This window comes from Apium graveolens, chromosome 2, assembly GCF_009905375.1.
Source record: "Apium graveolens cultivar Ventura chromosome 2, ASM990537v1, whole genome shotgun sequence".
Classification (NCBI taxonomy): domain Eukaryota; kingdom Viridiplantae; phylum Streptophyta; class Magnoliopsida; order Apiales; family Apiaceae; genus Apium; species Apium graveolens.
In genome coordinates this window covers 978,580-1,110,086 of record NC_133648.1, presented here as the reverse complement: position 1 = coordinate 1,110,086, position 131,507 = coordinate 978,580, and the positions used below count along the sequence as shown (strand labels likewise).

Below are 131,507 nucleotides of genomic sequence, written 5' to 3'. Positions count from 1 at the left end.
ATCCCCCAAGTTTTTTTCTTCACACATGATCTTCAAGTGAATGGAAAAATCGAAGTTCAACAGATTCGCTCAAGTGACAACCTTGCAGATCTATTCACGAGTTCGCTACCTCCATCAATTTTTGAGAAGTTGGTACATAAGATTGACATGCGTCAACTTAAGGACTAGAACTAAATTTTCATAATCGATGTGCTTTTTTTCCTTTACTAGGAATTTTTCCCAATGAGTTTTTTCCTAGAAAAGTTTTAACGAGGCACGATTATCGAAAATGGACATCCAAGGGGGAGTGTTGTGAATGAATGTCCCTAGAACTTTTTATATATTGTGAATGGATGATCCTAGATTATTTTAGGTTTAATCTTTTGATCTTTCATAAATATGAGTTCGTTGACTTCTCAAGTTCATGTATCTTGTATATTTTACACTTATAAATAACCATCTAAATGGAGTTTGTAAATTCAATTGAAAATAATATATTCTCTTTTTCTCTTTTTCTCTTCTTCTCTCTTGGTGTATCTATACTGTATTTATAATATTTACATAGTTATTATGTATTTATTATATTTGTAAAAAATATTAAATTAGATAAATTTATTACATCTAACAAGATGACTTCGTGTGAATTTATTGCTCACATATCTCTTCCAAATTATTGTTTTTCACTTGATATTATTAATCTTTAAAATAATATGATTTTCTCAGTTTCTTTATATCTAGATGTTAACATCATTTTGGTGTAGACCCCTTATGCCACAAAAACCCTTATTTTTTTCACGCATAAATCTATTTTAGATTTTTTTTTTATTTTAAGTCTTTATTATATGGATTTTTCTACGGCTGGACTCACAATAGAAAATTATATGCTAAATTTTGATTAATTTCTGAATTCTAAATATCGTTGGAGCCGGTACTTTCATATTAATTTCATCATTAAAAATATAAAAATTGTATAGCCAATTATATAGTTAAATTTAACGGTAGATTACTACATAAAGTTAACTCATTTTTCTATATAAAATTAAGGCTATCTTTGTAAATACAGGATAAATTATATCATTACAAAAATGGCATTCAATTTTTATATACAAAATTCCATTGACATTAAATAATTTTCTTATAGCTAATTTTTGAAATATTTTTCTTTCATACTAAAACCTAATTCTAAAGTAAAGACATGTATTTAATCTTCATTAAATAAATTTTAATTAATTGAAATTTGTTTGTATGTGTTTGTCACTAAACCTTGTTATATCTAATTAATATTATTAGGACTTAATTTGTTGGACCATCTTTGTTAGGTTCAACTAACTCCTCGAATGAGTCAAAAAAAAAAACTAACTACTCGAAGAATCCCACTGCAACTGGATTTATAAAGATGAATAATGCATTTACGAATACTTTTATTTTAGCTCGATGCTCGTTAAATAATCAACTCATCCAAAACTTTAGATCTCTACTGCTGAGTCTGATAGTGTTCGATTTTTTTTTAATTTAAAACTCAAAATTAGATTCGTAAAAAGTTTGAAATTTCACCCGATATTAACAAAAACTTGAAATATAATCGGTGCAACTCGAGTTCGATTCAATTAAATATAAAAAATAAAAATAAAATATTGTACATTTGTATAAAAATATAGTTATTATAAAATTAATACTAAATAATAAAGTCTTAATAAGCCTGGCGAACTTTGCGACCTGAGTAAATCTGAAGCTCTCGAGTTCCGTCTCGGTAAAAAATTCAAATAGCTTAAATCATGTTCAATTATTACCTAAGGTAAGTTCAAATATTTTTACGAACCGAGTTCGAGTATCTCGCGAAGGATTTGGTCAAATTCTCACGAATTGAATTAAAACATCGTAATTTCTGACTAATTCTTGCTTAGTTGCCTACAGTTGGCATCAAAGTGTCTTGTGGCTGCAAATTTAGAAAATTACTTTAGAAATTAGGCTTAACAAAAATGACACTATCCATTTACTTACGAGAATTGACATCTTGACTCAAGACCAAGAACACGAAAAAATCAAAAAGAAATTTTAATTATTGTTGCTATCAAAGCGACACGAGTAATTGCTCGGAAAAGTAACGTTTTCGTATTGTGCAGGGAACTTAATTTTATTAATTCAGATTATTTTCATCGATGATGGTTGTCGGGTTGTGATTGGTGATTCATTTTTCATTTTTTTTTCACGTAATTATAATTTTAACCAAAAACAATCGAATTTAGTAAATTTAAGCGTGATTTTGAATTTTCATTTAAAATTTCGGCGGACCTAAATTTTGCTTGTACTTGGTTGTCCTAAAATAAGCTGTCGTATTTAGTTAAATATAACATATGATTTAATTCCGTGTAGCTTAAAAATGGTCATAAAAAAAAATCAGTCAATTTTAATGAAAACAACCATTTTAAATTTGACCGAATTTTTGTCATCGATTTTATCCGTGAATCTTGCAGTGTTATAAGTATGCTCCCGTTTTATATATATATATATATATATATATATATATATATATATATATATATATATATATATATATATATATATATATATATATATATATCGTAGTTAACGCGCAACCGCTATTCTTTGTGTGCGCACTGGGTAAACTCTACGGACTCATTGCAAACCAAGTGAACCAAGTTAAACCGCATTTAAGCTACCGACTCTAACTCAGGAGGCATAATCATAACTTGTCATGTGCTCCTGTTTTACATACAAGTTGTGGTAGAAGTGTTACATTTGGTAACAAAATTTGGTCCCGAATAATATAACATTGATAATTTGATAATTTAAAATATATTTATTGGTAAAATTTATGTGAATGTAAGAAGTCCGATTCTGTTATTTGATTTATAGTTAATCAAACGACAATATTTATGTTTAACATTTAAAATCCATTTTGATTACCGGATTAGGATCTCTAAAATTATTCTTTACATATTAAGCTCATGTTGTCCCTTAGAAAAATCTCATCTCATATTACTTTCTTTATCCGACACAGATACATAGAATACTTGCATCTCTCAATTCAGTGAAAGAGATGCATCTGCATGACTACAAGCAGTGAAAACGAGAGATTCAACGGTTTAATTTTAATTTAATTAACGGTCTTTCTAATGTGTGTCAATAGCACACAATAAACACTAACTCACATACGTTTGGTTGGTGTATTTTAATTGGCGAAGTTGTAAATGCAGGGGGCGTTAATCAATATTTATGATTAGAGCACCAATCAAAATATACCAAATTGATGAGAGTTAGTATTTATTATGTGCGCTTGGGCACACATTAGAAACCCGTTTCACTAAATCATTTTCACACGCCAGAGTAATAAAGTGCCCGTTTGGGAAATCTTAAAATAAGTAACTTATGACTTAAATTGAATAATTGACCGATAAGTGATAAGTTAATAAATGCTTATAAGTTATATAAGTGTTTGGATAATTTAACTTATAAGTCATTAATTTTTTATTTAAATGAACTAAAATAAATAATTTTTAAATATAATTATCTTAATTTATATAAATTAAAGTTTGATTAACATTTTAAAAGTATATTTTTAAACTAAAATTGATATAAAAATGAAAAATAAAAAATAATTTGAGAAAAAGTACGTCGTTACTAACATTCAACTTATCAGCTTATAAGTTGTAAATTCAACTTATAAGTTGGGTCGACAAATACTCGTCAATAAGCTGTTACGGGCTTATAAGCCAATAAGTTGGCTTATCGGAATTGCCAACCAGGCCCAAAATTCATCATAGTCCAATTAAGCAGCTGGAAACTTACTGGGTCGTTGGCTCATTGCCTGCCTTTCAATTTTAAGACGGTGACATTATTAAATTGGTCGTGTATATATATATATATATATATATATCAGTCACTCTCACGTAAACTTAACCATGACCCCTAACCTCGCTCTTCTGCAACAATGATTATCACTTGTTAGTTTATCTTCTAATCTCTCTTTTTTTGTTAGCCTCGTGTTTGGTCTGACCTTCTCGACTAATCGTGAAGCGGGTTAGCAGTAAATCATCGTCACAACTCATCACTTAATTACGAGTACTTTAATACAATGAAGTTTTGTGTGCATTGACAAACGTGTCCAACACAAATCAGAAACGTTTTTAAGGACGGAGGGAGTATCATAATTCATCATTATCATTCAAATTTGGGCATTACAATGTAATCAAACCATAACCATGAGAAGATTAATTTTTAATCTTCTTTTATTTTACTTTTACTATTTCCTTGTGTTATAGTTTATGAATTGTGGTGGTGGAACTCGGTGTCAGTTTTACATAATAATTTTTTATCAGGTGTGTTATTTCGCGGTGTTAAGGATTATTCTTGATTTGGGACCCAACAATTTATTTTCTATTTTTTTTTAGCCTCGTGTTTGGTCTGACCTCCTCCATTAATCGTGAAGCTGGACCAGCTAAACAGTCTAACGTCATACAATTTATCGATTAAATTCGAGCATTAGAGTGTAATCGAACCACGACCCTAAAAAAATTATCTTCTAATCTTCATTAAAATTTTAAATGGTATTTTAATTACTCTAATCAGATCAACACAACTTTCCTTTTTCTAAGGCACGATGATAAACCGATCCTAATTAGACTCCCCACGTTGAGACTCGAGAATATGCATGCACATGTACTCCGTTTTATTATTTTTATATTCCTAACGCGTCCCTAATCTGTTCTTAATCAAGATTAATACTCCCTCCGTCTTTTTGATTTCTTATCAAAAGGATTGGACACGGAGTTTAAGAAATATATATAAAGTAGTGAAAAAGAGAAAGAAAAGTGTGTGAAGTGGTGGAACATATTGATTTTTAATGTAAAAAAAGGAGACAGTAGGGGTAAAAATAATGTGAAAAGGGAGGAAAAGTAGGAAAGTGGTGAGACCCATTGACTATTTTTGGTAAATTTTGAAATGTAAAGAAATGAATTGGACATCCCGAAAAGGAAAATGTAAAAAAATGAAAAGGGCGGAGGGAGTATTATTTTATTATTATTATAAGCATATTGAAACCAATGAAGAGTCAGGCTTGACGTAGATTGCTGACGAGTCCAAGTCTCATATACGCCACAATTATAATTTTCAATTATTTATTTATTTTCACTATACTTAATATGCAACTATGCATGTGTGTGTATATAAGTGTAAACAAGCCTACTGCAACTCTGCAACTGCAAGTCTGCAACTTTCATTCAAAACTACTCTCCCTCTAAATTTTGCAAACCCTTTTAATTTTTAAACGATGGCTAAGGTATGTGTACGGTCGTTATTCTCGAATCTGTGTGTTTGTGTGCGCGCGCGTTTATGTCTGTATTAGAAAGTATAATTTTTAAAAAATTTATTTAATTGTATATAAATTTCTCGATTTTTTCTCTTTTGTTGCAGCAAAAGGTGGTGATCAGAGTGACGATGTGTTGCCCGGATAAATCTCGCGTCAAGGCGATGAAGATTGCAGCTACCACTTACGGTAAGTTCTGCTTCCTCCGTCTCATTCAATTGTTATAACATTTTTCATAATAACAAATTATTTTTTGAAATTCACTGATCAAATGTGATAACAGACATGTTTGTTTTTCAAAACAATAAAATATTTTTTGAAATTCACTGACCAAATGTGATAAACAGAAATGTTCGTTTTTTTTGTAGTATTAACTGGTGTAGTTGTTAAACAGGGGTGCAATCAGTAGCATTGAAGGGGGACGACAAGGATCAAATAGAGGTGATCGGAGAAGATATCGACACGGTGGAGCTCGCCAAGTGTCTGCGAAAACACGTAGGGCATACAGATTTAGTGAGTGTCGGTCCGTTCAAAGAAGAGAAGAAAGACGAGAAAAAGGACGACGACAAGAAAGATCCGGTGCCTATATATTATTACGGGTCGTATTCGTACCCTCCGTGTAATTATGTTCCGGCACCATGCTACTATGAGGAGCCATACTGTCGTGACCCTTCTTGCTCCATCATGTGAAGTCGCGGTGATGATTCCGCGATATCCGAGTTATGATCCGATCCGAAGAACGATGAGACACGGTGATGACAAAGAGTTAATCGATGATTAATCGACAGTGATTTTGGTAATTTTCAGCGAGGATGATGAAGAAAGAAGTTAAAAAGTAATAGTCATATTAAGGTCTCTGAACTCCTTTCGCGGTTTGTTTAAAGATAATTTTTTCACGTGTTTTTTGTATACATAATTACGATGGTAAACTGCTGGTTTTCTCTATTTTCCTTGTGTTGGGATGGTTGTTCAAAAAACCGGAAATCGGTATTATTCGGTAGAGCAATTCTTCGGTGATTAATCGGTGATTAATCAGATTGATTAATTGGACTTTTAATAGGATATACTTAATAAAATATAGAAATAAATAATTTGTTAAACTAAATATATAAATTGAAGAAAAAAATGCCATGATTAATTTGATTATAAAATCGAATCAGTAGAGTATATTGAAATGATTAATCGAGCGATTAATCGATAATTTTTAGAACTGAAGTTGGGATGATTATTCAATCTCATAAGTGATTTTGTTTTGCTAATAATACTAATTCCGTATCGATAGGTTTTATAACATTGTTCGAATTACGTGGGAGAAAAAATTAACTACGGGCATTGGTTTGAGTCTACTAACGTTAAACGTCTTAAATTCGGGACCTTACAATGACGGTGATACCGGCCAAGTCCCTAAACTATACAAGCAATATGTGTATGTATAGTCATTAGTCAACTTACATGCATATCATCTTGCCCCAAGCAATCGCCACATGACTTGCTTGACATTGATTTTTTCTTTCATAAGATCCAATCAAATCAAAAGGTCAATGCCGCTATATATGTAAATACGAAAGATCCTACTTGTTCTTCACACATAACATTCGTTATAACAGACTTAAGTTTATGTTTGATAATTAAATTTATAATAATTTTACAAAAAATACACATTCATACAGATTCTCGGAATTAACGGAAACTGTGAATGAGCAAGAATCGGACGTAAAATTAGCGATAACAAGGATAAGTTTGTCACCGCCTCCTAATTAAACCATCAACATTTGTTCTGTATGTGAGTCGATTGCAGCTTGTTAATTTAAAATTTATATATTAATTAAAACACTCTTTCAACGAGTTGTGCAACAGCTGAAATTTAAATTTGTGTATGCCTGCAAAATATAGATCTCTCAACTGAAAAGGAATAACGACGATAGAGTCAACTGGTTCATGCAAAAAGTAAGTAGAAATGTGGATAAACATTGAAATTTATATTCTTTTTCAATTACACTTCACACTGTTTGCATCATAAAATGATTAGGTATACTAAGAGAGGTGTATTCAATTGGAATTTTGAAGGATTTTAATGGATTTTAAAAATCACGGGGTATTCAATTTGGATTTTAAATAATCCTTTAAAATCTGAAGGTATTCAACAAGTATTAGAAAAAAGTCTTTTAAAATCTGAGTGTCTTCAATTTAGATTTTAAAAAATCAATCAAAATTTGGCGGTATTCATTTTGGATTTTAAAAAATCCATCAAAATCTGATGATATTCAAAAGTCCATGGATTTTCTTTTATTTAAAAAAGTTGTGGATTTTGATGGATTTGCTATTACATTTTTAATATCTTTAAATCTCTTCAAAAAACATGAGATTTTGATAGATTTCTAAAAAACTCGACAAAATCTATAAGACTCTGCAAGATTTTGGATCAACTCCATCAAAATCCATGAAGAATTGAAATCAATGAAAATCTTTTAAAATCCATATATTATTAACAATCCTTTAAAATCTGAAATGAATATATCCCTAAATATTACTCCCTCTATCCCATATTGTTTTTCCCATTTTGACTTTCTCTGCTGTTCGTGGTAAGCGATTGACTACTAATTTACGTCTAATTTATCAGATCAAACATAGTCATGAGTGATTTTTTTGGATTTATATTTATGAGTACTTTAATACAATGAAGTTTTTATATTTAATACTAATACGGTATTAAAGATATTAACAATCAAAAGTGTGCATTGACAAACGTGTCCAATACAAATAGGAAATGTTTTTAGGGACGGAGGGAGTAATATCATATACAAGGGAGATTAGGACAGCCAACTAATTACTATCATAGTTAAGGGACCCCGGGCCCAAGTTAGTTAGGGTTCCAGCAGTTGACAGAAGCCTCGATGAAATTTCATCATGATAAACGCGAAATTAAGTTGAATTAGTGACTGTGATGCTAATTATACAATTTTTGTTAGGTGGGGCCCAATTTTTTCTTCAATAAAATTCAAAATTTATAATTTTTTAAAAAAGTCGATTTCGTTAATTATTTGAGGTTAGGGTGTTTTGTAGTATAAAAAAGTGGGTTATATATTATCATAAATTATTTATATTTATAATTTTACTCGATACCGAGATCTTCGCAATCTCACATAGTTACTTGAGAACAAACTCAGGAGCATCGAGACCTACTCCCTCCCATTTATTTATACTTTCCTTTTTTGGATATTCCTTCTAACTGTTTACATTTCAAAACTTTCCACTACCAAATATCTTCCCCAAATTTTTTACCAAATGACGTGGCTGAAACAAGGCTTATTTTAATTCGTGAGCGCATATTAATGCACGCGTGTACCATCTTATTATTAGGAAAGTTACCAACTATTCATGTGACACATCAGATTTTGGGAAATTTTTGGGATAAAAATTAAGGGTCTCTAGCATTTTCCTTTTTAAAATAACTACATCCACTACTTCTTTCCGAATGTACTCACTTTATACATATAATATTAATCGATCCTACTACTTTACTCACCTTTTTAATTTTCCTCCACTATTTTATCATTTTCCTTAAATTCCGCGCCCCACCCAAATATAAACATTTGGGAGGGACGGAGGGAGTATATATTAATCTGAACAAAGAAAAGGTAGTTAGAGACTTCTTCAACGTCAAAAAAATTATTACTCTGCAAATCAATATATAGTTGATGCCCCTTGTATAAAGAAACAAATATGCAATTTGCAAGTACGCTTAGCTTTGTATCAATGTTGTAAAGGTAAAATTTGTTTGGAAATGGGCGTCTCATCATCCAAGTGGTTTTCATCAAATCGCACAAACCGTCTGCTCCATATTGTCTCATACCGCTCCGTGTAATTTAAATTTTTCTTGCTCTTTGTCGAACTACGGATTTTATTCTCGTAATTCAAACCGCACCGCATATTATTGTTATAATAACCGCACCGCATATTATTATAATATATATATAATATTATTGTACCTTTATAATGAATAAATATATATAATATTATTCTCCCTTTATACAATAAATAAATATATATATAATAAGTATTTGTGTAGCAGTGTTGCAACTTACAGTCGATGGTTGAATACTACCGTTTATTATTTTTTTGTCAATAAGTAAGACAATTTGAAATTAGATAATTTAAAATTTTATCTAATGTATACCAACAAAAATAGAAATTGTAGTTTATGGTTCAGATTTACTAAAATTGTAATTTGAAGTGATACTATCAATTTGAAACTTATTTATTAATTCAATTATTGATGTATAGAAAATTGTAAACCGCTCACACTAAAATTTGTTATTTTCTTAAATAGTTTAAACCACTTAAACCGCTTAAACCGCACCCCACCACATCGTATTTTCATGGTGTGGTTTGCGTGATTTAAGATTTATGCGGTACGATTACGATTTAAGAATTTGGACAAACCACACTCGCAACTTAATTTGCGGTTTTGGTCCAAACCGCAACACACCACACCACGAATCTCCTCAGCTACAGCACCTATGGTCCTCTCTGAAACTGAACTGTCTGAGTCTGACCTGTTCTCCCGGGATGGAGAACTGGAAATCACTATGGGCCACTACCAACATGACAAATATACTGAAAAGACACAACATGGTCAAGGCAGTTCTATCAAAACATCAGTAGATGCCAGGGTAACGCCGTCGGAACCCTCGACTGACTCTAAGGTTTGCTCCTCTATATAAGTTGTTGACTCACACTTAAGACACAGTTTCTATACCCTTTTTGACTCAATCCCTAACTTGAATTAGGGACTTGAACCTGTAGCTCTGATACCAACTGTGACGGCCTCAACCCCGGGGTCAGGAGTTGACGTCACTAAACACGACAAACAGAAATATAAAAAACATGATCATTATTATTATATACTAACACGACCCCATACCAAGATCTGATCCAGGCTCAGGTATGATCCAAGCTACACATTATTAGAAACCATTTATTCAAAAGTCCGACACACTAACTTATTCAGCAACTCATCAGACCTCACATGGTTTGATACTAACTACCTCTGAGGATCCGGGACCTGAAGGGGCTGAGACACGGTTCTGCCAAGGTCTGATCGGTCTTCTAGGCATCTGCGATATATATAACAGGTTGCAAGGGTGAGCATAATCGCTCAGCAGTACCAACATATGAATATCAAGAAAAACAGTAATGTAAACAATTATAGTAATAGAACTATAATCAACATGAAATCCGTAATCTGTAAATCATTCCGAACAACAGTAAATAAAGAAACTGGATATCTCTGACTAGCATGCTCTTAATAAAATATTCGTAGTTGTGTGCTGTGTAAGTACCGGAGTCCAATTTTAACATGCTATTCACATTTTTAAATCAATCGTATCAACCACTTAATCCCTTACGGGAATCTCAAAGCCAAATCAGATACATAACGGATATGTGAAGACGGCTGATCTGGCTATCAACATCAGACGGCTCCAACTGCCATCCCATATACCTGTTCCGGAACTCATAGACTAGCTAGGTCTCTGACCTGCTGGACTAATCGGTTATGTAATGCGCGCAACCGAATTAGCCTCTTACGTAACCTCACTAGGCCACTCTGGCCCCTATGTATCCCATATCTGATCGTTTTATCCAGTTTTCAAAATACTTGTACCTATCTCATTTCAAAACCATTCATTTTAACAACACACATAAATCTGATTCACAAATCACTTTTATTCGAGATAGGTACATTTCGAAGTTAATTTTCCCCAAAACAGTTTTAAAACAGTGATTTATAACTACAAGGGATACGTAACTTAAAACATTTCTGTTCCTTTATGAGAATAAAACAATAGTCTATTCATACGTACTGGACCATAAAAGAATGGTCAGGGTACTTGCCTTGCAATGCTTTCAGAAACTCTAAGTAGCTTTTACGCTGACTTCGGTCATTGCGAAACTCGACTGGGATCTACAATACAGAATACCCTAATCAGTTATACCGACATATTTGATTTCCATAGTCTTAAAATATTACAAATATCCCGAAGTTAATAAAAACATAAATTTCGTAATTTTAAAACAATTTTGAAACGCAATTTATACCCGCTTTTAACAATGAAACGAATCAACGCGCGGGTGAAATTAATTCCAAAAATTTCCAAAATAATTTTAAAATCTCCAGAATATTATGAACTTAATAAAATTTGAGTTTCGTAATTTTTGATGAATCTCGAAATTAAATACGGATTTTACAAATAAATGCAATCAGAAAATCATTTAAAGATAAATAATGAATGAAATATTGATTTCTCAATTTTATAGAATCCTAAAAATAATTATTGGAATTATAAAATTATAAAACCAATTTGAGAGACAATCCAAATATTTATGAAAATAATAATGCAATAAAATTACTTTTAAAAGTGAAACAAAACCATATCAGTCAATAATTAATTACGCAATTACATCCTATTCACCAATAAATCACAGATAATCAATAAAAACCAATACACGGCTGTCAAAGTCAACAAACATATTTTATTTAATTAATTATTCAATAATTACATTTTTAAAATAATACCGAAATATACGAGTCGATATAATTTACATGATTTTAGGCCTCGTTATTTTGATGTAACCCAACTACGTGACTTGAAATTCCTTGAAACCAAAAAGAGTTACGGTGTTTGGTTTGCTGAATTTTAGATTAGGTAAGGGAACTACAAGTTCCAAGGTTTTTGTAGTTATCACAAAACATTGAAACTTAGTTATAACGGTCCAATGTAAACATAAGTTACATAGCTATCAAATAAAAAAACATTAATTACTTACCAAATTTAACTACATAACTTATAGTTGCATAATATTAAACCAAACACAGGTTTTTTAATTATCTAAAAATTTGTAATTGTAACTTAGGTACGGGAAAGTTAAAGTTAAAGTTCCTTTATAACCACAAAACAAAGGAGACCTTAGTGTTTTACAAGTTCATCAACTTCTTTGCAGACCAACTTACGGGCTAGTTCTGTTTGCAACTCTCTTTTAAGGTTGATAGGCCGATCCGGATCCGTTTCTTTTTATATGCATGGGCCTTTAGTTATCAGGCTATCAGATTCTTTTATTAAAGTAAGCATTAACATTTTACGGTTTTTAGATTTGAGAATAGTCAATTCTCAAATAATTTTGTTTAAAGATGATTAACTTCCGGTTTCATTCATTTTTTAAGAAATCACTCTAACTTCTTTTCAAATTTATAAAAATAAAAATTTTAATGTTAATTTTTATGGGATCCTCGAATTCATCTTTTTTTTCCACATTTACATTTTTGTGGAGTCAAACACACTTACACATCCATTTTTTTTACAAAATACAAATCTCGATATTCTAAAAAAATAAGGAGTTGCGGTACACTTTATATTAATCCTCTACTAAATATATCATAATATCAAGTACTTGATTATGTATTTCGAAAATCGAAATTAATCAAGTTGGCTATATATTTATGATTAATCAGGTGATTTATCGATAATTTATTAGTAATTTAATAAATGAGTCAAATATTTTTGATAAATTTATCAGAAATTTATCAGAAATTTTTATAAAATTGTAACGATTTTCGAGTTCATATAACGTACTAAAATATATCAAGAATTGAGTTTTATATCTCAAAAAAGTAATTATTGCATTATATTTCTCGCCAGCAACAACACATTTTTTTTACCATTTTGTTTTTCATGAATATTTTTTTCTTCTAAAATCATCTTTTAATTCAACAATAATAAACATAATAACATATGTTACATTGTTACAAACCGATAATAATCATAAACTTTGCCAATTTATAATGGAAAATTTTATTTCTAGAACAAAAATTTTAGTTTCAGAGCAAAAATTATTAAAAAGATAAAACTGTCCCCATACTAGTACTCCCTCCGTCCCTAAAAACGTTTCCTATTTGTGTTGGACACGTTTGCCAATGCACACTTTTGATTGTTAATATCTTTAAATTCGTATTAGGTATTAAATATAAAAATTTCACTGTATTAAAGTACTGATAAATATGAATCCAACGAGATCACTCATGACTATATTTGATATTATAGATTAGACGTAAATTAGCAGTCAATCACTTACTGTGAACAGTACCGAAAGTCAAATTAGACAACGTTTAACGGGATTGAGGGAGTAGTACAAAAATAACCTTGTTCTACCAAATAGAAATAGAGGAAATTGTCTATGTGTAACAAGCTAGGTGGGTTTTGATGACGTACAATTGTACATTGCAAAATAATAGATTGTCAAAAGGGCGGCAAAGCAATAAAAGCGATTTGTGCCAAATTATGTAGACATTAATGATTCCAAGTAATAAGAACAAGCCACATAAGCCCTTTTTAGTTTATTCTGGTATTTTTCGTTTTCATTTTTAATTTGTGGTCAAATTTACAAGATTTACGTAGATACTAATCAAAGAGAAGAAATTGTTTACTTGTTTTACGTCATTTGCTTTTGTCTCGACATTGTAATTTTGTAGTTTGATCATGTACTTCGCACGTAATTAGCGCGGAGATATTTTTTCAAATAATGTAGCCTTACTGTTTAAGGGGTCGTTTGGTTCGTCAAATACATGATATGAGATATGATACATGATAGTATGATGCTCATACCACTCTAACCCAATTCCTAATTCCAATCCACTATCACATATTCAACCAAACAATCCCTAAGTAATATGACAATCTATTTTGTTTTGACAATGCGATTAGTTATAATCTTACAAATAAGTACCTGTCTAAAGAAATTATCGGGATAAACGAGAATTAAACTCAGGACCAGAGATTATAAGGAATAAACTATTAATCACCTGAGTTATGCAACCGTACTCAATTTAATAATTTATTACTCCCAAGTGATAGAAAAACTCCCAAATTTGGCCGCGGAACCGTTTTCAAATAATGACGTGTTCAATAACTATCATTTCATCATAAACAGGTTAACATCGTGCTAATTTATTTATATTCCATCAAAATTTGCGAACATTTTTGAAATTCGTTTCGGAAACTTTAAAACGGGAATTCATATAGAATATATGAAGTAATACTTTTTTCTCCATTATTAGCTCAATAAATATTTGATTAATTACCTGATTAGTAATTAAAAAATGAACTAATATGACCTACTAAGAGTATTATAGAATACATAGTTTTCGAAAGTATGTAATGATATTATCGATTTTAAACAAACGGTCTTTCTGATGTATCATGATTCTAGAATGATACACATCAGTTTATAGTTGGTTAGTCGATGCCAATTGCCAAGTACATACACTAACTTTTCTTGCTTAAGTTGGCTTCCTTTTCCCACGAAATAAAACGTGTTGTTTTCTTGTAGCGATTTAGGTGTGATTTAAATTTGTATTAAATACAATGAGAAAAGTTATATGGTGATCACAAATTTAACGGGGATCTCGGATATCACCTATATTCTGCAATCAAAACACTATAAAATTTATTATTTTGTGAAATATATTTTACGAATATCATTATTTTATTAAAATTGTTTAATAAGTATAATGTATATGTTCAATAATTTGAACAAATATTCTGCAAACTAAACATGTTTCGTATAATAAAACATTTTGTAATGTTTTACATGCTGTACATGTATGATATTCAAGATTTTGAATAAAATAATGATCTTCGGAGAACATAATTCATAAAATAATACATTTTACAATATTTTTATGCAAGATTTTAGTTGCAAAACATAAGTGATCTCCGTGGTCTCCAACAAAAACGTGGTCTCTATAAAAATTGACTCTAAATATAATATATTATATAATACAAAATTACTTTGAATATCTTCCAAATTTAGTTGACTACAAGAAATTAATAAGTAACCAGTTCTTGGGGGCCAAGCAAAGTTAAGTCTGTAACTTTCATGCAGTCTCCCTCTTATGTCCTCGAGCTGAGATTTCGGCTAAACTTAAAATTTAAGAAAATTGTTAGATATCCCAAATATTTCCAACAAAATATTCCCCAAATGTTGATGTGTCAAGTGTGTAATTATTAAATTTCCTAAAATGATATGGACCACGCGTGCATATATATGCGCCCCCAAATCAAAACGCGTCACTTATATGTCACGTTATACAAGATTTTATATTCTTCAGACATAATCATAAATTCTTCAAACATGATTTAAACAAACATGTGAATGATAAAAACTTTATTTACCCCATAGTTGCTTAATGTATCATGATTCTAGAATGACCCGCTTTCAATTTATAGTTGGTAGTCGATGCCAATTGCCAAGTACATACACCAACTTTTCTTGCTTAAGTTGGCTTCCTTCCTCCCGAAATAAAACGTGTTGTTTTCTTGTAGCGATTTATGTGTGATTTAAATTTTGTATTAAATATAATTTATTATTTAATACAAAATTACTTTGAATATCTTCCAAATTTAGTTGACTACAAGTTATTAAGAAGTAACCAGTTCTTGGGGACCAAGCAAAGTTAAGTCTTTAACTTTCATGCAGTCTCCCTCTCATGTGCTCAAGCTGAGATTTCGGCTAAACTGAAAATTTTAATAAAAATATTATTATAATTTTAATTTTTTTATTAAAATTTTCTGTCAGAAATTAATAAAAAGTTTATTTTAAATTGTAGCTAACATCTAAAATTTAGTGATTTTGTTTAACAATATGTGTTATAATTTTATAAATGAGTATTTATTTTATAAAATTTTTGGGATTAGCGAGTATTGAATCATAATGGATAAACTATAAATCACTTAAATTATCCGATCTTACTCAAACTTAACGATAATTTATAATCTTGATTATTTTATTACCCCAATTTGTTTGCTGCTTGACACTTGACAGTAATTCAACAACTACTTTATTTAATAAATGTTTGAATGAAACAATAGTAAAACTGCATTGTGAGGAAGTTTTCTTTAGTAAACAAGACTTATTATTTTATGGAACAATAAATATTAAACAACTGTCACTTAAGATCAATTTAAAGGGCACTAGTGGTGTGTATATATATATATGAAAACATAGGGAAATAATTACGATTTTACTGCGTCTGTCACGTTCAATTTTATACAGTTATATAGAAACGTTTCTCTTAATTTTATACATTTCAAAAATAAAAAAATTATAATATTAAAATTGATTTACTATTCACCATTTTTTCTTGTACACTTATTTTATACATTAATCGGTCCAATCATTTTATTTATTTTTCTTATGTTTCTTTACTAAATTACATTTTTTCTTAATTTCCGTATAATACATTATATGTATACAAATGGACAGGACAGACGGTGTCCTGTTTCATTGTAAATATCAACATCGAAACCCATTGACATTAAGAGATATGCATTGAACATAGGTGTGGAGTTGAATATATTTTTACCATATAATATTTGATGGTTGCGTATAGATACTTTCTTTTCCCTATAAAATGCTTATTATAAGCGAAATCAAATGACCGCCTGCAATTTTATAATTTGATGCAATAATTTTATAAAATTTTATAATTTTATAATTATAAAATTTTATAATTTTATAATTCCCTCGAGGTGGGCATCAATCACCGGAGGACTAATTATTCTCTTAGAATATTCACTCATGGTGGTATCAAGAATTGAATTAGGGCGATAATATAAATTCTTACTACTTTAAATTATCTCATCGCATCAATTAAATTTTAAGTTTATTCTTGATTTTGTCCCACTACAAAATCGCTAAGGAAAAATAACATAGATTCTTACTACTTTAAATTATTTCATTGCATCCATTAAATTTTAGGGGGTGTATTTAATTGAGATTTTGAAGTATTTTTATGGTGTATTCAATTTAGATTTTAAATAATCTTTTAAAATATGAAGGTATTCAACAAAAATTGAAAAAAGTTTTTTAAAATCTGAGTGTATTCAATTTAGATTTTAAAAAGTCAATCAAAATTTGGTGGTATTCAATTTGGATTTTAAAAAATCCATCAAAATCTGATTGTATTCAAAGTCCATAGATTTTCTTTTATTTAAAAAAGTTGTGGATTTTGATGGATTTGCTAGTACATTTTTAATATTTTGAAATTTTTTCAAAATACATGAGATTTGAAGGATTTCTAAAAAACTCCACAAAATATACAAGACTCTACAATATTTTGGATCAACTCCATCAAAATCCACGAAGAATTAAAATCAACGAAAATATTTTAAAATCCATAAATTATTAATAATTCTTTAAAATCTGAAATGAATACACCCTCACTAAGTTTATTCTTTAGAATTTTTATACAAGTGACGAAAATGCAATTTTAAATTTCCTAATTGAGAACCTCTTGGAGGATGTTTTTTTTTTCTTTTTTAAATAAAAACTTATGTAGTATTTTTTTTAAAAAAACATATGATGTCAGAATGAAATAAAAGGCATAAACTCTTAGTAATTAGTTAGTAGCCTTTATTAAAAGAGAAAAATGTTAGGTAGTTAATAAATTTAAATTTAAGATTTAAAATACATGATAAGTAACTGTTAAATTCAGAGCAAATTTTTAAGTTCCGGAAAAAAAGGAGGTGAAAGATTAAAGTACCCTTTTTGGATGAATATCAACAATTCTAGCAAAAATTAATGCGAGAATAATATAGTCTTTTCACGTCTCTTTTGCTCTGAAACTTTAAAAGCTAACCTGTAATTAACATTTCCCTACATAATTTTACTTCCCAATAATACATTTACATAAATATATAAATTATCCCTTCAGAAAAAACATAAAAAAATTATAAAAGACATTATAGAAGTCCACTAGATTTACATTGTATAAAGTGTTGACTCAGTCAGGGGATCCAAATGTTTGTCCTGCATCTTTTGTGTGCAATAATTGTGATTAGTCTTTAATTTGGAGATCTAACTTTATTATTACTATACTATATATAATGAGATTTGATTACCAAAATTATGCTCATTCTTTTCTTTGGAGCGACATTGCTTATCATTTTTAATTTAACATATAGAATACAAGCCATAAGTTGCCAAAGATTGCTAGATATTACATCTATTTATACAGAGACAACAGATAGATTACAAAATTTGAGAACCATATGATCCGTTCTATTATGCTGTTTTATGGTCATTGATATGTTAATGTGTACTTGTATAATGGGTCATGGGTTAAACGAGTCCAACTGTTTATGTCATTGTCGGGGTTAAACGAGTCCTATCATTCATGAACTGCTCGAGTTTAGTTCGTAAAATATTTGAGTTTGGTTCGGGAATAATCGAACCGAGCTAGAGTTATTCAAATTTTTTACCGAGCCGAACTCGAGTTTCAAATTACTCGACTCATAAGGTTCGCGAGGTTAATCGAGCTTTTTAATATTTTTAATTTTTTATTATCAAAATATTTTATATCTTATTTATATTATATATATTTAATTGAGTCGAACTCGAGCCGAACCGATCATCTTCCGAGTTTTTGTCAATATTTGGTAAAATTGATTTGAGTTTTCGAGCCGAACTCAATAATATCAAACTCTTTACGAGCCGAGTTTCGAGCATGAAATTTAAGTCTCAGTCGAACTCCAATTTGAGCTCGAGCCCAGACACTTTTAATCGAGTTTGAGCCGAGCCTGACAGTATTCGGTTCAGTTCGACTCGATTACACCCCTACTCGTAGTCGTAACGATCTTTATTACTTTGTTCACTTTTTACATATTGGTTGTCAAATTAAACTAAACTTAACCGAAATTTACATACATTACATAATTGGAGAAATTTTAAAGTACATTTAATCTATGTTACTATGTAATTTTCAGCTTTTAATATATTTAAAATATAATCCTAACATATTGATCAAATATCGGTCAATTTTACAAGAGTGAAAAATGGAAAAATAATTAGGGAATGAAGTTTAATTTGCGAATTTGAATTCTGACAAACAACATAAATTTTCATTCCGTATTCGATTCTCACTCAAATCGAAAATGAAACAAATTTGTAAAATATTTTTGAAAGTTAGCAGGCAACATTGTTACTATTTAAAAATTGAGCAAAGAATTGACTGTCACCAGTGACGAAATATTATGACGATTAAGGTTTGAATGTCCCAATCATTTCATCTATAAATTTGGTGCAAATTCATATTCACTTTACCTTCTGCTTCTCTTACAATACTTACCCTCCAAATTATACTATACCAACATAATGAAGGTACTGCAATTTAGCTTGTCACAGAGTTTTTGTATGCACTGCACTTTCTTCATCCAAGATATATTTGTTACTAAATTTATTTTTGCACTTTTTTTTGATTTGCAGCAAAAGGTGGTGATCAGGGTGGACATGTCAGACCCCAAGAAGTCCAGGGCCAAGGCCATGAAGATTGCAGCTACTTTTCCTGGTAAGAACTCTTTTCTTTTTCAGAAGCTTGGGTGCTTTCTCGAAAATAGTCTTTCTGTTCGGGTCTAGGTGCGGATCTAGTAAGTGGCATGGCAACACGATGTTAAGTAACCAATGCTTTAAGGTGGTAGAGGAAGACCTGAACATGTTAAGTGTCCACCTCAATCCATACTTTTCGCTATGATTGACAACAACAAATATGACCAATACTGATACTAATACCAACAACAAATATTTAAATTCTATAAATGGGGGTGGGAGGACTCGAACATAAGTCCCTCCCCTAGTAAACCGAGCTTAGTAAACCGAGCTTTGATATCATGTTAAGTAACCTGCCGCACTAAAAGTTTAAGGTGGTAGAGGAAGAACCGAACATGATCTTATACTCTTTAAGACATGAGTCCTCCGTAAAACAAAATTTGACGATTTTTCATCATGAAATTTTTTAAAATAGATAAAAGTTCCCCTGAGAAGGGGTGTCTTGACAAAATATACTCGGTGTCTCCCTAAGAAAAAAATTATGGATCCACCCATTCTGGGGTCTACGATGTTTCGTTTGATTTATTGATTGATGCTGTGTATGCATGTAGGGGTGGAATCAGTAGCAATAAAGGGAGATAACAAGGACAGATTAGAGGTGATAGGAAATGAAATCGATACAGTCCAACTTGCTAAATCATTGCGAAAGAATGTGGGGAGTGCAGATTTAATCAGTGTTGGTCCTGCTAAGGATGACAAGAAAGATGATTTGAAGAAGCCTCATTTCCAGGTTTATGGTTCAAATGCTTACCCTTATAATTATTACTATGGTAGCCACGTTCCAAGTTATCAGCCTGTTTACGCAGTGAGAGACTCCTACCATGATCCCAATTGCTCCATTATGTGATCAGCTGACTGCTGAAAGTGCATAAGTGATCCGTCTCAGCTTCATCAGGTTCAGTTTCGATAAATCTCTGGAAAAAGTAACAAGTAGACACTTGAGTACCACGCCAAGTACTACCTACCTGTACGACATATAAAACTGCAGGGACTTGTTCCTTCCGTTGCTTAGCTTACCTGCACATAAGTGTAAACCTGTTCTTGTAATTATAAACTCCTGTCGTGATTTTTCCAAATTTATGTAGCCCCAGATATTCAGTTTTAAGTAAATACAAGGCTTCATGTTTTCTTGTTTGTTCTCTTACCTTAAGATTATTCAGTAACAGAATCTTCAATGTTTGAAGGTTTGTTATACTTGTCAGATTTATTTCGCTTTCTGTTAAGTAGTAAACTATCCTCTGAAACGCCTTTCAGAGGTATCGCCTTTACTAATTCTTACTATGACCTTAATTTATCGAAAAAAGAAGACTAAAATATGCTGCCAAATGCCAATTAACCATTTGTATCTGCCATTCTAAACAAACAAATCATCTCATGTAACAGCGAAGATTACAATAAACATTTTACTAACACTCTGGTAAATGGAGACGTTGCCTTCAGCTGCAGTCGTGCAGGGAGCCTAATGGAAACACCGTTTTTCACTTCATCTGAAGCACCCTTACCTTCGTCTCTTCTACCTGTACGAGAAGCTATAGATTCGTTAGTTGAAATTCTAATTTTCAATTGTGTTTTACATTTCTCAGAACAGTTTTTACCCTTCACTTTCTCAATGATTTGTTGCACTACTTATTCACAAGCACTTTCACTAGGTCCTTTAAAAAAATGAAGTTAAACTTTAAAGAGTCAGTTTAGATAAAGAACCTCATTTTTCCAATCTGATAAACTTGTTACAATAGCAAGCAGAATACTTTGCACCAGACCTCCTGTTAGTAAACCGATCAAAAGACCCTTGGCCCTCAAATGCACCAGAAAACCCAATGCTATAGCCACAGGAACTCCGACTAGATAATATGACCCGAGATTAATATAAGCCCCAAGACGCTGCCACCCGGTTCCTCTTGCAACTCCTACAGATACATAGGGGATGGTTAAAGAAGAAAAGGAGACGGTCATTTCAGGATAGGTGTAGATTTTTGAAAAAAAAAATGTAGTAAGTTGATTACCAGAGAGTATCCCATGAATGTTGTCTAAGATCATTGTAAGACATATCAACAGAGTCATTCTTCTAACATAGTCCACTACTTCGCTATCGCTTACAAATGCACGTCCCAAAACATAGCGCAGGGAGAAAAGTACTGTCGCTGAAATGCCAACCTCGATAAATCCAAGAACCAAAACTGCCCAGACAGTCCTTTTAACAACCTCTGCATTTCCAGCCCCTAGCTCATTTGAAACCCGAACACTACAAGTATCGGAGATACATTCAGTCCATGTATTATAACTGCATCAACTTGTTTCACAAATTCTGAACAAAAGTATCACACACCTTGCAGCAGCTGAAAGAGAGTTTGAGGCAAAACTATGCAGGACAGCGACTGTAATACTGTTACAATATATAAGGTCGTTTAAAAGAAGTGACAAGTTGTTCTATTAGCTTGTACCAACACCACAATAGAGAGAAGCATAACCTTATTGAGAGCACTGAAGTCTCCAGTTGGGGATTTTTCATTACCCCAGCCAGAAGTATGACTATCTCACAGGCCCACCATTCGAGACTGCAAGAAAATATTTTTCCCAATTATGACATATTGTGCAGCAACAAAGTTGCAAAATTATGACATTCCTTAGGAAGCATGATACTAAAATAGTGAAATAGTGACGCAAAATACTAATATCGACAAAAATATAAGGAAATAGGAAGTATAATTACCAAATCATGAGAGCAGATGGGATACCAATCTGGAAAAACTCCTTGATTGTACTAAAGACCTCCATAGAAAAAGGAGCACGAGTCTCAGCACAATTCGGTGAATACATGGCATAAAGGCCAAGAATAACGACATTGAACCAATATGATAGACCAATAGCAAGTGCTGCTCCGTTACTTCCCATATGAAACTTAAAAACAAGAGCCCAGCAAACTGGGACATGAAATGCCAGAGTTGCAACTGAGCTTACGAGCAAAGGAAGAATCAGATACTGAGACTGCAAGTATCGAATCAACAGTTGAAGAATAGCGTAAGGAAATAATGCTGGTATTGACCAGATCGAAAACTTTCCTGCTTGGTGTGAAATTAGGGGATCTTGGTGGAGTAGGATCAGAAGTTTTTCCATAAAAGTCCATGAGATAGCTACTGGTATGCAAAGTAAAAGCAGAGATATAATGGCGCCATAAGTGTATTTGGAAAGTTTTTTGTGCTGCTTTGCGCCATATGCTTGGCCACATAATGTTTCCAGTGCACTGGCCATTCCATACTGTTTTTAACAGAATCAATATCCAATTAAATTACTGTTAGAATATAATAATATAAGATCTCGATAAGTCTTTCCTCTAATACCTTAAGATTTTAGATGAATACCTAAATGTTACAACATGCAATTTAACAGTTAACAAACATGAACTACGAGAGTACATTTTGACAGAATCTTGCTTTACCGTAATGTTGTGTTTGGTTGGGATGAATGAAATTGACAGAATTTTCAAAATCTTCATTCTTCGCCCCATTCCATTCATAACCACCTAAACTATAATTAAACACCCCCAATTTGACACGACTGCTCCATTCCTTACTAACCCCATTTTCTTCACAATTCTTATCATAACAATTTTACACATTTATTTTACTCCGTTCCTTTCAGCCCAACCAAACACAACCTAATACCTTAAGGTTTTAGACGAGTACTTAACAGTCACGACATGCAACTTAACATCAAACAAACATGAACTACCAAAGTACATTTGACAAAATATCGCTTGTTTTGTCAATGATACTTACTAGAAGACTGAAGCCGGTAACATTTGTGAAGGACATGGACACTACAGTGCCGGAGAGGTAAAGTCTTCCAATATGGCCAACCATAAAAGTGGACACGAATCTTATCAAATATTGTGAAGTTGAAACTAACAACATTGGTAAGAAAATTGAAGTTATCTTTTTAGTCTCTCGTACAAACTCTTTCCTTGTTGATTTTGCAACCATTTGTTTGTCTTCGTTTTCTGGTGTTTTCACTGCCACAGTCCCCTTTTCGTCTGCCATGGCTTGCTCTGCAATTTTTTTTCAGAAATTAACAAAAGCTTGAGCAATTTTTGAAACCTGACAAAGAATATTTTTGCGCTAGACAAATCACTAGACAAATCACTAGCAACCGTATTAGAGTCTGTTAGTATTGCACGAAACGTCAGGGTGTTGCTAAAAAACAACTAAAAAGGTCTGCTATTTTGAGAAGTGTTTTTATACCGGGGGATTCAACAACTAAAAAGTTGTGCTATTTTGAGAAGTGTTTTTATACCGGGGATTCAATTATTAAAAAAATAATAAAAATAACAGTTTTTTTGGATCAACCTCTTTTCAATATTTTGACAATTTTTATCAATAAAATACTCATTCTTAGATCGGGTCTCTCAAAAAATTTTATTTACTTAATTTTTGTGTAAAAATGTATTTTTCAAAAAGAAATTAAAAAAAATTGGTTGCAATACCGGTCTCATTACGTGGGATTCAAAACTGTGACTAAAATGATAGTTATCCCTCTTTAACCAACTGAGCCAACCAAATGTGGTATTTTTGGCCTTCACCCACAATTATTTCACTATCGAGAATTTTTATTTTCACCTTTTTTATATTTTACACTGTGAAAAATAATTTCAATTGTATTAGGGTTTTTAAAAAATTCGAAAAATTTGATATCCATCTGAAAAATCCGCATTCATATATGGTAAAAAGCGGATATAATTAACATCCGGAAAAATGTGAATGTTATCTGTATCCGAAAATATCCAAATGAAAGAATGCACAAAATACACCACTTTTCAGCTTCAACTGCCCAAAATACCCACCGGCGGGAAAAATGCCCAAAATACCGATGAAATGCGCATTTTAGAGATGCGTATTCTGATTTTCAAAATTTTTACAAATACGTATTCTGACAGTGAATACGAATGTCTGGCATGCGTATTCTTTGTAAAAAATTTGAAAATCAGAATACGCAAGATGATAATGCGTATTTCGTCGGTATTTTGGGCACTTTCCCCGCATGTGGGTATTTTGGGCAAATCTTCCCAAATGGTGGGTATTTTGGTCACTCACCCTATCCAAATCCAAAATTTAAATATTAAACTAATATATGTATGTATGTATGTATATGTATATAACTATATACTCCCTCCGTCCCTGCCAATTGTTATCGTTTCTGGAAGAGTGTCCGACACACATTTTAAGATAAATAGAAAGTATAGTTCTATAATTTTTTTTTATAAATTTTCTTTTTATAAATAAAAATAGAATGTTTAAATTTTTATTCAGAAAAATAAATTTTTTAAAAAAAGTTAAAATGCGTGTCAGACACTCTCCCAGAAACAATAACAATTGAGAAGGACGAAAGGAGTACTGCTTAAAATTTAGAGAATTTGACAAATATAACAACTTTTGAATATTTATTTACAATTCTAATACCCTACTTAAAATCATGCAAATTTACTATCTTTTTAAACATACAAACAATTAAATTACAAAAAAACATCTTCATCTTCTCATTCCTTTTTTAACTTCTCCCCCTACTTGACCCGGGTGCTAACTAGGCCTAATCTTCCTCGTCCGTCGCTTCTCAATCCGACGTCGTTTTCTCCTTCGTCGGTTACCCTTCCGACATCCGCCACGTCATGCTCCACCCTACTTCCGGCGCTCTCTCGGGCCTTAATTCCGGTGGAATTCTCGTCGACATGACAACCTCTGACCCCTCTATAGCCGTCGAAATCTCAGAAAATGCTGCCGCCAAAGGTTGCTTCTCAATCGACGTTCCGGTCTCCGGCGATGACCGTGGGGCCTGTAACGGGACTCTTTCGATATTTGCTGGAGGGGATAAGAAGGTTATAGATACATTATCTCATATATTTAATCTTCTTGGAAAAGTTAGTTATATGGGTGAGTCTGGAAAATGCCAGTTTGCGAAACTAGCTAATCAAGTTGCAATTGCATCGACTATGGTTGGATTAATTGAAGGAATGATTTATGCGTATAAGGTAGGTTTGATTGCTTTTAGTTGATTTTGGGGTTATTTTTAGTTGATTTCATGGTTGTTTTTGTGGCATTAATATTGGCCCCGCAGAGACATTAATTTTTCGCCATTTGCAACCACCTTGCAACCACCTGAACAACTAATTTGGCAACTAAATGTAATTTTCAACGGATTTTTTCAAATTTGCATTTGTGGTTGCATTATATGGTAAACTGGATTTCATTTGAAATTCTGGATTTGATCAAATAAGCTGTTTGAGAATTTAGATTTGGATTTCATTTGAAATCCAGGATATTCACATATTAGTAAAAACATGAGAATTTGAAATGACAACTAAAATCCAGTCATTTGAAATAAAATGCAAATTTCCAAACGCCTTGTAAGATGGAATGCTGGAGCAAATTAACAACCATCTACTTGTTTTTATTATATTTTATTTTTTTAGCCTCACAAATAAGTATCCGTTTTCGATGAACGAGAATCGAACCTAGTACCTTTAACGACAGATGATGAACTCGACTTGTCAAAGCTAAGTAGCAATTCAATGAATCTAGTGTAGCACCTAACTTAGAAATTAGCACTTTGCTGGTTGGAAAATCCTTATTTGGATCTTCGTCCAATAATGTATCAATGTCTTCATACATCTGCTCTTATTTCAAGTTGAAAACTCTTGCACTTATATCTGGGCAGTTGAATATTATATCCGGGCAGTTTTCAACAGAACGTAATGACATCATCTACAACACTTAATCCCGGTGATGATTACATGTGATGGTTATGAATATATCTGGATGACGAACGTGGCGACATACAAAATCAGGATAATCAGATGACTATCCTACTACCATTCTATCGCAACAAAATCATCACCGTTTAAAGGTTTGTCATCTGGAGGTTGAATATTATTTATATTAACTGTGTTATTGAACAGAAAACTCGATCTCATCAGTGTTATTTGGAAGGGTTCGTGTTATTAAGTAAACTATCCTCTAAATTGCAGGCTTTACATATCTACTGCTTAATTTTGCGAAAAATTAAAACAAATAGATGCTGCGAAATGGCAGTTAACCAGCGAAGATTACAATAAACATTTTAATATCACTCTGCTAACTGGACATTGCCTTCGGCTGCAGTCGTGCAGGGAGCCTAATGGCAAACGATTTTTTCACTTCGATTTCAAGCACCCTTACCTTCATCTGAGAGAGAAGATACAGATTCGTTAGATGAAATGCTAATTTTCAATCTATATGTATGTTTTACATTTTACACAACATTTTTTACCCTTTACTCTCCCAATCATTTATCGTATTACCTATTCACAAACGCTTTAACTACGTTCTTTAAATAAAATATATAGTTATACGTTAAAAAGTCAGTTTACAAAACATAAAACCTGTTATAATAGCAAGGAGAATACTTTGCACCAGAATTCCTGTTACTAAACCGATCCAAAGACCCTTGACCCTCAAATGTAGGGACGGAACTAGAAATTCAAATAAGTGGTCCTTGAGCCTTGACCATCTCCATAGAAATTTCGGGTCAAGAAGGATGACACTAAACCAGGTTAGACCAATAGCAAGTGTTGCTTCTTCACTTCCCATTTGAAGCTTAAAAACTAGAGCTCGGCAAACTGGGACATGAAAAGCCAGAGTTGCAACTGAGCTTACGAGGAAAGAAGAATCAAATATAATCAAGAGAGATGCAAAGTATTCAAAATTAAATGAAGAGGAATATCAATAAGATTTAGTTTCCACCAATGCCTCAATAAAAATCACCGTGATCAACAAATTTATCTTTTAAGAATTTCTTGAAGCTATCAACTATGTGAAAAGAGAGAGCGGGAGAGAAACGATGAATTTCTATGAATTAACGATGTTTTGGAAGTAAGAATATCGAGAAGTAGCTATGCAAGTACTTTGGTGTGGTTGCCATTTGTTAATGGTGTGAGAATTTGGTTCGAGAATTTTGAAGGAAATGATCATTGAACATGTGTATATATAGAAAATGAAGCAACAGAAGCTAACTAATTACTTGAAATCATGATAATTCTGCCACTTAACCACAATAAACAATAGCATTAGCGTGATGCAACTACCCTCAAGGCCTCAACTAACGACATACATAAGGCCTTTGGATACTACGTGATTCGAATTTTCTATCGTGTGTCTGTGGACACAGACACACAATAAGCGCGGAAATTTATAATTCCTGAATACACAAAAAATACATCAATTAAAATGATCAAAATTTATACATTTCCGCGATTATTATGTGCAAATGGACACATGGTTGAAAAAAGACCGAGTAAAAAGAGCTTCACTTTAAAAATAATAAAATCGGATGGTCGGTTACAAAAATTATAATTCTTACATATTCATGCCTCCGATAGGCTTCGAACCCTCAACTTTAATTACCAAGAGGTTGGGGGTACGGTCATACGGGTACCCAAGCTAATTAATCATAAGTTAAGTTAATTGCCTATTAAAGCAGAACACTGGTCGATTCGGGGCGGCCGAAACAGGAAATCACAAGTCCTCGTTTTTTGAAATTTAAAACTGAAACTGCAATCAAAATCATCGATTCGGTTTCGATTTAAAAACCTCTATTCGTTTTTTATCGGTTCGATTTTGCTTTTAAAACTTCCTTAAAAATTGACAAAATAAATATGACTATAAGAATTTTTTAATCATGCATTTGCAAGACTCACATCATGGTTTTGCATTGCTAAACAACCAGTACTCTGTTTTCTGAGCAACGCTGAGAAAAATCTGCAGACTGTGAACTAATATTACAGTCATAGCTTCAACAATTAGGCAAATGAACAAGAATACCATACATGCAGCTGATCTGATTCAGAGCTTCCGATTCTAAAGAGCAATAATAATACAAACTGAAATTAGACAAAACAGTAAACATGGATTTGTTAAAGCTCTTTAGCAATTCGATGAATCTTGTGTAGCACCTAACTAAGAAAACAAACTCATGTTTATTATTATATGAAAACATTCCCAAGAATAGAGGTTTCAACAAAAAAACAACCTTAAAAAGATATAATAAGTGATAAGTATATAAATACTTATAAGTTATATAAGTGTTTGAATAATTTTGCTTATAACTCATAATTATTTTTACTTAAATAAACTAAAATAAATAATTTTTAAATATAATTATCTTAATTCGTAAACTTTAATTTAGATTAAATATTAGAAACATATATTTTAGAACCAATAAAAAGGTGAAAAAATCAAAATAAGTTAAAAAAAGTTCATCATTACTAACATTAAACTTATAAATTAGGATAACAAACACTCGTGCATGAGCTACTGCCGATTTATAAGTGATATAAGCTCCTTAAAAGGAGTCGGAGGCCCATAATCTTTTTTATGTTTTTAACTTAAATTATTTTTTTGCTGTATCTGAAATTGGTTTTTGTTTTAGGTGAAATTGCTAAAAACTTACTTTTGCAAAAATTGCAAATAAATGATAATCAACTCGTCACTATAGTCACAATCTGGAGTGCACCAGTGGTTTAGGGAAATATTAAATCCAGAGCTGTTTTTCAATTTTCAGAGTAAATATACTGTTAAAAGACTATATTACCCTCGTATTAAAATTTCCTGAAATTGTTGATGTACATTCAGGTATCATAACTCATTTGCTCTGGATCTTAAAAACAAGCTCTGGATTTAACATTTTCCGTGGTTTATAATAATAAGCATGTGAAAAGCATGGGGTGTCTGATGTGCAGAGATGAATATATATATATATACTCATCTACTATCATAATCTATACCCATTGATGTTAAGAGATGTGCATTGTAAATATCAACATGTATACCTACTAACATTAAGAAATATGCATTGACCCTTGCTTTAAATAATATATATGCATTGACCCACGAGACGAATATGTTTCTAATTTTTTGCGGAGCGTACAGGGACATTTTTTCCACATAATATGCTTATTGTAAGCGAATATTAAATGACGCCTGCAAAAAAAAATATGCATTCACCTAGATGAGGAGATGAATATGTTTACCGTATTACTAATTTTTTGTGGATGCATATACAGACATTTTTTCCACATAATATGCTTATTGTAAGTGAATATTACAATGACGGCCGCAGTTTTATAATCTAACGTAGTAAGCATGAAAAAATAATTTACTCGCAATGGTCATTTTTTATCGGATGATTAATCGAGAAAAATGAAAAATAATTTTTATCTTATCTCCAATGGGATAAATCCGTTCTCATATATAATATTTGAACCGCATCACATTATACCGTATTTTTGTGATATGATTTATGAGATTTTTTATTACCAGGTTTCAAAATTTCATCAAATCGCATGCGTGAGTTGGTTGTGATTTAATAAAAAAACGCACCGACTACATGGCAATCCCTGCATCTCCCTCTGGTCACCCTTGCATCTCCCTCTTGTCACCCCAACATCTCCCTCTCACTTAAAACCCTTTGCACGGCTTCCCCTGTAAATTTGGTTAGAGGTGCAAACGAAAAGAGTCGAGTCAAGTTCTGTCTGAGCCGAGAGGAGCTTAGTTTATTTTTAAAATGAGTGAGCCGATCCGAGTTTAATAACCGAGCGAAAAGTGATGTTCAAGCCCGACTCGTTTATAAACGAGTCGAGCCCGAGCCGAACACGAGTTTGTTCACCAACAACCGAACTCGAGTCGAGTCGAGTTTGTACACTAATATTTTGAATATATTTTTCAATCGAATAATCTTAAATTTTAATTAACTATTTTACAAGTTGTATCGAGATCAACTACTAGTTTTACCTTGAAACTATATATGCACACTCACACTTTACACTTATTTTTTAATCTAGCTATATAATTTTATTTTTCATGACGATTTTTAAAAATATATCCAATTTTATTTTTAATTATTGAGACATTCGTAATTTTATAAATTGTGCATTACTTTTTAAAATGATGATGTCAAATTTTATTATGTTATTTAATGATGTTTATGAAATATGAATAATTGGAGATAAATGTATCATGATAACAATTTGATAATTATTTACGAAAAAACTAAGTGTTAAATTTAGAAAAATAAACAAAATCTCTAAACTAATTAAATTATTAATAAATGATGAAAAATGTACCAGTAAAAATATTTCAGTGATTAATAATAATTTATTATCTATAATATATATAAACTTTATCCGAGTCGAGTTACCGAGTTCGAGCCGAGTCCGAACTAAACGAGCCGAGTCCGAGCCGAACATACAAAAAGTTCGGCTCACCTCGTTTATTTATCCGACCTCATTTTCATGTTCAAGACCGGCTCATTTAAAAAAAACAAACCGAGCCGAGTTCAATTAAACGCGTCGATCCCGAGTTTTGTTCACGAACAACTCTGTTCATTTGCAGCCCTAAATTTGGTGCATGTTTGTGTTCACTTCAGATTTTAACTTCAGTTTTTTCTTACAATAATTATCCTCCAAAAGTAAACTATATACCATTACCAACATAATGAAGGTACCACAATGTAGCTCGTAACAATGCAACAAAGTTTTTGTATACCACATATATATACATACGCAGTTATCTTATCCAAAATATGTTTGTTTTTTTGATTTTGCAGCAAAAGGTCGTGTTCAGGGTGGACATGTCAGACCCCGAGAAGTCTAAGGCCAAGGCCCTGAAGATTGCAGCTGCTTTTCCTGGTAAGAAACCTGGGTGCTTTCTCGAAAATACTCTTTCTGGCTCGGGTCTAGGTGCGGATCTAATAAGTGGCATGGTAACACGATGTTAAGTAATCAATCGCACTAAAACCTTAAGGTGTTAGAGGAAGGCCTTAACACTTGAGTGTGCATATGATTCGTTTGATTTGATGATAGATGTTGTGTATGCATGTAGGGGTGGAATCAGTAGCAATAACGGGAGAAAACAAGGATAAATTGGAGGTGATTGGAGATGAAATTGATACAGACTGTTAGAAATCAATACTAGTCCCCATTAGTCCAAGTTTCATACTAAAAGCTACCAATTTTCTGGTTACTGGTTGTGGTGTCCAATAGTATAATAAAGGCGTTTCTGGTTGGGTAGTTTCTGGTTGTATTAGTATGTGGTTCAACGGCTTAGATTATGTCTAGTTAATTATGTTGTAGGGTGTAGATGGTTTGATGGAACCTATAAATACCCCCTGTATCTCAGTTTATTAATACAAGTAATATCTCTTCTTGAGTCCTGAAAAGAAAAGCTTTGTTCATATTTGTTTTTTACTTCAACAGGCTTAATTCTTCTTAAGAAATTAGAGTCAATACTGATTGCATCATACAATTGGTATCAGAGCAAAGGTTGTAATATCTTTAGAAATTCTGATTATGCTCTGTGGTTGCAGTTTAAACTGATCCTCCACATTCAGAAAAGAATTATAGAGATTATTGCAAACTTGTGATAAACAGTTTGTGTGTCTTGTGAGGAGTTAAGTCTTGTAAAGTAGCAATAATCAGAACTACAAGATGGGTGACCTTCAAATGGTGGGCGGAATCAAGAAGCTTAACACTCAAAACTACAATACATGGTCCACTTGTATTGAGTCATACTTGCAAGGTCAAGACTTGTGGGAGGTTGTCGGAGGGACTGTAGTAACTCAGCCAACAACAGAGGATGCGGTTCGCAAGTGGAAAATTAAAGCAGGCAAAGCAATTTTGCTCTCAAGACCACGATTGAGGAAGAAATGTTGGAGCATATTCGGGACACAAAAACACCAAAAGAAGCATGAGATACATTTAAAACACTGTTTTCGAAAAAGAATGATACTAAATTGCAGATGCTGGAAAACGAATTGCTATCAATGGCACAAAGAGATATGACGATTGCTCAATATTGTCACAAGGTGAAGTCCATATGCCGTGAAATTTCAGATCTAGATTCGACGGCTACTATTGGAGAAGCCAGGATAAAGAGAATAATTATCCATGGCTTAAAATCAGAATACAGAAGTTTCATTGGTGCTGTGCAAGGATGGCTAACACAACCATCTATAGTTGAGTTTGAAAATTTGCTAGCCGGTCAAGAGGCTATGACAAAGCAAATGGAGGGAGTCTCGCTGAAAGGTGAAGATGAAGCACTCTACACCAACCAAAGCAGAGGCAGTTTAGAGCAGCACAACAGAAATGGATTCAAGAAAGCTGGACAGCAGGGAGAGAGAGGTTTCCGTCCAGGAAAGGTTTCCTTTCATCGTGATAATATAAAGCGATTTGATGGAAAATGTTATTACTGTGGAAAGAAGGGCCATATGGAAAAAGATTGTTGGTCAAAAGAGAAGTCTTTGGAAAGCAATATAATTACTTCTAGCACTAACGAAGAAGATAGTTGGGATGCAGAAGCATTATTGGCTAAAGATGTACCAGCTTCGATAATGACAACAAAAGAGAAGATTGATTATGAGAATGATTGGACTGTAGACTCCGGATGTTCAAATTACATGACAGGTGATAAAAATAAGATGCAAAACGTGTCTGAATATGTGGGAAACCGGGTGGTGGTAACAGATGACAACTCAAAATTACCAATAGCTCATACCGGAGAAGTAGATGTTAAACCACGATATAACCAGAATGAAGTTTCATTTCAGAATGTTTATCATGTTCCTGGAATGAAGAAAAATTTGTTATCTGTGGCACAGTTAACTTCATTAGGTCACTATGTTGTCTTGGGTCCAAAAGATGTTAAGGTATTTCAAGACCTTAATATCTCGGAAAAACCAACATTGCAGGGACGAAGGTTGGAATCTGTTTACGTTATGTCTGCGGAATCTGCATACGTAGACAAGACAAGGAAAAATGAGACAGCTGATCTGTGGCACATGCGGTTGGGTCATGTTAGTTATTCCAAGCTAAATGTGATGATGAAGAAATCAATGCTCAAAGGACTTCCCCAACTTAGCGTGAGAACAGATACTGTATGTGCAGGATGTCAGTATGGTAAAGCACATCAACTGCCATACGAAAAATCAAAGTTTAAAGCAAAGAAGCCATTAGAGTTAGTACATTCTGATGTATTTGGACCTGTTAAACAACCTTCAATTGGCGGAATGCGATATATGATAACATTTATTGATGATTTTTCTAGATATGTATGGGTTTTTCTTATGAAAGAAAAATCCGAAACATTTCTGAAATTTAAGGAATTTAAAGAGATGATTGAAGGGGAGACAGTCCACAAGATCCAATGCTTGCGTACAGACAATGGAGGAGAGTATAACTCAAAGAAGTTTTCACGATATCTACATGATAATAAAATTCGTCATCAATTTACTTGTGCATATACGCCCCAACAAAACGAAGTTGCAGAAAGGAAGAATCGGCATCTTGCAGAAATATGTCGGAGTATGTTACATGCTAACAACGTGCCTGGAATATTTTGGGCTGAAGCTATATCAACGGCATCTCATGTCATCAATAAACTGCCACAACCAAGGCTGGAGTTCGCTTCACCCTTTGAAAAGCTTTGGGGAAAGAAACCTGTTGTAAGTTATCTTCGAGTATTTGGATGTGTATGCTATGTATTTGTTCCTGATCATTTACGTAGCAAGATCGATAAAAAAGCAATTAGATGTATCTTTGTGGGGTATGACAACCAACGTAAAGGATGGAAGTGCTGTGATCCAACAAATGGCAGATGTTATACTTCACGTGATGTGGTTTTTGATGAAGCGTCTTCATGGTGGACCTCGGAGAAAGAAACATTACCTGACTCAAAAGAATTTGAAGGAAGGCTAGAACAAAAGATAAAGGAGCAGGTTGTTCAAATTCTGCCAGGCTCGGATGGAGATGTAGATGATGATGCTACTGATGATCAAATTGTGACACAAAATCCTTGGCAAAGTGGTGTATATCAACCACATGAAGAAAATTCTGGTGGAACAGAAGAATTAACTCCATTACGAAGGTCGACAAGAATTCGAAGGCAAAATGTCAAATATGCTAATGCTGCAATAGTTGAAGAAATGGAACCTGAGACGTTCGAAGAAGCATCGCAAAAATCAGAATGGACGACAACCATGAAAGAAGGGATTGATGCACTTAAAGAAAATCAAACTTGGGAATTAGTGTCAAAGCCCAACGACGTGAGACCAATATCATGCAAGTGGGTTTACAAAATAAAGCGACGTCCGGATGGGTCAATTGAAAGATACAAGGCTCGATTAGTAGCTCGTGGCTTCTCTCAACAATATGGACTAGACTACGATGAAACGTTTAGTCCAGTGGAAAAACTTACAACTGTAAGAGTTCTACTTGCATTGGCAGCTAACAAAAATTGGAACTTGTGGCAGATGGACGTAAAGAACGCATTTCTTCATGGAGAGCTTGATCGAGTGATTTACATGTATCAACCAAAAGGGTTTGAAAGTAGAGCTCATCCGAATTTTGTTTGCAAACTCAGAAAACCTCTCTACGGATTGAAGTAGGCACCACGAGCATGGTACAGAAGATTGCTGAATTTTTAAGTCAAAGTGGTTATGTAATGGCACAGTCAGATTCTAGCTTATTTGTTAGAATAAGAGAAGGCAAACTAGCAGTGGTTTTGATATACGTAGATGATTTAATTATTACTGGAGATGACGAAGAAGAAATTCTTCGCACAAGAGCAAATTTATCAGTCTATTTTCAGATGAAAGAACTTGGAGAGCTCAAGCATTTTTTGGGATTGTAGGTTAATCGTACTGAAAATGGTTTGTTATTGTGTCAACAGAAGTATGCTAGAGACTTGCTAGTAAGGTTTAGAATGCTTGATTGTAAATCAATTTCAACACCCATGGAAGCAAATGTAAAATTATGTGCACACGAAGGGGAAGACCTGAAGGATTCAACAATGTATCGAAGAATAATTGGTAGTCTAATTTATTTGTCTCTTACTAGGCCTGATATATCTTATGCAGTTGGAGTGATGAGTCGATACATGCAAAATCCAAAGAAGTCTCATTTGGAAGCTGTTCGGAGAATACTTAGATATGTAAAGGGTACAATAGATTATGGTCTGTTGTACAAGAAAGGTAAAGATTACAATATACTTGGATATTGTGATGCTGACTATGCAGGAGATTACGATACTCGTAGATCAACTACAGGGTATATGTTTATGCTCGGATCTGGAGTTGTTTCTTGGTGTAGTAAGAGATAACCAACAGTGTCTCTGTCAACAACAGAAGCAGAATATCGAGCAGCAGCAATGGCAGCTCAAGAGAGCATATGGCTAATCCAGCTAATGCAGGATTTACATCAGCTAGTAGACGCGAAAATTCCACTCTTCTGTGACAATCAATCAGCAATTCGGTTGGCTGAAAATCCAGTATTTCATGCAAGAACAAAACATGTTGAAGTACACTATCATTTTCTTCGAGAAAAAGTTTTGCTAGAAGAGATTGCAATGAAACAAATTGCGACAGATGAACAAGTTGCATACTTGTTTACTAAGAGCTTAAGTGTTGGAAAGTATGAGAAGTTTCGCAGTCAGCTTGGAATGGTTAAGAAGAATGGGGACTAACATTGAAGGAGAGCGTTAGAAATCAATACTAGTCCCCAGTAGTCCAAGTTTCAGACTAAAAGCTACCAATTTTCTGGTTACTGGTTATGGTGTCCAGTAGTATAATAAAAACAGTTCCTAGTTTCTGGTTGGGTAGTTTCTGGTTGTATTAGTATGTGGTTCAACGACTTAGATTATGTCTAGTTAATTATGTTGTAGGGTGTAAATGGTTTGATGGAACCTATAAATACCCCCTGTATCTCAGTTTATTAATACAAGTAATATCTCTTCTTGAGTCCTGAAAAGAAAAGCTTTGTTCATATTTGTTTTCTACTTCAACAGGCTTAATTCTTCTTAAGAAATTAGAGTCAATACTGATTGCATCCTACATAGACCAATTTGCTAAATCATTACGAAAGAATTTGGGGAGTGCAGATTTAATCAGTGTTGGTCCTGCTAAAGATGACAAGAAAAAAGTTATTTTTGTTGTTGATGGCTCAGATGTAATCGTTGAGAAAGAATGTTGGGAGTGCAGAATTAATCAGTGTATAAATGATCCGTCTCTTACGAATTATTGAAGTGTATAAATCTTTGGAAAAAAACAAAACGCAACCTTAACCTTATTTTTCTTTGAAAGTGTATCTTCAGACTTCAGGGTTTGAATCCGTGTAACAAGTAGACGCTTGAGTATCACTTGACTTCGTGTAACAAGTAGACGCTTGAGTATAACGTTAACTACCTACCTCTACGACATTAATAACTGCAGCAAATTTAGCTGCACATAAATGTAAACCTGTTCTTATTAATTATAAATTCGTTTTGTGATTTTCCTGTTTTATGTAGCCCCAGATATTCAGTTCTAAACAAATACAAGTGTTCCTATTTTCTTGTTTGTTCTCTTACCTAAAAATTCTCCAGTATAATAAAAATGATTATCAGATGGCTATCCTACTACCAAGTCTATCGTAACAAAATCGTCACCATTAGAAGGTGTTGTATATAAAATAGAGGATAACTTGGATTATTCTGAAGTCTTGACAAACAATTTCAGATTGAAACAGTTTGGCGGTTATCCAAACTTTTCAACCGGATAAAATCAGAATATAAGAACAGAGAATGATGTATTTTGTGTGAATTCAACAACCAACCTTTTGTTTTTTTTCTATATATCCATGACCAAATCTGTTGCAAGTATTATATAGGTGTCCAAAAGACATGCCCTAAGACACGCACATCCATGTCCAAAAGACATGTCCTAAGACACATCCATACATGTCCAAAAGACATGTCCTAAGATACATCCATACATGTCCAAAAGACATGTCCTAAGACACATCCATACATGTCCAAAAGACATGTCCTAAGACACATCCTTTGAGATATGCGGTTGTGTCAAAAAGACATGTCTTTTCACATTAACACCAACCCCCGCCAATACCGAAAATCATAATAAACTCAAACAAGCATGCACTCCGCACTCTCCCGACTTGTTTGATGAAATATTATAATCACATTGGTCAACTAGTTAATCCAATTACACTAAAATATCTAACAATCCTCCCCCATTTTAGCGTAATCCATGATTAACTAAACAAAATCACTACAAACAACAAATTTATACATAAATGAAATATCATGACGATTGAATTTCATATTAGTATATTACACATTCCAGATATTCGAATATCAAGGTATCACAACTGATTGAACCTCTGTTATTCATAATGAATAAATGAAGATAATATACGCATAAATTTACATTCTCAAATGTTCTCACTTGACACTATCTTTTACTAGCCTTGTGTCCTAATCCTTCATAAGCATAATAAAGTCAAGTCCTAACTTCTTGAAGCGGCTAAACTTCATGCTCACATAGGTAGCTCTTTTATTCTTGCACCTGCATATGCAATTTTTCAAAAGAACTATTAAGAAGATAAACTTCAACCTCCTCAACTTGCAGGTCTGAACACATACCTTGGGATGATACTATTAATGTGTTCCAATCTCTAGATGTTAAGCTTTCCGCATTGAATTCAACATCTAATGTCATATTAGATGGGAATTGGGTATCTCAACATGAGAAATTTTAGATGGACTTTAATCCCACCCCTATAGCCGATTTGTACACAAGATCTCTTCTCAACCCTTTGGTCAAATGATCGGCTAAATTATGTTGAGTTCTTATAAACTCCACTGATATAACACCATGCATGATAAGCTCTCGAATCATGCTGTGTCTAACACCTAAGTTTCTAGACTTGCCTTTGTACACTTCTCTATAAGGATTAGCCAAGGCAGACTCACTATCACATCTGATAGATATGGGAGATATCGGTTTAGGCCACAATGAAATTTCATAAATCAGATTTCTTAGCCATTCAGCTTCTTTATCAGCAGCTGATAATGCTACAAACTCAGATTCCATTGTTGAGTTAGTAATGCAACTCTGTTTTTTTGATGCCCAAGAAATAGCACCTCCCCCAAGAAGGAATACCCAACCACTCGTGGAAGAATGATCTTCTTTATCACAAATCCAACTTGCATCCGAATGACCTTCAAGAACCGAAGGAAATCCAGTATAAGTCAAACCATAATCCATGGTTCCTTTTAAGTACTTGAACACTCGGCTTAAAGCTTGCCAATGATGTGAACTTGATTTGCTAGTAAACCTACTAAGCTTACCAACAGCATAGGCTATATCTGGGCTAGTGCTTATCATGGCATACATGAGGCTACCAATCGTTCTTGAGAATTCAAGTTGAGATACTACAACTCCTTTACTAGATACTAGCTTAAGACTAGGATCAATAGGAGTGCTAACTGGAGAACAATTATTAAAGTTAAATCTTTTCAGAATCTTCTCAATATAATGAGATTTAGAAATTTAAATACTATTTTTCGTACGCGTGATCTTTATACCAAGAATCACCTCAGCCTCTCCCAAGTCTTTCATGTCAAAATTAGATGACAAAAAATTCTTGGTTTTATCCACTTGATTTTGGTCAGTACCAAAAATCAACATATCATCTACGTATAAGCAAATTATAACTCCTTTACCAGAAGCATCAAACTTGCTATATACACATTTGTCTGCTTGGTTAAGAAGAAAACCATTAGACAAAACCACACTATCAAATTTTTGATGCCAATCTTTTGGTGCTTGTTTAAGACCATACAAAGATTTCTTCAATTTACACACCTCGTGCTCACTACCAGGCATAACAAACCCTTCCGGTTGTTTCATATAAATCTCCTCATCTAATTCACCATTCAAGAATGCATTTTTTACATCCATCTGATGAATTACAAGGTTGTGTATAGATGTAAGAGCTATCAACAACCTGATAGTAGAAATCCTAGCAACAAGAGCATAAGTATCAAAGTAATCAATCCCTTCTTTTTGTCTAAAGCCTTGTATAACCAATCTGGCTTTAAATTTGTCTATGGTACCGTCCACTTTCATTTTTCTTTTGAAGATCCATCTGTTTCTTAATGCTTTACAGCCAGGAGGTAGATCACTCAATTTCCATGTGTTATTATTCATGATAGAATCCATCTCATCCTGAATAGCTTCTTTCCAGAATGCAACATCCCTTGATGTCATTGCTTCATTAAATGTTTTTGGATCCTCCTCAATAATAAAACAATATCGGTACTCAGACTCAATCTCAATCTCATCTCTTGAACCTTCAACCAAATAAATTTGAAAATCAGGTCCAAATGATTTGTTTTTTCTAGCTCTAAAACTTCCCCTTGCTTCAGAAGGTCCATGAACATCTTCAGTTTGAACCGGGTTCCTACTGAAAGAATTCTGAATCATGTCTCTTGGTCTAGGTATAGATGTAAATCTATTTTCATCAAAGTCAGCATCTCTTGACTCGATAATCGTATTCACAGATACATAATCATTAGATTCTAATACATAGAACCTATATGCAATGGAATGCTCAGCATACCCCACAAAAATACAATCTAAACCTCTTTCACCCAAATTTCTCCTTTTGAGTTCAGTGAGCCTTACAACTGCTCTACATCTCCAAACTCTCAGAAAACTCAATTTTGGTGGCTCTTTATACCAAAGTTCATAAGGGGTAAATTTATTCCTCCTAGTAGGAATCCTATTTAACAAATAACAGGCTGTTAACATAGCCTCACCCCAAAAACCTTCATTCAAACCCGAATAGGATAACATGGAATTAACCATCTCTTTCAAAGTCCTATTCTTCCTTTCTGCCACACCATTTTGTTGTGGTGTATAAGGAGCAGTGGTTTGATGTATTATACCAGTAGATTGAAAGTATACTGGATCATAATACTCACCTCCTCTATCAGTACGCAGATTTTTAATCATAGTACTTTTATGTAGCTCTACTTCTTCTTTATAGATTTTAAATTTATCAAGAGCTTCATCCTTAGTATTCAACAAATAAACATAACAATATCTAGATGCATCGTCAATAAATGTAATGACATATTTTTTATTTCCCAACGAAGGTGTAGCATGGAAATCACATAAATTGCTATGTATCAGTTCCAACACTTCAGATATTCTGTTTACGTCCTTGAAAGGCTTTCTGGTTATCTTAGTTAACATACATGTTTTACATTTGGTATGAGACTCATTTTAGACATATCCTTTATTCTTTTATAAAGTACATGTCCCAGTCTAGCATGCCACAATTTAGATTTATTCGAATTATTACTAGCACTATTAGAAGCCATACAAGCAGATTCATCATCAAATGAGACATTAACATTCAACATAAACATGCCATTACATAAATAACCAAAGCCAACAAAAGTACCATGCTTTGACAAGATATACTTGTCACTTTCATACACTTGTTTGTAACCACAATTATTCAATACAACACCAGACAAGAGATTCTTTCGAATTCCAGGAACATACAACACATTATTTAATAATACATATTTTCCAGAAGTAAAAACAAGCTTTACATTTCCTAGTCTTTTTATTGGTTCAGTTGCAATATTTCCCATCTTTAACATAGATCCATCTTCAATTGGTTGAAAATCTTCAAACCAACGAAGATCCTTACACACATAACTTGTTGCTCCAGAATCAATCCACCATGCAACATTATCATCCTGCACATAAAATGCCTCAGAGATTAGTGACACATAATTCTGCCCATAATTATAATTTTGTACTAAAATCTGACCTTGTTGCTTTTCTGGAACCTTAGATCCACTTGGACCAGCGTTATGCTTGCCTTTACCAACCCGACAATCCTTCTTGAAATGACCAGGTTTGCCACACTTCCAACATGCCAATTTTGGTTTCTTGTTGGAACAAGTATTGTTATTTCTTTTAAACTTCCTCTTCTTACCATTGTCTTTGTTTGAATTCTTAGAAGATCCACCATCTTCAACCATATTTACAGAAGAGTTACCGACTTGATTCTTTCCCTTAGGATTATTCTCAATTTCTTGAGCCCTTAAAGCCTCTTCAATTCTGAAGTGACTTCCAAGTTCAATTCTGATGTTTCAGGGTGTGTTTGAAATCTTTCCACGAGGGTGGCAGTTTGTCTATAACACTGGTGTTGGATTATATATTAATCTAAACATATTATTTTATTAATTGTATTTTGCATTAGAATAAGTCAGCTACACCTGTACGTAGTTGCATAAGAATAGGTCTCTGGTAGTTGAGTTTGGGTAGGAGAGTCGTGTGGCACTAACGGGAGTATGCTCCTGGTTTTTAGCTGTGACACTTAGCTTGATAGTTTAAATATCACTGTGTAATTTCTTTTCAAATTAAGAGAGTAATCCACCAGCCTTTGAGTTGAGTATCCAAGTTAGCTAATTACTTGTGTCATTTGCATATTCATTTTATCTAATATCTGGTATCAGAGCTTCAGTAAGTAACCCTGGTGAATGCCCAAGTATATGCCAAAATTAGTAACCATGGAACCCAGCAAAACAAAAGAAAACACAGTTGGCCTAACCTACCCAATGCTCACAAAAACCAATTACACAACATGGGCACTAAAGATGAGAGTTTTCATGCAAGCGCATGGCGTGTGGGGAGCAATCGAGCAGAAGGATCCAATGCAGCAGTAGAGGAGAGAATAGACAAGATCGCAATGGCAGCAATTTATCAAGCAATTCCCGAGGAGACATTGTTATCTGTTGCAGAGAAGAAAACGGCGAGAGAAGCTTGGGATGCCATAAAAACCATGTGCTTAGGAGCTGATAAGGTGAAGAAGGCAAAAGCTCAAACTCTTAAAGTTGAGTTTGAGTCAATGACCATGAAGGAGACAGAGCAACTTGATGACTTTTGTTCGAGATTAAATGGTGTGGTGACGAACATTCGAGCACTAGGCGAAGTAATTGAAGAAACATACGTGGTCAAGAAATTACTGAGAGCAGTGCCAACAAAGTTCCTGCAAATTGTTTCAGCAATTGAACAGTTTGGAAATCTGGATACTATGTCTGTGGAAGAAATCGTGGGCTCACTCAAGGCTCACGAGGAGAGGTTAAAGGGACAGACAGAGACCAATGGAGGGCAACCACTGTTACTTACTGAAGAGGAGTGGGCAAAGCGAGAAGCCAGTGAAGGACAGTTGCTGTTGTCACGAGAGGAATGGCTGAAAAAGGCAAACAAAGGAGTGGCTCGAACCAGTAATGAGAATCGTGGTAGAGATTATGGACGTGGACCACGTGACAGAAACAAATTGAGGTGTTACAACTGTCATGCCTTCGGACACTATGCAGTAGAGTGCAGAAAACCAAAGAGAAATAGAGAACAAAATTCTGAGGTGAACCTGACCCAGGCAACAGATGATGAGCCTGCACTTCTTGTACTGGAGTGTGGAAGCGAAGAAAAGGGTACGGTTCTGTTGAATGAAAGTGGAGTGAACCCAAAGATGGAGTCGAATATTGGCAGCCAAACTGGAGAATCAAATGTTTGGTACTTAGATAACGGGGCGAGTAATCATATGTCCGGGCAACGATCGAAGTTTCGAGACTTGGACGAAGGAATAACTGGCAAGGTGCGGTTCAGGGACGGATCCACAGTTGATATAAAAGGAAAAGGGACAGTGCACTTCACTTGCAAGAATGGAGAGGAACGAGCCCTGCAAGAGGTATACTTTATCCCTACACTTTGTAATAACATAATTAGTTTGGGCCAATTATCTGAGAGTGGTAACAAAGTAATTTTAAGCGGTGAATATTTGTGGATATATGATGAGAATGGAAAGTTATTTATAAAAGTAAAGAAGTCTCATAATCGTTTGTATAAACTGGTTATCGAGGAAAACAGAAATGCTTGCTTGTTGTCAAAAACAGAAGAAAAATCATGGCTCTGGCATCTACGCCTAGGCCATGTAAACTTTCAGGCAATGGGTCTTATGTCCAGAAGTGGAATGGTACATGGCTTGCCAAACATTGTTTACCCAAAGGAAAGCTGTCATGGATGTTTATTGTCAAAACAAGCCCGACGCCCATTCCCATCTAAAACTGGGTTCATTGCTACAAAGCGTTTGGAACTGATTTACGGAGATATTTGTGGCCCAATATTGCCATCAACTCCAGCTGGGAATAGATACTTCTTGCTATTGGTTGATGACTTCAGCCGCGCCATGTGGGTGTTTATGATAAAGACAAAAGATGAGGCTTTGAGTATGTTCAAAAAATTCAAAGCATTGGTCGAAAATGAGTCAAAGGAGGTGATACAGGTGCTGAGAACGGACAGAGGGGGTGAATTTTGCTCTAAAGAATTCTCAGCGTTCTGTGAAAATGTTGGAATAACCAGGCACTTCACGGCTCCCTATTCCCCACAGCAGAACGGAGTCGTGGAGAGACGCAATAGAACCGTGGTGGCAATGGCCAGGAGCTTATTAAAAGAACGAGATAAGCCTTCATGGATGTGGGGTGAAGCAGTCAGACATGCTGTGTTTCTGCTAAACAGGTTGCCAACGAGAGCTTTAACAGAATTAACTCCATACGAAGCATGGTCGAAGAAGAAACCACAGATCGAGTACTTGAAGGTGTTCGGGTGCATTGCTCATATGAAAGTGCCAAGTGTGCACGTAAAAAAATTAGACGACATAAGTAAAATGGTTGTTCATTTGGGAAGAGAACCCGGGACAAAAGCATACAGATTGTTCGATCCAAACACAAAGGCCATACATGTTAGTAGGGACGTTATCTTCGAAGAGGCAAAAGGTTGGCAGTGGAAGGGAAAGGAAAAAGAAAGCCAGCAACAAGGAAGCATGTTTACAGTGACTGGGTATCAAGCCGAAACAGGTTCAGGAGATGGGGGGAATGAAGTTGCAGATCTCAGTGAAAATCATGAAACAGGGAGCACAGAAAGTGGTTTGCCGAGTACACCAGTTTCGCAGAATGAAGTTGCAGATCTCAGTGAAAGTCATGAAACAGGGAGCACAGAAAGTGGTTTGCCAAGCAGATCAGTCTCGATTGAATCAGGCTCACAAACTCTACAGACAATGTCCAGTGAAAGCAGCGAGCCAACAAAATTCAGGAGACTCAATGAAATATACAACTGCACGGAAGAAGTGGAGCTTGCTGATGAACTGTTACTGCTGGAAATGGATGAACCAGTGAAGTATAGTCAAGCGGTAAAAGAAAAGGTTTGGCGAGGTGCTATGAAGGCTGAACTTGATGCCATCGAGAAAAATGGAACGTGGAAGCTGACAGAATTACCACCAGGAAAAAGGGCCATAGACTTAAAATGGGTCTTCAAACTTAAAAGGGATACCAACGGAGACATTGTAAAACACAAGGTCCGCTTAGTCGCAAAAGGTTATGTGCAGAAGTGTGGCATCGACTATGAGGAGGTCTTTGCTCCGGTTACTAGATTAGAGACAGTGCGTTTGTTGATAGCACTTGCTGCAAGGAATGCATGGAAAATTCACCATCTTGACGTGAAAACAGCGTTTTTAAACGGAGAATTGCAAGAGGAAGTCTACGTGAATCAACCGGAGGGATATGTGATAGAAGGTCATGAAAGGAAGGTTTACAGATTGTTCAAGGCGCTATATGGCTTAAGACAAGCCCCACGGGCTTGGTATGCTAAATTGAATAAATGTCTTGAAAAATTAGGCTTTGTCAAGTGTCCTTTTGAGCAGGCTGTTTATACAAGGCGTGAAGGAAATGAGTCACTTATAATCGGGGTGTATGTCGACGATTTGCTCATCACCGGTTCAAGCGTAACAAGTATCACAAAATTCAAGAAACAGATGAACAATGAATTCGAGATGAGTGATCTCGGAAAATTGTCATACTATCTTGGCCTGGAAGTAGCTCAGGGAAGTGGTTTTATTGAGTTGAAGCAAATGTCTTATGCAAAGAAAATTCTTGAAAAATCTGGTATGACTGAGTGTAGTCCAGTTAGGTACCCAATGGACCCAAAGTTTCAGCTGCACAAGGATGAACAGGGCAGTCCAGTTGACTCAACAGAGTTTAAGAGCATGGTAGGAGGGCTGAGGTACTTGGTTCACACCAGACCGGACATAGCCTACGTAGTTGGAGTGGTAAGCAGGTATATGGAGAGACCCACGACGTTACATATGAGTGCTGCAAAACGAATTCTGCGTTACGTCAAAGGCACACTAGAATATGGGTTAACATATGTGAAGGGTCGTGGAAATTATCTACTGTCAGGATTCTCAGATAGTGATTTAGCAGGAAATTTAGATGATAGGAAGAGCACGGGGGGCATGGCGTTTTACTTGGATGAGTCGCTGATTACATGGGTGTCACAGAAGCAGCGGTGCGTAGCTCTATCTTCATGCGAAGCTGAGTTTATGGCTGCCACTGCAGCAGCTTGTCAGGGAATCTGGCTACAGAGAGTTCTCAGCAACATTACAGATGCACCAGTTGGACCTGTAACAATTTATATAGATAACAGGTCAGCCATTGACCTGGCTAAGAACCCTGTTTTCCATGGTCGTAGTAAGCACATAGACGTGCGTTATCACTTTATTAGAGAGTGCGTAGAGAAGGGCTCAATTGTTATCAAATACATCAGTACCAACGAGCAGAGAACCGACGTTTTAACGAAGCCAATGTCCATTGCCAAGTTCGAAAAGTTGCGCGAGTTGCTTGGAGTTAAAAACCTCAAACACGTTTAGATTAAGGGGGAATATGTTGGATTATATATTAATCTAAACATATTATTTTATTAATTGTATTTTGCATTAGAATAAGTCAGCTACACCTGTACGTAGTTGCATAAGAATAGGTCTCTGGTAGTTGAGTTTGGGTAGGAGAGTCGTGTGGCACTAACGGGAGTATGCTCCTGGTTTTTAGCTGTGACACTTAGCTTGATAGTTTAAATATCACTGTGTAATTTCTTTTCAAATTAAGAGAGTAATCCACCAGCCTTTGAGTTGAGTATCCAAGTTAGCTAATTACTTGTGTCATTTGCATATTCATTTTATCTAATAACTGGAAACCAAAATGGATTCATCCATTTTCATGTCGTGTTGAACAAACTGTCCCAAAATCCTTAACAGTTCATTATATTGTTCCATGACCGGTCTAGTATCAACCATTTTATAGTTAATAAAATTACTAACCAGAAACTTTTTGCTAGAAGCATCTTCATCCATGTACTTGGATTCAAGGGAATCCCACAATTCTTTTGCAGACTCAACATTTTGGTATATATAAAAAGAGAATCAGACATACCGTTCAAGATGTGACCCCGACAGATGTAGTCATCATTCTCCCATTTGCAGCGTCTTCTAGTCTGTTCTACAGTTTCCTCCTCAATCATTTCTGGCATTGGAGTACTCAAAACGTACACAACTTTTAATGTGGTTAACAAGAAATGCATCTTCTTTTGCCATCTTCTAAAGTCATGTCCCTCAAACTTGTCTAGTTTTGCAAACTTGCTAGTCATGTCTTTTACAGATTCGTTGTTCGCCATCTTCAGAAAATAAACTTGTTTCAATCTTTGTTGTATATAAAATAGAGGATAACTTGGATTATTCTGAAGTCTTGACAAACAATTTCAGATTGAAACAATTTGGTGGTTATCCAAACTTTTCAACCGGATAAAATCAGAATATAAGAACAGAGAATGATGAATTTTGTGTGAATTCAACAACCAACCTTTTATTTTTTTTTCTATATATCCATGACCAAATCTGTTGCAAGTATTATATAGGTGTCCAAAAGACATGTCCTAAGATACGTCCATACATGTCCAAAAGACATGTTCTAAGACACATCCATGTCCAAAAGACATGTCCTAAGACACATTCATACATGTCCTAAGACACATCCTTTGAGATATGCGGTTGTGTCAAAAAGACATGTCTTTTCACATTAACACCAACCTCCGCCAATACCGAAAATCATAATAAACTCAAACAAGCATGCACTCCGCACTCTCCCGACTTGTTTGATGAAATATTACAATCACATTGGTCAACTAGTTAATCCAATTACACTAAAATATCTAACAGAAGGTTTGTTATCTTGAGGTTGAAGATGAATAATGGCTACTAATGTTATTTAACAGATACTTGATCAATTAATTGTTAATCAGTAAACTATGCTCTGATTGGCCTTTCAGAGGCATCACATATTCTAATTCTCAAGACCTTAATTTTTGAAAAAAGAAAACTAAAAGATGCTGCAGGATGCCAATTATCCATTTGTGTCTGACTTTCTAAACAAACATAACATCTCTGGTAGTCTTCTTACAGCCTTCTACATGTACACAGTAATCATGTAACAACGAAGATTACATAAACATTTTATTCTCAGTCGGTAACTGGACATTGCCTTCAGCTGCAGGCGTGCAGGGAGCCTAATGACAAACCTTCTTTTACTTCATTTCAAGCACCCTTACCCTGGTGTCTTCTACCTGTAAGAGAAGCTCCAGACTTGTCAGATGAAAAGCTAATTTTCAATCTATATATGTATGTTTTACATTCTGCAGAACATTTTTTACCCTACACATTCCCAATGATTTGTCGCTCTACCTATTCACAAGCGCTTTTACTACGTTCTTTAAATAAAATATAAAATTCTAAGTAAAGTCAGTTTAGGAAACAGAACCTCTTTTTTCCAATCTGATAAACTTGTTATAATAGCAAGCAGAATACTTTGCACTAGACCTCCTGTTACCAAACCGGTCCAAAGACCCTTGGACCTCAAATGCACCTGAAACCCCAATACTATAGCCACTGGAATTCCTACTAGATAGTATGACCCAAGATTAATATAAGCCCCAGAACGCTGCCACCCGGTTCCTCTTGCGACTCCTACAAATACATAAGGCATGATTAAAGAAGGAAAGAGGAGACTGTCATTTTAGGAAAGCGCATATATTTTTGTAAAAAAAGAATAAAATTAAACCAGTAAGTTGATTACCAGAAAGTATCCCATGAATGTTGTCTAAGATCAATGTCAGACATATCAATGGAGTCATTCTTCTAACATAGTCCACTATTTCATTATCGCTTACAAATGCAAGTCCCAAAACATAGCGCAGGGAGAAAAGTACTGTCGCTGAAATGCCAACCTCTATAAATCCAAGAACCAAAACTGCCCAGACAGTCCTCCTAACAACCTTTGCATTTCCAGCCCCTAGCTCATTTGAAACCCGAATACTACAAATATTGGAGATACATTGAGTCCATACTACAAATTGCATTCATTTGTTTCATAAATTCTGAAAGAAAGCCTGACACACCTGGCAGCAGCTGAAAGAGAGTTTGAGGCAAAACTATGCAGGACAGCGACAGTGATACTGTTAAGTAAATAAGAAAAGAAGTGAGCAGTTGTTCAATTGGCTTGTCCTAAAATACCAACAACACAAAGGAAAGAAGCATTACCTAATTGAGAGCACTGAAGTCTCCAGTTGGGGATTTTTCATTACCCCAGCCAGAAGTATGACTATCTCACAGGCCCACCATTCGAGGCTGCAAGAAAACATTTTTGTTGAAAAACATTAGAGCAATAGTTAATACTTCAGTAGTAATTTTTGAGAAAATTGACTGAAGAAGATATGTGAACAAATTAGGCACTCCTTTTAAAATCGGTTTTAGGAGAACTGGTAGCTTGACAACTTTAGACCTCTCCTTACGTGGCGTAGCCACGTAGGTAACGACAATATTACCCAATTATGACATTTTGTGCAGCAACTAAGTTGCGAAATTATGACATTCCTTAGGAAGCATGATACTAAAATAGTGACGCAAAATACTAATATCGAAAAAATGATACTAAAATAGTGACGCAAAATACTAATATCGACAAAAATATAATGAAATAGGAAGTATAATTACCAAATCATGAGAGCAGATGGGATACCAATCTGGAAAAACTCCTTGATTGTACTAAAGACCTCCATAGAAAAAGGAGCACGAGTCTCAGCACAATTCGGTGAATACATGGCATAAAGTCCAAGAATGACGACATTGAACCAATATGATAGACCAATAGCAAGTGCTGCTCCGTTACTTCCTATGTGAAACTTAAAAACAAGAGCCCAGCAAACTGGGACATGAAATGCCAGAGTTGCAACTGAGCTTACGAGCAAAGGAAGAATCAGATACTGAGACTGCAAGTAGCGAATTAATAGTTGAAGAATAGCGTAAGGAAATAATGCTGGTATTGACCAGATCGAAAACTTTCCTGCTTGGTGTGAAATTAGGGGATCTTGGTGGAGTAGGATCAGAAGTTTTTCCATAAAAGTCCATGAGATAGCTACTGGTATGCAAAGTAAAAGCAGAGATATAATGGCGCCATAAGTGTATTTGGAAAGTTTTTTGTGCTGCTTCGCGCCATACGCTTGACCACACAATGTTTCCAGTGCACTGGCCATTCCATACTGTTTTTAAAAGAATCAATATTCAGTTACTTAAGACATTCAGCAAAATCTTGTTTGTCTTTTCGAACAAAACTTACCAGAACACTGAAGCCGGTAACATTTGTAAAAGACATGGAGACAACGGCACCAGAGAGATAAAGCTTTCCAACATGGCCAACCATTAAAGTGGACAAGAATCTTATCAAATACTGTGAAGTTGAAACAAGCAACATCGGTAAGAAAATGGAACCAATCCTTTTGGTCTCTGCTGCAAACTCGATCCATGTCGATTCTGCAACCATTTGTTTGTCTTCGTTATCTAGTGTCTTCACTGCCACACCTCCCTTTTCGTCTGCCATGGCTTCCTCTGTATGCTTAGCTACCTAGTAATTGCGTAATTGTGTTACTGTATTCCTAACCAAAGCGAGAAAATGCCAAACAAACTTTTTGTTTTTTGACATCAACAAAAGCGTTACTAAACATCAGCAACAAGAGAGTTCCAAATTATGATCAACCATATTTGCAGACAATGCCAAACTAATTAATTAGTACTATTACCTTAGATTAGCTGCACCTATGATGTAAGACTGTCCCTTAATAATTAACTATATTCTTGTGAATTTACAAATTTATGTACCCCAACACATTCATGTAAGTGTTTTTGTTTATAATTTATGTTGAATACCGCTAGTTTTCAGATCTGGGCTGAGTTTCCGAAACTTTTTAAATCTTGATCGAATACCATCAGATTTTAAATAATTTCATAAAATCTTTGTTGAATGCACCTATACTTTAATAGAGTATATAAAATTCAAATTGAAAACCCCGTATTTTGACATCCAAAAAAAACTTATGAAATCATGTAGCAGCCAAAATTACATAAGCATTGCAATATCACTCTGGAACGGGTCATCTTCTCCATCTCCTCCGCTTGCTATCGTGCAGGAAGCCTCACTGGTCATCTCCTCCACCTGCTGTCGTGCTGGGAGCCTAATGGCAAAACTATTTTTCACTTCTCAGCCGAAACTTTCATTCAACCACCCTTTCCCTGGTGTTTTGTACCTGCAACAGAAACTATGAATTAGTTAGCTAAAGTATATAGTTGTTTCACATTTTGCATACCATTTCTGAGACCTGCAATTTTCTTTTATTATCCGTTTGGGAAACTGGATTTCATTTGAAATTCTGAATTTAATTTAGCCCGAAGTAACAAATTTGAATAATATCAGAACTTGATATGAATTAAAATATAATTTGATAGAAGAAGTTGAATTTAATATAAATTATAATGATACAGAGTTCAATATAAAATAGAATTGAAATTGGTAAAACAATATATGAAGTTGGCTTCAATATCAATTAGAATTATAATTGATCGACCTAATAATTTGAATTAGAATAATTAAGTAAGGGTAATTAAGTAATTTCAGCAAGTACCGACCGACCAACTACCAAACTTTTAATGTTTCGTCTATAATATAGTATAGATATATATAACCAATGCACGGTCGTTTTTATCATTATATATTATAAATTATAATTTTAATAATATGTTACTTGTAGTATTCGATCTTATACTATTTGAATAATAATTTTTAAAATTATATCTAACGGTTCTCATCTAGATTGAGTAACCAAGAACCAACAACCAAATTTTTAATGTTTCGTCTCTAAATCCTAACTTGATTTTTAAACAATAATTTAAAATTTCACTATCTTTTGTATTTTTTTTGAATTCTTAATATAATAATAATAATAAAATTAGATTGATACTCGAATCTGAATATTATCGGATCTTGATATTATTCGTATCCGGATAGTATCTGTCGGATCCGGATTTAGATATATCATTTAAAAATTCTTGGATGTAGATCCGGATACAGATACTGATAAACATGCTGACTTACAAGCACACATCTATACTACATATAATTTATAATTTGGTTAACCCATTATTTTGGTTATACTTCTTTTATCACGACCGTCAGATATTTTTCATCAAATAAACAAAGCCCTTAGATCCATATACTAAAAAAATACACTTCATTAGTTATAAGGTTCAAATCTCGTCAACAACAAATATTTATATTATTATTTATAAAGATACATATAAGCTCTCAGGTTCGAATTCCGTTAACAAAAAATATTTATATTATTATTTATAAAGATACACATATGTTTTCAGGTTCAAATCTTAGCAATAACATACATTGACTTTATTATTTATAAATAAGATTTCAACAATCATATACTATTTATACTATTTTAACCTAACTTGAAATTATATACAAAAAAATTCTAAATATACAATCATTATTTAATATTAAATTATTTGTATAAGAAGGAATGCTGGAGCAAATTAACAAAAATGGACTTGTTAAAGCTCTATAGCAATTCAATGAATCTAGTGTAGCACCTAACTTAGAAATTAACACTTTGCTGGGGGAAAGTCCTTATTTGGATGTTCGTCCAATAATGGATTTGTTTGGATATTACTTATAAGTTAACTTATAACTTATAAGTCCGTAATAATTTATTAACGAGTGTTTGTCGATTCAACTTATAAGTCGAATTACTAAATTATGAGCAAGCTGATAAGTTGAATGTTGGTAGCGACATATTTTTTCTCAACTTATTTCTATTTTTCGCTTTTTTATTTAGTTTTAGAATATATGTTTTTAAATGTTAATCTAATTTAAATTTAATGAATTAAGACAATCAAATTTAAAAAATATTAATTTTGATTCATCCAGGTAAAAAAAATTCTGACTTATAAAGTAAAATTATCCAAACACTTATTTAACTTATAAGTATTCATTTAGTTATCACTTACAAGTCCTTATTCAATTTAAGTCATAAGCTACTTATTTTAAAATTTCCCAAACGGGCACAAATCAGCTTGAACACTATGTGATGACATTATCCTACTACCAATCTATCGCAACAAAATCGTCACCGTTTGAAGGTTTGTCAGGAGGATGAAGATTATTTATAGTAACTACTGATGTTTTCAACAGAAAACTTGATCAAATCAGTGTTATTTGAAAGGGTTCGTGTTATTAAGTAAACTATCCTCTAAATTGCAGGCATTACATGTCTACTTCTTAATTTTGCGAAAAAATAAGACTAAAAGATGCTGCGAAATGCCAGTTAACCAGCAAAAATTACAATAAACATTTTATAGCACTCTGGTAACTGGACATTGCCTTCGGCTGCAGTCGTGCAGGGAGCTAATGGCAAAAGATTTTTTCACTTTCGATTTCAAGCACCCTTACCTTCATCTATTTTACCCGAAAGAGAAGCTACAGATTCGTCAGATGAAATGCTAATTTTCAATCTATATGTATGTTTCTACATTTTACAGAACATTTTCCCCTCTTTACTTCCCCAATGATTTATCGCATTACCTATTCACAAGCGCTTTAACTACGTTCTTTAAATAAAATATAAAATTATACGTTAAAAAGTCAGTTTACAAAACATAACCTCTTTTTGTTGAAAAATAATCTTATTGAAAAATAATCTTAAACTTATTTTTATTTGTAGTAAATTAATAATGTTTTCTTATTTGATTTGTTCAGTTGATGACTTAGTCATGCTGTTAGTGGAGAAATTGTAGGACTCATAATAAGTGACAGGGGATTAGTAGGAGTTGTTAGGCCCATTACTAGTTTTCCTGATTTATAGCTACCAGTACGTTAGTTCATTTCTATATATTTTGTATCATTGATTAATGAAAAAACAGGTCTTTTGGTGTGCAAATCTGTGTGTGATTTGTGTTTTACTAGTGAGAAGTAAACATATATGTACTTATGTATATATAATCAGTTAAAATTCTACACTTTTTTCCAATATGATAAACCTGTTATAATAGCAAGGAGAATACTTTGCACCAGAACTCCCGTTACTAAACCGATCCAAAGACCCTGACCCTCAAATGCAGGGACGGAACTAGAAATTCAAATAAGTGGTCCTTGACCCTTGACCATCTCCATAGAAATTTCGGGTCAAGAAGGATGACACTGAACCAGGTTAGACCAATAGCAAGTGCTGCTCCTTCACTTCCCATTTGAAGCTTAAAAACTAGAGCACGGCAAACGACAAACAGAGACATGAAAAGCCAGAGTTGCAACTGAGCTTACGAGTAAAGAAGAATCAAATATAATCAAGAGAGATGCAAAGTATTCAAAATTAAACGAAGGAAGACGAATATCAATAAAATTTAGTTTCCACCGATACCTCAATAAAAATCATCGTGATCAACAAATTTATCTCTTAAGAATTTCTTGAAGCTATCAACGATGTGAAAAGAGAGAGCGGGAGAGAAACGATGAATGAGTTGCAACGTTACTTTGCGGATTGGTCTAGTTGTTTCTATGAATTGACGATGTTTTGGAAGTAAAAATATCGAGTAGTAGCTATGCAAGTACTCTGGTGTGGTTGCCACTTGTTATTGGTGTGAGCACTTGATTTGAGTATGTTGAAGGAAATGATCATTGAACATATGTATATATAGAAAATGAAGCAACAGAAGAAGCTAACTAATTACTTAAAATCATGTAAATTCTCCCACTTAACCACCGTAAACAATAGCATTAGCGTGATGCAACAACCCTCTACTAACAACATACATGAGGCCTTTGGATTAGATGATTTATTATATCTAAGCAAAAATAATGTTTTTTGTAACTTACCATTTATATGATCCTTCAGAACTGAATCCAGTCCCTGCAAATGTAGATTTGTTCGTCCATTCCTCTACAGGATCTATCTTGGACTAGAACTGCTAACTAATAGATGATAGCACCTCCTCGATGGTATAGCTGCTGGTGTGAAAAAATCTCTCAAGCCTTGTAACTTTCTTTGCAAATCCTTGATCCTCAACAATAATATGTTCTTCATAGTCTTGACTCTCGAGGATGTTTCTCTGGTGCTGAGTTCATTCTTCAAAGAGGGAGGACTTGTAAACTACAATATGAACTCAAAGCAAATAACTTATTTATTCCTTCTGAAAACACAACATATTTAAAGAGAAAACTACGATCACCTATATCTAAAAATAAGGAAACCACCACTACAACTACAACTAGAATAAAGGAAACAAACTTTTACTAAATCAACTATCGTCCACTAGCCAATAATGCTAAAGACTAGGACTCTTATTTGACTAAACTTATCATTCCCTCCCTTGAACTAGACTGCATTTGCAGCTAGTTAACTCCTGAAATCTCACAAACTCCAAGCTTCTTTCTCAGCTCCCGAAATGTCTCCAATTTCAGCGGTTTAGTAAGAATGTCTGCTAACTGATTTCTTGTTCCACAAAACTGAAGCTACACAACTCCATCGTTCACAAGTTCCCTTAGAAAATGATAGCGCACATCAATGTGCTTGCTCCTGCCATGCATTACTGGATTCTTTGATAGCTTAATTATTGAGCTATTGTCACAAAAAATCAGAGTACTTTCAATACCTCTGTAGCCTATCTTCTTTAGTACCCTTTGCATCCATATAGCTTGACAACTACTCCCTGCAGCTGCTACAAACTCAGCTTCTGTCGTACTTAAAGTTACTATGGGTTGCTTTCGAGATGACCAAGCTACTGCAGCCCCACTTAGCATAAAAACATAACCTGACATACTTCTTCTATCCTCAATCGATCCAGCATAGTCACTATCAGTAAAGCCAATCAATACATGATTTCCTTCCTTTTTGTAAAGAATACCAAACTTTGTTGTTCCTTGCAGGTAACGTAGAATTCGTTTTGCTGACTCATAGTGAATTGATGTAGGTCTTGACATGTACCTGCTAAGTAAGCTAACTGCATACATTATGTCTGACCTTGTTGCAATTAAATACATTAGACTTCCAATCAGCTGCTTGTAAAACGAACCATCCATCTCCACACCATCTTCATCCTTAGAGATTTTAATTCCTGGAACCATTGGATTTTCAACAGAATTGCAATGCTCCATTCCAAACCTCCTCAACACCTCCATTACATACTTTGTTTGACTGATAAATATACCACCATTGAACTGAACCACCTCAATGCCAAGAAAATACCTCATCTTACCCAAGTCTGACATATCAAATTCTTTCATCATAGACTCTTTAAATTCACATATCATTCTTTCATCATCTCCAGTAAATATTAAATCATCAACATACAAACTAATAATCAAACATTTACCTTGTTCGACTTTGGTAAACAACGTTTGCTCACTATCCTCCTTCTTGAAACCTTCCCTTTTGAAGTATGACTCAATCCTGCTGAACCACGCTCGCGGCGCCTGCTTGAGCCCGTACAAAGCTTTGTTAAGCTTATAGACCTTCTGCTCCTCATTCTTTCTTTCATAACCCCTTGGTTGCTCCACATACACATTCTCAGTTATCTTTCCCTGAAGAAATGCTGATTTTACATCAAGCTGAAATACACACCACCCTCTTTGTGCAACAAGAGCTAGAATCATTCGAACTGTGTCCATACGAGCTACATGAGCATAAACTTCTTTATAATCAATTCCGTATTCCTGTGCATATCCCTTGGCAACCAGACGAGCCTTGTATTTTTGTACTTCTCCAAGCTCATTTAACTTTATTTTGTATACCCATTTGACTCCAATATTTTTTGCTCCTTTTGGCAGCTCCATGAGATCCCACGTGTTGTTCTTCTCAATTGACCTCATTTCCATATCCATAGCTTCCCTCCACTTCTTGTCTGTTACTGCCTCATCAAATATAGTAAGATCGGAATAAACAGCAGTAGCAAATAAAACTAAGTGAGTCTGTACCTCTTCCTCCTCCTCAGAAAAACCTTCTCCAGAAACATAGTCATCCATCCATCCCGGTGTTCTTCTATTTCGAGGTTCTATTAGTGGAGAGTCCTCTGCATTTTCTTCTTCATTTCCACCACCGAAATCTGCATTTTCTTCATCTGTATTTTCATCTTCTCCATCTGCATTTGTTTCCTCTTCTCCATCTGTATTTGTTTCCTCCCTTTCTTCACTTGTCTCATCTTCCCATTCCAAATCAAAAATGTTGTCTTCTTCAGTGTTCTTTTCCCAATCCCATTGTTTATCTTCGTCAAAGACAACGTCCCGACTGATAATAATCCTATTGGAAATTGGATCAAATAATCGGTATGCCTTTGTTGGTTCACTTACACCAAAAAGAACACAACAACTACTTTTATCTTCGAGTTTTGTTCGTCTAGCATCAGGTACATGAGCATGTGTTATACAACCAAAGACTCTTAAGTGTCCAACTGAAGGCTTCTCCCCATACCAAGCTTCCTCTGGCGTTGATTCTTTCACTGCTGCTGTTGGGCATCGATTAAGAACGTAGACTTCCCAATTTACTGCCTCTGCCCAGAATTTTTTGGAACATTCTTCTCAATCAACAAACTCCTCACCATATTCATCACGGTTCTATTCTTTCGCTCCGCAACTCCATTCTGCTGTGGTGTATAAGCAGCTATTAATTGTCGCTTGATCCCATTCTTCTCACAAATTTTTTTGAATTCACCTGATGTGAATTCACCTCCGTGATCAGTTCTTAGGCATTTAATGGATTTCTCCATTTCCTTTTCAACAAGAGCCTTATATATCTTAAAGGTACTGAATGCATCTGACTTATGAGTAAGAAAATAAACCCACGTCTTTCTACTATAGTCATCAATGAAACAAATGAAGTACCTCTTTTTGCCTTCTGAAGCTGGAGAAATCGGGCCACAAATGTCAGCATGAACCAGTTCCAATTTTACCGATGCTCTCCATGTGCTTTTCTTTGGAATTACATCTCTATGCTGCTTTCCTTTCAAACAATCAGCGCACACAACTTCACCTGCTGAGAAACTTGGCAAGTCGTTTACTATCCCCTTTTTCTATAACATCTTCAATCCTTGGTGACTAAGATGACCGAATCTTCGGTGCCAGAGATAAGCCACGTCTTCAGTGATAACTTGGAGATAATCCTCTTCCTTGTTTTCTTTGTTGATTGGTTTGGCTTTTGATGTCAACACAAACATCCGATTTTCTGTCATGTTGGTTTGAAATACCAAGCCCTTTGTGTTGTGATAAATGCGACACTCATTTGATTTCATTAGTACAGCCAAGCCTTTTTCTTGCAACTGTCCAACACTGAGAAGATTATTCTTCAAACCAGGCACATAGTACACATCTCGTACAATATAATTAACCCCTTTGATAGTTAAACAAACACTTTCCTTTCCGGCAACATTCATAGTTGCAGAGTTTCCCAATCTGACCACCTTGCTGAATCCTTTCTTTACATCACAGAAGAGAGATAAATCACCACACATGTGATTGCTGCACCCGGAGTCAATGTACCACACAACATCTTTATCATCTTCAAGCGTCTCAATATATGCCATTAGCACCATCTCCTCAGATTCTTCCATACCTGCATAATTTGCCTGACACTCGTACTGAAAATGTCCAAGCTTATGACACTTGTAACACTCAATTGTTGCCTTACTCCATGGTTGACGACCCCTACCTCTGCATTGTCCTCGACCTCCTCGAAAACAAGTTTTTCGTTGTCCTCCTCTACCATAGTTGTCTTCATGAGTTACCTTTAAGGCCTGCTCATCTTCTCCACCCGTTTTAAACTTTTGCTCATGAACGAGCAGAGAACTCTGTAAGACATTCACAGACAGCTGATCTATGTCCTTGGCTTCCTCAATGGAACAAACAATATAGTTCCACTTATCAGTAAGAGTTCTCAAAATCTTCTCAACGATCTTGACATCATCCACATCTTCTCCATAATTCCTCATGTCATTTGCAACCGTCATTACTTTACCAAAGTAATCAGTGATTGCTTCACCTTGCTTCATTGCTAAGACCTCAAAATCCCGGCGTAAACGATTGAGTTGAGCTCTCTTTACTCGAGCATTTCCTTGACACTTCACCTTCATAGAATCCCAGAGCTGTTTAGATGTCTCCTTCTGAGTGATTGTCTTCAGAATTGACTTGTCAAGTGACTGAAACAAGTAATTCTTAGCCTTCAAATCCTTCAGCTTCATCTCCTCTAAGCTCGTTATTTCCGCTGGTGTCAATCCATCCCTACTAGCTGGCTCAGTATAACCCTTTTCAACAACAACCCAATACTCCTTATAACGAAGGTTATTCTTCATGACCATGCTCCAATGATCGTAGTCACCATCAAACTTCGGAATGGAGGCTACTGCAAAGTTTGCTTCTGAACTCATCTCTTGTACTCCCTCAAGTGTTTAGTAATATTTTTCAGATCTCTCAAGCCACTCGCTCTGATACCAAATGTAAACTACAATATGAACTCAAAGCAAATAACTTATTTATTCCTTCTGAAAATGCAACATATTTAAAGAGAAAACTACAATCACCTATATCTAAAAATAAGGAAACTACCACTACAACTAGAATAAAGGAAACAAACTTTTACTAAATCAACTATCGTCCACTAGCCAATAATGCTAAAGACTAGGACTCTTATTTGACTAAACTTATCAGGACTATGGGGAGTATTCTATTGGTTCAATACATTTGGTACCTTCATTGGATACAGTTTACGGCGGATGAGCCCAGAAACAATATCGTGCAAAATGAATATGTAAATTATATTAACGCAAACTCATTCATTCAAAAAAGATGTTGAGAACGAGTTAAAAAATTCAATCATTAACTGGTCAATTGAATTAATCATAAGATAAGTTACTGCATATACATTTGCAAGACTCACATCATGTTTTGCATTGCTAATCAACCAGAACTCTGTTTTCTGAGCAAAACCGAAAAAAATCTGCAGACTGTGAACTACTAATTACAGTCATAGCTTTAATATGTATTTTTTTTGGTAATTATAGCTTCAATGTTTAGGCAAATGAACACCATGTGTATAAGATATTGAACCAAGGTTATTTTACAAATTTGGAAAAAATTAATAAATACTCCCTCAGTCCCTTTCAATTATTTACATTTCTGGGGAAGTGTCCGACACGTATTTTAAGGTGCATAAAAAGTATAGTTATGTAATTTATTTTTACAATTTTCTTTTTCTGAATAAAAGTTGAATATTTTAATTTTTATTCAGAAAAATAAAATTATAAAAAAAAATTACAGAACTATACTTTATATGCCCCTTAAAATGCGTGTTAAACACTTTCTAAAAAATGTAAACAATTGAAAGGAACGGAGGGAGTATATGTTAACCAGAAAAGCCGCTTATTACTTATTAGTGACAACAACTTGTTGCTGAAGTTTAGGAGTTCGACTTGTGCGTATGTAATCGATTAGGAAAAAAAAACCTGTATACCTTTGGAATCCAGGGCATTAGTCAGTCTATTAATTTAGTACCCCAAAGGCCCAAACTTTCACTTTAAAACTTTACTTCATATCTTCTTAATTTGAAAAGAAAATTGATAAATGAACTACATACTTTACAACCAATTCCTTTTTCTAAAGTATGCAAATTACATCATTATCATTGGTTCTAAGAAAATATGGATAAAAATCAGAGATGATAAAAAATACTACGTATATTTTAAGTTTTTTGCAATTTTAATATCGTAAGAAAATATTAGTAAAAAAAGGGTTTGTAATAAAAAATAATCTAATATGCAACCTTTTTTCGGTTTTTGTTTTATTTGAGATTGTATCTGGTTGCATTAAGTATGCTTATTTTTGCAAAAAAATTAAAAAAATTATATTTTTTTTGCAAATAGATGATAATCAACTCGTCACTATAGTCGCAATCTGGAGTGCACTTGTAGCGTATATTAATAAGCACGTGAAAAGCATGGGGTGTCTGATGTGCAGAGATGAATATATTGTTAGAAAATTAGGATTTTAGAGCTTAATTTAATTATGTTCTTGATGTTAATCCTAAAATCTAATGATTAAAAATTGTTCAATGATATTTGAACTTAAATTTTCATGTATGGTTTTAAGAATTTTCTTAATGAAATCCATATGAAATGAGAGTTGAAAGTAGCTTGGAAAAGCTTGGAAAAATTTGAGAATGTTTGTCCCACATTAAAATAAATAAAGGAGGTTGTGTGCTTTATATGGTATTACCCACATGAGTAGTATACAACTACTAAGGTGTGTGATGGTCCATTGTGTTGTTGTGTGCTTCACGCGCGCGCGCACACACGCACGCGCGCCCCGCCACGCACCGGACCGGATCGAAGGGTGATTTGGGCGAATGTCTCGGCGTCTCGCGTACGCGAGGCGACCTGGGCGAGGATTTTATTTATTTGAGAATTAATTTTAATTCGAATTTATTTATCAGTGATTGGATTATTATCAGCTCAGAAATTAACTTAAGTTCTGATAATAATGTGGGTTTTAATGGGTGTTAATGTGAAAAGCTGTTACAAGTAATTTAAATTCAAAATCTGATCAGTTTTGATTTTTTATTAATGAAGCAGTTTAATTCAGACATTAAGTGTGTGGACAGTTTCATTTTTTCCTCTCCTATAAATAGAGGTTAAAGTGAATGTATTATACACACTACATTCTCTTCTCTTCTCTTCAACCTCTCTGCATTTCTCTCCCAAAAGTCCTGAAGTGCTGATATTTTCCGGCGACTGAGGTGCTGGTCGAAGTGGAGCTTTTGTTGCTGCTGTTAACATAAACTCCGAGCTGTTTTATCCTGGTGGAGATATTGTGCGCATCCCAAACGCAGCAGGTAGGGGCAATATTCTCTTCAAGAGCAGCCAGGACTTCGAGCAAGGCCTGGTGACTCAGCTGTGATCATTTTTCTTGACATTTTGTATCTGTGAACCTTTATTTCAGTCACTGTTAAAAGCTATGGTTCCAGGTACATCTTTCTTTCTCTCTTCGTTATTTCAGTTACTGATTTTGTTTACCTGCATGTTTTGTTTTGTTAACTGTGGTCTTGGCCTAAACTTGCTAAATTCTTTATACACTTGCTTCTATGTTGCTATATTTGTTAGTGAGATTTACAACATTCTTGAAGAGAATATTAGTTATATAGAATTTAGCATAATGGTTAACGAAAGTGAGGTTATCGTTGGTGGTGGTAGCAGTTCGGGTGCAACTGTTGGGGCCATTGATTGGACCACCTATAGTTTCCCACAGGCTGTTGAACTAACCGGTTTACCGGAGAAATTCAACGGTGGCATTGGCTTTTCTCGCTGGCAGAAAAGGATGAAGTTGTGGTTGACTATAAAGGGTCTGTGGCCGGTTGTGGAATATGAGAAACCAGTAGTGGATCAAGAGAAGGCTGACACAGTTAAGGCTTTTGCGAAGTGGGCTGAGAAGGATGGAGTGGCTAGGGCAGCAATTCTGGCGGCACTAACAAACACTTTGTTTGATGTCTATTCTTCTGATGCCTACTCCGCAAAACTCTTATGGGAGAAGCTGGACCAGACACATAATACTGACTCACAAGGTCTAGAAAAGTATTCTGTAGCAAGGTTCCTCGAGTTCAAGCTGGTGGACAATAAGTCCATGACTGAGCAGGTGCATGAGTTCGAGATAATAGTGCATGCTTTGAAGGAGTCTGGAATGAATCTCCCGGAGAAGTTCAAGGTGATGAGTGTGATTGAAAAACTCCCGAAGTCTTGGGAAGAGTTCTCTCTCTCCCTGAAAAGACAGAAAGGAGAGATCACCTGGACCAACCTTATGCTGGACATCTCGGTGCAAGAACAACACAAGTCCAAACAGGGACATGTGATGCCAACTGAACACGGTACCTCAAAGGTAAACATAACAACTGTAGGACAAAAGAGGAAGACTTTTGCTAAGAAAGCTAATAGTAATAAACCTAAGAGTGACAAGGACAAGGCCAAGAAACCCAAGGCAAACAAACCATGCTGGTCTTGTGGGCAGGTTGGGCACTGGAGTAAGGACCGCCCTACGAAGAAAGCGAAGAAAACCGAGGTAGCGCAAGCAAATGTTGTGCTTGGAACCGCAAGTGGGCCTGTAGTGAACATGGTTGTTGGTGAGGCTACGGCTTCTGAAACCGACGTTGACCGGTATGTATCCTACAAACTTGTGATATTTTCTACCTATCTGTCAAATGAATGGTTGATAGATACTGGAGCTAATGTACATATTTGTGCTGATATTAGTTTATTTGTATCTTATCAACAGAGTCATAGCCTGACTGTGAAGATGGGGAATGCTAGTGTTGCTCAAGTATATGGAGTTGGAAACGTGGATCTGAAGTTCCCTTCAGGATGTATTCTATCTCTGATGAGAGTGCATCATGTTCCCAACATGCGTAGAAATATAATAAGTGGAAGCTGTTTAGTTTCTAGTGGTTTTGAAATTTCGTTCAAGTGTAATAAAGTAGTTCTTATTCACACTGGTACATTCTTTGGCAAGGGTTACTTGTCAAATGGTTTATTTGTTATTAATGCGGATCCCGTTTTGGGAAATTTGAATAATAATGTTATTCCTACTGTTAACTGTATTGAATCCTCAAATATATGGCATGCTAGACTAGGTCATTTAAACTTTGGTGCTCTTAAGAACATGATGAACTTAGAGTTGATTCCAAAATATACCATAGAAAAGAATTCTAAATGTCAAGTATGTGTGTCTGCTAAACAGATAAGGAAACCTTTTCATAACGTTGTTAGGGATTCAGACTTGTTAGATTTAGTACACACTGATATTTGTGAATTTGGTGGTGTGTTGACCAAGGACCAGTTTAGATACTTCATTACTTTTATAGATGATAGTAGTAGATACTGTTATGTTTATTTACTTAGACATAAGGATGAAGCACTTAGTAAATTCATTATATATAAAACTGAAGTAGAAAAACAAACTAGTAAGCTACTTAAAAGATTGAGATCTGATAGAGGTGGTGAGTATACGAGTAATGCTTTTAATGAATTTTGTGCTAACAATGGTATAATTCATAAAGTTACTCCACCATACACACCTGAGTCTAATGGGGTTGCTGAGCGAAAGAACAGGACATTTAAAGATATGATTAATAGTATGCTTATTAACTCTGGGTTGCCTAAATACATGTGGGGAGAGGCTCTAAATACGGCTTTCCATATTTTGAATAGAGTCCCTCTGAAACACATGGATAAAACACCCTTGGAGTTATGGAAAGGCAGGATGACTAGTCTTAAGTATCTTCGTGTGTGGGGGTGCCTTGCTAAGGTGCTTGTTTCTGAACATAAGAGAAAGAAACTAGGTCCAAAGACTGTTGAATGTATCTTTCTGGGCTATCTTGAAACCACTACAGCTATGAGATTTTTAGTGTTAAAATCTGACGTAGATGGTATAGTGGTAAATACGATAGTTGAATTTCGAGATGCGACATTCTTTGAGGATGTTTACCCTATGAAAACTGGAATACCTGAAATGATTTTTGATGAAGATCCTACTCACACATCAAGTTCTATTCCTGATCATGTGGAAAAGATGACAAATGTGGGGGCGGAACCTAGTAGTAGCTCTAGTCCTAAGGAACTAGAGGAACCAAGGAGAAGTAAGCGTGCAAAGGTAGTCAAGGATTTTGGAGGTGATTTCATCACTTACAATATCGAGGACGAACCTTTAACTTTCCGGCAAGCTATGGATTCTTCTGAGTCAAGGCACTGGAAGGGCGCTGTCAAGAGTGAAATTGACTCTATTATTTCTAATGGAACATGGGAGTTGGTTGATCTCCCTCCTGGGTGTTCTACTATTGGGTGCAAATGGGTCTTTAAAAGGAAGTTGAACCCTGACGGCTCAATAGAAAAGTACAAAGCTAGACTGGTAGCTAAGGGTTTTAAGCAAAATGAAGGAATTGATTACTTTGATACATACTCTCCGGTTGCAAGAATGGTAACAATCCGAATGCTTATAACTTATAGCATTGGCTTCAGTCCATGGTCTTATCGTCCATCAGATGGATGTAAAGACAACTTTTTTTCATGGTGAACTTGAAGAAGAGATTTATATGGATCAGCCTGAAGGATTTGTTGCATCAGGCAATGAAAGGAAAGTATGTAAGTTGATCAAATCCATCCATGGCTTGAAACAAGCTCCCAGAGATTGGCATAAAAAGTTTGATGAAACTGTATTGCCTTTCAGTTATAAGATTAATGAAAGTGATAAGTGTGTCTACACTAAAGTTAAAGGTAATGAGTGTGTTATTTTGTGCCTATATGTGGATGACATTTTACTGTTTGGAACCAATATTGAGATTATTAACGAGACTAAAGAGTTCTTGAAAAGGCATTTTGAAATGAAGGATATGGTGAGGCAAGTGTGATTCTTGGAATCAAACTGATTCATTCCACTGAAGGAATAACCTTGACTCAATCTCATTATATAGAGAAATCTATACTTGAGAAATATGGTTATTCACAGTGTAGAATCGCTAGTACACCCTATGATTCGAAAGTTGCCCTTGTCAAGAATACTTCAGGAGTGCCTGTGTCTCAGTTAAGGTATTCTCAGATTATTGGGAGCTTGCAGTATCTTGCTAACTGTACTAGACCAGATATTTCATATTCTGTGTCTAAATTGGCTAGATATACAAGCTGTCCAAACAGAACTCATTGGGATGCTCTTGATAGAGTACTTAGATATCTAAAAGGCACAATGTACCTTAGTTTACACTACAGGAGATTTCCTGGTGTGCTTGAAGGGTACAGTGATGCAAGTTGGATAGCTAAGAAGTCTGGTTCCAATGGAGTGACTGGATACGTGTTCACCTTGGCTGGTGGAGCAATATCCTAGAAGTCAAGCAGACAGACTATAGTTACTCGGTCTACTTTTGAGGCTGAGTTGTGTGCACTTGATGCCACAGGGACGGAGGCTGAATGGTTACACGGACTTATGTCTGCAATACCTGTAGTAAGCAGACCGCTTCCTGCTATTGCTATTCACTGTGATAGTCGAACAACTATCGACAAGATTAGCAGTAAAAAGCATAATGCTAAAACTAAGAGACACATCCAAGTTAGACTCAAGTCTATAAGGGGTTTAGTGACTGATAGGATCATAGCTATAGAGTTCATAGGAACTCAGAATAATATAGCTGATCCTCTTACTAAAGGACTGGAACCTGTAGTGGTCCTTAAGTCAAGGTTGGGGATGGGACTGTCAACCTATCATAATTCATCAACAGTGGGAACCCAATACACATGAGAGGAGATCCCTCGAAGTGTATTCAATGGGTAATAACAAGCTGTAAGGATGAATTGGTAGTACCTTTGCTATATAGTTAATACTATAGTATCTGAGTCTATCCCCTGTAAACCTAGAAGGTACTGACACTGCCAGAAAAGCAAGAGTGTTAAAACTCTGAATGGGATCAAGTCATTTGACGAGATAGAGGCAGTATATCTCTGGAGATGCCCAGCTAAGCAAATGTAATTGTGTGGTCGCAATTAGAGGATAGGGTTAATCCTTGAAGCATTCGATGAACAGGATCGAGACATGACCATTAATGTCTCAAAGCCGTAGATTGGCACCATAACCTTTGACTTGTCGTCGTCTATGGAATATGATTATACTAAACGGATTAAGATTCAAGGTGAAACATTCCATCCGAGTCCGATAGCCATTGAAGTAGAGGAATTAGGAGGGTTCAAACCCGGAAGGGTACCGACTCTGAAAAACAAGTCATGATGGGAAATTGATCGCATTTCTGTATGGATTTGTGGGGGATTATTAGAAAATTAGGATTTTAGAGCTTAATTTAATTATGTTCTTGATGTTAATCCTAAAATCTAATGATTGAAAATTGTTCAATAATATTTGAACTTAAATTTTCATGTATGGTTTTAAGAATTTTCTTAATGAAATCCATATGAAATGAGAGTTGAAAGTAGCTTGGAAAAGCTTGGAAAAATTTGAGAATGTTTGTCCCACATTGAAATAAATAAAGGAGGTTGTGTGCTTTATATGGTATTACCCACATGAGTAGTATACAACTACTAAGGTGTGTGATGGTCCATTGTGTTGTTGTGTGCTTCACGCGCACACACCCGCGCGCCCCGCCCCGCCACGCCACGGACCGGACCGGGTCGAAGGGCGATTTGGGCGAATGTCTCGGCATCTCGCGTACGCGAGGCGACCTGGGCGAGGATTTTATTTATTTGAGAATTAATTTTAATTCGAATTTATTTATCAATGATTGGATTATTATAAATTGTTGGGCTTAGTCTAAATACCTTGAACCTGGACAAATAATATAATCTGATCTGTAACTGATGAATAAAATCAGAACTTAAGTTCTGATATGATATCTCAGAACTTAACTTAAGTTCTGATATCAGAACTTATATCAGATCAGAAATTAACTTAAGTTCTGAGGTGTTAATGTGAAAAGCTGTTACAAGTAATTTAAATTCAAAATCTGATCAGTTTTGATTTTTTATTAATGAAGCAGTTTAATTCAGACATTAAGTGTGTGGACAGTTTCATTTTTTCCTCTCCTATAAATAGAGGTTAAAGTGAATATATTATACACACTACATTCTCTTCTCTTCTCTTCAACCTCTCTGCATTTCTCTCCCAAAAGTCCTGAAGTGCTGATATTTTCCGGCGACTGAGGTGCTGGTCGAAGTGGAGCTTTTGTTGCTGCTGTTAACATAAACTCCGAGCTGTTTTATCCTGGTGGAGATATTGTGCGCATCCTAAACGCAGCAGGTAGGGGCAATATTCTCTTCAAGAGCAGCCAGGACTTCGAGCAAGGCCTGGCGACTCAGCTGTGATCATTTTTCTTGGCATTTTGTATCTGTGAACCTTTATTTCAGTCACTGTTAAAAGCTATGGTTCCGGGTACATCTTTCTTTCTCTCTTCGTTATTTCAGTTACTGATTTTGTTTACCTGCATGTTTTGTTTTGTTAACTGTGGTCTTGGCCTAAACTTGCTAAATTCTTTATATACTTGCTTCTATATTGCTATATTTGTTAGTGAGATTTACAACATATATATACTCATCTACTATCATAATAATGTTAAGAGATGTGCATCGTAAATATCAACATGTATACCTACTAACATTAAGAAATATGCATTGACCCTTGCTTTAAAAAATATATATGCATTGACCCAGGAGACGAAAATGTTTCTAATTTTTTGCGGAGCGTACAGGGACATTTTTTTCACATAATATGCTTATTGTAAGCGAATATTAAATAACGCCTGCAAAAAAAATATGCATTCACCTAGATGAGGAGATGAATATGTTTACCGTATTGCTAATTTTTTGTGGATGCATATAGAGACATTTTTTCCGCATAATATGCTTATTGTAAGTGAATATTACAATGACGGCTGCAGTTTTATAATCTAACGTAGTAAGCATGAAATAATAATTTACTCGCAGTGGTCATTTTTTATCGGATGATTAATCGGGAAAAATGAAAATTAATTTTTATCTTATCTCCAATGGGATAAATCCGTTCTCATATATAATATTTGAACCGCATCACATTATACCGTATTTTTGTGATATGGTTTATGAGTTTTTGGTATTACCGACTGCGGTTTGAAAATTTCATCAAACCGCATGTGTAGGTTGATTGTGAATATCAACATGTATACCTACTGACATTAAGAAATATATGCATTGACCACAGCTGAGGAGATGAATAGGTTTACTGGAGTAATTTTTTGTGGTTGCTTATAGATACAATTTTTCCACATAATATGCTTATGAAAATCAAATGATGCCTGCAGTTTTTATTATTTGATGTAGTAAGCATGAAATATTAATTTACTCGCAGTGATCATTTTTTATCGGATGATTAATCGGGAAAAATGAAAATTCATTTTTTTCTTATATCGAATAGGATTAATAATCCTTTTAAATAACATTCGAACTGCACCATATCGTACCGGATTTTTGTGATATGGTTTATGCAGTTTTTGTATTACACAGTTACGATTTGAAAATTTGATCAAATCGCATGTAAGGCTTGGTTCTGGTGTAATAAAAAGTTGCACCGCTGAGATCATCTCTACATCTCACCCTCACTGACAACCCTTTGTAGGGCTTCTCCTATAAATTTGGTGCATGTTTGTGTTCACTTCAGATCTTACCTTCAGTTTTTCTTGTAGCTAGTAACAATGTAACAAAGTTTTTGTATACTACATATATACGCAGTTATCTTATCCAAAATATGTTTGTTTTTTTGATTTTGCAGCAAAAGGTGGTGTTCAGGGTGGACATGTCAGACCCCAAGAAGTTTAAGGCCAAGGCCCTGAAGATTGCAGCTGCTTTTCTTGGTAAGAAACCTGGGTGCTTTCTCGAAAATACTCTTTCTGCCCGGGTCTAGGTGCGGATCTAGTAAGTGGCATGGTAACACGATGTTAAGTAATCAATCGCACTAAAACCTTAAGGTATTAGAGGAAGGCCTTAACACTTGAGTGTACATATGTTCCGTTTGATTTGATGATTGATGTTGTGTATGCATGTAGGGGTGGAATCAGTAGCAGTAACAGGAGAAAACAAGGATAAATTGGAGGTGATTGGAGATGAAATTGATACAGACCAATTTGCTAAATCGTTGCGAAAGAATTTGGGGAGTGCAGATTTAATCAGTGTTGGTCCGGCTAAAGATGACAAGAAAAAAAGTTGTTTTTGTTGTTGATGGCTCAGATGTAATCGTTGAGAAAGAATGTTGGAAGTGCAGAATTAATCTTATTTTTCTTTGAAAGTGTATCTTCAGACTTCTGGGTTTGAATCCGTGTAACAAGTAGACGCTTGAGTATCACTTGAATCCGTGTAACAAGTAGACGCTTGAGTATCACTTGAATCCGTGTACGACATTAATAACTGCAGCAAATTGTTCTATTCGCTGATTAGCTTAGCTGCACATAAATGTAAACCTGTTCTTGTAATTATAAATTCGTTTTGTGATTTTTCCAGTTTTATGTAGCCCCAGATATTCAGTTCTAAACAAATACAAGTGTTCCTGTTTTCTTGTTTGTTCTCTTACCTAAAAATTCTTCAGTATAATAAAATTGATTATCAGATGGCTATCCTACTACCAAGTCTATCGTAACAAAATCGTCACCATTAGAAGGTTTGTTATCTTGAGGTTGAAGATGAATAATGGTTACTAATGTTATTCAACAAATAGCTTGATCAATTCATTGTAAATCAGTAAACTATGCTCTGATTGGCCTTTCAGAGGCATCACATATTATAATTCTCAAGACCTTAATTTTTGAAAAAAGAAAACTAAAAGATGCTGCAGAATGCCAATTATCCATTTGTGTCTGACTTTCTAAACAAACATAACATCTCTGGTAGTCTTCTTACAGCCTTCTACATGTTCACAGTAATCATGTAACAACGAAGATTACATAAACATTTTATTCTCAGTCGGTAACTGGACATTGCCTTCAGCTGCAGGCGTGCAAAGAGCCTAATGACAAACCTTCTTTTACTTCATTTCAAGCACCCTTACCCTGGTGTCTTCTACCTGTAAGAGAAGCTACAGATTCGTCAGATGAAATGCTAATTTTCAATCTATATGTATGTTTTACATTTTGCAGAGCCCTTTTTACCCTACACTTTCCCAATGATTTGTCGCTCTACCTAATCACAAGTGCTTTTACTACGTTCTTTAAATAAAATATAAATTCTAAGTAAAGTCAGTTTAGGAAACAGAACCTCTTTTTTCCAATCTGATAAACTTGTTATAATAGCAAGCAGAATACTTTGCACTAGACCTCCTGTTACCAAACCGGTCCAAAGACCCTTGGACCTCAAATGCACCTGAAACCCCAATACTATAGCCACTGGAATTCCGACTAGATAGTATGACCCGAGATTAATATAAGCCCCAGAACGCTGCCACCCGGTTCCTCTTGCGACTCCTACAAATACATAAGGCATGATTAAAGAAGGAAAGAGGAGACTGTCATTTTAGGAAAGCGCATACATTTTTGTAAAAAAAGAATAAAATTAAACCAGTAAGTTGATTACCAGAAAGTATCCCATGAATGTTGTCTAAGATCATTGTCAGACATATCAATGGAGTCATTCTTCTAACATAGTCCACTATTTCATTATCGCTTACAAATGCAAGTCCCAAAACATATCGCAGGGAGAAAACTACTGTCGCTGAAATGCCAACCTCTATAAATCCAAGAACCAAAACTGCCCAGACAGTCCTCCTAACAACCTTTGCATTTCCAGCCCCTAGCTCATTTGAAACCCGAATACTACAAATATTGGAGATACATTGAGTCCATACTACAAATTGCATTCATTTGTTTCATAAATTCTGAAAGAAAGCCTGACACACCTGGCAGCAGCTGAAAGAGAGTTTGAGGCAAAACTATGCAGGACAGCGACAGTGATACTGTTAAGTAAATAAGAAAAGAAGTGAGCAGTTGTTCAATTGGCTTGTCCTAAAATACCAACAACACAAAGGAAAGAAGCATTACCTAATTGAGAGCACTGAAGTCTCCAGTTGGGGATTTTTCATTACCCCAGCCAGAAGTATGACTATCTCACAGGCCCACCATTCGAGGCTGCAAGAAAACATTTTTGTTGAAAAACATTAGAGCAATAGTTAATACTTCAGTAGTAATTTTTGAGAAAATTGACTGAAGAAGATATGTGAACAAATTAGGCACTCCTTTTAAAATCGGTTTTAGGAGAACTGGTAGCTTGACAACTTTAGACCTCTCCTTACGTGGCGTAGCCACGTAGGTAACGACAATATTTCCCAATTATGACATTTTGTGCAGCAACAAAGTTGCGAAATTATGACATTCCTTAGGAAGCATGATACTAAAATAGTGACGCAAAATACTAATATCGACAAAATGATACTAAAATAGTGACGCAAAATACTAATATCGACAAAAATATAAGGAAATAGGAAGTATAATTACCAAATCATGAGAGCAGATGGGATACCAATCTGGAAAAACTCCTTGATTGTACTAAAGACCTCCATAGAAAAAGGAGCACGAGTCTCAGCACAATTCGGTGAATACATGGCATAAAGTCCAAGAATGACGACATTGAACCAATATGATAGACCAATAGCAAGTGCTGCTCCATTACTTCCCATATGAAACTTAAAAACCAGAGCCCAGCAAACTGGGACATGAAATGCCAGAGTTGCAACTGAGCTTACGAGCAAAGGAAGAATCAGATACTGAGACTGCAAGTAGCGAATTAATAGTTGAAGAATAGCGTAAGGAAATAATGCTGGTATTGACCAGATCGAAAACTTTCCTGCTTGGTGTGAAATTAGGGGATCTTGGTGGAGTAGGATCAGAAGTTTTTCCATAAAAGTCCATGAGATAGCTACTGGTATGCAAAGTAAAAGCAGAGATATAATGGCGCCATAAGTGTATTTGGAAAGTTTTTTGTGCTGCTTCGCGCCATACGCTTGACCACACAATGTTTCCAGTGCACTGGCCATTCCATACTGTTTTTAACAGAATCAATATTCAGTTACTTAAGACATTCAGCAAAATCTTGTTTGTCTTTTCGAACAAAACTTACCAGAACACTGAAGCCAGTAACATTTGTGAAAGACATGGAGACAACGGCACCAGAGAGATAAAGCTTTCCAACATGGCCAACCATCAAAGTGGACACGAATCTTATCAAATACTGTGAAGTTGAAACAAGCAACATCGGTAAGAAAATGGAACAAATCCTTTTGGTCTCTGCTGCAAACTCGATCCATGTCGATTCTGCAACCATTTGTTTGTCTTCGTTATCTAGTGTCTTCACTGCCACACCACCCTTTTCGTCTGCCATAGCTTCCTCTGTATGCTTAGCGACCTAGTAATTGTGTAAGTGTATTACTGTATTCCTAACCAAAGCGAGAAAATGCCAAACTAATTATTTGTTTTTTGACATCAACAAAAGCGTTACTAAACATCAGCAGCAAGAGAGTTCCAAATTATGAGCAACCATATTTGCAGACAATGCCAAACTAATTAATTAGTACTATTAGCTGTAAGATGGTCCCTTAAAAATTATCTTTATTCTTGTGATTTTCCAAAATTAATGTAGCCCATAAGTGTTTTTGTTTATAATTCATATTGAATACCGCTAGTTCTCAGATCTGGACTGAGTTTCCGAAACTTTTTTAATCTTGATTGAATACCATCAGATTTTAAATGATTTCATAAAATCCTTGTTGAATACACTAATGAAGATATTTTTTTCATAAAATCTTTAACAGAATATTTAAAATTCAAATTGAATACCTCGTATTTTGAAATCCAGCTAATAAAATCATGTAGCAGCTAAAATTACATAAACATGACAATATCACTCTGTAACGGGTCATCTCCTCCGCTTGCTATCGTGCAGGGAGCCTCACTGGTCATCTCCTCCACCTGCTGTCGTGCAGGGAGCCTAATGGCAAAACTATTTCTCACTTCTCAGCCGAAACTTTCATTCAACCACCCTTTCCCTCGTGTTTTGTACCTGCAACAGAAACTATGAATTAGTTAGCTAAAGTATATGTTTGTTTCACATTTTGCATACCATTTCTGAGACCTGCAATTTTCTTTTAAGGATTTTGCTGTGTCATAAATTCAAATGCGCGTAAAATAAAATGAAATATGATATGTTAAAAAGTCAGTTTAAAACATAACCTCTTTTTTCCAATTTGTTGAACTTGTAATAATAGCAAGCAGAACACCCTGCACGGTAGCTCCTGCTAGTAAACCAATCCAAAGACCCTTGGTCCTCAAATGCACCAAAAATCCCAACAGCAGAGCCACTGGTATTCCGACTAGATAATATGCCCCGAGATTCACATAAGCCCCACGACCCTGCCATCCGGTTCCTCTTGCAACTCCTACCAGTAAATAAGAATGAGACGACAATTTTTTTTTCTGGGAAGAACTACACATTTTGACTAAAAGAGAAAAATCGAGTGAGTTGATTACCAGAAAGTATTGCTTGAATGCTGTCTAAGAACATTTTGAGACATATAAACGGAGTCATTCTCCTCAAATAGTCCACTATTTGGTTATCGCTCACAAATGCACGTCCCAAATCATAGCGCAGGGAGAAAAGCACTGCAACTGCAATGCTCACCTCTATAATACCAAGAACTAAAACTACCCAGACAGTTCTCCGAACAGCTTTTTCATTTCCGGCCCCTAATTCATTTGAAACCCGAACGCTACAAATATTGAAGATACCTTAAGTACATATAATATAATTGCCTACATTTGTTTTTTACAAATTGTGTACAGAATGTCTTACACACCTTGCAGCAACTGAAAGAGAGTAGGGAGCAAAACTATGCAGGACAGCGATTGTTATACTGTTTAAGAAATAGGATTTAATTCACACAAAAGTGACAAGCTGTTCTGTTGAAATGTATAAAATTATCATTTCAAAAATATTACAGAAGAACTGAGTATTACCTTATAGAAAGCACTGAAGTCTCCAGTTGGGGATTTTTCATTACCCCAGCCAGAAATATAATTATCTCACACGCCCACCATTCAAGACTGTAATGCAACATTTTAAGTATCAGAGCACTGAATCTATGAAGAAGAACAACTCGCGAAACAAAAAAAGCAAAATAAATTAAAATCTGAGTGGTAAAGGTGAAAACTTTAACATGCATTTATAGGACAGTTGTATTGTATTGATCAAATTAAGTCGATTTTAGAAATGACATTCCATGCTAATTTGAGGAGCATGATACTAAAACAAAAATGCAAAATGCTGAATTTTATAAAAGTATGAGAATCATAATTACCAAACCATGAGAGCAGATGGGATGCCAATCCTGACAAAGTCCTTGATTGTTCTAAAAGCCTCCATAGTAATACGAGCACGAGTATCAGCACATTTTGGTGAATACATGGCATAAAGGCCAAGAAAGATGGCATTGAACCAATATGATACACCAATAGCTAGTGCTGCTCCATCACTTCCCATACGAAACTTAAACACAAATGCCCAACAAACTGGGATATGAAATGCCAGAGTTGCAACTGCGCTTGCAAGCAAAGGAAAAACCAAATACTGAGACTGCAAGTATCGAACCAAAGGTTGAAGAATAGCATAGGGGAATAATGCTGGTATTGTCCGGATTGAAAACTTTCCGGCCTCATGTGCAATTAGGGGATCTTGATGGATTAGGATCAGAAGTTTTTCCATGAAGATCCATAATATAGCTATTGGTATGCAAATTAAAAGTAGAGATACCATTGCCCCATACATGTAGGAGGAAAGTTTTTTGTGCTGCTTTGCGCCATAAGCCTGACCACATAATGTTTCCAGTGCACTGGCCATTCCATACTGTTTTAGAAAAAATCAATATCCAATTAGAATTACATTTGTGGGAAAAAATGAAATCTCATTTGTCTTTTCAAAGTAAACATACCAGAACACTGAAGCCAGTAACATTTGTAAAAGACACTGAGACGACGGCACCAGAGAGATAAAGTTTCCCAACATGGCCAACCATCATAGTGGACACAGATGTTAACAAATACTGGGAAGTTGAAACAAGCAACATTGGTAAGAAAATTAAACCGATCTTTTTGGTCTCTGCTACCAATTCCTTCCATGTTGATCTTGCAACCATTTGTTTCTCTTCGATTTCTAGTGTGTTCACTGTCATACCACCCTCTTCCTCTGCCATGGCTTTCTCTTCTGCTGTAACACAAATCTATATTTCTAACCAAAGCGAGAAACAAAAACAAGCCTAAAACACGGGGTTTGGGTCTTTTTATCACATTGAGATGCCGAAAGATTTATATGAAATCTCTTAGAATCTAACATTATCCACCCAGTCTAATAAAGTCAATAGATATAATTAGTTTAAATGCGGATATTGTTTTTTATATACTAGTTTGAATGTTTTACCTTTCAAAACAAGAATGCAATAATGCAAGAATCTCTTATTATTCTGTGTTTTCAAAATTTATGCAGCCAAGATATTCAGTTCAAATATAAAAATTTCCCAGTCTAAATCTTTTACATGTAAAATTTCCAGTAAAACACTGAAGAGCAGAGTAAAAATTGGCACATATTATCATCATTCCTGGTCCTCTTCTTCACTTCAAATGAATAAAATGGCGACATATTTATCACGTCTCAGCTGGAACTTTCACTTCGAGCACCCTAACTCTCGTGTCCTCTACCAGTAATAAGAACTACAAAATTATTAGCTAAAATGCTCACGTTGATTCATGTTTCACATTCTGGAAACCAGTATATGACTGTTGACTGTGCGAGAATTTTGTGGAATTCATACATTCAAATGCTTTTTTTTGTTCATTGAAAACAAAATTAGGAATATAGAATGTTAGTAAGTCAATTATGAACATGACCTCTTTTTTCCAATCCGTAAAACTTGTTATAATTGCAAGCAAAACAGTTTGCACCAGAGCTCCTGTTGACAAACCAACCCAAAGACCCTTAGCCTTCAAATGCACCAGGAAGCCCAATAGTAGAGCCACTGGGATGCCGACTAGATAAAATGATCTGAGATTCACATAAGTCCCAACGTGCTGCAACCCCGTTCCTCTTGCCACTCCTACCAATACGAATAACAATACTTTTTACGTGTAATGGCTACAGATCAGGTGAAACAAAAGAAAGAAATTATCAAGTCAATTACCAGAAAGTATTCCTTGAATACTGTCCAAGATCATGGTCATACATATTAATGGTGTCATCCTTCTTACATAGTCCACTATTTGGTTATCGCTCACAACAACCGTCGCAATGCTCACCTCAATAACTCCAAGAACTATAGCTGCCCAGACAGTCATCTGAATAGCCTTGGAATTTCCAGCCCCTAATTCATTTGAAACACGAATGCTACAAACGTTGAAGATATTTTATTCAGCAAGTACAATTGATATAGTTGCACACAGTTGTTTTGACATGTCCTGTACAAAGTTTTTTACACACCTTGCAGCATTTCCAAAAGTTAAAGGAGAAAAATAATGTAGGCTAGCAACCGCAATACTGTTATTGATATATTTGATTAACAAAAGTAAGTTTTTTTCTTCAAATGGATTGTTGATCAATATCAACATATTTAGAATGTGAATTATATATGAGGAATTAAGAAGCACTGCCTTATTGAGAGCACTGAAGTCTACATTTTTTTGTAGATTTTTATAAGCATGTTACTAAAATTGAAATGCAAAATTGAAAATTCTAAAACACGTTTAAGTACAAGAGTTACAATTACCAGACCATGAGAGCAGATGGGATACCAAGCCGCAAGAAGTCCTTGATTGTACTAAAAACCTCCATAGAAAATGGAGTACGAGTAGCAGCACATTTCGGTGAATACATGGCATAAAGGCCAAGAAAAATGGCATTGAACCAATATGATAGACCAATAGCAAGGGCTGCTCCCATTTTAAACTTAAATACTAAAGCCCAACAAACAGGGGCATGAAAAGCCAGAGTTGCGACTGAGATTGCAAGAAAAGGTAGAACTGAAGTACTGAGACTGCAAGTAGCAAACCAACAGTTGAAATATAGCACAGGAAAATAATGCTGGTATAGACCAGATTGTAAACCTTCCGGCTTCTTGTGAAATTAGAGGGTCTTGGTGTAGTAGAATCAGAACTTTGCATACCAGTAACCTTCCGGCTACTGGTATGCAAAGTAGAAATATTATGGCGCCATAAGTGTAATTGGAAAGTTTTTTGTGCTGCTTTGCGCCATACGCTTGACCACATAACGTTTCCAGTGCACTGGCCATTCCAAACTGTTTGTAAAAGAAATATCCATCAATATCCAGTTACTTATGACAGGCAACTTATGCAAAGAAGAAATCTTGCTCGTCTTTTACAAGTAAACTTACCAGAACACTAAAGCCGGTAACATTTGTAAAAGACATGGAGACAACGGCACCAGAGAGATAAAGCTTTCCAACATGACCAACCATTAAAGTGGAAACAAATCTTACCAAATACTGTGAGGTTGAAACAAGCAACATTGGTAAAAAATATAAGTGATCTTTTTGGTCTCTGCAACAAACTCGTTCCATGTTGATTTTGCAACCATTTGTTCCTCTTCTTTTTTCTGGTGTCTCCACTGCTACACAACCCTCTTTGTCTGCCATAGCTTCCTCTTCTGCAATGGCTAACTATTACCACCAATATTTCTTTTAGATACCTCTTATTTTCAAATCTGTTTGAAATAGTAAGATTTCATAAATGTAGCACTATTCAATACTAATGAATTTATTATACTCTCACGCTCCTTAGAGCAGCTGCACCTAAAATGTAAGAATGATCTAATTATCAATTTTTCTTGTGATTTTTCAAAAAATTTATTGCCAGATATTCAGTCCAGTTCTAATGTAAGTTTTATGACCATATGCAAGTGTTTTTATTATAAAGTCTAAATCTTTTATTGATAGACTTTTCATTAAAATACAGTAAGCAGAGCACCCTCTTCTTCTCAGAGCACTCAGACATGCTTTTATGCTTTTAGAGCACTAAGACATTTTCTCTTTTTACTGAATTAAGACATGCTCTTATGCTCTTATGATATTTGACACTTTTTTGTTTCACTGTTGCAATCATAACAGGCATATAAATAAATCTTCTGTTATGTTACACATTAGTGAAGATGACAAAACAAGCATATCCTTTCTGATTAGGGATAAGGCTGAGCCCACTAGCGGGATTACTGATATCGATGTTCCATAATGTAAGATGGTACTTCTTCAACATCAGTTAATTTTGTGTTTTTGCAACATTCATGGAGCAGGACATTTAGTTCTGATATAAGTTTTATGACAATATACAAGTGTTCTTGTTTAAGTCTAAAGCTTTGGCATGCAAATTTTACTGTAAAACAAAGGAAGCAGAGGATCTTCTCTTTAAGTGCAATCAAACAATCTTGAGCCACTCTTGAAAACAAGCATATAGCAACTTTTATCTCAGTTTTCAGCTGGAACATTCATTTCGAGCACCCTAACCCTCGTGTCCTCTACCTGTAAGACAAACTATAAATTTATTAGCTGAATAGCTTTCGTGAAACAAATTTTGTGGAATCCATAGATTTCAATGCACTTCCTTCCAGTTCTTTCACAACAAAATGGAAATAATACTCTTAACAAGTCAGTTAAAAAGATGACCTCTTTTTTCCAATTTGTAAAACTTGTTATGATAGCAAGCAAAATACTTTGCACCAGAGTTCCTGTTACCAAACCGATCCAAAGACCCTTGACCTTCAAAGGCACCAGAAATCCCCATAGTAGAGCCATTGGAATACCGACTAGATAATATGATCCGAGATTTACATAAGCCCCAAGACGCTGCCACCCTGTTCCTCTTGCCACTCCTACCAATACAAATAACATGCTTAAAAACGGAAGATGTCAGTACTTTTAACGTGTAATGGCTACAGATCAGGTATAACAAAAGAAAAAAACATTATTAAGTCGATTACCAGAAAGTATTCCTTGAATGCTGTCCAAGATCATGGTCATACATATTAATGGAGTCATCCTTCCTACATAGTCTACTATTTGGTTATCGCTAACAAATGCACGTCCTAGAATATGGCGATTTGAGAAAAGTACAACTGTCGTGATGCTCGCCTCCATAACTCCAAGAACCATAGCTACGCAGACAGTCATCCGAGTGGCCTTTGGATTTCCAGCCCCCAATTCATTTGCAACACGAATGCTACAAAATGTTGAAGATATTGTATTCAATAAGTGCAAATAACATAGTTGCACACAGTTGTTTTGACATACTGTTAATAAAGTTTTCCACACACCTTGCAGCAACACCAAGAGTGTAAGGAACAAAATAATGCAGGGCAGCAACCATAATACTGTTATTGATAAAACTTGATTAACAGAAGCAAGTACTTTTTTTTCTAATGGATAATATCAACATATTTAATATGAGTTATGTCAAAGGAATTGAGAAGCATTGCCTTATTGAGAGCACTGAAGTCTCCAGTTGGGGATTCTTTATAATCCCGGCCAGAAATATGACTACCTCATATGCCCACCATTCAAGACTGCAGGAAAGCATTCGTTGAAATATTAAAGAGCGCGTTCTTGCAGGGATTGAAGCAACAATTTATCTAACCAATGTGATAAAAATTACTAAATTAGTGACAGACTAGTACAAACTCTTGGTTATATTTTAGGACAGATATTTTTTATGACTTCAGTGCTTATGACATTTTTTTGCAGATTTTAGGAAGAACAGTACTGAAATAGAAATGCAAACTTCTAAAAATCCTGTAAGTATAAGAATAACAATTACCAAACCATGAGAGCGGATGGGATACCAAGCCGCAAGAAGTCCTTGTTTGTACTAAAAACCTCCATAGAAATTGGAGCACGAGTAGCAGCACATTTAGGTGAATACATGACATAAAGGCCAAGAAAAATGGCATTGAAACAATACGATAGACCAATAGCAAGGGCTGCTCCATTACTTCCCATTTTAAACTTAAATACTAAAGCCCAACAAACGGGAGCATGAAAAGCCAGAGTTGCAACTGAGCTTGCAAGCAAAGGAAGAACTAAATACTGAGACTGCAAGTAGCAAACCAAAGGTTGAAGAACAGCACAGGAGAATAATGCTGGTATTAACCAGATTGAAAACCTTCCAGCTTCTTGTGAAATTAGAGGGTCTTGGCGTATTAGGATCAGCAGTTTTTCCATATAAATCCATAAAATAGCTACTGGTATGCAAAGTGATAGTAGAAATATTATGGCTCCATAAGTATAGGTGGAAAGTTTTTTGTACTGCTTTGCGCCATACGCTTGACCACATAATGTTTCTAGTGCACTGGCCATTCCATACTGTATTTAAGATAAATATCCAATTAGTTCTGATATGCAACCTAACCTAAGCAAAGAAGAAATTCGCTTGTCTTTTGCAAGTGAACTTACCTGAACACTGAAGCCGGTAACATTTGTAAAAGACATGGAGACGACGGCACCAGAGAGATTAAGTTTTCCAACATGACCAACCATTAAAGTGGACACAAATTTTAACAAATATTGTGAGGTTGTAACAACCAACATTGGCAAGAAAATATAAGTGATCCTTTTGGTCTCTGCTACAAACTCGTTCCATGTTGATTTTGCAACCATATCTTTCTCTTCGTTTTCTGGTGTCTTCACTGCTACACAACCCTCTTGGTCTGCCATAGCTTCCTCTTTTGCAGTAGGCCAGTAGCTAACTACTGCTTCCAAATTTTATTTTAGATACCGCTTATTTATAAATCTGTTTCAAATAGTACGATTATAAAAAATATTGCACTGGTTAATGCTAATGATTTGAGTATACTGTCAGGCTCTTTGCTTAGCGTAGCTGCACCTAAATTGTAAGAATGTCCTAACTATCATCTATTCTTGTGATTTTTCAAAATTCCCAGACATTCAGTCCAGTTCTCATGTAAGTTTTATAACCATACCCAAGTGCTTTCTTTTTAAAGTCTAAATCTTTTACATGTAGATTTTTCACTAAAATATAGTAAGCAGAGGGCCTTCTTCTTCTCAGAGCACTTGGACACTTTTAGGCTTTTAGAGCACTAAGACATGTATTCTTTTGTTATAATACTAAGTAGATACCACTTGATGTATTTTTTTTTAAATCCTGTTTTTGGTAGTACCATTTCTATACATATGGCTATTTGAGCTAATGATTATAGTAAATTGTTCTACTCTTTACTTAAAGGAGTTGGCTTGGCCTAACTCAATCCCCCTTAGACTGGGGTCATTTTTCGGAAACAACCTCTTTATTCTTTTGATTAGGGGTAAGACTGAGACTGTTATAGGCCGGATAACTGATATGGTGTTCCATTTTCCCTTGTTCTAATCTTTGGTTAGCTTAGTTGCACCTATAATGTTAGAGTGTCCTCCTTCATCATCAATTAGTTTCGGGTTTTTTCAAAGTTTATGCAGCCAGATATTCAGTCTGATCTAAGTGAATTTTTCTGTAAAACACAGGAACCAGAGGACCCTGTCATGATGTGCAATCAAACACTCTCTTTTGAGTCACTCTTGCAATAAAACAAGCATACAGATAACCTTTTGTTGTGGTATACATGTAGTAGCTACTAAAGATGAAAAACATTATTATATCATTCACTAAATGGTCTTCTTCTCCACATGCACTGAATTTTAATGGCAACTTTTATCCAAGTTCTCAGATGGATCTTTCATCTCGAGCACCCTAACCCTCGTGTCCTCTACCTGTAACACAATTATAAATATAAATTCATTAGCTGCATATCTTTCGTAAACAACTTTTGAATGCACTTCATTCCTGTTCTTTCCAAACAAAATGGAAATATACTATTTAACAAGTCAGTTTAAAAAAATGACCTCTTTTTTCCAATTTGTAAAACTTGTTATGATAGCAAGAAGAATACTTTGCACCAGAGCTCCTGCTACTAAACCAATCCACAGACCTTTGGCCTTCAAATGCAGCCGAAAACCCAACAGTAGAGCCATTGGAACACCGACCAGATAATATGATCCGAGATTCACATAAGCCCCTAGACGCTGCCATCCGGTTCCTCTTGCAACTCCTACCAAAACATGGTTAAAAAAGGAAAATGCCAACAATTTTACATGTCATGACTACACAGTAGATGAAAAAAGGAACAAAAATGGAGTTGATTACCAGAAAGTATTCCTTGAATGCTGTCTAAGATCATGGTAAGACATATAAATGGAGTCATCCTCCTTACATAGTCCACTATCTGGTCATCGGTCACAAATGCACGTCCTAGAACATGGCGGATGGAGAAAAGTACCACCGTCGATATGCTCACTTCAATGATTCCAAGAACCATAACTACCCAGACAGTCATCCGAACAGCCTTTGGATTTCCAGCCCCTAATTCATTTGAAACACGAATGCTACAAACGTTGAAGATATTCTATTTATTAACTACATATGATATAATTGCATAAAGATGTTCTGACATATTAGGAAAAAAGTTGTCCACGCACCTTGCAGCAACACCAAGCGCGAAAGGAGCAAAATAATGGAGGACAGCAACTGTAATACTGTTATGCATAAGATTGGTTAACAGCGAATGCACATTATATCAGCATATTTAGAATATGATTCATATCAGAGGGATTAAGAAGCATTGCCTTATTGAGAGCACTGAAGTCTCCAGTTGGGGATTTCTCATAATCCCGGCTAGAAATATAACTACCTCATATGCCCACCATTCAAGACTGCAGGGAAGCATTCATTCAAAAATTAAAGAGCTCATTCTTACATGAATTGAAGTAACAATTGATCTAACTATTGTGATAGAAATCTGTAGATTTATGAAGTAAAAGTACTAACATTCGGTTTCATTTGTAGAACTTGTTTGTGAGCAACATTATTAGTGCCTAATTATGGCATTCTGTGCAAATCCTAGGTAGCATGCCATTAAAACAGATATGATAAAGTCTGAAGCTTGTGCAAGTATAAGAATTACGATTACCAAACCATGAGAGCAGATGGGATACCAAGCCGCAAGAAGTCCTTTATTGTACTGAAAACCTCCATAGAAAATGGAGCACGAGTAGCAGCACATTTGGGTGAATACATGGCATAAAGGCCAAGAAAGATGGCATTGAACCAATATGATAGACCAATGGCCAATGCTGCTCCATCACTTCCCATATTAAACTTAAATACAAATGCCCAACAAACAGGGACATGAAAAGCCAGAGTTGCAATTGAGCTTACGAGCAAAGGAAGAATCAAATACTGAGACTGCAGGTAGCGAATCAATGGTTGAAGAATAGCATAGGGGAACAATGCTGGTATCAACCGGATTGAAAACTTTCCGGCTTCATGTGAAATTAGATGGTCTTGATGGATTAAGATTAGGAATTTTTCCATGAATATCCATAGAATAGCTACTGGTATGCAAATTAAAAGTAGAGATATTATTGCCCCATAAGTGTACAACGAAAGCTTTTTGTGCTGCTTTGCTCCATGCGCTTGACCACATAAAGTTTCCAGTGCACTAGCCATTCCAAACTGTTTTTTGACAGATTAAATATGAATTGATTCATAACATGCAACTCATACAACATATTTTTTTCCGTTCCAGCATAATAGGTATTGAAGACTATAAGATCATGTTGAGGACTTTTGCTGACACGGGTTCTAGAGATGGACCGGTTACTTAATAATAAGAATGGTGTATTTTTAACCTCGATAAACAAAAAAATTTCAGTCCTAATGATATAATTCATTTATCAAGTTTCCAGTACACAAAAACAAGAATGTAGTTTACACATACTAACCACAACTCAATACAGTAGAACCTCGATAAATGAATAATTTTTTCCCCTCCTATGACATCTTAAGGTTACTAACAATATTCATTTATCGAGTTTCCTGTACACAATAACATGAATGTAGTTTACACAAACAAAATGATGAGCACAAGTGCACAAGATCAAACTTACAAGGAAACTGAAGCCGGTAACATTTGTAAAAGACATAGCTACGACAGCACCGGAGAGATAAAGCTTTCCAACATGGCCAACCATCAAAGTGGACACAAATCTTAACAAGTACTGCGTGGTTGTAACAAGCACCATAGGCAAAAAAATCAAACTGATCTGCTTAGTCTCTGCCACGAACTCGCTCCATGTCGATTTTGCAACGACTTGTTCCTCATTATTCTCTGGCGTCTGCTCTGCAGCAGCACTCTCTGCTTCTTCCATTGCTGCTGCTCTTGCTGCAGCTAACCAGTAAACTATATATCGAACAAAAATTTAAAAAAGTCGAAAAAATTGACCTGTTTGTATAGGACGGCAAATGTACAAGCGTACAAATGATAAGACAGGGCATTGTTATAAATTATAAGAGATATTCTTGGATTATAATGCTTAATTTGGTTGGTATAGGTTTAAATTATAAGGTCGTCTTAAATTATAAGTTTGAAACATGGTTTACGACAAGAGCATGTCTGCTAGTTGCCTTAAAAGAATGCATGTCACTCTTTTATATTTTAAGGTCTGAATATAGGGTAACAGATTAGATGACTGTTAAGAAATCAGTCGTCTAAAATCTTAAGGTATTAGTGTATGTTTAATCGGATCTATATTTTAATACTTTCCTCACTCGAAATTCATTTTTAGGTCTAACCGAGTTCTCTCGTTAACTTGAGCTATGATACCATATTGAATGACTCAACGTGATCTATATTCTAATGTGGGCCTCTGCTTCACATACAGGGCTGCTTCACATATAATTTGAGTTCGTTAATAACAAATATACTAGCTTTCTTTTAAATCGAGGGAATTTGAATCCTATTTTATAATTTGAACGAACATTGAGACAAATTTTACCATTCCAATCGAACTAAATCAAATATGAATTCGAATTCGAGTCAAATCAAATCAAATTCAAATCTAGATAAAATCTGAACGAACATTTATATATTCGATGATCATATTAGATATAAATATTAAATAGATATAGCCTATAGGTTGAAAAATGAACCAAAATACGGTCCATTAATATTGGACTTAAAGTTAAATATGGGCTGGGCCTCGACGTGGGCCTGGGCTCTTCACTTCATAGCAGACTCTACACTGTAGTTTCTCTTCTAATTCTAAACCTACACAATTAAACTTTTCACCGTAAATAATTCCGTCTCCTCATTTCTTTACATTTTCATTTTACACGTATTTTAAATTTTATAAAGTGTATTTTTATAATTTATTTTTTAAAAAAAAATTGTCAATAAAAATTTAAATATTAAATTTTTAGTCAGAATATTTTTTTTAATAATAATTTATAAAACTATACTATGTAAAAATTTTAAAATACGTGTCGAACCATCCCTCTCATGACTCATATGTAAGAATTGAGAGGGACAGACGGAGTATTTGACAAATTTGTTGGCCCATAATATATATTCACTTTTAATTTAGGATGCATCTTAAAAATTATATAACAATTAATGAGGGTTGATTTATACATTTATTAAGGATATAAGCGCAAAGACATTATCAAATTAATCATTTTTTGGTTTTTTATTATGTGCACATGGTATATAATATACGCGGAAACTTATAATTATAGGTCATTTAAATTCATGGAGTTGTGAATGCAAGGATCCACCGCTATATAAAAAAATCAATAAAAAATGAATTAAATTTATAAATTTCAGCGTTTATTATATGCTCATGAGCAGAGAAAAATCGTTTTTTCTTAGTATGTATTATATTTCCAAAATAAATTTGTATTGTGCGACAGAAGGAGTGTACGATTAATTTTCTATTTTGTGCATAATCATTTTTTAATGGATTACAATATTATAATCCGAGTTAGTACTTAATCATGATTTTTTATATCAAAAATACTGTCATATTCCAAAATTAGAGAAAACATAAAACACAAATAAAATATGTAAATTGTTTAAATTTAAACCAGGGACAACGGATAGTACTCATATAACAAAATTTGTGATTCAAGAAATTAAATAACATGCGACAACCTACACATGTTTTTACTAAAACAAATCTTAGTAGCCTTTTAGTAAGTCGTTCCCCCATTAATTTCATTCATGTGACCTTAATTAAATTTATTTACATCATACATTTGCGGATTTGCATGTGCTGACAATTTATATAAATTTGTTTACATTTTTTTGAATTTTAAGTATCCGTTGTGACATAATCTAGGAGAGCCCTAGGTACCCTAGTGTCCAATTAAGCTCTCAGATTTTTTTTTAAAATCTCTTTTTTAATTATCTATAAATCTTTGAAGATAGTTGACTATTTTTTTTCTCGGGTCACGCTTCGCGAACTAGTGATTATTGCAGTTGAAACTAGAAATGTAGAAAAAATCTGGGCTTTCTTAGGGTCTTTACGGATCCTATATTTTTAGGCAAAGCTCGATGAAACCCGCGTCGAGGGCCCAAACGGGCTCTGATATTTTCGGAAAGCCTGGTCCGGCCCGGTCAAAATCAAAGCCCAAAAAATCCGGCCTGATCAAAGCCCCGAACTTTTTAAGGCACAGTCAAAACCTGGTCTTGTGGGCCTTTTGTGTATCTCTAGTTGAAACTGGTGACTTTTTTGAAAATATGAAATTTCAAATTTAGTAAATTTGTGATTTTTTGCAAAACAAATTTTTTAAATTTAGTGAAATCACCAACAATTTTAACAATGAAAATCATCGGTTCTCATTTTAAGAAATTCTCATTTGAGTAGAAGATGCGAGTGTTCTAAAAATCGGTATATGCAGACGACAGTCGAAAACAACCGACTCATATTTGAACATTTAATCGAGTACTCGATCTCAAAGTTCACGGATGTTGAAAACGAGTGCCTCAAATATGGATCGATTACTTAGATCGTGAAAACGTAACATTATCGAGTAAAACCGAAATCCAAATTTTATAATGTTGGTAATATCCACCTAGTAGTGCACAAACACAAGTTGCTGTAGCCTGTAACTTGTAATTGTAAGGAAGATCCTCCTACGGTCCACATTGGCTGTGGCCTGTGAGTTGCGAATCTGTCAGGCGCATTTTAACGGGAAAAGAGTATATGTGTGCACACTAAAATTGTACAATTAAGTACTATATTGTAGGTCAATCCTGGTTAACTCAGCTCGAGGTTTTAAAGTAATTGTTTAGGCTTCATGTCCCTAGTCAAATTCCGTTAACAGGAAAATTTCGGGATCAGTCTTGTTCGTCTTTAGTCAAGGCATTGTTCGTCTTTAGTCAAGGCATGTAAATATTGATGGAGAAACTGAAAGAAAAAAAGATTGATGTGTAGCTAAGTGGAGATTGATGGCAAAAGGATACCCATGCATGTGACAATGTTATCTCATCCTAGACCGAGAGATTGACTTTGATTTCATGGTGCCTCATTTCTCCACTCATTTATTGGACCATTTTTTTTCCTTTTTATGATTCTTCACATCTTCTCAGCTCTCTCTGTACGTAACCCATCTCGGATAGCTTAGCTGGTTGAGACCGGGACATTAAGGCTTACGCGGGTTATAGCGGTGGGATGTTGTGTTAGCCCTGTTCAAAATTAGGGAAAGGACTATTGCCTGCATTACTTCTGCATTGCAGATTTAGCATACTTAAAGCAATAGAATAGAATAGTAAAAGTTACATATCTTTCTACTATATATACCAATATACCCCATGTTATATAGTATCATTCAAGAGAAAACAAGATTTGAGCTTAGAAAGTAGACTAAAAGGAGGAGAAATGGGAGCAGCAACTGCCACTCCCCTTTGTGTCTTTCTATCACTTATTCTTTTATCACTACTGCATTATCCTACCTTTGCCAGAGAAAAGGTAAGCATCCTTATTAGCAACAAATATTATGATTATACTTCGTTTTTCGGATAATACCTTCTAATAGTTTTCGATATTTCTTTGGTAGCATTCTTATGTGGTGTACATGGGAGCGCATTCTCATGGAAAGAGCGTCTCGTCTGCTGATTTAGATCGTGTGACCGAGACACATTATAAGTTTCTTCAGTCATTTTTGGCAAGGTAATGAATCTAGTAAGATTCTGTAGTTAGTCCTTCTGTAATGATATGCAACCTTGTTATGCTTGATCAGTTGAATTTGCTAATAATGTAGGACTGAGGAGGCCAAAGACGCCATATTTTACTCGTATACGAGACACATTAATGGTTTTGCTGCAAGGCTTGATGATGAAGAAGCAGCCAAGATAGCTAGTAAGTTGAAAATCTAATGCTTGTGATTTGTTTTCACATCATTGAAAAATAGTACATTTGTTTAACTAATGGTGCAATTAATGTCACTTAATGCAGGGCATCCCAATGTAGTCTCAATTTTTCCAAACAGGGGGAGAAAGTTGCATACAACCAGGTCATGGGGATTCATGGGGCTCGAGGATGGTGGCGTAGTCCGTCCCAGCTCCATCTGGGCTAAGGCCAGATTTGGAGAAGATGCAATTATCGGCAATCTAGACACTGGTTAGTTTTCCTGAAATAATTCAAGTTGATATAAACCTACAACATGTTCTTACCCAAACGATGAATGATCAGCCGTTTTGTTAAATTTGTTTTTGTTGCCAGAAGTACATTCAAAGAGACTCATTGTTATAGTTGTTTTGAGAGATTCCAATATTTTAAATTTAGATCATTGACTCGAGAGATTATATACTAATAGTTTTGTCTTGTCTAATATATTTATCTGACACAGAAGTTTAAAATTAACAATCTTGTAATCTAAATCTCGGTTTTATACTATTACTCTTTAAGATGCCTGGCTTATTCTACATAACCAATGTAGTTGTCTGAATCTCTAGTGTATCCTTGCCTTAAAAAATTATATTACTGCACAGATACAGAAGTATTGGTCGATTGGGATTGTGGGACTGAACTTCTAATGTGTAGTGTTTACAAGAACATTAGTAGGGTCATTACTAATCGATCTTTCAATTCATGGAAAGAAAACTACAGACACGTGCAATGCAATCCCCCGTTGAGATGCTAATATGTTTGCTTAGCTCAAATGCAGCATCATATGTGCGCGTGTCTGTGCTTCTTTGTTAATGAATTATCTGAAATTACTTATAAGTTAGTAAAGTACATTTGCAGAAGATAAAGTATGAAGTAATAAGGAATTTAAGGTCATATTCCAGGCCATACAAATCTGGTTCTGCTGAAGGTGTCAATTATCAACTATCTTTAGCCTTACCTTTTGTGTATTGGGAATGGTCCAGGTGTTTGGCCGGAATCCGGGAGCTTTAGTGATGAAGGACTGGGACCAGTTCCATCAAAGTGGAAAGGTATCTGTCAAAATGATGTGGATCCTGGCTTTCACTGCAACAGGTATAATCACTTTTTCCAATGCTTTTCAGTTGTGGCCCTCTACGTAGACCTTTGCGCTATTGACAGGGAAGAGTTCACCACACAATGTATTGCTAATTCTATTAATAAGAGAGGCCTAACAGTTGCATTATACATTTTGCTAATTCTATTAATGAAAGGGTTCTAATTCCTTGTAACTTTCCTTTAATAAGTAGACATTTTCTGTTTCAACTAGTAATTACAATCTTATGTATTACCTTCTGGTTTTTATCCAACACCTAGAATCTTATACTTGCCAATATGTTACACTTCTTGCAATTTTATTTTGTTGAACTTGCTTGAAAGTTGATTGGGCACTAATTCATGTTTTCCTATAATGAAGGAAGCTGGTTGGAGCAAGATATTTTAACAAGGGGTATGCTGCTGTAGTTGGATCTCTGGATCCGTCCTATGACTCACCACGTGATAATGAAGGGCACGGATCACACACCTTATCAACAGCTGGTGGTAGTTTTGTGCCTGGGGCAAATGTTTTTGGATACGGCAATGGGACAGCAAAAGGTGGATCACCAAAAGCACGAGTGGCTGCTTACAAGGTTTGCTGGCCCCCAGAGGGCGGTAATGAGTGTTTTGATGCAGATATATTGGCTGCATTCGATGTTGCCATTGATGATGGTGTAGACGTGCTGTCTGTTTCACTTGGAGGTGATGCTGTTGGGTTTTTTAATGACAGTGTGGCCATTGGTTCCTTTCATGCTGTTAAGCATGGAATATTTGTGGTCTGTTCAGCCGGAAATTCTGGACCAAAAGCAGGTACTGTTGCAAATGTATCACCTTGGCAATTTACAGTTGGAGCCAGCACCATGGATCGCCAGTTTCCTAGTTATGTTACTCTTGGCAACAAGATACAGTTCAAGGTTAGTTGTCCTCAACCTAGTCATATTTTTCAGAACTCAATTTTCATGTCTTAGACTCATTGTAGATGTCACCTTGAACAGAAGCTGATCTAGTTATACGTTTTCTATTAGGGAGAAAGTCTTTCAGTAGAAGGATTGCCAACCAAGAAGTTCTATCCCATTATTAGATCGAAAGATGCCAAAGCTGCTGATGCATATGAAGAAGACGCGTAAGGACAGAAGCTATTGGTAGTCTGGTTCTAATAATGCTTAATGCATATATGATATTCAATACTGAAGTAAAGCGAACATAACAGTGCCTTATTGGCGATCCTTTTATTCGTGCAGTGAACTCTGTAAAGCTGAATCTTTGGATTCTGAGAAGGTGAAAGGAAAGATATTGGTGTGCCTTCGAGGTGATACTGCGAGGGTTGACAAAGGCCAACAAGCTCTTTCAGCAGGTGCTGTGGCAATGATTCTTGCTAATAATGACCTTTCTGGAAATGAAATAATCGCTGACCCTCATGTGCTCCCTGCCTCACATATCACGTACTCAGATGGCCTTGCCGTCTATCAATACATCAAATCAACTAAGTATGACAATTAGCTGGAGAAATATCAAGGCTTTTAGTAAATTGTGTTTTTAAAACTTTTGGGCAAGTGCATAGCTATATTATCTAGTCATTTAGTCCTATCCCTCTTTGAACTTCATCCAACATTTGACAGGTCTCCGGTGGCTTACTTAACCCGTCCAACAACTCAATTAGGCACAAAACCAGCTCCCTTCATGGCTGCTTTTTCATCAACAGGACCGAACCTTGTTACTCCAGAGATCCTCAAGGTTTTGCAAGCATCCCTAATTTTTACATTTTACAAGTTCTGGTTAACATAACTAAATGTGGTAATGATCTTTTATTAATTTGTTCAGCCTGATATCACTGCCCCTGGAGTGAGCATAATAGCTGCTTACACAAGAGAACAAGGACCAACAAACCAGAAATTTGACAAACGTCGAGTTCTTTTTAATGCAGTATCAGGCACTTCCATGTCATGTCCTCACGTGTCTGGCATTGCTGGTCTGCTAAAAACTCTTCATCCAAAATGGAGTCCTTCTGCAATCAAATCTGCAATGATGACCACTGGTAAGCATCTCCTAGTTGTTGCAATACATTATAGGTCATATTTTGTTACCTAGGATTGTTTTACTAAATGCTTAAACATAACAATTTTTCTAAAATTTAAGAACTAATGAATTCTTTACTATTCAGCAAGAACACAAGATAACAAATTACGCGCAATGACCAATGCATCCCACTTGAAGGCATCACCTTTCTCATATGGAGCAGGACATGTGCAACCAAACCGTGCTATGGATCCTGGACTGGTTTATGACTTAACTGTCGATGATTACCTCACATTTCTATGTTCCCTTAATTACAACCAAAGTCAAATCACACTCTTCTCAGAAGAGCCTTATAGTTGTCCAGAAAAAGTCATTCTCACAGATTTCAATTATCCTTCCATCACCGTCCCTAACCTTAAAGGCTCAATAACAGTGACTCGAACGGTTAAGAATGTAGGTTCACCAGGCACGTACAAGGCACGCATAGTTAGGCCACCTGGAATAACAGTTTCAGTAGAGCCAGATAGCATGAAGTTTAATAAGATTGGTGAAGAGAAGAGCTTTAAAGTTACATTGAAGCTGAAACAAAGAAGTGCAGCAAAAGAGTATGTGTTTGGGAAGTTGATATGGTCTGATGGTAAGCACTATGTGAGGAGTCCCATTGTGGTTAAGGCAATTTAAAAATTTTAAGCTATCAGGATCTATTGTTTATTTATTCTTCTTTTGTCAGAGCACTTGAATTTAGTCCTGTTTATTTTTCTGTAGCTTACACACAGTGTGAGTACTGATTTTTGATGATGATTGCAAATGCAAATGCAAACAAAACTTTCTCTCTTTAGTCTGTTAAGAGAGCTATGTACTGACTGACTTTATATAGATTTCTTGATTTACATTTCTTAAATGTGTTATTTGCAGAGCTTTTTTTAGTTTCATCTCTAGAAATTTTGATATTAAGAATTTAAATTAAAAATCAATAATACCATTTTAAAGAAAATTGAAAAACTTAGCAACTTAAAACAATGTATTATGTTTTCATTAATAGAGCATCATATCTAAATTACAAAAGATATAATCAACAATACCATTTTAAAAAATGCACTCAGCTAATAAATGTTCAATAGGCAAGTTTTTATTCATTCAGCTTGACAGAATTCAGATTCAGATTAGACCAGCCTAACAATTTTTAACTGTCAACTGTGGTTAATGGTAAAGGATTCTCCTGGTCATGGCCACATAGCCTTGTCATTCCCTCCAAAGTTGAAACTGAGAGATAAACTTTATTTAACAATGTTTCTTAAATGATCTTTAAGACGATAATGGTATTGACGCGATAGTCAAGTGTGTACTTGAAATTTGTTTCGATAAAATATTAATATTGGAAAATATACCGAGAGATCGATTACTAGATTCTTCCCCATGTTGTACAGTACTATATATTTCTAAGAAGGAAGCAAGATTTAGGCCTAAAAAGTGTCATTATCTTGCTACCATAAGGAGGAGAAATGGGAGCAACTACTGTTACTTCCCTTTGTATCTTCTTGTCACTTGTTCTTTTATCACTATTGCATACCACCACCTTTGCCACAGAAAAGGTAAGCATCCTTATTAGCATTCTAATGTTATGGTTTTGTTTCTGTATTTGAATTACTTTCTGATTATTAGTTTTTGAAATTTCTTTGTCAGCGCTCTTATGTGGTGTACATGGGAGCTCATTCTCATGGACAAAGTGTCTCATCTGCTGATCTTGATCGAGTGACCGAGTCTCATTATATGTTTCTTCAGTCATTCTTGGCAAAGTAACAAATCTAGTTGAAAATTATTACATAGTTCTTTGATATTAACAATGATAAGCAATCTTTATATGCTTGAACTTGCTGGAAAATGTAGGACTGAGGAGGCCAAAGATGCAATCTTTTACTCGTATACAAGACACATTAATGGTTTTGCTGCAACACTTGATGATGAAGCAGCAGCTCGGATAGCAAGTTGGAAACCAAAATGCTTGTGTTTTTTTTTTCATTTGAACATAGTTTTGTTTTTTTTAACACATATTTCTTTGAGTAATGGTGCAAATAATGTCACTTGATGCAGGGCATCCCCATGCAGTCTCGGTTTTTCTGAACAAGGGAAGAAAATTGCATACAACCAGGTCATGGGAATTCATGGGGCTCGAGGATGATGATGTAATCCTCCCCGGCTTGATGTGGGAAAAGGCCAGATTTGGTGAAGATGCTAGCATTGGGAACCTAGATACTGGTTAGTTTTCCTCTATTCTTATTGTTAGTGATATTTAAAGTTCATACAAAGTTGCATCATTTTCTTAGTGCCTTCCCCAGTTCAATATCTTGAATTTCAGTTTGTTTGTAGACTAGATGAATTAGCTAGGAGCCGTTTAGCTAAAATTGCTCTAACTTGCTGCAAAATTTGTCAGCAGAAGTAAATTTTAGCTACCTAAAAAAATTTAGTCAAGCGCACTTCTAGTCAATATTGAACGGTTGTCTTCTAATTTTTGAAAGTTGGATCACTGGCTTGAGGATATTATACTAATGGTCTTGTTTGGAAAATAGTTTCAGTCTGACACAGAAGTCCAAATATACTATTACTCTATAGGATGCTTATACTACATTACTAATGTAGATCTTTTTTCGAGAAGGGCAAGTACACTTGTCCAGTTGTTTGAATTGCTAGTTGTGTCCTTTTCCTTAAAGATAAACTTACTTGACAGATCCATTAGTATTGTTTGACTGGGATTCTGGGACTGAAATTATAATGTAGAGTGTTATAAACTAATAGTTGTGTCTGGTAAAATGTTTTAAATCCGACACAAAGTTCAAAACAATCTTATAATCATCTCAATATAGTATATTAATCTATAGTTTTCTTGCCCTTTTTACATAGCCGTCAATCAGTGTACTTTTATCTCGAGAAATATCGATATTCTTGAGCCAAGTTGTAGTTTGACAGACCCATGAATATTATCCGACTGGGATTGAGGGACTGAAGTTGATATGTAGAGTGTTTACAGTTTTAGTTGACTGAAATTACAAGTTGCCCCTAAATATGCTCAGTTTTCTAATTGTTAGGAAGCAGAGTGTACTTAGTCAGGCAGCGGAGCTTCATACCCCACACAGTTTGCCTAAACTCTGATATAAATTACTCGAAAGTTACTTGCAGACATTGACAAGCTGTTCTGTTTTTTACTAGTACACCAGAAGCCAATGTATAGTTAGCAAGAAATTCACTTTCAAATTTCACGACAATTTAGTTGATGAATAACAACGATACAAATATCAGTTATCAAGTTTATTGTCAGCTAACTCAGGTTCACCATCTGCGTAATGGAAATGGTCCAGGTGTTTGGCCGGAATCAATGAGCTTTAGTGATGAAGGACTAGGACCAGTTCCATCAAAGAGGAAAGGTATTTGCCAAAATGATGTCGATTCTGGCTTTCACTGCAACAGGTATATTAACATTATCCAATCTTTAATTTTTTTGGCCTTCACAAGAACCTCTTTACTATAGACATGAAGGACTGTACCATCTTATTATTTCTATTTTCTCTCTTCGAATGGCTAGTTTATTCTTTATAATTCAGTAGTCAGCAGTTACTAATTAATAAGTTCAATCATTTCTATTCAAATTTCCTCTTAATCTAGTGGTCTCTTAGTCCTAAGAATATTTCATTATTTCTTACCTCCGATCTTTATTGGTGCTAGGTGCCATAAATCGAGTATAGTACCCTTTACCTTTCACTAAACACGTGGAATCTTGTAGTTATAATTCGCATTATGTTTAATTAGCTCAGAATTTGACAGGATACTGACTTATATTTCCTATCATGAAGGAAGCTGGTTGGAGCAAGATATTTTAACAAAGGGTATGTTGCTGCAGTTGGATCTCTTGATCCGGCCTAAGACACTGCGTGATGCTGGAGGACAAGGATCACGCACCTTATCAACAGCCGGTGGTAGTTTTGTGCCTAGGGCAAGTGTTTTTGATTTCGGCAATGGGACAGCAAAAGGTGGATAACCAAAATTAAGAGTGGCTCCTTACGAAGTTAATTGGCCCCCTCATGGTGGTATTGACTGCTTTGATGCAGATATATTAGCTGCATTTGATGTTTCTATTGACGATGGTGTAGACGTGCTGTCTGTTTCACTTGGAAATGATGATGTTGGATTTTTTAATGACAGTGTTGCTATTGGTTCTTTTCATGCTGTTAAGCATGGAATCTTTGTAGTCTGTGCAGCTGGAAATTCTGGACCAAATGCTAGTACTGTTGCAAATGTAGCACCATGGCAGTTTAGGGTGGGAGCCAGCATCATGGATCGCCAGTTCCCCAATTATGTTACTCTTGGCAACAAGATCCAGTTCAAGGTTAGTTGTCCTATTTCTTGCCATCAATTTCTTATGTTATGGCTGGTGTGCTATTGATAAACACTAAACAGATTTGTAACATGTTATTGTAATCTCAGTGAAGGCAATATCAGGATGAAAAAATGTGAAACCAAGTGAACAGGGATTTTTTTTATATAAATATACAAATGATTATCTTTGCGCTGACTCATTGTAATGTGCAAAAGACTGCGTTGAATCAATCGAAATATTATGCTTGCATACTATTCTGGCACTTGTATTAACAACTGACAGCAACACAGGGAATGGATAACTCTTCTTATCCACTCATGAGCAAGTGGTGAGACTAGAAGTATTAAACTTCAGTTTGTTGTATCACTTGTGATCAATGTACTCCCTCTATACTAACCATTTCTTTACATTTTCTATTTCCATCCAATTCTTTACATTTCAAAACTTATCAAAAATAATCAATGGGTCCCACCACTTTCTCACTTTTCCTCCTTTTTCACACTACTTTTATTCCATTATCTCTCTTTTATACATTAAAAATCAATAGGTCCCATCACTTCATCCACTTTTCTTTCTTTTTTTCACTACTTTTTATACATATTTCTTGACCTCCGTGCCCAAACCACACGTAAAGAATTGGCCGGGACGGAGGGAGTATAGTTTAACGGAAGCTGATCTAACATCTTTTTTTGAAATTTAATAAGGGAGAGAGCCTTTCGATAAAAGCATTACCAAGCAAGGATTTCTATCCCATTATACAATCAAAAGACGTTAAAGCTGTTGTTTTCAAGGCTAATAATCAGTCAATTTGATTTGTTATGTATGATGGGTACAGGTCTGGATAAATTATATATACATTGATATATCCGTAAATTCTCATTGTTACCCAATGTTGACAGGTCTCATGTGGCTTACATAACCCGTGCAACAACTCAATTAGATACGAAGCCAGCTCCTTTCATGGCTGCTTTTTCATCAAATGGACCAAACCTTGTTACTCCAGAGATCCTCAAGGTTTTGTTATCATCACCGTTTGTTTGAATTATGCTAATGATTCTGATTATTAAGACTTAATCTGATTAAATAATCTTAATGTGTTCAGCCTGACATCACTGCTCCAGAAGTGAGCATAATGGCTGCTTACGGACCATCAAATCAGCAACTTGACAAGAGCCTATTTTTTAACTTACTACCAGGCACTTCCATGTCATGCTGGCCTCGCTGGCCTGCTAAAAACCCTTTATCCAACTTGGAGTCCTGCTGCAATCAAATCTGCAATGATGACCACCGGTAAGCCCATCCTAGTTAATTCAATACATCGGAGTTTATATCCTTTATCTAGGATTGTTAACTTACTTATAAAACTGGAAAAGTAATTAACAGGAGTTACTTATCTAGGATAAGTAAGATAAGTAAGTAACTTACTTATCCTAGTAATTAACTGGAAAAGTAATTATTAGCGATGTTAATAATGGGATTGGAAAAGTCAAGAATGACACTTTTTCGGTGTCAAATATCTGACTGAGTGGTAAGAAAAAAAATCATGACTTAAGTAGAGAGGAGTCTTCAGGCCTGGTTTCATCATTCCGGTTTTCAAAGAAACAGAATGTGGTTGCTAGTTGCTACTGATGAAATAAAAGCCAATAATCGTAGGATTAATAGCAGTAGGGCAGCTTCTGAAATTAGCAGTGCACAGTGGGAGAATGTAGGCAGTGAATTTGGTTGCGAAAGGAAAATCAGAGCTGCAATATTTTAGACTCTGAAGCAAATCCACAATTTTTCACTACGACAATTCTACTTTGGCTAATGGGGAAACAAAACAAGGTTGTGCACTCATCATATCCCCGTGACATTTAATTATTGCTGCTATGATTTTTAGAATATTTTTGTAATTAGGAAAATGATCAGAATATGGATGGAAAAGTATACTTTACTATGATTTTTGTCATACTTGCATATCTTATGAACCGAAAAATTTATACTTAATTTAAGGAGCATGCTGCAAGTTTTTAATATTGTATGTAAGTTGGAAAGTTCATTTTTCTGTAAGTTTTCTTTTTGCAAGTTGGTATTTCAGTTTCAGACTTGGTCTATAATTACTTATGCTGTGTTTTCAAAAAGTGCCACTTTGCTCATTTTCAATAACATAATTTTATACTTGAATTAAATATACTGTGCAATTGATAAAATGTTGCAGATATTAAATGTATTTTATGGTCTTCATGAGTTTCTCATATAAGATTTTAGTTTATTTGTTTTGTGCAACAATGTGAATATTTAAATTATGAGAGAGTTTTTATATTGATTTTACTTTGCTGATTAGAATTTAGTGTACATATTTTATTTTGCATACTTGCTGCGGATTTTTTTTGTGTTTCCGTATTTTATGATTTGTAGGTTTTGTGATCCTGGAGATTAATGTAATGTACCAGTACCTTTATGTAAGTTTATATCCTTTGCAGAAATGAGCACATGATCTTTTACATAATCTTTTGCAAGCCTTTTTATTGCCTCTATTCTTTGTTCTGCTTGAGGTGATTGCTAGAATCTTCTAAATTTAGTGACTTTTCTTGTATAAGATGGTAAGTTGGACATGATGCATTTGTTTATTCTATTATTATAATAGCAAATGATATTAGCCGGACACAAGCAAAAGATGTTAGAGATCACAGCATACAAGAGCCAAGTTAGGAGCCCCCAAGTTGTTTAATTCGCCATAAAAAAATTTGGATTTCGGTTTAATTCACATATGTCGCAATCTCGTTTGACTGTGTGTTTTCATGTTTTCAGTGATCTAGGATTTATAACAGCGATTTAGTATCGCTTGATTTCTCCATTAAAACAAATTTGATTCTAAGTTGATTTTTATAATGATTTCTTTCATAATTTTGATTATGCATTGTCCATGTTTGATGAAAGCACGTGACTATTACGTGGGTCGACCTGTATTAAGATTATGTAAGGTCGGAAGTGACTTCTTCTTTGACCATTTTCTCCTTCTTCCGCGGAAAATGGTTAGTCCAAGAACCTATTGTATAATCATGATGCAGTTTCGTAGTTTGTTATGTTTATAATAATGATTTTTGTAAATTAAAAGAGAGAGCAAGTATATCAACTCAGAGTTTCGTATTGACCGAAGAAGATTCACCATCTTTAAACATGCTTATGGACAACTTTAGACTCCCTTCATTTGATAAGGAGAACAAATGTCACAATGTTTCATGCTCATCATATTTAGGTATGCTATTTACACAATCTTTTTTTTGCTCTGTTTCATTGTTTTGGATTGTCACCGAATTTGTCACATATATTAGTGTATTTTTCACACATTTTATTTTAGGAACATTTGATTCATCCGCACCACCTGCGAATTACGAACCGAGAAGTGAATTGTTAGGTTTTTAGCCATATTACAGAGTGTTTGGCACATTGAATAACTTTGTTCGGAGAACACTTTGTTGATACCTCTTTTATGCATAATCATCACTGACTGGATTTTTGTTTTTTCTCATTTATTTCTGCATATATTCTTGATACAATATCAAAGAGAACTCTACGCATCATTTTGAATTGATTGAGAACAAAAATTACATTGTTTCATGTTCATCTGATGTAGGCTTAGCTAATAGAAAGGCACAGGCGCTAACAAGTAACAAGTTCAGTTAGATTTATCTACTTTCATAAAGGTCTCCCTTTTTGCGATACTAACAATAGATTGTGACCTGGGATGTTTTTCAGCCCACCGACATCCCAATTGCATTGACTCCTGTGAAATGATGTAAGTATGTGTATCAATATTATCATTAATTTTAAAACTGATGTATGTTAACAAATGATTGCAATTATGTCTCTTAAATTTTCATAATTTGAGTGCTCTAATTACAAGTATTCGTATAGATTATTAACAACGGTTTGCGGTTTGTTGGATACTTTGAATATCCAACAGATACATGGTTGTCTGGTGCACATCTTGGAATTATTGAGAGCCTGATCAATAAACGACGTCTCCTTACTGCTTGGAAAATCTCAATGATTCAACTTCAAGGGAGTTTGCCTTCGGGATGGATTCAAAAAGTAGCTCTGATTTTATTTTGTCAAAGGAGAATACAGTTATAGAATGAACGTATATGGTTCAGAATTTCAGATTGGGTCATCAACCCATGTAACGTAGTTGTAATTTGGTTGCATGTGTTTGCAGATTGTGTAGATGGTGAAATGACATTTGGATTGTAAATTAAATAGTTTGATCAGTTACTTTATCAAAGAATCCCAATACTCCTGTTGATCAGAAGTCTATACTTGCTTTCTGCAAATAAAAGAAAACGAAATACTCAAGCCCACAAAATCAGTTAGAAGGATCATTAAAGGAGCTGAGTGTAAAAACCTTAACAGTAACAATAGCACGAAGGTTTACTTGTCTCTTAGAGATCAAGTTTATAGAAATTTCTAAAGTAAGACTTGAAATTATGAAGTTTAAACTTTTTACAAATCATTTTTCTTACAAAATATTAGTTAGATTTGTAATTTGTAAATTATTTTGGTATATTATTTCAGATAATTCGTCCTTCTATTGTGAATTGCAGTTAGTTCAAGTACAACGAAGTTAACAATCATAGTCAATGCGCACTTTTTGTTTTGATATTAATTATTATGTGAATTTTTTATACTTCAAATTCAATAATATAGTATAGTCAAAATAATGATTTTATATATAATAATAATAATAAATATAAATAATAATATAAATTTAATACTCCGTATACTCATTATAAATTCTCAACAAAATGTACTTTCAATAATGTGATCAACAACTAACTTGATGTTGTTCCTCGATTTCTTCTATTATTTCTTTGATACGATAACTTGGCGATTGCCTAATTTTCATAGTATTTAAATTCATTAAATTATAAATTTCTTAGTATTTTTTTTTAAAATAATTAATATTTCTGTGTCGTAAAATATAAATATTTATTTTAGGATTAACCAGGACATAAGTATCATTTTTATTTAAAATTTATAAAAACTTATCTACTAATTTAAGTTTGTGTTATGTGTATATTGTCCAATTTAATCTTTTGAATCCAAGTGCTATATTTCCGAGTAGGTCATGCTTCCTACTGAATGCAAAGGACAGAGGCAGAAAGGGAGGAGAGAAAATGCAGGAAATAGACTATGTATAATGAATTTAATCGCACTTATTTTGATTTCTGGATAATGTTATTTTGTAATATATCACTTTTTATTTCAATTCATGTGTGATATAATGTTGTTGATTTTTTTATTCAAGCAAATTATTTTTATGGAAGTTGTAATAATTTTTTTTGTCGGTTTTAAAACCGAAACCCAAAAATTAAAACCGAACCAAGACTTTTAAAGCCGAAACCGAAACCGATGATTCGGTTGCGGTTGCGGTTTTCAATTTTTTAAACCGAATATCTTCGATTTCGGTTCCGATTTTATCTAAAAACCGAGCCGAACCGAACCGTGCTATCCCCTACCCTAAGACATTAAGAACTTGTTAGTCCCTTAACAATATAGCAAGAATTACAGAAGGGGGGTTTAATGGAATTCTTGAACCTTTTTCTTGAAATAAAAATGTTCAACTCGATTATGGATATATTTGTTTTGATTAGCACAATGCGGAATGTAAACTTGAATGAATCAAAACATAAGTAATTAAAAACAAGAGTCTTTAAAAACTTTCTGGTGAATTTAAACAATTCCACCAGAGATATATTTAATATATCGAGAGGACTTTGTGTGCAGAAATGCTCACAGCTGCTTACAAAAATAGAACTGCTAAGAACACATGAAATGCTAAAGATAGTGCTTACAAAGATTTCTCTGTTGTTGTTTCTTAGCTATCTCAGTTCTATTTCTATTTGCTACTCTCTTGGTTTATATATTACCAAGATTACAAAGTCAAAAGAACTGAACAAATATAAAATCTAACAGTCTTGATCTTTGCTGTTTTTCGTCCTCTATTACCCAGTTAATGGGCTTCCACAGTGTATTTGTATCCAACTCAACGGCTGTGTGTCAGCTTTCACTGTTCAACTGATGTTTGAATCTTGATGTGATCATCTGTCGACTTTCAGATCATCCGTCGATGACTTAATTGATCATTCGTCGACTGCTATGTCAAACATCCGTTGACAGTCATTTGATCATCCGTCGAAGCTTTGTTAAGCATCCTTGGTAGCTATTTTGGCACTTGACTTCATTTCACTTATACAGAATTACAAGACATTGCTTATGTACAGTTAATCAACCTATTCTGCATATCTAGTTAAAGTCAACATGACTTATATGCTACTACAGATTCTATACAAAGGTGCATACAACACTGTGCTACAAACTTATTATTACATAAGCTACTCACTCGATGGATAATAAATTAATCATCCGTCGGGACTATAATGAGTTATCCATCGGGACTATAATTCTTATCTGTCGAGTGCTACATTATTTCACTAAGTAAAATCTACTTAGATGTTTTGTTTAGGTAATCATCAAGTACACAACATATTCACAACAATCTCCCCCAATTTATGTCTACTGGAATTGTAGCCATAAATTAAGAGATACTTGATGATAACAAAACATCCTAAACATATATCTTTAAAGATAAGTAGATAAAATTGAAAGTGCTTCAATTTAAACAAAAATGTACAAGGTTTGGCTCACAGTCAGTTCAAGATGCTCCTCTAGTCTGAGCAGATTTTTCTAGTTTCTTGAAGGTCTGGATCTTCTTCCAAACTTTATGTTGTTTTCTTCAATTTGATTCTGGAGCTGTCTGTGGAATTCTAATTCATCAGATTCTGAGAGATCTAACATTTCTTGCATTTCCAAGAGAGTCTCATTGCTAGAGATACTCAATTGTTCTTCTAATCTGAAGAATCTTCTCACACCCTTGTCATCCATGAATTCCATCAGCCAGTAGGGCCTTAGATGCACTCTTCTCCCTGTGTATGGGATGATAAGAGTTTTGGGTGGTGCATCTTTGGCTCTAACACTCCTTAGCTCTTCAATCTTCTTCAATACTAATCTTCTTGCAGTTACATTGAACCCAAAGTTTTTCTTGAAGGATGAATAGACTTTGATCAACACAACTTGGCTTTCTTGAAGTATCCTGTGAAGAGGCCACTGAATCTCCCTTCCCCCTTTGTACTTGAACACCAACCTTTCAGGTAGGTTTCTGTATGCATCAATTGCCCTTACCTCATCCAGCTCCTCCAGATAAAGGTTTAGATCTGAGAATTCTTTAATGTCACACAAGTACAAGTAGTCTCCCCTGTTGACCTTGGGTTGAGCTTTGACTGCTGACTTGGATTTGAGAGGTGACAACTTCACTTTCTTGACTGCCCTTGATTTTGTCCTTCTTGGCTTAGTAAGAATTGGCAAGTTGAAGTCAGGAATTGGTAATTTATCCCACTCTATTGGCTCATCCTTTGGCACAATAGGCTCTCCATGTATGTTCATGTAGGGGTCCACCACCCTTATGTCTTCAAATACCACAGAGGGCTTTGATGCTTGAGTTTCAGCTTGAGTGGATTCCTTTGGAAATTGATCTTCCAATTCCTTGTCAACAACATCCAACTTTCTTTTTGTTCTTTTAGCCAGTTCTTTCTTTCTTGGGGATTTCTTTTGTTCTTCAATCTTCTTCTCTGATTCAGTAGCTTGAGATGGTTGAGAGGGAATTTGTTGAGAAGAATTCACAGCCTGTAGTTTGGCCAAGATAGCAAACTGTTCTTTCTTTTGTTTAGACTTCTTTGCATCTAGAGCAGCTTGCCTCTTTTCCTGCTTCAATCTGGCTTTTTCTTCTTCCTTTGCATGAGCAAATTGTGGATGTTCAGCTATCACACAAATTTCCTTCCCATTTCTGAATATCTTTGCAATTCTCTTTCTTGAGGCTGAATCAGCTGGATCTTTGTAGAGGAGAATAGATCTTGACAGAAGCTTCTTTTCATCAGGCTTGGGTGTCTCATACACAGAATCCATAGGGTTCTTCAAAGATAAATTTGGATAGTTTGCCCTTGGTTTAAAAATTATCTCAGCCTTTGTAGTCTTGATGTAGGAAGATTGTCCTTTCTCCAGATAGTTCATACTCATCTCATTCACATTGACTGGCTTGACATGAGAGTGATGGATGGCTGACTGATCTGGTTCCTTGACTAATTGAAACTTTTTCTGTATTTCCTCATCAATCTTTTTCCAGTTGATCAGAGTCAACTCTCCTTTATCAGCATCTTTCAGATTTGCTGCTGCTGCATTTATAAGATCTATACCATCTGCAACTGGTGGTTTGGAGATAGTAATTGAAGGTACAATTACTTTGCTGATTTGAACTAGAAGTTTCTCCCCCTCAGTTGGTCCTTTCTCCCCCTTACTTGATTCTCTCTCCCCCTTTTTGTTATCATCAAGTGGATGAGTTAGGCCTTGTGCTTTAGCCAGTTGCATAAGAAGATTTGTCTGAGTCTGTTGATTTTGAAGAAGTAGAGCCACTGAATTCTCAATAACCTGAACTCTGTTCTCCAGCTTGGCTATCTTCTTGTCAGAATCTGATTCTCTCCTTAATCTTAGTAATAGATCATGCATGGTACCATATGGCATTATTGAATCCAGCTTCTCAGAGTTATATGTCTTTAAGTCAGCTATATCCTTTTTCAATTCATCCACACTGAGATTCTGTCTTGAGTGTTGGATCTTCATTAAATGTAAAGAGTCTAGGTGAGCTTGAAGAACAGCCTTGGTACCAGCATCTGAAGCTTCCTGAAGGGCTTGCTGAATAGCTATTATTTGTTTTACCAAAGACACTTCAAATTGCCCTAGTGAAAATTCCTTTGCCCATGCCCATTTAGGTAAACTTAAAGCAGAACTTGGGCCTTCAGCTCCCCCTAAGTTCATACTTCCATCCAAAGAACCAGAGTCATCATCATCAGAATTTACTCCAAATTCTTCAGATGGCTCTCCAGCTTGAGAAGGCATTCTGTTCACAACAGCTTTATCTCTTTGAAGATATTTTGTGGTGTGCACTAAATTCAAAGTCTGCTCTGCCTCCACATTGCCCTGAGCAGCCAACAGTTGATAGGCTGAAACAGGGTGAGTAAAAGTGTCAGCATCCAAGGAAATGTTATCAATTACAGCTTTGTAATGTTGCTGAAATTGTCTTTCCTTTTCAACATCATCCACAATCATTGACTCACTAGCAATGGCTGGTTCCATCCTTATTTCTCCTGTACCTGCCTTTCTCTCATATTCTCTCTTTTGTTGCATCAGGGTCTCACCCTGGCTCCCCACCCTCACACCCTCACCTTCACCTACTAAGGTGGGACTCCTCTCACTCACTTTTGCCAATCCTGAATGAATGGATTGCTGAGATTCACTCTTTTCCTCTCCTTTTGCCTGGGAGCAACCCAGCCTCTCACTCAATGCACTTTCCTCTCTCAGTCCTAAGAGTGATTGTATTACCACCAAATCTTCTGCACTTGAAATTATTGAAGTTTGAAGTTGTGCAGAGACACTCGACGGATAAGTGATATCCGTCGGGTGAGTGGTAAAGATATCTGACGGATAACTGCTGTTAAGCTTATCCGTCGGGATACAATCACTACTCGACGGATGAGCAATATCCATCGAGAGAGTAGAAATGAATGAGGTGGGAAGAGAAACTATTGTTGACTCTGTGTTGATTGAAGTTATTTGAGGCACAGATGTCATAATAGAATCAGAAAGAATTGGCAAGTGAGCCAACAAATCATCTAAAAGATGATGCTCACTTGCACTAGATTTTGGCTTCCCCAACAGAGTTAAAGAAGGGGAATCAGGAATTGAAGTGTTTATGATGTCCACTTCCAGTGAGTTAGTTGGTGAGTATTGTGTTTCTGTGGCTTCTATTATGAGAGATTTTGGTTGTGACTCCACATTTATTGGAGCCACATCAATCTGAATTTGAGAATAGCCACATCCTTTTGGGAGGATGCATCTAGAAGTGAGCTTTTGTCCTTTTTAAGCACTACAGTTTGTTGGGAAACTGCAGTGTGGCTAGGCTGGGATTCACTCAACTCTTCAACCTTATCCTTGGGGTTTCTTTGATGTTCACCCCTTCCCTCACCTATCTTACCCTCCTTCACACTCCCCTCTTTGGCTTTGGTAGATTTTTGAACTGGTACCTTTTGAGAGATACCAGAGGGGGTTTTCTTTGATTTGGATTTAGAAATTGCAGTTGTTTTGGCAGCTTTGGTAGGCAACTGTTTGGTCATTGTCACAGTTGCCATAGCTATGCCTGAAGTCAAAGAAATAGAATAGATTGGAATAGTTGAGGGTCTGGATGAACTTACCTCACTTACCTGAGGTGTCAACATTACAGGAAAATAGAACATTGGCACATCCTTGTGATGGTTGGCTCTGTTCAAGTCTGCAATGATTCTTCTCTCTTGAACCCAACAAGCTAATTTGTTGTTTGGGTTCTCAAGTTCAATCTCTTGACAAAGATGGTTAGCCAAAAGCATAAAAAATCTAGCATAGTAAATATTCTTTCCTCTTTTGGCTAAGTCACCTAGTTTAAAACCTAACTCATACACAACAAGGTCACTGAAATTGTAATATTTATCTGTAACTAGCATGTATAGCATGTTAAGCATGGAAATGTTCACAGAATCAAAATTACTGATTTTTCCAGAAAATACTTTAGTTAATACATCACACAAGTAACTTCATTCCTTCCTAAGACCTAGTCTTCTAATTTCACTTAGTTTTGCAGTAGGAAGTGCATAATGAATGGAATTGAGCATATTGACAATATCAGTGTCAGTGTGTGGTACAGTTACATTATCATCAGGAATCTTGAAACATGCTTTTATGACATCACTATTGATACAGAAATCATTACCTTTGATGGTTAGAGTAATGGTTTTGTCAGTAGAGTTATAGATTGCTGTTGTCCACATCTCCTCAACAACTTCACAATAAATTGTGGGTGATTCCAGCATGGCAAAACTTAACGTGCAGTTGTTCACAAAGTCCATCATCTTATGATAGTCTTCAGATTGTTGAATCCCCTTATTGACTAAGGCAGTAAAGTTGTTCTTCTCATAGATGAACCCAGTCTGTGACATGATCTTAACTACGGGTGCCATTGTTAGAGAAGAAAAGCTTGAAGAGAAAGAGGATTTTTGCTTGAGAGAGAATGAAGTAACACAGTTGAATTTGAGAATGATAAAAGAAAATGATTAGAATGAAATAAGCTTTTATACTTTACTCAAAATCAACTGATAAAAATAATAAAGAGAAGTAAATTACCCAATAGAAATTGTCTAAAATAGCCGTTTTAAAATAAACTGTAAAAATTCCACCCATTATCCGTCGTGTAATGCTTACAAACTGTAAGTATACTCGATGGATAATGTTCAGGGAATTAACGGTTAAGATTTAGACACTTCGGCGGATGAGGATAAGTTGATATCCGTCGAGCTTTAAAGTACTCCAGAAAAGTAATTAATTTTTATTTACAATTTGTATATCGACGGATGACTCAACTCGATGGATAATGGTCATCCGTCGAGATGCAAATTTTGACTTAGCCAAAATTTTCATCCAAGACTAAAAATCAGTTAAATTTCTGGCTACTTTTCAACTTGCAAAATAATTCAGATAAATTCAAGAGTAATTAAGCATACCTAACTCACTTACCAACCTAGAAAAGGTGGATTCATCCAGTGGCTTGGTAAAAATATCTGCAAGTTGCTTCTCACTTGGAACAAAATATAACTCTACAGTACCATTCATTACATGTTCCCTTATGAAATGGTAATTGATGTCTATATGCTTTGTCCTTGAATGTTGCACTGGATTTTCAGTGATGGCAATTGCACTTGTGTTGTCACAGAAAATAGGAATCCTTTCAACTTGAAAACCATAGTCTAGCAATTAATTTTTCATCCATAAAATCTGTGCACAGCAACTGCCAGCAGCAATATATTCAGCTTCAGCTGTAGAAGTAGAAACTAAATTTTGCTTTTTACTGAACCAGGACACAATCTTGTCTCCTAAAAATTGACAGGTTCCTGTTGTGCTTTTTCTATCAATTCTGCAACCTGCATCTGAATAACCAGTTAGATCAAAGCCAGAATCTCTAGGATACCAAATGCCAAGGTTTGATGTTCCTTTGAGATATCTGAAGATTCTCTTAATAGCTATCGAATGAGACTCTCTAGGATCAGCCTGAAATCTAGCACACAAACATGTAGCAAACATTATATCTGGCCTACTAGCTGTTAAGTACAGAAGTGAGCCAACCATGCCTCTATAACTTGAAATATCCACAGACTTTTCAGTATTGTTTAGTTCAAGCTTAGTTGCAGTGGCCATGGGAGTTTTTGCAGATGTGCAATCCATTAGATCAAACTTCTTTAAAAGATCAAAAATATATTTAGTTTGACTAATGAATATTCCATCACTAACTTGCTTAACTTGTAAACCAAGAAAGTAAGTTAGTTCTCCCATCATACTCATTTCATACTTGTTTTGCATCAGTTTGGCAAACTTTTTACAAAGTTTCTCATCTGTAGAGCCAAAAATAATATCATCTACATAAATTTGAACAAGTATGCTAGAGCCATTCACATTTTTGAAAAATAAAGTTTTATCTACAGTACCTCTTGTGAAGTGATTTTCCAAAAGGAACTTTGATAAAGTGTCATACCAGGCTCTAGGTGCTTGCTTCAGTCCATAAAGTGCTTTCAGTAGATAATAGACATACTCTGGGAAATTTGGATCTTCAAAGCCAGGAGGTTGACTTACATACACTTCTTCCTCCAAATCTCCATTCAGAAAGGCACTTTTGACATCCATTTGATAGACCTTGAAATTGGCATGGGCTGCATAGGCTAAGAAGATTCTGATGGCTTCAAGTCTTGCAACAGGAGCAAATAATTTCATCAAAATATATTCCTTCTTGCTGACAATAGCCTTTAGCAACCAATCTTGCTTTGTTCCTTACTATTATGCCATTTTCATCCATCTTGTTTCTGAATACCCATTTGGTGTCTATTGGATTCTTTCTTGTAGGCTTGGGTACCAGCTTCCATACTTTATTCCTTTCAAATTGGTTTAGCTCCTCCTGCATAGCTAAAATCCAATCAGGATCTAACAAGGCTTCTTCTACCTTCTTTGGTTCTTCCTTAGACAGGAAGCTGCTGTATAGACATTCTTCTTGAGTTGCTCTCCTGGTTTGAACTCTGGAAGAAACATCACCAATAATCAGTTCAAAGGGGTGATCTTTTGTCAATTTTCTTCGTTGAGGTAGATTAGCCCTAGATGAAGAGACCTCAATGTTGTCTTGATGTGTGATTGAGTTTTGATTGCTAGAAACTCCCCCTGAGTTTGTGGATCTTTGAATTGAGATTGGGGTGCTTTCTATGGGTGATCTGCCTTGACTTCCTGCTCCTTTTGATAACCCGACGGATGGTAAATTTTGAGTACCGACGGATGAGGCAGGTTGTCTTCTGACGGATAATACAGATTGCCTTTCGACGGATGAAGCGTTATGTAACTCGACGGATGTTGAGTTTTGTGCTTCATTTGTAGTAGATTTGTCTGCATTATCCTTGGACACTGTTTCTTGATCACTCTCATCATCACTTTCATCATTGACCATCTCAACACTGTCGAATTTGAGGCTCTCATGGTAATCTCCATCCTTTAGTCCTTCAATCTTTTTATCATCAAACACAACATGTATAGATTCAACAACAATGTTGGTTCTTAGATTGTAGACTTTATATGCTTTACCAACAGCATATCCAATAAAAATTCCTTCATCTGCTTTAGCATCAAACTTCCCTTTTTGATCAGTTTGATTTATCAGAATATAGCATTTACAACCAAAGACATGAAGAAAGTTCAGAGTTGGCTTCTTGTTCTTTAACAATTGATAAGGTGTCATGCATCTTACTTGATTAATCAGAGAGATGTTCTGAGTGTAGCATGCAGTGTTTACAGCTTCAGCCCAGAAGTATGTTGGTAGTTTTGATTCTTCAAGCATTGTCCTTGCAGCTTCAATAAGAGATCTATTCTTTCTTTCCACTACTCCATTCTGTTGTGGAGTCCTTGCTGTTGAAAACTCATGCAAGATTCCATTTTCCTCACAAAATGCTCTCATGACATAGTTCTTGAACTCAGTTCCATTATCACTCCTGATTCTTCTAACTTTGAAATCAGGATGATTGTTAACTTGCCTTATGTGATTGATGATGATTTCACTAGCCTCATCTTTGGACTTTAGGAAATAGGTCCAAGAGAACTTTGAGAAATCATCTACAATTACTAGGCAAAATCTTTTCTTTGAGATTGACAATATATTGACTGGTCCAAACAAATCCATGTGAAGCAGTTGTAGAGGCTCTTCAATTGTTGAATCGAGTTTCTTCCTGAATGATGCTTTGATCTGCTTCCTTTTTTGGCAGGCATCACACAGTCCATCCTTTGTAAACTCCACCATAGGAATGCCTCTAACTAGCTCTTTCTTTACCAGCTCATTCATGGTCTTGAAGTTCAAATGAGATAGCTTCTTGTTCCATAGCCAACTTTCATCTTGACTTGCTTTACTGAGAAGACAAGTTACAGATTCTGCTTTAGTTGAGTTGAAGTCGCTAGATACACATTTCCTCTTCTCACACCAGTGAGAACCACTTTGTTGTTTTGATTATCAATCACAACACAGGTTTCTTTGTTGAAGGTTACTGAGTTGCCTTTATCACAAAGATGGTTGATACTCAACAAATTGTGTTTGAGACCATCCACTAAGGCAACCTCTTCAATGATGACATTGTCCTTTGAAATCAAGCCATATCCCACAGTATAACCTTTGCTGTCATCTCCAAAAGTGATACTTGGGTCAGCTCTCTCTTCAAACTCTGTGAGCAGGGTAGAATCACCAGTCATGTGTCTTGAACAACCACTATCCAAGTACCAAAGATTCCTTCTGTTTCCCTGCACACATCAAAATCAAATCAAGTTAATTTTTGTACCCAAGTTTCCTTGGGTCCTGCCTTGTTAGCTTTCTTCTTCTGTTTCTTAGGTCTTAACTCATTTGACTTAGGAATTTCAGATTCTTCCTTAGTCATTTGGGTTGGGCCTTTGAAACCACTAGATGCAACAAAATTATCATGCATGTTATGGCTAACAGGAAATAGCATGCTTGGTGCAAACATGTTATTCCAGTAAGGCATGCTAAATGGCATTTGAGGCATATTGTATGCAGCATAATATGGATTAGGTGCAAATGGCATATTAGCAAACTGTGCATTCATGTTCTGTGTAGGCATAGCATTAACAGGCATGGGAGGCATGGCATTCATGTTAGAGAATTGAGGCTGAACAGACATGGGAGTAGGCATGGCAGATTTGCAATTAACAGATAAATGATTTACACTACCACATTTGACACAGATTTTTCTAGGAGCATATTTGTCAGGTGTGTAGTTATTATGTTTGTTAATCTCTACTTTACCATTCCTATTGTTTTTCCTTTTAGTCTCTGTTTTTACCTCTATCTTCTCAAGTCTGTCACTTAACTGTTTGACAGTCATGTGACCAACATTAGCCTTCTTCCCTTTCTTGGCTTGACTTGACTCTCCTGAAACAAAGTTCTTGGAAACAGACCCATACTTTTCATTTAGCTTGGTTAATTTGACTTTGCTAATGGGTTTGCTCACAGCCGACGGATGAGGATTTTTATCATTCGACGGATAACACTTTTTGTTATCCGACGGATAGTTCTCATCATCCGTCGAGTCTACATCTGTCAGCAATCCATCTACCAAAATAGGTTCTAGTTTCTCCTTATTCTTTTTCCAGGCTTCATCACAAAAAGACTCAATTCCTTGAACCTTGGTGATTTGAGCATGAACATCTCTGGATGTTTTCCATGCTTTAATCACCTCCTGTTCACGATCGAGCTGCTTCTTTAAAATTTCTTCCTTTTTCAAGGACTCAGTTGATTCCTCCTTGGCAATTCTACACTCAATTTTTAGTTTCTCAAACTCAACAAACTGAGACTCAAGCACATTATTCCTCTCACTCAAAAACAAGTTGTTTTCTTTGATTTTAGCATTTTCTTTAGTGAGGGACTTAAGTGTAACACGCAAATGATACAATTCTGTAGACATGGCATTTATTACATCATTACACTCAGCTTTAGATAAATGTGCAAGGTTTGTAGTGATTACCTGATTGCTTGAGGAACTTGTCTCTATTTCATCAGACTTGTCCATAAGGGCTAGATTGACATAGCTGACATCCTCATCTTCATCCAAACCATCAGCTGCCCAGTCATTCTCTTGTGTAATAAAAGCCCTTTCCTTCTATTTGAGTAGATCAAAGTATTTTTGCTTATAATCCACAAACTCGAATCTTTTCTTACTGGAATCTGACTTTCTACACTCATTTGCAAAATGCCCTGCCAAGCCACATTTGAAACACTTGAATTTTGATTTATCCACCATGTTTCTATTTGGCTTGGCAGCTCCAAAATTCTTCTTGAACTTGAGCTTGGCAAATCTTCTTGAAAGGAATGCTAGGTGCTCATCAATGTCCTCCATGTCATCTTGGCTCAATGAATCTTCACTTTCTGCAGCTAGCCCTTTACCCTTGCTTTCACAGGCCTTTGAGGTTGATTCCACAGCTTCCATCTTCACTTCCTTCTCCTTTTCCAGTTCAGCCACTAGTGCAATGGATCCTCCTTTCTTCTTTCCTCTCTCCATTCTTTCATCCTGCTCTATCTCAAGCTCATAGGTCTTCAGAATGCCATACAGTCTCTCCAAAGTAAACTTCTTATAATCTTGTGAGTTTCTCAATGAGACTGTCATTGGTTTTCATTCCTTTGGAAGAGATCTGAGAAATTTCAGATTGGAGTCTTTAGTCTGATAGACTCTTCCATGCAATTTAAGAGCATTTAGTAGCTTTTGGAATCTACTAAAAATATCAGTGAGTGACTCACTTTCTTCATTGTGAAAATACTCATATTGCTGAATCATGAGCTGCATTTTATTTTCTCTTACTTGCTCAGTACCATCACAGATTATCTGTATTGTGTCCCAAACTTCCTTGGCAGTCTTGCAGTTGATGATGTTATCAAACATGTCTGCATCAACACCATTGAACAGAATGTTCATGGCCTTTTTATCTTTCCTGACTTGTTCAATATCAGGATCAGACCATTCATGCCTTGGCTTTGGAAAAGATGGTTCATTTCCTGTTGCAGCTCTCATGGGAACAGGAGGGCCTCTTTCTATGCAGTCCACATATGCCTCATCTTGAGAAAGCATATGAAGATGCATCTTTACCTTCCAATGATGGTAATTATCTTTATCAAGAAAAGGAATCTTGACTCCAACATCTTTCTTGTTCATCTTGCTGAATTGTTTTGATCTTTAAACTCTTTGTAGATTAAGAGCTTGCTCTGATACCAATTGTTAGTCCCTTAACAATATAGCAAGAATTACAGAAGGGGGGTTGAATGGAATTCTTGAACCTTTTTCTTGAAATAAAAATATTCAACTCGATTATGGATATATTTGTTTTGATTAGCACAATGCGGAATGTAAACTTGAATGAATCAAAACATAAGTAATTAAAAACAAGAGTCTTTAAAAACTTTCTGGTGGATTTAAACAATTCCACCAGAGATATATTTAATATATCGAGAGGACTCTGTGTGCAGAAATGCTCACAGCTGCTTACAAAAATAGAACTGCTAAGAACACAGGAAATGCTAAAGATAGTGCTTACAAAGATTTCTCTGTTGTTGTTTCTTAGCTATCTCAGTTCTATTTCTATGTGCTACTCTCTTGGTTTATATATTACCAAGATTACAAAGTCAAAAGAACTGAACAAATATAAAATCTAACAGTCTTGATCTTTGCTGCTTTTCGTCCTCTATTACCCAGTTAATGGGCTTCCACCGTGTATTTGTATACAACTCAACGGCTGTGTGTCAGCTTTCACTGTTCAACTGATGTTTGAATCTTGATGTGATCATCTGTCGACTTTCAGATCATCCGTCGATGACTTAATTGATCATCCGTCGACTGCTATGTCAAACATCCGTTGATAGTCATTTGATCATCCGTCGAAGCTTTGTTAAGCATCCGTTGGTAGCTATTTTGGCACTTGACTTCATTTCACTTATACAGAATTACAAGACATTGCTTATGTACAGTTAATCAACCTATTCTGCATATGTAGTTATAGTCAACATGACTTATATGCTACTACAGATTCTATACAAAGGTGCATACAACACTGTGCTACAAATTTATTATTACATAAGCTACTCACTCGATGGATAATAAGTTAATCATCCGTCGGGACTATAATGAGTTATCCGTCGGGACTATAATTCTTATCCGTCGAGTGCTACATTATTTCACTAAGTAAAATCTACTTAGATATTTTGTTTAGGTAATCATCAAGTACACAACATATTCACAACAGAACTGATATGATATCTCCAGGAAGTGGTACAACACATTTACAGAGCCCTTTGAGGTTTGTATTTGTAGTCGAGAATTACTTGTTAAAGGCTGTGAGCTCCTCAATGGAGGTTTGAAGGCTTTTGAAAGATGATTGACCTTGATAGGTCTATGCAATTCTACTGCTCTTCTAATCTTCGGTAGTTCATTAGTAAGTTATTTTTATATTCTATCTTTTTATTTCTTATATTTTTATGTTCGCAGATGAAAACTTTGTAAGAATGATAGCTCAGTTGGATGAGGGCAAGTTAACCTGAAAAGAGGTTTTCTCATATATGACATTAATTCGGTTAATCGACGTCGATGGCTTGATGGTGACCGTTAATTCGGTTGTGCATGAAATCATATTGGGTTGAAGGGGAGGATTGTTGGGGTTAAACCCAATAGGTAGTATGGGCTTGATGATAGAAAACATAATTGGATTGTGAAATAATTGTATGGGTAGACAATTATTATCATAATTGAGTTGGGTAATAATTGTATGTGTTGACAATTATTATTATAATGGGAATGGGTAATAATTGTATGGGTAGACAAATATTATTGTAATCAGATTAGGTGTCTTGTTGGTTAAGTTTGTGATGGCTATATATACATAGTCATGTTATTGTTTTGATGTATACTTGAGTATTGTTGACTTAAGTATCGCTTGAGTGTATACCGTTTGGTGAGATTAATTGTATTATTGATAATTGTTTTTATTAATAATACAAGTTGGGATGTGAGTTTTTTCGCGTCATATATTGAGTGCGTGTTTTGCGTTGTTTATTTGGTTCTATACTTGTGTGTATTTCCCCTAACAATTGGTATCAGAGCCAAGGTTCATGATGGAGAAGGTTGGGGGATTTAAGATTGAATTGTTTAATGGAAGAAATAATTTTACCTTGTGGCAAAGCACGGTAAAAGATCTGTTAATTCAACGAGGGTTATATGTGACTCTCGGAGGGAAGAAGTCTACTGAAGTTGATGATACAAAGTGGGGAGACATGAAGTTACGTGCGACATCAATGATCCGGTTGGCCCTTGCACTGGAAATCAAGTATGATGTTCTTGAAGAGGACAATCCCAAGAATTTGTGGGAGAAATTAACGAAGACATATCACTCAAAATCTTTGGCCAACAAGCTGTTTCTCAAGAAAGATTTGTTCGGGCTCAACATGGAAGAAGACGGAGATTTAAGAGATCATCTGAATCGTTTTAATGGCTTAATCAACCGGTTGAATAATTTGGATGAAAAATTGAAGGATGAGGACAAAGCTGTTCTACTACTAGTGTATCTACCGAAGAAGTATAATACTGTGATGACTTCTTTATTGGTTGGGAAAATGAAGTTAGATTTGGATGAGACTATTGTTGTTCTTCTGGAGGCCGAAAGATTGATGAAACAAGAATCGAGTGACACATCTGATGGAAGTGCATTCGTGGTGCGTGCGCGTGACACGAACTAGAAGTATGTTAAGAAACATAACCCTAATATCAGGTGTTTTTATTGTGAGGAATTGGGTCATATACAATTTATGTGTCCAAAGGAAAGAGAAGACTTGAGAGAGTTGAAGAAAAATCGAGGGGGTAGTGTTTCGCTTGTAGAAACTGATGAAGATGTTCTTTTGTTTCAAGAAGAGAAGGGATCAAAAGAAGAATGGGTGCTTGACTCGGGATGTTTTCATCACATATGTGGTAGGAGAGAGTGGTTCTCTTCCTACAAAAATTGTGAGGGAAAGTTGGTAACTTTACCGAACGGTAAAACGGTAAAGGTTGCTGGCATTGGTGAGGTAACAATGAAACGTCACAACGGTCGTGTTCAGAAGTTAACTCAAGTAAGATACATACCGGAGTTAAATCAAAATCTAATTTCGTTGGGTAAAATTAGTTGATTTGGGATATACTGTTATGATGAAGAACAGTATGTTGAAAGTCACTAAAGGAGATTTAGAGATACTCAAAGGTCGAAAAGATAAGAGAAATCTTTTTGTATTAGAAGGAGAGGTTATTGTTCGAGGGGAGGTATTGGCGGATCGACATCGATGGCTTGATTGTGACCGTTAATTCGGTTGTGCATGAAATCATATTGGGTTGAAGGAGATGATTGTTGGTTTTAAACCCAATAGGCAGTATGGGCTTGATGATAGAAAACATAATTGGATTGGGTAATAACTGTATGGGTAGATAATTATTATCATAATTGAGTTGGGTAATAATTGTATGTGTTGACAAATATTATTATATGGGAATAGGAAATAATTGTATGGGTAGACAATTATTATTGTAATCAGATTAGGTATGTCTTCTTGGGTAAGTTTGTGATGGTTATATATACATAGTCATGTTATTGTTTTTATGTATGTTTGAGTATTGTTAAGTATCGCTTGAGTGAATAGCGTTTGGTAAGATTGATTGTATTATTGATAATTGTTTTGATTAATAATACAAGTTGGGACGTGAGTTTTTCTGCGTCGTATATTGAGTGTGTGTTTTGCATTGTTTATTTGGTTCTATACTTGTGTGTATTCCCCCTAACAAAAATCACTTCCAAAATCCTTAACTACCTTTGCACGCTTACTTTTCCTTGGTTCCTATATTTCCTTTGGAATAGAGCTACTACTAGGTTCCGCCCCCATATTTGTCATCTTTTCCACATGATTAGGAACAGAACTCGATGTGTGAGTAGGATCTTCCTCAGAAATCGTTTCAGGTATTCCAGTCTTCATAGGGTAGACATCCTCAAAGAATGTAGCATCTCAAAATTCAACTATCGTGTTTGCCACTATACCATCAATGTCAGATTTTAATACCAAAAATCTCATAGCTGTAGTGGTTTCAAGATAACCCAGAAAGATACGGTCAATAGTTTTTGGACCTAGTTTCTTTCTCTTGTGTTCAGGAACAAGCACCTTAGCAAGGCACCCCCACACACGAAGATACTTAAGACTAGTCATCCTGCCTTTCCATAACTCCAAAGGTGTCTTATCCATGTTTTTCAGAGGGACTCTATTCAAAATATGGCACGCCGTATTTAGAGCCTCTCCCCGCATGTATTTAGGCAACCCAGAGTTAATAAGCATACTATTAATCATATCTTTAAATGTTCTGTTATTTCGTTCAGCAACCCCATTAGACTCAGCTGTGGTGGAGTAACTTCATGAACTATACCATTGTTTGCACAAAATTCATTATAAGCGTTACTCGTATACTCACCACCACTATCAGATCTCAATCGTTTAAGTACCTTACTAGTTTGTTTTTCTACTTCAGTTTTATATATAGTGAATTTACTAAGTGTTTTATCCTTATGTCTAAGTAAATAAACATAACAATATCTACTACTATCATCTATAAAAGTAATGAAGTATCTAAACTAGTCCTTGGTCAATACATCACCAAATTCACAAATATCAGTGTGTACTAAATCTAACAAGTCTGAATCCCTAACAATGTTATGAAAAGGTTTCCTTATTTGTTTAGCAGACACACATACTTGACATTTAGAATTCTTTTCTATGGTATATTTTGGAATCAACTCTGAGTTCATCATATTCTTAAGAGAACCAAAGTTTAAGTGACCTAGTCTAGCATGCCATATATTCGAGGATTCAATACAGTTAACAAAAGGAATAATGTTATTATTCAAATTCCCCAAAACAGGTTCAACATTAGTAACAAATAAACCATTTGACAGGTAACCCTTGCCAAAAAATGTGCCAGTATGAATAAGAACTACTTTATTACACTTGAAAAAATTTCAAAACCACTAGAAACTAAACAGCTTCCACTTATTATATTTCTACGCATGTCGGAAACATGATGCACTCTAGTCAGAGATAGAATATGTCCTGGAGGGAACTTCAGATCCACGTTTTCAACTCCATGTACTTGAGCAGCACTAACATTCCCCATCTTCACAATCAAGCTATGACTCTGTTGATAACATACAAATAAACTAATATCAGCACAAATATGTACATTAGCTCCAGTATCTATCAACCATTCATTTTACAGATAGGTAGAAAATATTACAGGGTTGTAGGATACATACCGGTCAACGTCGGTTTCAGAAGCTAACGTTGGATTATGGAATCAATATAGGTTACACATGATTGAAAAAATGGCGTGACGACCCAGATTCCTGACCCCGGATTTGGGGAGTTACAGAAATGGTATCAGAGCACTAAGTTATAGTACTTAGAGACGTGAGTGTTAGGAGTTTGTCTAGATGCGAGATTGCGTAAGAGCTCATATAGATATCATCACTGGACTACCGGATGTAGCCCCAATGTGTAGATTATGATAAGTGTATATTTGAGGTATTAAAGTATGACTAATAGAAGTATTGGAGATTATCAGAATGGTGAGAAGAAAATTTATAATTGTATATGATTTGGGAAATATTTTGATATAAAACGTGAAGTTGAGCCTCCAACGCGTTTAAGGTAAAAACTATATTACCAAGACCATATGATGATTGGATAACACAAGCCTGGTTACTCGATTGTATCTAAATTGTTCCAGTCAGTTGCTGATTCCGATTTGGTTTGGGATTCTTTCATCCTTCCCGAACATGAAACTGCTCTCAGTAGTGATTGGGATTCTAGAAAGGTTGTCTTTATTTTACTCAGTGACCCCCATTTCATTCCATCAAGGTTTGTTTATTTTGTTTCTTTGCTTATTATTTATATAATTTATTTGATTTGATTCTTGCAAGGATGATGTCTTTATGTACATCTTGAAAATTGTGTGATACGTGTTTATTTAGAATTTTCTTATCGAATTTTGAGAGGTAAACCTCGATAAATTAATATACTCGGGATTTTAAAAAGTTATTTATTAATCAACATATTAATTAATTGATAAACGGAAATTTATCAAATATATTTATATTTGTAATTTTATTTTAAAAAATAAGGTAAAATTTGTACATGAAGGTGCAAGGGAGGTTTGTGGAAGTTGTATACTCCCTCCAATCCCATTTTAATAGTTTACTTTGTAAAATAATATTTTTCAAAATATTTGTCATGTTCTCTATCTCATGAAAATTTTATATTTTCAATATTGACTAAATTAAGTCACAAGATCCTTCTCGTAAATATTATCATAGCATAAAAATTTAAAATTCACGGTATTTAATGACTTTTTGTTTGTATATATATAAATGAGATAACACTTCATAGAGAACCCTTAGTGAAGAATCATTATTTAAAATCATGTGAATAAAGATAAACCGCACTTAACATGCTCTGTTTTATGAGACGTAATCATAAATTCTCGAACATGTGAACAAGAGAATAATTATCTATGATTTTAATCGTAAAAAATATTTTAAAATCATCGTCAATAAAATAAGGTCATCAAAAAAAAATTAAAAAATCCGATATTCGTTCGAAATATCTATATTCATATTTGAGAAAAACGAATATTACACGTATACAAGATAAAACAGATATTACGAGTATTCGAATTTGACGGTTACGGCCCGAAGCTATATGTTTAAAAGCCCCGCTGTTGGTGAATACAGTAGAAACCCCAAACACACTGAAAACAAACCCTAATTGAAACGATGGATACAGGAAAAGGGCAGGTGCAAGATTCGATGTCAGAAGATGAACGACGTCGTTTGTTTATGTTGGTGAGGAGAAACAATGGGAGGTACGTGTTGTATATGATTGATGCAATTAGATTATTTCGTGAAAAAGTTGCATTTGAATCATTATCACCTCTTGTTTTCTTCCGTCGCCATGTTTTGCCTAATTGTGCCTGTGCCTTTGCATTCATAGAACCTAATTTCTATGTAGTTGGCGAAAACAAACATGATGTGTATGCTTTTAACAAAAAAGATATTCTCAATTTAAAACCTCTCGAAAAAAGGCGAGGAAGTGAGTTTTTGGTTACTCTCCCACCCATGATTTGCATAAAATCCGAACCTCTCGCTTTTTCTTACAATGGTAATCTATATGTGATTGCGAAAACCGGTTCGCCCGAACCACAAGAATTTAATCAATTCGAATATTATTCTCCGCTCAAGGGTATTTGGACAGACCTTTGGCCCAAGCCACTGTGGAGATCCTCCATTAAATCTCATATTATTTTGGAAGATATGGTTTATTTCAGTTTGACTACTCAAACCGTGATGTCTTTCAATTTAAAGACTTCCAGATGGAGCACTGTTTTTGATCCATATGCTCAACTTTATGATCAGAAAAGTTTCTATCCTCGCTATTCTCAGCCTTTTCCTCCCACTTTCGATTCTCAAATTGAACTCTTTGGTGATACATTCTTTGGGGGTGTTGTTCGGGGTCAACATTTAGACATTTTTGCTTCTCAAAAATGCCTCCCTTATGAAAAACATTTCCTTCGTCCAACTCTAAACCCGCCTGAAGATTTTCTCAATGCTTTAAATTCTCCAGAGGACTCTCTAGCTACCTCAAAGTACTTTTTTAAAATGGATATTGATGATGGAATTATGTGCGTCTTGTGCTATACTGATCTCCCATCCAGTGATCGTTCCAGTCGTGTTGTGTTGAATTTTTTCAACGTATCCAATGCTCCTCAACAACTTCCTAGCAGCAGCAACTACACTCCTCGTGCCAGTTCTATATTCGATGCAATGGAGGAGGAAAATGTTCAAGATGTTCACTATTTCAACGCCGACTTGCTCTCCCGCACTCAACTGCCTATTAGTACCAGGTTTAAGTCTACGCACGGGACCCTCTGCACCTGTCTTCTTGTTTGACCATCTTCCAGGATCTCCGCACCTTTTTGCCCATCAATACTATGTATGTGATGGAGAAGACACTTTGCTAGTACTATACATGTTACCTTTTTTGGGTGAAATTATGCAGTGTTATAATTGATGAGTTAAAGTATTTACTGAGAGTGTCACTTCCTTTGATTATTGTTTGTGTATTTTTCAGTCTGATGACTCTGTGAGTGAAGCAGTTGTTGTCAAGATCAAATCTTTTTGTTTTTCTATGGCTTCTGATGAGTTTTGTGCCTTTTAACAAGTCTCTCATATTTCCTAATATATATTTTCAGCAAGCAAGTTTTTCTATTATATTAGTCTGTATTTTTGTTAGGTACTCTATTGTTTGGATGTATGCTCCACTGGATAAATCACTGTTGGGGCAGTTTCTGTATTGTGGTGGGCTACCTTTGTGTATGTCTTAAGTTGAAATGGTTGGGGCCGTTTCCATTTTAATTTCTTAAGAATGGTTCTGTTACAGATCCTTCTCTCCCTTCAGTCTAATTTATAACTTGTTTAACCCCTCTGATGGGGTATCAAATTGAATTGACAAGATCTAAGTTCATATTTTAGTTGTCATCCTCATGTGGACATTGGTGAATTATATATTCATGGACCTTGAGATACCTTTTTTCTGCTTTATTACCTTGTCAGCTTACGGTTTTATATGTATGGATTGTATGGTGCTTTATGTGCTGGAGCTGTCGAGGATGTAGAATGGTTAATGGGTGCTTGATTATTGCTGGGTGTTTTTGTTTTGTGGTTGATGGGACTTGGTTATTAGGTAATGTTTAAATTTCTAGATGTTTCCCCTGTTTAGGCTACCATAGTTGCAATTTTAATTGTCAGCAGATTATCACAGATCCACATCTACTGCAAAGCATAAAGGTTATTCCAGTTGTTGAATGCAGTTAAGTTGGCTAAAATACTCCAGTTTTAGATGTTCTACTGCAATCTCTTTCGCATTTTGAGACTTTATATTTCGCTTGATATAAATTCATGCTCGATTATGTTCCGTGGTATCAGCTTTGATCTCCGGCTCGTGCTAAATAATCTTGTGAGGTTTCTATATATAAAATCACTTGGAAATTAACCAAAAAGAAGATCTAAGGAATCAAAAGGTGTTGATGATTATATATAAAATGTTTGTAAAAGGTGTTGTTTTACAGTCAATTTTGGATATTCTTCTTCCCTAATTAAACAAAAGAAGGTGACCTTACAGGGGAGAGATTCTATCTAACCCCTCTGTTAACATTTCTGCTTGCTCACAAGTCCAACAAGTCCAAACCAAATTACAAGAAAACCCAGTAAAAATAGAACACACCAACCATTCCAAATTGCAGCATCATCAACAAAACATAAAGCACATGTACCATCTATACATGGAAGATCCTAAACACCAGTTTCTAATAAAACGATGTCAAGGAATTAACAAGGCAGGGAATAATAAATCATCTCATCATACAGACTCTAAATGCACAAAACTAATGAACCCATAGAAGACTAATGATGTAATCATAGTTATACAGAAAGCTTACAACATTAACAAGCACAAGCTAGAGTTAGACAGCTAATACCAAGGACCTTAATCTAGCATCAATTTATATAGAGCAGTAACCATCTAGCCTACAGCCAATTATAATCAAAAACAAAAACAAGCACAAGCTAAAAGTTAGACATAATTACAAAACTAATGAACCCATAGAAGACTAATGATGTAATCATAGTTATACAGAAAGCTTACAACAAAAACAAGCACAAGCTAAAAGTTAGACAGCTAACACCAAGGAACATAATCTAGCATCAATTTGTATGGAGCAGAAACTTAAAATCATTGTTTAGCTTTAAAACCATCCGGTGGACAAAATCTTAGAATGTCAATTATACTGAAAGCAGAGAAGGATCTTCAATTCTGAGGAATGTGAAGTGGAAACGGCCCCAACCATTTCAACTTAAGATATGCACAAAAGTAGTCCACCTCGATAAAAAATCTGCCCCAGCAAAGATTAATCCCACAGATCATACATCCAAAAAAAGAGAATCCAACAACAATACAGACTAATATAATAGAAAAACTTGGTTGCAATTTGCAAAACAGATATCAAAGGAAATATGAGGGACTTATAGGGCGCAAAAGCAATAGAAAACAAAGACGATTTGAATACAATAACTAAAACCATAAAAGAAATAATAGTAGAACCACATGCAATACAAGAGTACGTCAGCTTGACATAAGTGCATCTAAGTCTAGAGTGAACAATGTAACAAGTAAAAAAAATTGTGGAAAGTTAAGCGAGCAGAAAATACATGACCTCCATAGTCTCAGGAAGCAAAACTACAGGACATCATCCCTCGCAACATAAACAGCTTAATGGCGCTGTCTTAAAAGATGCATATCAGTTGAGATAAAGAGTAAAAGTACAGAGAAGATAATCCATACTGAAAAATATCCCAGATGTCATACAAGACAACTACAGAAACTACTGAAAAATATTCCACGATTAAACAGTTTCGTGTCCAAAGTAAGCTGCAATTACACCTTCTAGGTACAGTAGCACAGTCTAGACTTAAGTCCGTTGAAGATCAAGCTAGGACAGAATTGTAGATAACACCCGGAGTGGCTTGCTTATTAGTATAAATAGGCATAAGGGTAGAGGTGATGAAGTCAGCCCGGAAAAAGTTGACATGGTCCCCCTGCTCGTCCGTGGCATAGTCAAATTTATTGATCCAATGAAATCGTCGAACAAATTCTTTCCCATTTTCTTGTTCTTCGGGTTCATGAATGATGTCACCCTGGTGGGAACCATCATGGACCTTAAAGAAGGTAAGAACAGCGTAATTGGCAAGTTTATCATAAGGGTCATTGCCATAGCCGATTACACAGATAATTCGTTCCTCGCTGTTGATGGTAACAAGCGACTTGGAAAGAGTGGTGAGACGACGACGAGTTAGGCGGGTAATGGCATAGATATGATCATGAAAAGATCTATCGTGTGTTAGAGATGGTCGCAAGAACATATCATCACTTGGGATGAGGGTAGGAGAAGCACAAATATCTGAAAATGAAGCAGGTGTATTAAAAATACCCCCAAAGACAGTATTGCCAATGATTTGAATATCAGAATCAAAAGTGGAGCGAGGAAAAACAGAATACTCGGGATAACGGGCGAGTAGACCATATGGGTCAAACATGGTGAGCCATAGTTGATTGACCAAATCAAAAGAGACGACAACATGTGAAGTAGTGGTGAAATATACAATGTCATGAAAGACAAGATGAGAAGTGATACCACAGTGTCTCATGGGTTTATCACCCAAATCAGTCCAAGACTTGGTTTCAGGGGAATAAACTTCAAACTCGAAGAACGATTCGTCAATTGGGTAAATGAGAGGAAAATAGCCCTTTGAAATGACATATAGGTTGTTTTCATAAGTAAAAGCAAGAGGGTCTAGTTTGTTTCCATGCATCCGTGTATCAAGAGGTTCTAAAAGATGCGAGCCACGTCTCTTCTCTGAAGGATCAATTTTCAAAAGCTGAGATTTCCTGATAGTGAAGATTTTGTTATCCCCTCCAATGAAATAGAAATAGGGTTTCAGAAACACAAAAGCAAAATAACAGTCAGTAGCAAGACATTTTTTGCTGAATACAATTAAAGGTGAGAGCGCCACTTCTTCTTCTGGATCTTTCTTCTCAAGACAATTAACAAAATCAATCTTATACAATAAGTAAACACCATCTTCTCTCCTCACAAACAAGAACAGAAAACGATTATCATCTGACCTTATTGATGATGTTTCAACTTTGCTCGCCATCAATTCGCTTCTTCGCCTTTTGCAAACCCTTATTCGCTTTAGCCCCTCTTTCGATTCACCCAAAATTAAAACACCGATCAAAATTCTCCAAATTTTATAAGTTTTAGTATCTTAGCCGGTGTTCTAAAAATCGGCCGATTAATTGGAGTTCGGACGGATCCCGTCTCGATTAATCGTTAATCGGGTCAAAGTACGGTTTTTCAGAAAATCGGTCAAAAGCTGGGCAGTTCGGGAAAAATCGGTCGAATCAGTCAAATTTTGAAATTATTAAAAAAAATTAAATTTAAAAAAATAAAGTTTTTTAAAATAATAACTAATATTTAACATTTAATAATTAATATTAATAATAATATATTAATATATTGACTCTTTTACGTACAAAACAATCGTACTACACAAATTTCTAATTGAATTACTCTCAAATCTCAACACCCAACTCGCTTACTTGATTGATTAACAATTTTAAGGTATTATAAATTTATTCAACAATGATAACATCTTTCATATTATTATTCTTTTATCATACCCTCACTCGATTTATTTTTATTTTTATCCTTTTTCTCCTACCCTCACTCGATTTAGTAATTTTTTTACTATCAAGTAGTGACCAGCGAGTAATCAGTAGTAATTAATTAGTATAAACCACTTAAATATCAATTATGTACTAATGATGGTGTTTTTTTTGTAAATTTTATCATTTAAACATCAATATTGAATTAATGATATATGATTCTATTTTTGAAAATCTTATGGAAGGTTAGTGACATTTAAATAGAATTATTTATTGTTATTTATTAAATAAATTGCTTCCGATTAATGATCCGATTAATCAATTCGATTAATCATCGATTATCCGATTAATCACTGAAAGGTCCCTCCACCGACAATCCCGATTCTCGCTTTTTAGACCACTGATCTTAGCATGTGTCGATGGACACAGACAAACACTTTATTTAAATACTCTAGTTAGGTATGTTTGATTTGTAACCGAAAATATTTTAATTTCATTTTAATGAGGTTATTCATTTGTGAAGATAAAATAAAATCTCTATTTTGTTGTTATCGAAAAATTTATTAAATTGACAATGCTCATTATGTGACATTATTCAATGATGTTTCGACCTTGCTAGTCCATACGGTATTGTCAACTTCACTTTCCATCCCTCAATTAGGGACTCTCCGTATTCGAATAATTTAAAGATTCAAGTTATTGCAACGGTTATTATTTATATAATGCAACTGGACAAGTACAATAACATTTAATGTTAAAAGAAAATGGAAAAGGTGTACTAGTAATACCTTTCTCGTGTCATCTATCTATACTATATTATAAAAACCGAAATATTAAGAATTAGTTAATCGGTTGGTTGGTACTTGTTAAAATTACCTAATTACCTTTAATTTCTTATTCTATATCTGATTAGTCAGTTAGTCGATTGGTCAATTCCAATTATTATTGATATTGGAGTCAATTTCCTTTATCAATTTAAATTTTATTTTATATTTAACTAACTCTATATTATTATTAATTGACATTAAAGTTAACTTCTTCTACCAATTTTAAATTCTAATTCATATTTAGGTGTATATTATTCTAATTGATATTTCGGACTAAAATAAATTTAAGCAAACTAAATATAATTAGTTACATATTAGTCATCCAAGATAATTAAAATATAATTCAACCAAATAAAATAAAATCATATATATTAATTATTTGGACTAGAACAAAATTATCTTATTGACGCGTACATAAAAAATTAAAATTAAATTAAGTTTAATTAGTTGAATTTAGTCGTAGTAATGGGACTCGGACTAAAATAAAATAAAGTAAACCACTAATATGAGATAAATCAAATTAATATCAGATAAAGAAAAATTCGTATTCTATTGATATGAACTAAAAATTAACTTTTAATAAATATTATTATTATTATTTTTAAAACACACATAAGATGATCAATAAACTATATTGTTCAATCAATACTATTGTCTTTTTCAAATAGCTATTATAATTTATCATTAAGTAATAAACTCTCTAAAATAATAATTTTATTAAAGTTCCAACATAATAGAAACATTGTATTTTTATTCTCAGAAAAATATAAAATCGCTATAATATTTTTAAAAACATGTGAATATATACGTGTATTAATATAATTATCATGAAGTCGTATCATTTAAAAAGATAGAAATAAAAAAATTAAATGAACAAATTTAAAAAATTCAATTCAAAATAATTTGGTTTATTAAAAAATATATAATATTATAAAAAAATTGTGCATTCGTGCATCGCACTGGTTTTAAGTTAGTACTTATAAATTATAATGAATTGGACGGGTCTATTTATATAACGCAAAGTATTACATCACCCTCAAGTTAAGTTAAATCAAGTATGAACATATGATTACACAACTGCAAATACATGTACTAAAATTATTACAACGCGTATTGGAATCGCCATTTATGTGTATAGTGTTCATTCAATTTTTCAGAAGCAAACTTTGACATTTGACAATCATTAAACATTGTAACACTCCACTTTATTGTCGATATGTAAGTTATTATAAATATCGACTCTCTCGAAGAAAAAATTCAGTGGGATAAAATCTTGATGAATGAAAAATTGTAGTAATGAATGAAAAATTGTACATCCTCCTCTTGAATAAAACGTCACACAATTCGAAAGTTGGTTGTAGCAATGATTTCAGTCTTCGTATTTCAATATTATTCCGCAACTTTTCAAAAATCGAGGTAGGTGGTGACTTCGTAAGCTACTCGGTCAGATTATCACATGAGTGCACTTGTTGTACATCAATGTCACCATTCTCCTGTAATTCATGTGTATAGAAAAATTTTGGCAATATGTGCTTGTTTCGGTCCCGTTTGATATATCATTCATCTAACTGTCTGATGATGTATTATCTTCAAATAATGATTGTCTGAAATATTTGATAATCCACGTGATTCTCGAATATACTGGATGACAGACCTTGACCAAATACATTCCCTGCTTGTTTTATGAATGGACGGTAACTCTGCATGGTTTGATGAAGTTGTCGTCGTAGTCTGTTTTGTACACTTCAAAGAGATAACGGTACCACAATAGGTAAATAGATAACCTGTTTGTGATCGTTCAAAATGAGGATCTGACATGTATCCATCATCTGCATATCCTATCAGCTGTGATTTTGAACAATGTGGAAAGAATAACCTTAGATCAATTGTTCCACGAATATATCTGAATATGTGTTTGATCTCATCCCAATGCCTTTTAGTTGGATTAGAACTGAATATTGCCAATAGGTTCACAACAAAAACAATATCAGGTCTTATATTATTTGCAAGATACACAAGAGCTCCAATGACTAAGATATGGAACTTCATGCCCAAGTTCATCTTCATCTTCTTTTCTATGATGAAAATGACCTTTTTCAACTTCAAGTAATCAAACAACAATTAGTGTCATTAATGGACGAGTTTTTTCCATGTAGAACCGATCATAAGTCTTTTCTGTATAAGTGGACTAATGAACAAATATACTTGAAGATAAATGCTCCACATGTATGCCTAAACAAATTATTGTTTACCAAGATCTTTCATTTCAAACTCATTTTTAAATAAGTAGCATCGTTAGTAATATTTTCAAAAGTACCTACAATATTCAAAACATCCACATAAACGACAATACTAACAAAACGAGTTACTGACCTTTTGAAAAATACACATGGATACACTTGATTATTAACATACTCATTATTCAATAAATATCCACTAAGCATATTGTACCACGTACGACCAGACTGTTTTCAGCCATATAATGATCGTTGTAATTTAACTGAGTATAAATGTCGAGACTTAGTTTCCTCCATCTTTAATCCTTTAGGGATTTTTATATAAATATCACTATCAAGTGATTCATAAAGTTAGGCTGTAACAACGTTCCTTAGACGTGAGAGTAAGTTTCCCAATAATCAAATCCAGGCTCTTGTGAGAATCCTTGGGCTACCAGTCGGGCCTTATATCTTATAATTTCATTTCTCTCATTTTTTTTACAGACACTCATTTATTCCTGCAAGGATCACACCGGCTGGTATTTAGACTGCAAGTCCAGTACATTTCTCTTGCGCGAGAATTGCAATTATTCATGTATTGCAATTTTACATTTTGGTCAATCATCTATTTGTCGACACTCTTCCACACTTTTTGATTCAGGATCGGAGTTCATAATTATATCACATGCCACGGAAAAAGCATATACATCATCAATATCAATACTCATACGATCCAGTAATTTTACATTATGAACATAACTCATTCAGATCTCATAATTTTCAGGTACCTTTACTTTTATGGAAGCATGTGCCACTTCAGGGGTAATATCCTTTTCTCAAGAAAACACCACTTCTTGTTGTTTTGTCACAACCACCTCATGGGCTTTAACGTCTTCAGGAGGTGATACAACTTCTGGAGAATTTGATATAGTCACTTCTAGGGGTTCAAACTTCTTAAGGAGGTAATACCATTTCTGGGGTATTTTCTGAAACACTTGTCACTTCAGGGGCATGTCCAAATAATTTTATTTTCATGGTACACCATCTTTTGCATGAACATGTCTACTATGCTTATGGCATGGTTTCGAAATACCAACCAATTCTTCTCGAATTGTTAGTCTATGATTTATTTACACTATAATTAGATCCATAAAGGAAAGAAAATAGTAAATAGAGCATGAAAGAAGTGTGAGAAAAATATATATACAAATACAAATTTTGAATATGTAAAAAGAAAACATAGATTTGGGCAGTACTTTTGAAATTCAAATATTGGGTGTACGGCAAAAGCAATTTTTTGGCACTGAAAAAAGGTTTTGGATGTGTGGCTCTTGTAATATAAAATTAGTTAATTAGTTAACTTTGTACGGAATTTTCTACCTTCATACATGTATCGTACAAAAAATCTGTATTTTAAGAAAAAATGAGTGGTAATTTACTAGAAATTTTGAAAAAAAGGGCAATATAATAATTTCATAGTGAAATGTGCTTCAGCCAATATAGTCTCAAGTAGAAGTAAATATAATATAGATTAGTAATAAACTGAGGTTTCGGTGATTACTCATGGCATACATAGATTATAGCTTGGTATAGATTGGGGTTTTCGTGATTCCCGTGTCATACATACCAGTTGTTAGTGTTTCTGAAATCATAGTTGTCGTATGATCTCGATTGAATATAGCTATTTGAGCCTTTTTAATTCGAAAGTTCTTATATTCTCTTAAATTTAAAATAATTTTTCTTTTCTTTCTTGCTTCATTTACCAAATTACTTTGGTAAAATTTGTTACCACAGTTATAAATAACCGAAGATATATACAGATGATTACAGGAGAAAACTGATCGACCTTTAGTAAATTAAAGATGACTAGATTTATACCATTGCAATGCACAAGCTACTTTATTAAATTTATATGTAAAAAATTTTCTTAAAACTTTAAACTTTGTTTATAAAATATTATGTTTGTTAAGTTAGCATTATGCTTTAATAATTTAATTTTAATATTAGTAATATATATTTAAATTATAATTACACATACAGATGTAACCGATAATAATAAAAATAATTTTGAATGATGTTATATATTTAAGTATTAGTTTTTTTATTATTTTAACTGGTATTCCATTTATAAGACATCTTTTTGTTGTTAGGAATTTGAAATTAATAAATATTAAAGTTTTATTATTTTTACTCAATATAGTGTTACACACATGACAATTCTTTTTTTTCTAATTTTTTTAAATTTATTTACAACTTAACTATTTCACTTATGACTCGTAAAAAATAATAATTTATACATATAAATATATACTTTATATATGAGTTTGTTAGATATTTTGATTTGTGATTAATATTTTAATATAAATACTAGCAACATACATGTCAACCTTCAATATGATATATTTTTCATAACAGGTCAATGTGGCTATTATTTTACTTTTTATAGTAAAACTTATATTCATATTAATACAACATTGTGCAAAATATATTTTATCATGTCATGTAATATGTTTTATAAATTATACTTTTATTTATTTTTAAGTTCAATTACGAGTATGTATGTAAATAATATAAAATTTTGATATAGTGATTCCTCACCTAGTATGATTTTTATTTTATTTTTTTGCTTTTTATTTAATTTTTAATTGAATACTTATTTGTTGTAATAT

At 34.9% G+C, this 131,507-nt stretch overlaps 11 protein-coding genes, 1 long non-coding RNA gene and 1 pseudogene across 16 annotated transcripts; 5 read left to right on the top strand and 8 right to left on the bottom strand.

Moving 5' to 3' along the window:
• The first annotated feature begins 5,140 nt into the window (after positions 1 to 5,140).
• Positions 5,141 to 6,250, top strand: LOC141706597 (heavy metal-associated isoprenylated plant protein 46-like). Its single transcript, XM_074509363.1, has 3 exons — positions 5,141 to 5,278; positions 5,413 to 5,494; positions 5,700 to 6,250. The coding sequence occupies exons 1-3, from the start codon at positions 5,270 to 5,272 to the stop codon at positions 5,993 to 5,995; spliced, it is 387 nt and encodes a 128-aa protein (XP_074365464.1). The 5' UTR covers positions 5,141 to 5,269; the 3' UTR covers positions 5,996 to 6,250.
• A 13,201-nt stretch (positions 6,251 to 19,451) lies between these two features.
• On the top strand, positions 19,452 to 20,848 carry LOC141706596 (heavy metal-associated isoprenylated plant protein 16-like). Its single transcript, XM_074509362.1, has 3 exons — positions 19,452 to 19,519; positions 19,625 to 19,706; positions 20,296 to 20,848. The coding sequence occupies exons 1-3, from the start codon at positions 19,514 to 19,516 to the stop codon at positions 20,589 to 20,591; spliced, it is 384 nt and encodes a 127-aa protein (XP_074365463.1). The 5' UTR covers positions 19,452 to 19,513; the 3' UTR covers positions 20,592 to 20,848.
• A 160-nt stretch (positions 20,849 to 21,008) lies between these two features.
• Positions 21,009 to 24,022, bottom strand: LOC141706594 (protein DETOXIFICATION 14-like). 5 transcript variants are annotated; one of them, XM_074509360.1, is made up of 8 exons: positions 23,521 to 24,020; positions 22,455 to 22,999; positions 22,213 to 22,299; positions 22,071 to 22,127; positions 21,748 to 21,986; positions 21,505 to 21,651; positions 21,340 to 21,396; positions 21,177 to 21,261 (listed from the first exon to the last, which is right to left on the bottom strand). In XM_074509360.1, the coding sequence occupies exons 1-7, from the start codon at positions 23,779 to 23,781 to the stop codon at positions 21,371 to 21,373; spliced, it is 1,362 nt and encodes a 453-aa protein (XP_074365461.1). In that variant the 5' UTR covers positions 23,782 to 24,020; the 3' UTR covers positions 21,177 to 21,261; positions 21,340 to 21,370. The 5 variants fall into 5 exon arrangements, with proteins under 5 accessions (XP_074365458.1, XP_074365462.1, XP_074365459.1 ...); XM_074509357.1 differs by lacking the exon at positions 21,340 to 21,396 and having other exon boundaries at positions 21,009 to 21,261; positions 23,521 to 24,022; XM_074509361.1 differs by lacking the exons at positions 21,340 to 21,396; positions 23,521 to 24,020 and adding an exon at positions 23,181 to 23,436 and having other exon boundaries at positions 21,009 to 21,261.
• Positions 24,023 to 35,217: 11,195 nt separating this feature from the next.
• LOC141706516 (secreted RxLR effector protein 161-like) lies at positions 35,218 to 35,919 on the top strand. Its single transcript, XM_074509247.1, has 2 exons — positions 35,218 to 35,397; positions 35,491 to 35,919. Exons 1-2 carry the CDS (start codon positions 35,218 to 35,220, stop codon positions 35,917 to 35,919), a joined length of 609 nt encoding a protein of 202 aa, XP_074365348.1.
• An 11,864-nt stretch (positions 35,920 to 47,783) lies between these two features.
• LOC141705306 (protein DETOXIFICATION 14-like) lies at positions 47,784 to 50,310 on the bottom strand. Its single transcript, XM_074508324.1, has 7 exons — positions 50,176 to 50,310; positions 49,554 to 50,098; positions 49,101 to 49,187; positions 48,959 to 49,015; positions 48,637 to 48,875; positions 48,322 to 48,527; positions 47,784 to 48,127 (listed from the first exon to the last, which is right to left on the bottom strand). Exons 1-7 carry the CDS (start codon positions 50,308 to 50,310, stop codon positions 48,089 to 48,091), a joined length of 1,308 nt encoding a protein of 435 aa, XP_074364425.1. The 3' UTR covers positions 47,784 to 48,088.
• A 14-nt stretch (positions 50,311 to 50,324) lies between these two features.
• On the bottom strand, positions 50,325 to 54,535 carry LOC141705318 (uncharacterized). The gene is made up of 3 exons (XR_012568296.1): positions 54,317 to 54,535; positions 50,957 to 51,139; positions 50,325 to 50,460 (listed from the first exon to the last, which is right to left on the bottom strand). It is a non-coding gene; the product is annotated as an uncharacterized LOC141705318 (long non-coding RNA).
• Positions 54,536 to 70,164: 15,629 nt separating this feature from the next.
• LOC141706514 (protein DETOXIFICATION 14-like) lies at positions 70,165 to 72,806 on the bottom strand. Its single transcript, XM_074509246.1, has 7 exons — positions 72,546 to 72,806; positions 71,924 to 72,468; positions 71,471 to 71,557; positions 71,329 to 71,385; positions 71,007 to 71,245; positions 70,692 to 70,897; positions 70,165 to 70,500 (listed from the first exon to the last, which is right to left on the bottom strand). Exons 1-7 carry the CDS (start codon positions 72,804 to 72,806, stop codon positions 70,462 to 70,464), a joined length of 1,434 nt encoding a protein of 477 aa, XP_074365347.1. The 3' UTR covers positions 70,165 to 70,461.
• Positions 72,807 to 73,451: 645 nt separating this feature from the next.
• Positions 73,452 to 78,117, bottom strand: LOC141706513 (protein DETOXIFICATION 14-like). Its single transcript, XM_074509245.1, has 13 exons — positions 77,857 to 78,117; positions 77,636 to 77,760; positions 77,233 to 77,499; positions 76,947 to 77,003; positions 76,718 to 76,853; positions 76,466 to 76,604; positions 75,409 to 75,683; positions 74,779 to 75,323; positions 74,438 to 74,524; positions 74,278 to 74,334; positions 73,952 to 74,190; positions 73,655 to 73,860; positions 73,452 to 73,484 (listed from the first exon to the last, which is right to left on the bottom strand). The coding sequence occupies exons 1-13, from the start codon at positions 78,115 to 78,117 to the stop codon at positions 73,452 to 73,454; spliced, it is 2,427 nt and encodes an 808-aa protein (XP_074365346.1).
• A 774-nt stretch (positions 78,118 to 78,891) lies between these two features.
• On the bottom strand, positions 78,892 to 79,840 carry LOC141706512 (protein DETOXIFICATION 8-like). Its single transcript, XM_074509244.1, has 4 exons — positions 79,788 to 79,840; positions 79,455 to 79,693; positions 79,141 to 79,346; positions 78,892 to 78,996 (listed from the first exon to the last, which is right to left on the bottom strand). Exons 1-4 carry the CDS (start codon positions 79,838 to 79,840, stop codon positions 78,943 to 78,945), a joined length of 552 nt encoding a protein of 183 aa, XP_074365345.1. The 3' UTR covers positions 78,892 to 78,942.
• Positions 79,824 to 81,384, bottom strand: LOC141705295 (protein DETOXIFICATION 14-like). Its single transcript, XM_074508317.1, has 3 exons — positions 80,923 to 81,384; positions 80,288 to 80,832; positions 79,824 to 80,036 (listed from the first exon to the last, which is right to left on the bottom strand). The coding sequence occupies exons 1-3, from the start codon at positions 81,181 to 81,183 to the stop codon at positions 79,922 to 79,924; spliced, it is 921 nt and encodes a 306-aa protein (XP_074364418.1). The 5' UTR covers positions 81,184 to 81,384; the 3' UTR covers positions 79,824 to 79,921.
• Positions 81,385 to 82,024: 640 nt separating this feature from the next.
• LOC141706511 (protein DETOXIFICATION 14-like) lies at positions 82,025 to 84,853 on the bottom strand. Its single transcript, XM_074509243.1, has 8 exons — positions 84,847 to 84,853; positions 84,466 to 84,758; positions 83,487 to 84,031; positions 83,143 to 83,229; positions 82,996 to 83,052; positions 82,664 to 82,902; positions 82,363 to 82,568; positions 82,025 to 82,230 (listed from the first exon to the last, which is right to left on the bottom strand). The coding sequence occupies exons 1-8, from the start codon at positions 84,851 to 84,853 to the stop codon at positions 82,159 to 82,161; spliced, it is 1,506 nt and encodes a 501-aa protein (XP_074365344.1). The 3' UTR covers positions 82,025 to 82,158.
• Positions 84,854 to 87,922: 3,069 nt separating this feature from the next.
• Positions 87,923 to 92,731, top strand: LOC141706593 (subtilisin-like protease SBT5.3). Its single transcript, XM_074509356.1, has 11 exons — positions 87,923 to 88,326; positions 88,415 to 88,527; positions 88,619 to 88,716; positions 88,813 to 88,977; positions 89,730 to 89,838; positions 90,200 to 90,734; positions 90,846 to 90,943; positions 91,062 to 91,307; positions 91,440 to 91,554; positions 91,642 to 91,855; positions 91,982 to 92,731. Exons 1-11 carry the CDS (start codon positions 88,237 to 88,239, stop codon positions 92,515 to 92,517), a joined length of 2,319 nt encoding a protein of 772 aa, XP_074365457.1. The 5' UTR covers positions 87,923 to 88,236; the 3' UTR covers positions 92,518 to 92,731.
• A 607-nt stretch (positions 92,732 to 93,338) lies between these two features.
• On the top strand, positions 93,339 to 100,264 carry LOC141706510 (subtilisin-like protease SBT5.3; annotated as a pseudogene).
• Positions 100,265 to 131,507: the final 31,243 nt, after the last annotated feature.

Excerpts from the sequence above, each read along its gene's own strand:
- LOC141706596 (XM_074509362.1), top strand. Across the intron at positions 19,707-20,295 it reads GATTGCAGCTACTTTTCCTG|GGGTGGAATCAGTAGCAATA; the intron begins GTAAGAACTCTT and ends GTATGCATGTAG.
- LOC141706594 (XM_074509357.1), bottom strand. The coding sequence starts at position 23,781 with ATGGCAGACGAAAAGGGGACTGTGGCAGTGAAAACACCAGAAAACGAA. Across the intron at positions 22,128-22,212 it reads ACTTCAGTGCTCTCAATAAG|TATTACAGTCGCTGTCCTGC; the intron begins GTTATGCTTCTC and ends ATATTGTAACAG. Across the intron at positions 21,987-22,070 it reads TCTCTTTCAGCTGCTGCAAG|TGTTCGGGTTTCAAATGAGC; the intron begins GTGTGTGATACT and ends CGATACTTGTAG.
- LOC141706511 (XM_074509243.1), bottom strand. Across the intron at positions 82,903-82,995 it reads GCGCTTGGTGTTGCTGCAAG|CATTCGTGTTTCAAATGAAT; the intron begins GTGCGTGGACAA and ends CAACGTTTGTAG. Across the intron at positions 82,569-82,663 it reads CATTCAAGGAATACTTTCTG|GAGTTGCAAGAGGAACCGGA; the intron begins GTAATCAACTCC and ends ATGTTTTGGTAG.
- LOC141706593 (XM_074509356.1), top strand. The coding sequence starts at position 88,237 with ATGGGAGCAGCAACTGCCACTCCCCTTTGTGTCTTTCTATCACTTATT. Across the intron at positions 88,717-88,812 it reads AGAAGCAGCCAAGATAGCTA|GGCATCCCAATGTAGTCTCA; the intron begins GTAAGTTGAAAA and ends CACTTAATGCAG. Across the intron at positions 91,856-91,981 it reads ATCTGCAATGATGACCACTG|CAAGAACACAAGATAACAAA; the intron begins GTAAGCATCTCC and ends TTTACTATTCAG.
- LOC141706514 (XM_074509246.1), bottom strand. The coding sequence starts at position 72,806 with ATGGCAGACGAAAAGGGTGGTGTGGCAGTGAAGACACTAGATAACGAA. Across the intron at positions 71,246-71,328 it reads TCTCTTTCAGCTGCTGCCAG|TATTCGGGTTTCAAATGAGC; the intron begins GTGTGTCAGGCT and ends CAATATTTGTAG. Across the intron at positions 70,501-70,691 it reads TATCAGATTGGAAAAAAGAG|GTAGAAGACACCAGGGTAAG; the intron begins GTTCTGTTTCCT and ends CTTCTCTTACAG.
- LOC141705306 (XM_074508324.1), bottom strand. The coding sequence starts at position 50,310 with ATGTTGCTTGTTTCAACTTCACAGTATTTGATAAGATTCTTGTCCACT. Across the intron at positions 48,876-48,958 it reads TCTCTTTCAGCTGCTGCCAG|TATTCGGGTTTCAAATGAGC; the intron begins GTGTGTCAGGCT and ends CAATATTTGTAG. Across the intron at positions 48,128-48,321 it reads TATCAGATTGGAAAAAAGAG|GTAGAAGACACCAGGGTAAG; the intron begins GTTCTGTTTCCT and ends CTTCTCTTACAG.
- LOC141706513 (XM_074509245.1), bottom strand. The coding sequence starts at position 78,117 with ATGGCAGACAAAGAGGGTTGTGTAGCAGTGGAGACACCAGAAAAAAGA. Across the intron at positions 76,854-76,946 it reads ACTTTTGGAAATGCTGCAAG|CATTCGTGTTTCAAATGAAT; the intron begins GTGTGTAAAAAA and ends CAACGTTTGTAG. Across the intron at positions 74,335-74,437 it reads ACTTCAGTGCTTTCTATAAG|TATAACAATCGCTGTCCTGC; the intron begins GTAATACTCAGT and ends TTTCTTAAACAG.
- LOC141706512 (XM_074509244.1), bottom strand. The coding sequence starts at position 79,840 with ATGGTTGCTGCCCTGCATTATTTTGTTCCTTACACTCTTGGTGTTGCT. Across the intron at positions 79,694-79,787 it reads ACTCTTGGTGTTGCTGCAAG|CATTCGTGTTGCAAATGAAT; the intron begins GTGTGTGGAAAA and ends AACATTTTGTAG. Across the intron at positions 78,997-79,140 it reads TTACAAATTGGAAAAAAGAG|GTAGAGGACACGAGGGTTAG; the intron begins GTCATCTTTTTA and ends TTTGTCTTACAG.
- LOC141706516 (XM_074509247.1), top strand. The coding sequence starts at position 35,218 with ATGGTACAGAAGATTGCTGAATTTTTAAGTCAAAGTGGTTATGTAATG. Across the intron at positions 35,398-35,490 it reads GCACAAGAGCAAATTTATCA|AAGTATGCTAGAGACTTGCT; the intron begins GTCTATTTTCAG and ends TTGTGTCAACAG.
- LOC141706597 (XM_074509363.1), top strand. Across the intron at positions 5,495-5,699 it reads GATTGCAGCTACCACTTACG|GGGTGCAATCAGTAGCATTG; the intron begins GTAAGTTCTGCT and ends GTTGTTAAACAG.
- LOC141705295 (XM_074508317.1), bottom strand. The coding sequence starts at position 81,183 with ATGGCAGACCAAGAGGGTTGTGTAGCAGTGAAGACACCAGAAAACGAA. Across the intron at positions 80,833-80,922 it reads TTACCGGCTTCAGTGTTCAG|TATGGAATGGCCAGTGCACT; the intron begins GTAAGTTCACTT and ends TCTTAAATACAG. Across the intron at positions 80,037-80,287 it reads CCATCCGCTCTCATGGTTTG|TCTTGAATGGTGGGCATATG; the intron begins GTAATTGTTATT and ends GCTTTCCTGCAG.